This window comes from Haliotis rufescens, unplaced genomic scaffold (genome assembly GCF_023055435.1).
Source record: "Haliotis rufescens isolate VD_foot unplaced genomic scaffold, xgHalRufe1.0.p SCAF_182, whole genome shotgun sequence".
NCBI classification, from domain to species: Eukaryota; Metazoa; Mollusca; class Gastropoda; order Lepetellida; family Haliotidae; genus Haliotis; species Haliotis rufescens.
The window spans coordinates 1-127738 of record NW_025963871.1 but is presented as its reverse complement, the minus strand read 5'-3'; the positions used below and the strand labels follow the sequence as shown (position 1 = coordinate 127738).

General features: G+C 42.7%; 2 protein-coding genes and 2 long non-coding RNA genes across 6 annotated transcripts; 1 reads left to right on the top strand and 3 right to left on the bottom strand.

Moving 5' to 3' along the window:
- The first annotated feature begins 27076 nt into the window (after nucleotides 1–27076).
- On the top strand, nucleotides 27077–36774 carry LOC124128860 (ankyrin repeat domain-containing protein 27-like). The gene is made up of 4 exons (XM_046492365.2): nucleotides 27077–27992; nucleotides 34501–34560; nucleotides 35031–35096; nucleotides 36238–36774. Exons 1-4 carry the CDS (start codon nucleotides 27110–27112, stop codon nucleotides 36630–36632), a joined length of 1404 nt encoding a protein of 467 aa, XP_046348321.2. The 5' UTR covers nucleotides 27077–27109; the 3' UTR covers nucleotides 36633–36774.
- Nucleotides 36775–38907: 2133 nt separating this feature from the next.
- Nucleotides 38908–39822, bottom strand: LOC125381608. The gene is made up of 2 exons (XR_007221917.1): nucleotides 39700–39822; nucleotides 38908–39620 (listed from the first exon to the last, which is right to left on the bottom strand). It is a non-coding gene; the product is annotated as an uncharacterized LOC125381608 (long non-coding RNA).
- Nucleotides 39823–49599: 9777 nt separating this feature from the next.
- Nucleotides 49600–52802, bottom strand: LOC124127476. The gene is made up of 2 exons (XR_006859960.1): nucleotides 52738–52802; nucleotides 49600–50104 (listed from the first exon to the last, which is right to left on the bottom strand). It is a non-coding gene; the product is annotated as an uncharacterized LOC124127476 (long non-coding RNA).
- Nucleotides 52803–81398: 28596 nt separating this feature from the next.
- LOC124128723 lies at nucleotides 81399–122362 on the bottom strand. Of its 3 annotated transcripts, XM_048398682.1 has the most exons (10): nucleotides 122247–122362; nucleotides 114024–114091; nucleotides 108484–108789; nucleotides 106938–107053; nucleotides 99669–99822; nucleotides 92007–92120; nucleotides 88636–88755; nucleotides 87403–87495; nucleotides 83741–83794; nucleotides 81399–82917 (listed from the first exon to the last, which is right to left on the bottom strand). In XM_048398682.1, the coding sequence occupies exons 2-10, from the start codon at nucleotides 114079–114081 to the stop codon at nucleotides 82865–82867; spliced, it is 1068 nt and encodes a 355-aa protein (XP_048254639.1). In that variant the 5' UTR covers nucleotides 114082–114091; nucleotides 122247–122362; the 3' UTR covers nucleotides 81399–82864. The 3 variants fall into 3 exon arrangements, with proteins under 3 accessions (XP_048254639.1, XP_048254640.1, XP_048254641.1); XM_048398683.1 differs by lacking the exon at nucleotides 83741–83794; XM_048398684.1 differs by lacking the exon at nucleotides 92007–92120.
- Between the last annotated feature and the right edge of the window lie 5376 nt (nucleotides 122363–127738).

Sequence of the window (127738 nt, the reverse complement as noted above, 5' to 3'; positions counted from 1 at the left end):
TGCACTTCCCACTTGTACAGTTTGGTTACTTACACTAGGCCTGGGCTAACAGTACAGCTGTCTGAGAGTGCACTTCCCACTTGTACAGTTAGGTTACTTACACTAGCCCTGGGCTAACAGTACAGCTGTCTGAGAGTGCACTTCCCACTTGTACAGTTAGGTTACTTACACTAGGCCTGGGCTAACAGTACAGCTGTCTGAGAGTGCACTTCCCACTTGTACAGTTAGGTTACTTACACTAGCCCTGGGCTAACAGTACAGCTGTCTGAGAACTGGTTATCAGAAACCTATAAGTGCTTGTCCTGTGAGACAGTGGCTCGGGGATGCCTTAGACGACTGGGCCACCCTCTTGTCAGTTTGAGGACACTGGCATAACTCATTGGCCTAAGGCGATATAACGTAACATATAGTATATTGTATAATTAATTAATCTAACAATTAATTGCATCCCTTAAGCTGACATGCCTTGATATTGCTTGAGTACTGTTAAAAGCGGTATTAAACCCAACTCACTCACTCCCTCACTTGGTCTGTCCACACAATGACGGTCCTCGGGTTTCATCAGGTTGAAAAACGTGTGTATATGGCCTGCGTGATTTCTCTCACAGCTGAGTATAACTGCGGGGGTTCTTAACCCATCTCACTCACTCATTGTACCCGAGTGTGGTGGTGAATCGGTGTGGGGTTTGACTCCAGATTATTGCACTTATATAAGGTGTGGAAGTGTCTGTGTCTGCTTGTACTAGTCTGGACTGATGCACATTTTATAGTGCTAGCCCACTGAGATACCATGCCGAAGTTGTAACATGAATACCCCACTCAGACACAGTATAGTAACTCTGAGCGGACCAGTCCTTGTTTTAGCCTCTTAATGCCGAGCACCAGGCAGGAAAACAACAAGTACCATATGTTAAGGATGTTGGTTTGACGCGACTAGGGATTGAACCACCGACCTTCTGCTCTCGGGGCAGACGCTCTATCCCGTGCACCATGGAGACCGTCAATGTTACCAGCATTGCACATGTTTTCTGACAAATCTTAGCAAAAATAAAGAAAATAAAGCAATATTGTATGTCATGTGTTCATTTCAACACCCCCTTCCCCTCCTATAGTTTAAGAGCTTTGCGCTTTACTTCCAGATCCTCTTTGAGGAATATAAGACGGTAACGCTAATATTAAATTTCACAGAATGCAAAGGCATCCCCGTGCATGGTAACAAACAGGATTAGTCATCCTGTTAAAAAAGACAACACTTAAAATTTTAAAAAGACAGGGTCACTTTTAATTTACTGAATAGATAGATGTACATTTGAAAACATCAACAAATCTCACCCAAGATCATCCAATCACAGGTCTCTCAATCTACAATCTTTCTCTACCAAAGCTGCTGGTCGAACGACTGTTTGTTTATTGTTTAACCGGACACTCAGCAATATTCGAGCTATATGATGGTGGTGGCCAAACGACTGGTTCTCATTTGGTGTAGTAGTAGAAATCCTTTAGTCTGGCGCTAGCACTCTCACAGTTGCAGAGAAGCCCTTTCTGAAACCACTTTAGACTTCAGATAATAAACTTTTCACTTACTTCAATGAAAGTAATATGTGAATACATGTGAAAATGAACAATTGTCAACAACAGATATACAAACTTTACCCAGCCTCGTCATTTAGTTCAAGGAGAATATTGACGATGCCCTTTTGTACAATTTGGGGATAATGATGCACTTGAGAACTTTGCCCTTGCTGTACATTACCTGGTTGGGAAGTTGAAATCTCTCGATGGCGACAATTGTGCAGAGTTACAATGTGGTTATCACGTGGACAGACTAATAAGCAAGCTACCAATAAGCTTAAGAGACAGTTTCCTCGAACGCTGTACCAAAAAAGGTGTGATGGAAGGACACTCACTTCAAACCAACACAAGATTACGCATAATATAGCGATCACAATAGGGAACTGCTACCCGAGGATAAAAAAATGTTTAAAGAAAATTGCCAAGAGCTCTTTGACATTTTTCTGTGAAATATGGTTCATCTGTAGCAGTTGAGGGCAGGTTGCTTTCAAGAAAGGCCGATATAGATGTAGGCCATACTTGACTCATCTAACTACGTCAGAGACTAAAGTCATCCGCGGTAATTTAGGGCACAGCGCCTGCAGGAATATACCAGATTACGTCAAGTCTTGCACCAGAACATTGGATATCCGCTCAACTCTTTGCTTCCAAATGTGCTGATATTCACGGACAGTGATTTCCATTACATTATGGAAGCTCTATGGGCTGATCCAATGTTGGAAACTGCCCTGTTTACCGTCATTGGTTATATATAACTTTCATGTGTAACATACTATATTTTCCTGAACTATAAAATCTATTAAAATTCTTCTTTCTCCAGTAACACCTTTGCACCAACCCAGCGACTAACCTACATCTGCCGTAACTGGTGCGTAACTGGTGTCTCAGCGTTCTCGCTTGTAGCACTTGTTATTAACACGAACACCAGGTATCATCACTGTTTGATTGTGATTCATAGACATTTGCTTGCGATTTTCTTTGTAGCTTTATTTACATATGTAACAATTCAACTAGGAATATTACTGGTGCAGACTGAGATGAATGTTTTATTACTATGTATAATGGGACTTGATAATGTGACCCTGCTATTGCACCATCTGCTAGACAATGGCAATGTACAAATTATGACGCACTTTGTCATTACAAACTACAGTTGTGTGGGTTAATGAAGTATAGTTATACATTAACTGTCCGTAATTATCGTAAACATTGGCTGGCAAATATCACTACATACTTGTTTGTATGATATGGGACATAGATAAATTAATAAATTTATCCGGTCCCCTCAGTTCCTTACAATTATCTTTACTGTTATTTACCTACAACTCTCTTATTCGGACTTTTTAGACTCTCGACTAAAGTTACAGTTCCAACAACTAATTTACTATTGAAAAGAAGCTGTCTAAATCGGCCTGGACCAGACGGGACTGGATTTCTTTATTTAAGAAATAAACGACCAGTGGGAGTGGTTTATTGTACAATAAACACTGCAGGGAAAAGTTTTATGTCGCAAGACAGATGCGTTGTCAGTTTGGTCGCATGGCCCTGTAACGTGTGACTGCATGAGTTGTCTCCCTTGTACAGTGCTTGTCTTGATAGCGGGCCCACTCTGTCTCACTGCTGCGATGATGTTGACTGACTAACTGTGTGACTGTGAAGCTCGCACGCGGCGATGCGCGGCTTGCTGTGCGTGCCTGGAACTAACAGAGTAGTCTCCCTTCTGCCGTTCAGCATTTAGACACTTTGTTGATGTGTTTGACAATCACTGGTGTATTTGTCACTGCAGACCAGAGAGGTCAAGCATGTATACCGTATATATGACCTGTGTAATATCATCACACTGTACAAACACATACTTGTGATAAAGCTGACTAAGATAGCATACTACTGATGTATACCGTATACATGACAGTGTGTGACCTGTGTAATATCATCACACTGTACAAACACATACTTTTGATAAACCGGACTAAGATAGCATAACAACTGATGTGTACCGTATACATGACAGTGTGTGACCTGTGTAATATCATCACATTATACAAACCTGTTATTCTCATTTCCAAGCAGTGACAAATTTTCAGATTTATGCCCAATTTTCAGACAAAACAAGACTGCAAATTGGCACATAGTGCGGTTAGTCAACAAAAAACGCTCCACACAATAGTGTCAAGTATTGACTTCAATATATTTTGTGTTTGTGGAGGTATAAACCAGTACAAAGTGTGTCATGTAGCAGATTTAGGAAGACTGTCACATCAAAGTGTCACACCGGTTTGATCTATCCGATTTAAGGAACGTGCAGATCGGTTTTATATTATGGATTTATACAAATTGTGCCGCAAGTGTTTCTAGAAAATTACAGTGTGTTCTCATGGGTTTTACATAGCGGATTTTCACGAAGTTCCTCCATCGGCTTACGTTTTTTTCCTCCATACATGCAAAACATTTAAATATCAAACGTTGACGCCAGATAATAAACTAGTCAATTATTATAAATACACTTTTCAAAAGACTACTTACTTAATCATTACACAAGACAGAGAGACAACAACACGAAATCAGAGACATCTTTCAGGGCCAAGTCCAACGTCCCGCCCACCCTATTATCGGTCAATCAGGAGACAGTAGACCGCAAAAGACGTGGCCTATTTTTTCTTTTGGTTAGGCCAGGTTCACAAAGTGCCGATTATGGCTTCCGTTTGAGATCAGACAGCGCTACAACACAAAAAGTGAAAAAGTCTGATTACTGTCCTCTATGATCTGGAAGGTCCTATCATTGTCTGAACGCAGTCGTATGCTTTCGTAACAGAGTCCTACGGGTTTGGGAAAGGTCCAGAGATGTCGGCCAAGCACTCCCGACAGTATGGTGCGTCCCGTAACATTCGGGAAACTAAGCCGATTTTGTCTAGTCGGATTACAATCGTGACTATGTCGTGACAGATTCTGCTGTATTGGATCAAAATCTTAACAATGTCCTGTGTTGTGTGGCGGTGTCCTGTGGATCGGGAAGCTGTCGTGATGAACGGGCATGAATTGTTCATTGCCGTTTCTTGTCGTTTGAGTCCAGATTGCATCCAGATCTTGCCGAATGCGAACCGTCTTTGTCGGTTCACTGTCCGGTCACTCTCTGATCTCTGTCGGATCACATTCGGGAGAATCAGGACTCTGTCGTGACAGATTCAGTTGTTTTTCACCATGCAGAAGATACATAACGGATCAGATTCGGATTGAGAACGGGAGAATCGGGACGCCTCCTGAATAATATCTGATTGTGAATTTCCCACCATGAATCACAGGATCTTGATCAGACCTTTTGACAAAGTTTAATCGGGAATGGTCTTATCAAGGACGGCAGTTAACAACCTGAATGTGTGACTGAGCCCTTGACGGGAGCATGGGCACGCACCAAAGTTGATTGGTTAGCCAATCAAATGCGAAGAAATCACTTGCAATTTATGTATTTCCCAATAACTACGAATGCTGCAACAACAACTACGCCATATATGGGGGCCAATATCCATACGTAACGTATTCTACGTCACAGGTGGTTTCCAATTTCAACTGAAGTTCATCTATTCATGGAAGTTTACACGAGGTTATATCACTCCTGATAGATTGGTTTGTAAATAGGCCCAAAGTGATGGAACTATTAAACATTTATTGCTTTGATGAAACCCACGTGCATGGGTCTATGGTCATAGTATTCTGGCACGACTATGGGACGCTACTCTGTACAGCGAATTCCGGCACCACAGTCGAAAATAGTTTGCTCAAGCAGTTCGCTCACACTGATACTTCACACGAACTTATGACAGACACTGTAAGCATGTAGCACGGCAACTTGGTAAGCTGACATGAAAAGCTTAGAGAAAACTAAGCAAACATTGCAAGGTTTCTCTCTTTGTACACCACAAGTCGCTATTATGCGACGCAAATTGTGACGCAACAATATGACATCAGAGCCTTATGTTTGACGTCACAGTCGTATATAGAAGAGCGCCAAATTTCAAGCATCTGTTGCCACCAAAACCTGAAATACAATCTCTTTGTAGATTTGAATCGCAGTCCTGTACACAATGTACAGTCATACATCTTGTGAATAGTGTAGTAACCGCAACGTTGCCTTTTGTAATGTATAATTGCACATACAATTTTAAAAATATGTTAATCGACAATGAAAGGCCACAAAAAGGCCTGTTTCGTACAGAGGGGGCTTATTTTGATTTGATAACCTCTTATGGATCAATCAAACTTGAGTAATCTCCAAATTCATGGTAGAATATCAGATTGTCACAATGTTGTGGAAAGGTTGTGGATTGGTAACATCGTGATATAACGTTGTCACAACATTATTATAACGTCAACGTGCAACGTTATTTCACAACGTTATAACAACGTTGCACATTCACGTTGTGAAAACGTTGTGCATCGGCCATCACACAACGTTTTGTAACTACGTTTCTGAAACGTCGGTGAAACGTTTTAGAGTTTGCTTCTCGATAGTCATAAAGGAATAGAACTGCTTTATCAAAATCAACATGAACTTGTCAGAATACCAAGGCAGTAATGCATTACCTTTCTTTATATTCGGCATTTGAATTTTCATCTCTTAATACTAAAATTTCCAGAACGTAATTGCGTATCTCTATGACAACGTTAGTATTACGTTACATTGTAACGTTATTCCACAACATAACAACAACGTTGCAAATAAAAGTTGTGATAACGTTGTGCTTTGGACATAACAACACTTTTTTGTAAATGATGTTTAGGAAACCACTTGTAGATCTACCATCTCTACTAAATGTTGTCACAAGCAATATTACAGTTAAAAACAATTGGCGCGCATTTTTTGCGACGTGAGAGCGACTGCTGAAAAGTTTAAACTGTTGCCTCGTGAAGTGACGTCAGAATGACGTCACATTGTCGCGGAAGATGTGTTGTCACCAGCCATATTAGTTGTACATATTACAACCAAGTGATTGTGCAGCATTTGGAACTGGACAGATGATCTGTGAATTCGGATTAGGTAAATTAATTTTTCAAAAGCAGTCTCCGCTTGTTGATGTGTTTCTGTACATGCAGATAGTCAAATGATTTAAATGTGTCGTATTATTCAGAAGTGGCGGGGTTTTGAATGCAGTTTGCAGGTCACTTTCACTGAGCGTCAGTGTTGATATTAATATTTAATACACAGAACATGATGTATATAGAATTATAGATATGAAGAAGGCCAAAGACTTTTTTTCCATATTATTATTTTATGGATACCAAGGGTAATTACCAAGGCCAAGCAGTATATGTTTGACCAGAATTCAGTCTGGCGGCGTTTTGTGGTGAAAAGGTCTGTAAACATGCCTAACTTATGCATCGCCTACTGACCACTGACAGTTATCGCCATTTCTTCCTTGTTATTTCTGAAATCATTTCTTTTTAAAGTTAAAATGTACTAATCTTCTGACTTTGATTTTTGTGAAACAATGTGGATCATTCAGGCCATGGGAAAGGTTGATTAGACTTCTCTTATACAGCAAAGAGAATGAATCAAAACAATGGAAGTATTTTCAGATCGACTCTCTGTAGGCTGCTAGTTACAATGAATAGCCCTAGTCTAAAGCGCTCAATGATGTTATGAAAAATTGTATTTTCGGGAAGAGACAGAAACATATTTCTGGTTTCCGAAAAGGCCTAATTAGCACTGACTGAAGTAGCCTAAATGTGGATCATCTGGTTGTTGGTGCTGTCTATTGACCTTTTTCACACTTTCGCCATCTTGGATCGAAAATGAGGCTAAGAGAGCATAGCTCCATGCAATGAGAGTCGCATCAGCTCATAGGGAACAGACAGCATGTTGTGCATTTCACTGATGGACATTTTAAACAAACAAAAAATGGTATCCTCTGTATCTAATACAGAAGATATATCACATTAAATCATGAGGTCCAACTAAAATATGCCTGTAATACACTGGAATTAGCCTTTTGCTGTCAGGATCCGGAAGTGAATCGAAAGGTGCATTTCGAGATACGTATTTCGGAAATAGATTGTTTTATCATAACCTCGTGGGCATATAGGTACAATGTGACAGTTCATTCAATGACAGAAGTTTTGTATCGTAAATAAACCACATAACATGAAACACGTCAGTGTACTTTTTCAAAATTACTGAGTCAATGCATGGCTTGGCGAACTCTAGATCAAGATTGAGATCATGTTTATTTCACGTTTTTATAGTGGTGTTTGCTGCACAACGCACTATCGTTTTGCCACGAGTCCAGTTGACAAATGACACTTTTTCTGCTATGATTTTCATTTTAACATATTACAATGTTAATTATGAAAATAATTCGTGTGTCAAAATAAATATTCAGAAGGGGCGATAACCCTATTCAGTGTGTACAATGACAGATGATACTTTACTTGTTCTTCAAACAAAACTTACTTAACTGATTATTGCCGATTGTGATTGCACCGTGCATGACAAAAGTAAGAATATGTGAACTGTTTAAAATAAGTTAAAAGGAAACTAAAAATTGATAAATATAAATAATGCATGAAATTGAAGAAATACTAGTATAAGAATTGATACAACTACCAACTTCTTGAACACCCTCAATCCTGTATGATGATAGGTAATTGTATATCAAAAGGAAGCTACTAATACATTTATCCTGAATAGTTTGAAAATGTCTTGATCAGATAAGATAAAATAACAAAAGATAAAAAGGAATCAACTTCAATTGGTAATCAAGCCAAGATAAAATATATGTATCGGTACAAATTATGTTGATGGAACAATCTGGATTTCTCATATTTAACAAAGAAACACAAACCAAAATTTTCATATCTTTATTTCTTACAATATAAGTTTTCAAAAGTTAACATGGACTGGGTGTCTTTGTCAGTCAAAAGAACCTAATTAAATTCCAGGAGAAAATAATTTTCTTGCTTGCAAACAAATGGTACAATGTGCTTTTTCAGTGTCCGATAATTATTGGCCATGTTGATTTGTGAGTGAATAAGGCTTTTCACTTCCTCGTCCTATTTAAGTGAAATGTGACAGGAAGCACATTTGTTGATTGAATAAATATGGATTTCCACTTCCTCGTCCTTTGACAGGACGCACATTGTAACCATTGTGTTACTGTCAGCAGAAAGCTCCTCCAGACATCCGTCACCGGGATACTAGTACTTCATTGTGTAGACTCGCTGGCCTGAAATGAATAATTCAATAATATTGTAATAATATTCCTACTTCAATAACATTTTTTATAAACAATGCATATTCACCTTCTCTCAAAATATTGCTTATTTAGAAAACAACATTCTTCTGAAATAGATAAGTTTAAGGAAAATTACATTACATGCTACTTTAGAACAATCTTGAAGGCATCAATTCATCTGATATGTCGAAAACTCAAACAGTATATTCTGTGTAAACAGTAAACTCAACAGATGCATCAATTTAATGATAGTGTACTACATATACTACATATATTAATGTCGCACGGAAATTCCCTCTTGTTTTAATGAAACACGTTTTGATATTTGTATTACCGGTATGTATTTTATTATGAAATACTTTATTTAGTCTGATCATGCTGAAAACATACTTTCGCTAGAGTGAAATAAATAAGATTTTTATTAAAATCAGGTGAAATATCACGTTTTGTCACACCTACAGTCAGTCTGCCTCATTGACACTATGGTTTTCTGAGTAAGGTCATGAAGATCACAAACAAAATATAAGACTTGAATTTATTTTGTCAAATACAATGTTTATCTCTTCATGTGGTTTACTAAAGTTCATATCTTGACTTGAAAATATTAACTTTGTCAGATCACAAGATGAAATAATATTAAACACATTTTATTGTCCAAAAAGATAAAGGGCAGCACTTATTACCGCCTTCTCCCTATACACAGTTATACATAATATTGCATAATGAAAATGAACGATTTACAGTTGAAGCTTCACATTGTGGAAACAGTGTGCAATATATATACAGTGCTCATATGAAGGATATGTACAATGTGCTGGAAAGTGAAGACAGTGTGCATCTCATTCATATCCTAATATTATACATTTTAGTGTTGAATATAGATTTAACAATATTAATGATTAACAGTTTGGAAACAATAATATGCTAGCTACTGAATCTGTAAGTGGTTTCTATAAATTTGTGTACAGACAAGAATATTTTTGTATTCTGGAAAGTTAGATCAAGGCGATGTTAATAACGTATGCTATCCCATGTTCTACGTTTGAAATATCAACAAAAAAAACAGAGATTATCCGTACTATTGAGACCCGTGAAGATCAGGTGTGAAGATTAAGGTGTCTTGCAACATCGCGTTGACTGGATCCTGCTTCAAGAATTCCAAATGCTCGAAGACGCTCATTTTCGGACAGGCGTGGCATTTCACAATGTTGAATAATTGCGTAATTTTGTTGTTTTTCTGAGTGATTGTCAGCACGATGCTAAACAATGCATATGGATTCCCGTAAACGCACATGTTTTCTACCCATACCCAAAGTTGGGGCATAAAAGTCAACTTTTGCATGGAATGCATACTTTTCTGTAGCAGTTGCGATTTTGTGACTTGATTCCATACATGTACTACAATATTGAAAACCAAACTTTACTTGTTTGAAAAATACACTAAAGTATTGGTGTCACAGGAACTTTTGTTGTTGAGTATACTATTCACAACAAATATCTTTTTTAATTGGGACCGCCTCCGTGGTCTTGTGGTAGAGCGTTCGCCCGGAGAGCGGACGGTTCGGGATTCCCAGCGGCGTCAAATCAAACTACATTAAAATATGATACTTGTAGTTACCCTGTCTGGCGCTCGGCATTATTGGTCTAAAACAAGGACTGGTCGGCTTGGAGTATACTGTGTCTGAGTGGGGTATTCATGTTAAACTGTGGCATGGTATCTCAGTGGGATAGCATGCACTATAAAGCGACATCAGTCCGGACGAGTACAAGCAGCCACACACACACGTGCATGCACGTCGCAATATAAGTGCAATAATATTGGACGTGCAAGCAAACCCTATTTCACCTCACCTTTTAAAGTGTCTACTTAATAGTCGTTTAACGTCCATAAAATACAATTCACTTCATTGACAAGGATATGCAGCTGGGTCGTTATGTGATGTCCGCAACAAAACATTATTGAATTCCTTGTGAGGCTCCAAACGTGTCTATCGCTGCCGTGGTCTATTGGTAGAGGTTCCGCCCGGAGAGCGAATGGGACGGGGTTCGATCCCCGGACGCGTCATACCAAAAGACGTTATTATAAGATAGTACTTGTTGTTACCCTGCCTTACTCTTTGGGGCTAAAACAAAGACAGGTCGTCTCGGAGTCAGTATACTGTGTCTGAGTTGGGTATTGATGTTCAACTGTGGCATGGTATATAGGTGGGTTAGCATTATAAAATATAAGGACTTGTACGAACAGCCACACACACAAACACGCAATAATTTAACGCGACATTTAACCCTATTTCACATCACCTCACCTCAAAACTTTTCTGTCAACACTCATATATCCTTCCAAACAGAATGCATCAGTTGTTTTACTAAGAGTCAGATTTGTCCATTTCCACATACAAGCTGATGTAACCGGAAACAACTCGCAACAACCACTACCACCCTACCTCTCCGCTTCTCCCCCTACCCTCCCTCTGGCTACACAACCAAGTGTCGCAACAACCACCACCACCCTACCTTTCCCCCTCTACCCACCACCCTCCCTCCAGCTACACCCAACATCCTCCGTCCAGCTACACAACCAAGTCTCGCAACAACCACCACCACCCTACCTCTCCCCCTCTACCCACCACCCTCCCTCCGGCTACACAACCAAGTCTCGCAACAACCACCATCACCCTACCTCTCCCCCTCTACCCACCACCCTCCCTCCGGCTACACAACCAAGTCTCGCAACAACCACCATCACCCTACCTCTCCCCCTCTACCCACCACCCTCCCTCCGGCTACACAACAAAGTCTCGCAACAACCACCACCACCCTACCTCTCCCCCTATACCCACCACCCTCCCTCCGGCTACACAACCAAGTCTCGCAACAACAACCACCACCCTACCTCTCCCCCTCTACCCACCACCCTCCCTCCGGCTACACAACCAAGTCTCGCAACAACCACCACCACACTACCTCTCCCCCTCTACCCACCACCCTCCCTCCGGCTACACAACCAAGTCTCGCAACAACCACCATCACCCTACCTCTCCCCCTCTACCCACCATCCTCCCTCCGGCTACATAACCAATTCTCGCAACAACCACCACCACCCTACCTCTCCCCCTCTACCCAACATCCTCCGTCCAGCTACACAACCAAGTCTCGCAACAACCACCACCACCCTACCTCTCCTCCTATACCCACCACCCTCCCTCCGGCTACACAACCAAGTGTCGCAACAACCACCACCACCCTACCTCTCCCCCTTGTGACACAGTTGTCAAAAAATATTGTTTTAATATTTCACAATAATACACAACAAACATCCCGCTACATGAATACATGCAACAAACATACAAGACACAGAGCTCGTCTCGACACCCTGGATTTATAACACAATGGACGAGCAGGGGTGAGACTTCCCTTTGGTCGTTTTCTGGCATCGTTTCAATGATTTGTTTCCATTGCATTCAGTACCATCTGCGTCCCTGTTGTTAAACTATGATACTTCCGCACTTAACTCTTGACACTCACCAGGTTGATGACTAACAGATCCCGAATATTTCTCCACGCCTCCCTGGGAGAAAGGGGAGATGTGATCCCTGACCTCCAAGTTTCAATGTGCCATGTCCGGAGGTCGAGTGATTATTCACAATTCTTACTGCGCAGTACTTCTCTCGAAACAAGGAAGGAGATTTGACAGTGTTGAAAATAAATCAGCAGATCAGATGAAACATGTCACGAATGAATAACCTTGCCGGGCTAAACAATTTGTAACATTTTCGGAAACTTTGATATGTAAACAGCAAATATAATTCAGTTTAATGTCATCTTAAGATGTTAGTTCAATCCTGCTTATCTTGTGGATACCATAAAAATAAATCAAAGTTTATTTTGAGCTGGCATGAATATCATAAAATACTTAGAAAGTCTATCCTCATAATTTTCTCTATTCCACCATGCGTCTTGTCCTACACAAAATATTCTTCATGAATACTGTAAATCGTGAAATTAATGCAATGCTGAGTCACCACATTAATGCGAGTGTTCACCCCTGGCATAAAATACGTCAGGAACTTTATTCGAGAAGCCTTATTCAGAATTCCATAAAAGAGTTCTGGCTGACGTTCGACCGAATAATATCATTTGCTATCTTCACCAACTTAACTTCCTTTAGTGTATGTGAAAAGTTCATATGTTCATAAGCTTCTTCACCGAGTGTACACTGTAGTGGACGTTTTCAGTTAAGAATTAGTATTATATCTTGAAATAATATTATTAGGATATTATTGTCATTGTTATTCCTTCAGATTATTACAAACACAACTTATTTTATGTTTCACATTAAACAGTGAGTGAGTGAGTGAGTATGGTTTTACGCAGCTTTTAGCCATATTCCACCAATATCACGGCGGGGGACACCAGAAATGGGCTTCACACATTGTACCCATGTCGGGTATCGAACCCGGGTCTTCAACGTGACGAGCGAACGCTTTAACCACTAGGCTACCCGACCGCCTCACTTGAAACAGAGAGGGGTATGGAGATTAAGGAGATTTTGGCATTATTAACATATTCTTAATTCTTGAGGACATTATGTTTTGTTTGTTTGTTGTTTAATGCCGCACTCGGTAACTTAGAGATATTACAACATACACACATGTAAGTTGAGTCTGTATTATTAAATCTGTATTGTTTTGCAGAGACTTGACAAAGTGATAAAGAATGTAGAATCCCTATTCTGAAAAGTAAGCATATAATAGATGTATCTACCAGAAAAGTGCATAACAAATTACAATCATATGTCACGACTCTTGTACGTCGAAGTGCACGATATGTGTGATATGTTACAGCTACACGATTAGTTGGACACGGACTGGTCATGATACAGCAATGAGAAATTGACATATATTTGATGTTACATGACTAGACACTGATATTATCTCTCATGTTTATCAGTTAACAAAAGCGACAAGAGCCCAGCCAAACGTCGACTGCACGATTCCTACCACATCAGGAGCGCGTGTCATGATTCACTATCAAACAATGATGATACTGGGGGCTCACCACCTGGGGACCGCCACAATCACATGCAAAGGCAATTGTTCACCCTAATAGGCACGGGAACACAAGGTACATATCAAAATAGGGAATTGAATCGCACATCATTTTGGTCACTGATACGTCAAATCTGGAAATGCCGTCTACACGTCCAACACAAAACCTTTGGAAAGCCCCATGCACCCAGGCCCTGAATCCCTTGAACACGACCAAACAACCCCCGAGCACTACGCTTGTCGAACTCCAAAGTTATGATAATTACAGACATTTTCCCCTCACCCAAAGTAATCTATTCTAGATCGTATTTACCCGTATTAATCGTGGTGTGACATTTAGTGCCAGTTACAGGAGCCCGCAATAAACAGAACATGATAAGACACGCACCAAACCTATACTCTTGATGTATAGGTTGCTCTTATTTAAAAACTGTTGGGTTAATAAGATACGTGTATTATGCTATGCTTTCTTTCCTGCTGTGCTATCATTCTGATTTGAAATAAAGATATAAATTGTTACCGCTTATCTTCCCATATAATTTAAACAAGGTTGGGTTCATGACAAACATATTTAAATATATACAACAACTATACTTACTTATACTAAATTTGATACCTTGTTATTTAAAGAAAATACCAATGAAGGTCTGGGTTGGAATACGTTCCAAGCAACCCATGCTTGTTGTAATCGGCGACTAACGGGATCGGGTGATCAGACTCGCTGACTTGGTTGATACATATCCCAATCGATGCTCATGGTGTCAATCACTGCATTGTGTGGTCCATACTCGATTATTTGCAGACCACCGTTATATAGCCGGAATATTGCTGAGTGTGGCGTTCAACAACAATCAAACGAAAAATATTATTCAACACCCTCCGACATTTAAACTACACATAGAATAATCAGAGAATAGAATAGACTATATTTTATGGTCTCTGGTGTAATATAATGATTTGAATGCCTGTAACGGGCATTGTTTAAGAAGGGAATATTAGTGGTTTGTCCTATTGATCAGATATGTGCTTCAGTAGTGGTATGGTATATCTCCAGGTTGGTGTTTACAGGGTAGCTCTCATTATTTGTTGATAATTCAACAAGCAAAATAACACAAACCTATTCTACCATGGCGAAAGGTGAGGTGAGGTTTAACGTGGCGTTCAAGATTATTACTCTTATATAGCGACCTGCATGCCGCTCGTGCATGTGTGTGTGTGGCTGCTTGTATAGTCCGGAGATTTTAGAGTGCCAGTCGACTGAGATACCATGCCACATCAGGAATACTACTACTAAAAAATAGTGTACTCCGAGCGGACCAGTCTTTTATTTAGCCCCTTAATGCCGAGCGTCAGGCAGGGTAACAGCAAGTACCACCTTTTAACGTATTCTGGTATGGCGAGGCCGGGGATCGAACCACCGACCTTCCTCTCTCCGGGCGGACGTTCTACCACTGGACCACGGAGGCTGTCCATGACGAAAGATTACAGAGTATACAATAACTAAGTTATGCCATCTTTTTTTGTATCTACGTAACCTCGATGTCGCCTTTTGACGTCAGTTTTCGACATTTACAGCAGGCTATTTTATGTAGTGAATGTATAACCTTATACATAAGCATATACATTCATTTCATATATAAACTGACGGCCAAAAGAAACGTTACCAACGATATTTCTAGGATAAAATATGACCCACACAATTAGATTGTAGAAATTCATCATTCAGAACAGTAAAATTTACTAATTCAACAATAGAGTCCTTGACCTCCAACAGGGACATTTCTTGACAAGGGGTCATTCGTCCAGTATTCGATCAACAACATTGGTTACAACATTAAGGTGACGACGGCCCAGACCGTTCAATACGGGATATGACCTCCATGAGCGGCAATGCATCTTCGAATGCGGCGTCGAACTGAGTAGACAAGCGTCCTCACATCGACTGCAGGTATCCGATTCCATTCCTCACGGAGGGCAACGATCAACGCTTGTCTCGTGGAGGGAGGATGTTGACGTTTCCGAAGACGACGCCCCAGCTGGTCCCAGAGATGTTCTATGGGTGACAGATCTGGTGATCGAGCTGGCCACGGCAGGACAGTCACGTTATTGGCGTTGAGGAAGTCTCTAGTAATACGGGTTTTATGGGGTGTGGCGTTATCTTGTTGGAACACCGTCCGTTGTTGACGCTGGATGAGAGGAAGAACCAGTGGCCGTAAGATATTGCCAATGTAGCGTTGTGCTGTCAGATTGCCTTCGATGATGACAAGTTCCGTCTTCTCGTCCCCACAAATGCCGCCCCAGACCATCACACTCCTCAGATGAAGTACCCGTAAAAAGCGGTCATCCTGCGGGGTCTGGTAATGGTCATCTTGGAGCAGTTCATGTCAATGGCAACCGCTCTCTGTGTTGCTTCCATCTGCAGCATACCTATGGCGCTCTCCCTCTGGACAGCGGTCAGTCTTGGCATGTTCGTTGGTGTTAATCATCGCAACCAATGATAGGGAACAGATCCGTGCGTAATTTATATACGGAAATTGCACGATAATTTGGGAAAGAATGTTTTTAAAAAATGCTGACAAAAAGCAATATCTCCCAAAATCCGCAAAGCACGTGCAAAGAACGACAGAGAACATGAAAGCTGTATTCATGAGATGTGTTCTTTACTGTTTTTGAACAAGTTGGCATCTTGGTTTCAAAGTGGCAAATCAGTTAATGTTGGTAACGTTTCTTTTGACCCTCAGCTTATTTATGTCGTTCAGATATTTGGAAGGATTTGTTCTCTCACAGCTGCTATAAAAAAAGAAATCGTCGCACAGTACTTCTATCGGTATACGATAAAAAGCGGCGAAATTTGTTGTTTTTCAACGCAGAATAAATTCTTGGACAACACTTCCGGGCGGATGTTCTATCATTGGACCACGGTGGCTGTCCATGACGACATAGTATACAATAACTCGTAATTGTTCAGAGGTTTCAAATGACAATAACATATATCTTATATGACAGATTCTTGGGTGGTGGTAATGCTTTAATCTCTACATTTTACCCTTGTTTGTGTGCTCTTGTTCTCTTCAGCAACAGTTCAACATATCCGATAACACTGACCCAGCCTAGCTCTAGCGGGATTCTCCTTGACTAACACTTAGTCCATGAAAACCTTTCCTTCAAATATTTTTGTTTTCAAAAGAACCTTTCCTCTTCTGCTGTTTTCATTTGTGGAATCAAGGAAACCAGACTTGGTTAAGTTTGATATAGACTTGCTTTGGCTGTTATTGAATATTTATAGATATCAATCAAGTCTAGAACGATTTGGCAAGTACAGTATTGTTTTATTTCTACCCCTTAAAGTAAACAGTGTTCTGGGCTCCATTGGATTATATTTTGAATTTATAGCTCAAATAAGAATGTCGAATTACCGACCATTGCCCAATGTCAATACATCGTTGATGCTACTCTATACTATCACCTATTTATTATAATCAATTTGACTAGTATGTACATTACCCCAATGAGCATGTATTTGATCACACACTTAGCATTATCCAATACTATTTTTTTATTTTGTGATGAATTTAACTGGATCAGCCGTAACATGGGATATTAATTATCCATCGATATCTTTCCTTGTTGGTCTAACTATATCTACAAAATATAAATAAAATCCAGCAGGAGCCCAGAACAATTCTTAATTTCAGTGTAGAGCTGAGGAAATCAAGACTTTCTCAATGATTCTAAACTCGAGTTGGACTCCTTTTTTTTCTAGGGTGACATGTCACACAATATCAAGTCCAGTTTGGCCCCCGCCCGGGATCCCGTCCGTCACATCAGCTGACTTTTGGTTATATCATCTTACATGGCCAACTAAGTGTCTCAAGTAAACAAGAACCTAATCAGTGAGGGGTCCTTTATCGAAGTAGTCAGTGCAAACATCAGAGAGAAATTCCTGCAGTGTATCGAGTGAATCAGATCAAAGTACTGGGTCGACATCAAACAGTAGATTACATATTATGTGAAACCTTTTATTATAAAATTAATAATTGATATTGATAATCTTTTTTACAAAATGCGTTCTGAAAGTCATGTTCAGCAGCTTAAATATCATTCGGCTTCGAACAGCTTTCATAAATTTACTGTTTCAGCTAATGTTCCTGATCTAGGAAGATACAGTCAGTAGACTTTCACAGCAGTCTAATTTGGATATAAACATAATTTGCCTTCATATATACTGAGTCAAATCAAAACTTCACATTTTTAAAAGTAATCCCATATATGACAGTCAACGGACAAATGTATCAGAGAAGGTAATTTTTAATCATTAATGTCCAAAGAAGGACTTAATTAACGGTGGTAACCATAATTTGTTCCAAGCACCTACGATATTCGGTAACAACATCAATAATTTAAATCATAAGTCCAAAGCACGGGAATCTGATGGCACACAAGTTCAGTAGCGTGTATGGCCACCATGTGCATTGCCAACTGCCACACAACGCCTCCGCATGGACCTTGTGATGCTTGTGAACACATGTTTGGGAAGACGACGCCATTGTTGCTGCAAAATGGTGCCAAGATCTTGCAAATTCTGTGGTTGGTTCTGGAGAGTGCGCAGACATCTGCCAAGAGCATCCCAGACGTGTTCGATGGGATTGAGGTCGGGAGACCTTGACGGCCAGTCCATGACGTTGACTCCTGCATTCTGAAGAAAATTCCTTGTCAAAATTGCTGTTTGGGGTCTGGCATTGTCGTGTTGGAAGATCAAACCGGGTCCATGTGCTGCCATAAAAGGCAGAAAAGTTCTGGTGCCAGTACCTGGTCGCGGTAAGCAGCAGCGTTGAGGTTGCCACAGATGACAAGAAGCCTGGAACGTGCATTGCCACAGAAAGCATCCCACACCATGACACTTCCGCCTCGAAATCTGTCAACTTCCTGTACACAATACTGGGCGTAACGTTCATGACGGCGCCTCCACACCCTCGCCCTACCATCAGCAAATCGAAGATTAAATCGGGATTCATCACTGAAGACGACTTGATTCCAATTCCTCTGAGTCCATCGTAAGTGTCGCTGTGCCCACAACTGACGTTGACGTCTGTGTAATTGAGTCAGAATCGGCCCGCAGTATGGCCGCCGTGCTTGAAGGTGAGCAGTTCTCAAACGGTTTCGAACAGTTTGCGCACTGAGTCTACCCCTAAACAGTTCATTTCTGGTTGATGTAGCCGTCAAAAATCGGTTACGGAGGTGACGTAAGACAACCTGACGATCCTCTGCATGTGACGTCACACGTGGTCGACCTGGCCGAGGGCGATCAGCGGTGGTACCCGTTTGCTGTAGACGCGTCTGTAAATCATAAACAGTCCGTCGACTACAACCCATCGTCCTTGCGACTTCAGCTACGGACGTTCCCGTCTGAAACATGCCGATGTCACGTTCACTTTGCACATTTGAAATGCGTGGTATGACAAATGGCCGTAAAGACTTTTGTTTTCTTGTTTTTTTCTTTTTTTGTTAATGACTTAAAACACGTGCGGTATTATGGCCACGTGACCAGTTGCACGTGAAAAAACACTTTTGCCACTATAGTGCTGTGCACATTTGATCGATTTTGATCGATTCACCTGCACAAAAACGGGTGTTATCTGAAGACAATACGTGGCCATTACTGTTTAAATACACAATAAGGGCCCACAATGATAACTGGTCAAAATGTTAAAATTTTAGGATTGTGAAGTTTTTAATTTGGTTCAGTATATATACCTGTGGATTTGCCAGTACTAAACTGAACTTGGCACAAAGGATGCAAGGTGAGGTTTAAGTGTTACATGTAGCACTGTCAGTCAGCAGGCGGCACAACTCCTTTTTGAAAATACAGTATCATTTTTGTTTTCCTGAGTTTACCATGTCATAATCATTTACTTATCTTTTGGAAAATAATTCTAAATACATCGGCTCAGTCTGATGTGTTGAGTGGGTGGATAAATTAAACGAATGTTTACCGATATGGCTTTGTATAAGATTATGAGAGGCAGTAAACATGGGTCATGGGCCGAGACATCGAATATCTGTACCGCTGTAGGGATGAAAAATCGCCCAATACTTCAATAAATCGATGTCCAGATGCCGGGATATCGTACTTACAACAAGACTAAACCTCTACAGTACGGACACCGTGCACTGCAGCCTGAATGCAGGCATGTATGAATATGTTGTCTGTGTACTGAATTGCCGACGTGAGATGATTCCTAAGATCAACCTTGAACACGGACCCTGGCATCGTTTTGACGTATCTGTATTTCCCGGGAGGAGCTGTGCAGGGTCCGTTTAACTACATGTGCAGGCTTCACATCCGTCGCGGACTCTGTCGTACCACCTCGTAGATGTCAGCATATTGTTTCTGGGCCAAGGAGCGGATATAACGGTCTCGAGTGTTGGTGTTTACAACACACTTCTCACGGCATAATGGGCTGCGTGCTCGATGAACTACCAGTTCGTCCATAAAGAACATTTCTGTAAAATACTTTTTTTTTTCAAAAGAACTTTTCCTTCTCTGATATTTCGGTCGTATTTATGGATTGTGGGTTTCAGTTGTAGGATTCAGTTGTGGGTTGAAGCTGTGTGTTGTGAGTTGAAGCTGCGGGTTTCAGTTGTGGGTTGAAGCTGTGGGTTGCTTTTGTGGATTGTGGGTTTCAGTTGTGGGTTGAAGCTGTGTGTTTCAGTTGTGGATTGAAGCTGTGTGTTTCAGTTCTGGATTGAAGCTGTGTGTTTCGGTTGTGGATTGAAGCTGTGTGTTTCGGTTGTGGATTGAAGCTGTGTGTTTCGGTTGTGGGTTGAAGTTGTGTGTTTCGGTTGTGGGTTGAAGTTGTGTGTTTCGGTTGTGCGTTGAAGCTGTTGGTTTCAGTTGGTGGTTGAAGCTGTCGGTTGTGGATTGTTGGGTTCAGTTTTTGGTTGCAGCTGTTGGCTGAAGCTAAGGGTTGCAGTAGTGGGTTGAAGCTGTGGGCTGTAGGTTTCAGTTGTGGGTTTCAGTTGCGGGTTGAAGATGTGGGTTGCAGTTGTGGATTGTGGGATTCAGTTATGGGTTGAAGCTGTGGGTTGTGGTTTGAAGTTGTGGGTTATGGGGTTCAGTTTTGAGCTGCTGGTTGATGCTGTGGGTTTCAGTTGTGAGTTAAAGCTGTGGATTTCAGTTGTGGGGTGAAGCGTTGGGTTTCAGTTGTGGGTGTAAGCTGTGGGTTGTGGGTTGAATCTGTTGGTTTTAGCTGTTGGTTTTAGTTGTGTGTTGAAGCTGTTGGTATCAGTTGTGGATTGAAGCTGTTGGTTTCAGTTGTGGGTTGAAGCTCTGGGTTTCAGATGTGGGTTTCAGATATGGGTTGAAGCTGTGTGTTTCGGTTGTGGATTGAAGCTGTGCGTTTCGGTTGTGATTTGAAGCTGTGTGTTTCGGTTGTGGATTGAAGCTGTGCGTTTCGGTTGTGATTTGAAGCTGTGTGTTTCGGTTATGGATTGAAGCTGTGTGTTTCGGTTGTGAATTGAAGCTGTGCGTTTTGGTTGTGGATTGAAGCTGTGTGTTTCGGTTGTGGATTGAAGCTGTGTGTTTCGGTTGTGATTTGAAGCTGTGTGTTTCGGTTGTGGATTGAAGCTGTGTGTTTCGGTTGTGGATTGAAGCTGTGTGTTTCGGTTGTGATTTGAAGCTGTGTGTTTCGGTTGTGATTTGAAGCTGTGTGTTTCGGTTGTGGATTGAAGCTGTGTGTTTCGGTTGTGGATTGAAGCTGTGCGTTTCGGTTGTGATTTGAAGCTGTGTGTTTCGGTTGTGGATTGAAGCTGTGTGTTTCAGTTGTGAATTGAAGCTTTTTGTTTCGGTTGTGGGTTGAAGCTGTGCGTTTCAGTTGTGGGTTGGAGCTGTTGGTTTCGTTTGTGGATTGAAGCTGCTGGGTGTCGAATAAAGGAAACTAGTCTTTGTTCAGTATGATATAGGCTTGCCCAGGCTTTGAGTAACAGAAATAAATTGTATATATATAAATGCCACAGTCATGGCGCAGGACTACATGATTGAAGACCAACTGAACACAGAAGGGTTGAGGTAAAATCCTATTTTATTTAGCAACTGGATACACGCCCTTCATCACTTCTGTTCGGTAGTAGACAGTAGATGGAAGCAAAGGCAAGACCCCGTAGATCGCCGTGGATGGCATAAATCTGATCTAAGAGATGTGTAGAATGTATCATCCGCATACAGTACAGTAGATTTAGGTAGCTGTTGGAGACCCCTGTCGGTGGTGACGATTAGTAGTCTTCTCAGCTGACTCATAAATTGATTTGATAGAGATTTATACTACCAAGAGATATCTAAAACAGTAAACTCGTATACGCTCTCCACCTACGAAGAACTTCTAACAGCCATGCGTGTCCACTATTACAAGTGTCTGCAGATAAAAGGTCTTAGTAGCTTCAGTGATTCTGACCATTCGATGTCCCGGTCCCTGGTCGTTATTTGATGTCACAGTTTTACTGTTTCTTCAGTTCAATGTCACGGTCACACCAGAAATGTGTTGCGTAGAATATTAACTGGACCCAAAGTGAAAATGAAGTGAAACATACTCGTTTTAACTCCACATGAAATCACTATTATGACGTCTTTGCATGCCGATGCTATAAATAGGATGTCACACTTCCCAGATAGAAGAGTGCCAAGTTTCAAATGTTTCCATGTCAGCAATATTCCAGTTATATGACGGTGGTATCTACATTACTTCTATGAACATGTACATGATCACACACTTACTAATATTCAGTATTATATAGTTCTATTCTATGGGGAATTTAACTGGATCAGCGGTGTTATGTGATAATAATTTTCCATCGATATCTTCCTTGGTGGGTCTGTCAATATTTCACATTCAAGAGCACATTTGACATAATTCACTGAATCACGTTGACTGAATGTCTACATGTACATACAAATTGAAGACTTTGACAACCATTCCAAGGCAAGATGTATTTTAGCCATCATTTACGTGTGGGCTTGTTCCGCTGTTGAGATGAAACATTAACAACGAACAGCACAGGACACAACTCATACCACACAAGAACAAGTTCAGTATGGCCCTTCGGTTGGAACTTTCCTGTTCGACTGCTTGTAAAATCTGATATCTCACCCCACAGCTAGTAAATACATATTCTCTACTGAATACTCGGGAATACTTATTCTCTGCTGAATACTCGAAATAGAGTGAGTGAGTTTGTTTGTACTACATATGTATATGGTCTCTGTCTGATCAACTGGCTTCAGGGCAAAAGTTTTAAAACGTGCCTGCTTGTGCTTAAAGATTCATACAGGTTACACAACACATATCTCAAAACGGTTGGAACAGTGTCCCGCACACATACAGGCTACACAAATATATCTCACAAAGGTAGGAACAGTGTCCCGCATACATACAGGCTTTATACATATATCTCACAAAGGTGGGAACAGTGTCCCACATATATACATGCTACACATATATTTATCAAAAAGGTGGGACCAGTGTCCCGCATACATATAGGCTACACACATATATCTCACAAAGGCTACACACATATATCTCACAAAGGCTACACACATATATCTCACAAAGGCTACACACATATATCTCACAAAGGTGGGAACAGTCTCCCGCACACATACAGGCTACACAGATATATATCTCAAAGAGGTGGGAACAGTGTCCCGCATACATACAAGCTACACACATATATATCTCAAAGAGGTGGGAACAGTGTCCCACACACATACAGGCTTCACACATATATCTCACAAAGGCTACACACATATATCTCCCAAAGGTGGGAACAGTGTCTCACAGACATACAAGCTACAACCATAAATATCTCAAAAAGGTGGGGACAGTGTCCCGCATACATACAGGCTACACACATATATCCCACAAAGGCTACACACATATATCTCACAAAGGTGGGAACTGTGTCCCGCACACATACAGGCTACACACATGAATATCTCACAAAGGTGGGAACTGTGTCCCACATACATACAGGCTACACACATATATATCTCACAAAGGTGGGAACTGTGTCCCACATACATACAGGCTACACACATATATATCTCACAAAGGTGGGAACTGTGTCCCGCACACATACAGGCTACACACATATATATCTCACAAAGGTGGGAACAGTGTCCCACATACATACAGGCTACACACATATATATCTCACAAAGGTGGGAACAGTGTCCGACATACATACAGGCTACACACATATTTATCTCCCAAAGGTGGGAACTGTGTCCAACATACAAACAGGCTACACACATATATATCTCACAAAGGTGGAAACAGTGCCCCACACACATACAGGCTACACACATATTTATCTCCCAAAGGTGGGAACTGTGTCCAACATACAAACAGGCTACACACATATATATCTCACAAAGGTGGGAACAGTACCCCGCGAACATACAGGCAACAAAAATATATCTCAGAAAGGTTCGAACAGTGTCCCGCACACACACAGGGTACACATATATCTCACAAAGGTGGGACAGTGTCCCACATACATACAGGCTACATACATATTTATCTCACAAAATTGGGAACAGTGTCTCACATACATACAGGCTACACACACATATATCTCACAAAGGTGGGAACTGTGTCCCACATACATACAGGCTACACATATATATCTCAAAAAGGTAAGAACAGTGCCCCGCATACATATAGGCTACACACATATATCTCACAAAGGTGGGAACTGTGTCCCGCACACATACAGGCTACACACATATATCTCACAAAGATGGGAACTGTGTCCCACATACATACAGGCTACACACATACATATCTCACAAAGGTGGGAACAGTGTCCGACATACATACAGGCTACACACATATATATCTCACAAAGGTGGAAACAGTGTCCCACATACATACAGGCTACACACATATTTATCTCCCAAAGGTGGGAACTGTGTACAACATACAATCAGGCTACATACATATATATCTCACAAAGGTGGGAACAGTACCCCGCGAACATACAGGCAACAAAAATATATCTCAGAAAGGTTCGAACAGTGTCCCGCACACACACAGGGTACACATATATCTCACAAAGGTGGGAACAGTGTCCCACATACATACAGGCTACACATATATATCTCAAAAAGGTAAGAACAGTGCCCCGCATACATATAGGCTACACACATATATCTCACAAAGGCTACACACATATATCTCACAAAGGTAGGGACAGTGTCCCGCTCACATACAGGCTACCCACATATATATTTCACAAAGGTCGGAACTGTATCCCACATACATACAGGATACACATATATATCTCACAGAGGTGGGAACAGTGTCCCACATACATACAGGCTACCCACATATATCTCACAAAGGTTGGAACAGTGTCCCACATACATACAGGCTACGTACATAAATCTCACAAAGGTGGGAACAGTGTCCCGCACACACACAGGCTACACACATATATGTCACAAAAGGTGGGAACTGTGTCCCGCACATATACAGGGTACACATATATCTCACAAAAGTGTGACAGTGTCCCATATACATACAGGCTACGCACATATATCACACAAAGGTGGGAACCGTGTCCCGCACACACACAGGGTACACATATATCTCACAAAAGTGTGACAGTCTCCGACATACATACAGGCTACACACACATATATCTCACAAAGGTGGGAACTGTGTCCCACATATATACAGGCTACACATATATATCTCAAAAAGGTAAGAACAGTGCCCCGCATACATACAGGCTACACACATGTATCTCACAAAGGCTACACACATATATCTCACAAAGGCTACACACATATATTTGAGGAAAGTGGTAACAGTCTCCCGCATACATACTGGGTACAAACAGCGAGAAATGTTGCTGTTAATATTGTGATATTTTTTGTGTAATAAAAATACTCTAGAATTCTATAATAGCAAATATATACTATACTTGATGAAATAAGTTATATTTCTTAGCTGGTGGAAGCAAGACTCCACATTAAAATTGTCTGACTTATGAAAAGAATAGATTGGCGTAGAGGCACAGAACACTTTTACAAATTGAGGCACATGATCGTTTACAATCCTCGAACATGAATGCCACAAAAGCCTTTCCATATTTATAAGAAATCTCTTCCAAAACCAGAGTCGATTGTAGTATTCAGACTATATCACGAGCATGTGTTTATGAATCACTATCAAATAGTGATGATCGAAGGTGTTTGCGAAACGATGAGCGCACCCTGTCCTACCGGTTGAACCCGTCACAAACGCATGCAAAGGCATGTCAATTATTCACCTGAAAAAAAGATTTATTAACAAGCACGTAGAGGTCGAGTTTTTTTTATTTTCATAAAATTATGAGCTGTGTTATTTTTTCAAACAGATCCTGTCCCGAGTTTCGAGATCCACAGCCCCTTGCTGAACTGTGGTTCCCGTGTAAGATCACACTGACATCGGCTAGGCTTGCCATAACTCAACTTGCCTAAACGGGGACTTTATGCAATCACTGATGCTCTGATATTTCCACTTACAATTCATGTAAACTGAACTAAATCATAATCCTTGCAAAGTCAAACGGTTCAAGCTGACATTCTTATTTAGGATGTTTTAGTAAATCGGCGTGTTTGTTGGATCCACCATAAAGTATTGTAAGATAATGTAAAAATGTACTGTCTGTTTAAAGTACACTAAATTGTTTGAGTGCGTTTTACGTCCTCCTTTTTTACAATATAAATTCACAAACGTTAGAAGTATTCCGCGTATGAAACGCAATATTCTGATGAAGCTGTTAGCAGTGTTCGAAATACCTGCCTGCCCGACCGTCCGAGACGGGTTGATTTCAACTCGGGCTGCCAGATTTTCAAATTCCCCTGCCCGACGGTCGGGTTATATTTCATATGTAAAAAATATTCTAAATATTTCCCGATGATAAGCATTAATTCACATGTAAAGATGAATGATTAAATGTAACTAAAAAGAAACCCCGTTAGCTTATCCTGAGAAACATATGATTATAGTGGGCAGGTAGGTTTTGGTCAGGGCTGGCAAGTATTTCAGGTGAAATTTCATACCCTGCTGTTAGTCATGTTTGCTGTTACGATGGCACATGTACACACAGGAAGTACTTATAGAGCATCTGTTTCCCTGAGCTGGCTTTCGGCCAAACACTTGAGTCGGGCCATGGTATATATATCCCGCATCAGTGCAGCCGTATACAGTAAACTGCGCCATGGAGACGGTATCAACAGTAATAGTCATCGGTCTTGTGTCGTTGTGTGGTGTCAGTGTCGTACATGCTGACACCAGTTTGACAGCTTTCAATGGCCGACTGAACCTACTAGAGGGAGAGATCAACGCATGGAAACATACAGCTGTTAATCTTGAGACTAAAATGAATCATAAAGTTAGCACGTTGGGGTCATCACTGAAAGAGAATCTGACTAGCACGTTCATTCCTGCCTTGATGGAGGGTCTAGTGAAACAAGCGATAACTGACATCCTGAAAAAAGGTTACATTGAAGATATGATTAGCGGACGTGTTCTGGACGAAGTCAACAGCCTGAAGGCAAGTATACACAACACAAAGACACAACTTCAGGCAGTAACACAACAGTTCAGACACGTTGAACGGGAGAGAGACACTTTCAAAGAGAGTAATGTAAAACTACGTGACGAGCTGACCCACGACATCCATAGTTTACAGCTGCAGCTGAATGAGACGGAAGCTGGTCTTCATGATGCAAAGATTGTGAACACTGTTCTCAGACAGGATCTGATGACACTGAATACAAGTTGTGTGAAGATGAGTCAAGCGCTTGAACGACTGAACAATGATAACCAATCATGCAGGGTGGGCTTGCGGCGAATGCAGCAAAAGTTCAGTACTGACATTCAGAGTTTAAACAATCAATTAAATCAGACCATTGATGATCTGCATGACTCAAAGCAAAGAATCACTGTTCTTACGGAGGACATGATGGCACTGAATACAAGCTGTGTGATGAGAGAAGAGATTGAAGAGAACGATGTTAATGAAACGTCGCTGTCTACATCCTCGTTGACGCAAGTGCCATCCACCACATCGCCCCCTATGTTTCCTGGTGCTGCAGGAGGTGAGACTTTTATGGAAAATATTATGGAAACGGTTGTGTTGCTGAATTTACAACCGTCTCTCTTAACATGCCATGCGATAGATGCATGAAATATATTATTTCCTTTGAAAAAAAAAGATAAATGTATGTCATGAATTTCAAACAATATATCGAATGCATGCATTCTATGTTCAAACGTGGAGACCGTGAATTAAGCTCATTTAAAAAAATGGGTTAACAGTGTATGTTAACGTATGACGTACAGAGCATATCGACATAGGGTTTACAGGGCATGTCAACATGAGGTTTACAGGGCATGGCAACATTGGGGCTTACAGAGCATGGCATCATTGGGCTTATAGGGCGTGTCAACATGTCGACATAGGGTTTGCATGGCATGTCGACATAGGGTCTGCTTGGCATGTCAACATGTGGCTTACAGATATGTTTTCATGGGGCTTAGGGGGCATGTCAACATAGGCCTTACAGAGCATGTCGAGATAGGGTTTACAGGACATGTCAGCATACGGCTTACAGAGCATGTCGAGATAGGGTTTACAGGACATGTCAACCTAGGCCTTACAGAGCATGTCGAGATACGTTTCACAGGCCATGTCAGCGTACGGCTTACAGAGCATGTCGAGATAGGGTTTACAGAGCATGTCGAGATACGGTTCCTAGGCCATGTCACCATACGGCTTACAGAGCATGTCGGCAAAGAGTTAACTGGGCATGTAAACATAGGGTTTACTTTCAACTATTATTATTTCCATTACCCACGCATCCCATAGATTTATTAGAAAACTATTTCATATAGTTGAAAAAACAAGCTGTTCAAGGGAGAATATTTTATTGCGGTACGGGCTTATGCCACCATACAGTGCGGACGCTAACCGTAGGTCAGGACATGCTCATCCTTTTCGCGAACACCTGGTGACATCACTGATTTTCAGTGGTCATTCACATTTTTTTACCTCTATTTGCCCTCTATATCCAAAATTGAATCTGTTTCGGCGGATAATCTAGATTGGTTAATCTCTTGCATTGTCAATTTATGCATTTGCAGTCACGGGTCTAGTTTCATCACTTGGTCTTACCTTGATCAGGTGGAAAAACACAAAGTAAAAGCGTGATCTATAGTATACATTGACAGATGTCCCGTGGAGAATTATGATACAGACACAATAGTTTGGTTTTCGTGCTATATACATTAGGCCTAGTTGCATGGAATGTTGTCTGCCATTTTCATTTGGCGTTGATTTGGTTAACCATTTATATAGACATTTTGCTAAACGGGGACATTTATCACCAAATACATGCATTCAGCTTTAATAGCGCCCCAAGAGTACGAATAATTAATTCCATACTGGAATACATACATAGGGGTATAGATGTCAGTAGTTGGGTCCCCAACCCGGAACACAAGTTTTTATGTTTGTGAAGGAGTTATTAGGGAACATTAGTGTAGAAAATTAGTTTGAAGCATGAATGAAAATCCGACGTCAGTGTGATAACAGTGCCTGACATATCTGTGAAAGGTATCTTTGTATGACACGCGGAGTGAGTGAGTATGCTTTTAGCAATATGCCAGCAGTATCACGGCGGAGGACGCGAAGTAACACAAAACTGTGACAAGTCATAGACGGAAACTGAACAGCAAATATCCTTCCGCCGTACATGTACTTGACCCAACACTGTGCACCAACAGACGCTTCACATGCAGGCTGATCATTTTCAACATCGATGTCCATCGCCTCCATCATCATACACATCATCGGCATTCACGACTTCTTCAGCCCACAACCCCAACACCCCATGCACATGGTCATTCCAATAATTTAAATAAATTTTGATTCAGAATAAGGATAAGGATTTTGAAAGCAAACTTGCCACCGTTCTGAGTCCCTTTCAAATAACTGTTTTTCTGATAAGACGGAAGAAAAAAGTTATACAGCACTGTCTATATGTTTCAAACGCTCTACAGGAATATAGATTCTGATCATGGATACAGGAGTTATAGCTATTATATCACAGACGCCGAAGGTTCCGGCGCAGAATAACTACACAAGATGAAACATTGCCACCTTTCCGAGTTCCATTTTAAAATAACTCGTCTTCCTGATTGAATTGTCAGAACCGCATTGTCAAGGGGTTTCTAACGCTCTGTAGACATAGATAAATATTCTGTTAACTGGTATATAGCAGGTATAGATACCGTTCCGTACACCTGTATAGCTAGCTGGCTTACCCACTAAGAGACAAAGCAGAATAATATTGACTCTTTTAGGAGAGTCCAGTTGAACAACATTTAGTCCCGTAAATATAGTTATCTTATCTATACAAAGGGACAGACAGACAAGAAAGAAAATTCTTTTTCATTTCACTCCCGTCTCCGACGACTTTTCAAATTAATGAGTAGGCACGTTTGACCCAGTCGTTTTAGGCGGCGCAGTTCGCCGTGCAGAGATCGCCGAATCCCAGCACCATACCATACTTCGGATGTTCCTCCTACATCAAGCTGACACACCGTGGTATAACCGAAATACTGTTAAAAGCGGCGCGAAATAATAGTCATTCAGCATATCCTTTTTGACGATCCTTTATTGATAAATTATAAAGATCATATTTCCCAATAATGTTTGGATGATGTTTATATGCTTACTACATCAAACTTCAGATAACCAACGTGTCTTTAACCCACAGATTTAGCTCCTACTTTACGGACTTAAGTATGCACATGTGTTATTGTTGTGACCGAGTTAAGTACCTGAGCGCATTCATTTACGGTCAAATTTCATGTTCAGTAAAGATTTTGAATATAAGCAATACGAAATGTAACAGCGACAAGGCAACACTTCATCACTTTGTCAGTGGCCGAAATGTTTCAGACATTCAACATTCAAAATGGTGGCTATCGTCGCGATAGCTTACGGTGCTGTGTTTGCTTGTGATAAGGTTAAGTAACTGGTCAGTTGTTATCGGTAATTATCCGATACAAACAATCTTACAGTCAATAGATGGAGTCGTTACGTAACAGTCAATAGATCGAGTCGAACCTCGGTCACTCCAGTTGCCCATTCGATGACGAGCCTGTCCTGTCCAGTTAATGGTGTTAATGGTGTATTCATGGATGGACTAAAGCTTAGTAAAGTTCATGTGAGTATCAAACCTTGTATGAGTGTGCGCCAGCACATGAATGTCTCGGAAGGATGAACGGTCGTCGGACCATTCCCTCCAGGACGCACATCACGCGACTGGATTTGGCAAGGATACGAAAACAGGTTTGATAATGAACGACGCCGACTGAAGCTGCGTAACTCAGTCAGTCAATGAGTTGTGTTTAACGCCGCTTTTAACAGTATTCCAGTTATATCGCGGCGTGTCAGCTTAATGTGGGAGGAAAGCCCGAAGTGATGCAGGTCTCAGAAGTTTACCACTTTGGTGAAACCCACGAGCACGGTGGGTGCTGACAAACCTAGAAACATAATCGGGGCGAACCGGGATTCGAACCTACAATCATAGGTTTCTGGCGTGCCCAAGGGACGCAACTCTGCACAGCGAATTGCGACGCCTTAGACGACTGGGCCATCCCGCACTCAGCAATATTCCAGCTAAATGACGGCGGTCTGTAAATAATCGAATCTGGACCAGACAATCCATGCAGTGATTAATATCATGAACATCGATCCACGCAATTAGGATCGATGACATGCATCAACCAAGTAAACGAGCCTGACCACCCGATACCGTTAGTCGCCTCTTACGACAGGCATAGTCACCATTTTCGGCAAGCATGGGTTGCTCAAGACCTATTCTACCCCGGATCTTCACGCCGACACAATGCTTTGTCGCAGGATAAAGTATAGTCGGTGCCTTTGATCTTTTAGCAAAGCATCTTAGAATATAAATAAAGACATATTTTACGCACGATGATGAGGTATATTTCTTTAACCAATGAAGAAGGCTTATTTTTTTACCTCAACATACAATCTGAAACGAAATATGGTAAGGCGGTAGTAAGATCTAGTATCACTCCACACTGTATTATCTTAGAGTGATCGGCACAAGCAGCCGAGCGCCAAACTATGCCATGCTCCTAACCATACACGTCACACTGACGTCATAGCTCGCCCCTTCGCCAGTCAAGGCGTTTCTTGCGTTCCTTGACTGGCAGTGGGACGTGTCACTCGTGTTAGGACGTAAACGGTGGGTAAGTTTTCCGCTTGTACTTCAGAATTTTGTTAGGAAATTAAATGAAACAAACATTGTAAATATTTTAAGATTGATGTACAACAGAATACATTTTGAAGGAATCAGGTGCTTGCTTCACACAATCTTTAGGCCTACACCCAGACGTTTGTTTAGCCTGTCACCGGGGATAACAAACGTCTGGATGTAAACATTCATACCTCGTTTCAACTGAAAAGCTTGTTCTATTTTAATCAGTATATTGCATAATATATGCTTGTAAGTTTGATCTCTGAACTAATAACAATTATTTACAACTGGGACTGAAGACTATATGAGATGATTCTAAATCTGTTCAGTCAAGTGTCGGATGTGTTTTTTCGCTCATATTTTTAAAACGTTGTCCTGCATCATAGAACGGCCAAATGTGTCAGCCATATTATTTTTACACTCAAGGACTGCAGCTTTGTTCTTCGAATCCGGAAAATATTATCAGGAACAAATGTATTTTTGCATTGTTTTTGAAGAATTGCAAGGAAATGTAGAATATATAAGAGAAAATGTGCATGATTCTCATTATTTTATGACTAAGTTAGAACGGACGTTAAATGCGAAAACAATTTGGCGAATGTCACACGGGCAATTGGCATTTCAGTCTTATCACTTTATAGAGCCACATGTTTATTCCCTTCTTTACACAACCAAACACCGTATCAAACATCAAGTAGTGCCGGCGACAGTTTCTGCCTCAGATAGTAAGCTGATCTGTGATGAATGTACTGCCGCATCGCTCGGAATGCTGAATTAGGACAGTGTTGCAAATGGTTTTCCTGACACTGAATTACTACTCTGTTGCACACGCGCGTAGTCAAGTAGACCTGTTGCTATTTTACATTGATTGTATATCATCAAGAAAATGTCATCACTGAAATATTAATCTGTAGCATGTCGTATATCGACGTTTGTAATACTGTGTAGTCCGAGACACCAAACGACGTAAAATGCACCAGTTTCCAAGTCTAGTTAAGAGAGTGTTTGTATTGGGGAGGGTGGGGACTAAAACATCAAGCAAAGTCACTTGGAACAACAAATAATTTACGATAGGTCGCAGCACTCTACATTTAGTAGCCTGTTATCATCAATTGGCAAAGGCAATATGGACCCATCAAGACAGTTGTCGATTTGACGATTTAACAATTGTGTAAAATGCCCATTGTCCACAGACGTTGAAATGCACGAGAAATATATTTTCCTCCAGAATTACACTGGTGGGCGTCATATCCTGGTCAAAATATATATAAGGGTGTGCATCGATTCTCACTCGCAACAAATACCTGAGTATTATTTAAATATGCAGTAGTAATAACATAGCAGGCAATGAAAATTAGAAAACAATGTTCAGTATTTGACCTGTATGAGCGAAGAAGGTTTGCTATTCACAGGATTGATACTCAAATGCAGATATTATGCAACAACGCACCAACTTGCGGGGACCATTTCATTGTCATAACGATTCCACCCACAACTAACGAAGTCAGACTAAAATACTAATCATTCCATAATTGGGAATTAAGGGTAGGTAGCTGATGTAATACCATGTTGTAAAGTTCCAAAATAATAAATGCACATATTCTGTGTATTCTGTGTACAGCAATATAAACTAACATGTTTAGTCCTTAGTCCTCATAATGGTAACATATAAAACCCTAAAGAATGACATATGTCTACTAGCCTAGTCGTTATGATATCTGAACTATTGGGATGTTTGGCAAGGAATATAGGACGAGTGCCAATTTCTATCGCTGATGTAGTAATGTTCATTTTTGTTGTATGTTGTATGATTATATTATTATGACAACAAAATAACAATCTATTCAGTTCCTGCAACTTCAACCAAGAGAAGAGATATATCTCAGAAGTGATAAAAGCAATCTAAATCTAATAAATATAAGTGATTTCCAAAATTTGTCAGTCACCATGCTATGATATATGAATAAGCCTCTACTGCAACAAATGTATTATAAGTTAAGTTCATCAGTGAATAAATTTGAAAGTCACACATTTGTTGAAAGGCAAAAGCTTCTCTGAGGCCAGTAGTTATAATGTTTACCTGCAATATATAGTTTTCTGAACAGCATATATGGGGGTTTTGGGTGGTGGGTAGCCTAGTGGTTAAAGCATTCGCCCTTCGCGCGGAAAAACTGGGGTCGATTCCCCCACATGGGTACAATGTGCAAAGCCCAAGTCTAGTGTTCCCCGCCCAGATATTGCTGGAATATTGCTAAGAACCTGTAAAACCCAACTCACCCAACCCAACTGAACAGCATATTTTGTGTTTCAGCCTCGAACAACTCGAGTCAGGGAGAAAGGGCTGCACAGATGACGACAGTGACGACCCATGGTAGGTGGGAGAAGCCAGCAGGTGGTAGATACTGTCACTGTCCAACTTTGTACGAGATGAGGTCACATCAACATGTGACAAATATAAGCCTGAAAGTTCACTCCACAAACCTTCATATGAACAGTCTCTACAATAACAAATTGATAAATGTAGTCTCTTATTATTCTAATAATTTGAAACAAGTCAATTGTATTGCCAGTACCACCATAAGGCTCAATCCAACAAGCCTGTACAGACGCGCGGCTCAGATGAACAGCAATCTCAATGTTTGTGTTGTATATGTATGATAGGCGTTTGAGTGATTTATTAGTCGCTAGACGACCTTATAATAATACCTCTACTAAGATGAATGGTTTTGAAATTGTATTCATCAGTCAAAATTTTAAAAACCTAAACTTTGTAGAATATCTGATATGTATAATGCTTATTTAGTTTGTATTGTTTTCTGAACAGCATGTTCTGTGTTTCAGCCTCGAGTGACCCGAGCCAGACCGCGAGGACAGCAGTGACGACCTCAAAAAAGCCTGCTACACAGGGTAGGTGGGAGAAGCCAGCAGGTAGAAAGCCCACACTTTAATCCCCCCAACAATTAACAAGCTGGGGTATAGACCCGTGAGGGTTCTGACTTGCGTCTTGCATGTCATCGTATTCCAGTTGTGTCAATCGGTGCTCATGTTGTCAACCACTGGACTGTCTGTCTGTACCAGACTCCGCCATCTTATTGCTGGACTACTGCTGAGTGCGGCGTAAAACAACAAACAAACAAACAGACTGACATACTCCAATGTCATGTCTTATAAGATCTATCTAATATTTCCAAACAGCAACTGTACTGACATTATCATCTCATAAAGCTCAGTCCATCAAACGTTGACACTCGCCAGCCACACACAGAATAATGTTACAACAACTGGATGTGACAGAAAGATTTTAAACATTGGCTACATAATCCTTGATTACATGAACCAGCTGTCGTCCTTCCCCTTGATCCTTGTGTTGTCAGCCATGTTGGAAGTGGTTGATGACGTACCGTGTCACGTGTCACCACGTTGAGGTGTGAACCCACACTCCGTCGCAGTGGTGACTCAGCATAACACCACTGCCACAGGCTAATTTGCATATCACGTGACCGGACTTTTCTCTTGTTTGTAAACAAACGCGCTTTTTCAGAAATCAGTATAGAACCGACTAATGCAAGTATTTGGGGGCGCTTTACATATTGTTTTGCATAACTATATAGATATGCTACTACAACTGCGACAGTGAGTTGTATGACAATATATATTTATGCATCAAAGTGACCGTGTCGCTAGCTCTCCGTTGGGCTTCGATGACAGCACGTGGAGCCGTACAACCAATGCAAACATAGGATAACTACGCAAAAACAAGTAGATTTTTAAGTATTTGCATACTTTCTCAATGAAAGTTAACCATTCTTTGACATTTGTTTATGAAAATGTGTAGACTTGTCAAACATGAAACGGATGAAAAGCATATGCAATATCTTGAATGGGCTGTGAAAGATGTGACGAATCGTCACATGGCGCTGGCCTGTGGCAGAGGTACTATGCTAGCTGGCTGCCGGCCGCATGGAACTCTGGGTAGGAGAGTGGTGTGAACCATGTAGATGTATGACGAAGATGTCTGGAAGTGTACAGAGTTTACTTTGTGTTACAGCGACTCCATCACCAGCAGACTGCGGGGACCTCCGTGACGCCAGCTATGCCGGGAACCTGGAGAAGGTGAAGCGGATCCTGTCTCAGGGCGTGGACGTCAACTGTAGGAGGTGGGGCTGGACACCGGTGATGAGGGCAGCATGGAGGGGACACAGAGACGTGGTGGAGCTCCTGGTGGGTGAAGGGGCCGATGTGTCACTGGTGGACGGGGGCGGTAACAACGCCCTTCACTTCGCCTGTTATAGAGGACACTTGGAGACGGTGAAGTTTGTGCTGTCTCTGCACGTGGTGGACATCGACGCCAGGAACAACTACGGGCGGACGGCGGCCGACCTGGCGAGACGCGGGGGACATACGCGAGTGTTGGATCTCCTCGTGTCCCGCGGCGCTCAGTGACGTCAGTGTCGTGTTTGTGTGGACGGTGGGGGGAGACCTGACAGTGACGTGGTGTGCCGTTCACGTCGTCGTGTGTACATATGTCTTTATTTACGTGAAACTGTTTGTTGTGTTTGGAGATGAATAAAACTTGTAAAAACTTTGTCAGACATTTTGTCATTTGTTGTGTTTGGAACTTCGCATCATCAGGTAAGAAAATTGTTAACTGAGTGTAAATAGAGATGATGTGTGATTTGTATGTAAGCACCGCACCTCGTGATACGTTCATGCAGGTCGTCATATATTTCTGTGTTAGTTTTACGGCAGAAGTTTGTAATTAATCGTGAAAAACACCAAAAAAACTGTTTGTTTACATCTCGCTGCACTCGGTGACGTCAGACCGAGCCGAGGTTCGCCCAGCTGACGTGGCGCCAAATGTACAATGACAGTGACGTCACACTGTCGATGACGTCACGGCATTCCGGCTTAGGTCTAAACACTAAAGCTGCCGGCTGTTTTCTCGGCTAAATACGATATCGGTAATTCACAGGGCGGCACAATGCTGGCTTCGCGATGTATGCAAGTACAGCACAGGCCTCATGTGGGCGATATAGATTAACAAATGGAGATGTGTTGCATATTATTGCTGCTGAAATTTAAAAAGAAATATTTCTGTTTGGCGAGATATTTATTTTCTCTCTCCCATTTCACCATTTCAATCAAGCTCCTTCCCAGCGGGTGACACCTTCTTTACACTCTCGTCTCACGACTGACCAGATTCCCAGATGAATTCAGAGCTGTAGGTAGGGTTTGGGTTATTTGTTGTTTTTCACCCAGGGGCAGGATGCCAGAGGGATATATATGTCCCTCCTCTTCAAACCTCACTTTGAAGTCGAATAAAATTCAAAATACATCAGACACGCAGAGACTCGTTTTGTATACTGTGAACGTTCCGCCATATTAGATAGTGATTACAAAATCACATTTCACATGTAGCCTACCGGTAATGAGACGCCTGTAACATTACGCGTATTTCAAACTCAGCTGTGATACATACATCCTTGAATTCCTCATACATTTTAGAAACAAATGACACATGGTCTCTGTCACCAATACAAAGTGCCGAGATCAAATCAAGCAAAATAAGTTAGGTGTGAAAACAACGCTGTGCTCGAAAAACTGCACTTGTTTGAAATGTAAAGCTAAATACGTATTTTACAGTGCAGCATTTTCCCCTTTTTTAGCTATCCATTCGTCTATTCGTTCAGAATATTCATGGGAAGAGAATTATAGGAAGAATTAGGGAATTAAAAATAGATACATTGCTATGATTTGATATTTTTCAACAGAAATTTCTTGGGAGTGTCAAAGTCAATATTATAAGTTCATATTAACAACTTCCATGGATAGCCGTTTCATTTTATTTTAAAACTTAAACTGAATATATTACTTTAACCAAATGGATATTTTGCGTTAAAATATACGCACACATTTCCAGGAGAATTGTCTTGGTCTTGGAATAGTTTTTTTAGGTCGTTTGATAAACACAACAGTGATATCTAACAATTCGCAGGTGCGCATTGTCACAAACGATTTACGAATTATTCCTCTCGTTTTGTATTATACAATCAAAATGTTCATCTTTTTCTAAATATTGTGATCACAGGATATTAAACTAATTACTTTATTTCTCCAAGAATTGTAAAAAGTGATTAGGGGAGGTAAATATATATTCATCAAAATACCAGTGTCGTCTTTCTCCGACGCTGTCAAAGATATAAAACCAGCCATGACATCAAATAGAACGGTGTCATGTTTTAAGTATTTCATTACATTTGATCACAAGGCTAGTACTCCATTAATAATGGTGCAACATAAGCCAAATTACACTTGACCAGTCAGAAGAATGTTGTGATCGAAGGACTAATTAACAGCTTACATAGGGCCATTCATTTCGCTATTACTTCTTTTTTTATTAAATAAGTTTCATCATTTCTTACGGTAATATAAGGGAGTATACAGTTTCAATATCGATATTTGTGTTGGAATAGTTTGGTTACTCGTGAACAAAATACCACGAAAATATACTGTCCTTACCCACATCTAATTCTCACCATGTGACCTGAGTTTAAATAAACTGGAGCTAAGCATAGCTGAGTTATGCCCCCTTTTCTTTTTTCGTGTGTAACCTCTCTGTCGCCTTTTGACGTCATAGAGAAAAATCAGTTTTCGTCATTTACGGCAGGCTATTTTTTGCATTAAATGTATGTCAGGCAGACAGACAGACAGACAGACAGACACACAGACAATTTATTCAACGAAAGCCACTGGCCCAAAATACATACATATGCAGGAATACATAAAGCCTGCGCAAAATGATATTTACATTATTTACATTTGTTTTTGTTTTTATTCTTATAAATTCGCAGTGGATTATTTACTATTTACCCTAAGTTGATGAGCTTTGGTTGAGAAAAATAGATATTTTATATAAGGTATCATATGCATCTGAGGAAATAATAGAGATACAGTTACGGTATGTAATATATTTATCTAAACGTGCATTACCAGAGCTGTAGGATTCACAAATTATTAATAAGTCTTTCTTCATATAGTTAGGCATGGTATCTTCCAGTATTTACTGCTATTGGAAAGTTACTTAAAATCCTTTTTAAGTGAGATGGAAGTGGTGAATTTAAGTAATATTCAACATTTAGTAGCGATTTAAAATGTTTATAGGAATGAGTCAGATAAACTGTTCACATTTACATTCCAGGTTTGCTGCAAGTTGTCAAATAGTCTCTGTTTAAACATGGAAATAAAAACAATCTTATCCCCAACTTCTTGTGCTATCCATGCATATCCAAATCCAAATCTGAATAAAATAGTTTTAATGTGTGTGGCCCAGGTGGTGCGACCTGAATCATCCAGAACAGGTAGCATCTTGTAACACTGATATATGGTAGTCTCTCCGGGCCCAGGTGGTCCAGGTGGTCCAGGTGGTGCGACCTGAATCATCCAGAACAGCTAGCATCTTGTAACACTGACATGTGGTCTCTCTGGGCCCAGGTGGTCCAGGTGGTGCGACCTGAATCATCCAGAACAGCTAGCATCTTGTAACACTGATATATGGTAGTCTCTCCGGGCTCAGTTGTATCAGCCTGCACCAGTACTTCACAGCTCTTGTCATATGTGTAAGCTGTAAAGGAGCTCTACCACACTCACCAAGCACCATCACATTACATGTATTTCTTGACACTTAAAGAACTGATTTGCACACCTTAACTTGAATATCATCAATGATTTAGCTGTAATTAACACCCCAGATTTCAGAGCCATAGCACAGGATAGGAGTTAAAATACTCTCAATAATTTTGAATAAATCTTTGCATGGAATATCTGCAAGTTTCTTCTGATATCTATTTATGGCAAACACAGCTTTGAACTCTGAGCAGCTAAACATGTTTGAGCCTGGGTCCACACAAGTTTGGGGATACATAATTCCTAAATATCTGTAAAATGGAACAACATCAATGCTTTCACCATAAAATGACACAACTTTCACAACTTCTTAGGGGACCACCATTTCTAAATACCATTACTTTTGTCTTCTTCAGATTGACTTTCATAACAGTTTGTAAACAGAATAAGTGTAGAGCATCAATTTTCTTTTGTAGTTGAACTGCTGAATATGATACAGATGAAACATCATCTGCAAACATTATTGCAGAAACATTTTAAAATCTTGTGATATAAAAACACCCTCTCCTCCGCAGTCTTCAAGTTGAATTAAAAGCTTGTTTATGAATAGTATATAAATAGTTGTGGACTCAAAATACAGATTACATTCAAAATATTCAGTTAGTACAGTTGAAGCCCTTACACAAGCACACAGACTTAGATACATTGACGAAATTATATTGAACAGTTTACCCTTCATCCCAACATCATGTAGGCTTTGCAGTAGATTATCATGTCTTATGGTGTCAAATGCCTTTGAAAAGTCAACAAAGAGGCAGTAAAATCTCCCCTTTCTTCTCCCTGCATATTTTTTAGTCATTGCCTGCAGACTAAAAATGTCGTCAATAGTTGAATAATTGGACCTAAATCCTGCTTGTAGTTCATCAATTATGTTATTTTTCTCACAAACATTCTTAAGTCTCCAGTTTATGATAGAGGTAAATATTTTACACAAGTTATCATCAAGGATATTCCCCTGTAGTTGTTCACATCATGCTTGTCTCCAGACTTAAAAAGAAGGCAAATGATACTTCTATTCCAAGCATTTGGAAACACACCATTGTCAAGTATTTCATTAAAGAGAGCAGTCAATGTAGGTAAAATTATTTTTTTTGTATTCTTGAAATATTCAGAGACAATACCATCAGGTCCTGGTGATTTATTATTTACAAGCTTTTGGATATGTTGTTCAAACTTCTTGATTTGTTATAGGTTGATTTAATTCTTCATGTGCCGGGGTATCATCAGTTACATAATTATCTGTGTCTGTTGGTGGAGGTAAGATGGGTTTATTTTCTGAGTGGAGGAGGGAAGAAAAAAGTGCTTCATCCATTCATCAGTTCTAATTCCAACTAGCAATTGTGATTGTCTCCCTTGCTTTAACAATTTCCAGAATATATTAGGATTAGCTCTTGATTCAATTTGTTTTTGTTGCTGTTGATTTTGATAAGATTGTCTTTTAAGTGCAAAAGTTTTCTTGAGTTTAGAGAGCAACTCCCTGAACACACTAATATCTAAACAATAGTCTCTATGTCCTCTCAGGGCACGGTATTTTTCATTCTTTAAGTTTTTTAGTTCACAGTCCCACCAAGGTGGTTGACTGATCTGTCTAGATTTATCATGGGTTGAAGGAAAACAGTAAAGTCTCTTGTTTATAGATGATGCTTCTTGGTAGACATTCACAAGTCCACAGAGTGCAGTATTAACATCTGTTGAAATTATCTGTTCAATTTCATCTTTGAGGCGGTCATACAAGTCTTTAAACTTGGATTTAAAGACATCTTTATTATCTTCCTTCCATGGGTAGTTGTACCAGGGATTAACTTCAAGTTCACTTAGCAGAGAATCATCATTGTTCTTGTTGACTTGTACATTACTGCAATCATTATGAGCAAAATAAGCCTGCAAAACACTGGGAAGTGATTTGACTCATCTCGCTCACCTACTCCAAAGTCAGATATACGTGGAATGAGGCTAGGGGAAGCTATCATATAGTCCACAGTACTGGCACCATTGTGTGTAATGCATGTATATTCACCTTGCTTGTCTCTGTGACATCTTCCATTCAATATATGTATACTGAATAATTTGCACAATTCAACAAGTCTCTTACTAAAATTGTTGCAGTTATCAGAATCTTTATTGTTCCTTGGTACTTCAAAGCTGTCAGTTGGGTACTTATCAATGTCCTTTTGGATAAAATCAATGTTATCTTCAGGTATGTAATCAAGGAAGGTTTTGGTCCCAGCATTCAAATCACCAGCAAGAAAGAGTTCCTTTTCTGGGTGATCATGTACAATCTCTGTCAAATAGTCCTCCAATACTGACATACCATCTCTATCTTTATCCTCATAGACAGGCGAGATCTCAGGTGATAGATATGTCAGAATCAAGACTGTATCCTTGTCAATACCTAATCTTGATGTGTTAAATAAGAAAACTACTGTATTTTCAAAATGTTCATATATCCTTGTTAAATATCCATCAATGACCCACGATTCTCAAACATAAATTGTCACACCACCACTGTATCTACCAAACTTCTTAGTTTTTACCCGAACACTGTTATATGAATGTATGGCGTTATACATACGCATATAACTCCATTTGATATATAGTTATGTCGTTCAGATATTAGGCAGAATTTTGTTCGCTCAGAGTTTCCGTAAAGCTGCTAAATAACAAAAATTGTCTCACAGTACTTTTACCAGTGGATGATAAAAAGCGGCGAAATTTCCTGAATAAATTTTAAGACAACACTTAGCAGTATCTTTTGTTCAAACGGATGAATATCTGCAGTTACAATACCATCAGATCGGAAATTTAATACTCTGTGTAATCATATAGCCAGAGGTAGATCCAGTCCCGCATGATCGCAATTGTCGCACAACCTGCACTTTTCCGATCTTAGGAAAATGTGCGTCAGAAAAAACCCTAAGCATCCAGCGGGTTAATTTTGATTGTGTTTCCCATGTTTTAAGATACAATATGTATAATGTATACTGACGAGGCACGATGTGCTTTTCATTTGGCATCTATCAGTTTGTCGCAAACGCTTTTCCGAATGTAACGGACGTTAAGTGAATTTGGCGATCGGCTGATACACAATCATGTTATTTAACAGTTGTAACATATGCAATCGTTTTATCTAATAGTTATAATATAAGCATAATTTTTATTTAAAGAGCAAAAATTTTAGTTTTTGTTGCGTATTTGACACGCTAGGATTTGATTAATCTGCGTAGTTCAGTTTATTTAATGCGTATTTTACGCAAATACACAGCTTATCTTGAGCTCTGGAATTTACCTTTTTCTTTGGATCTCTGGATCGAGATTGCAGACTAACATGAAATCACTGGACTCGGTTCCTGTCTACCTAAACTAAATCGCGCTAACCTTGCGTGGCGCACCAACAATGGAACCAGTTTAATAAAATCACCCAACTTCCCCCTTACATTCCTACTCTACCAATTATATGATAGTTGATACGAAATTGTATTCAAATTGACAAAGCAATAATTATTAGCTGAGGTAAGTGTATATTCTGCATGGTCACCCATCACAGTGGAGAGCTTTGATTGGTGCCACCGACAGCGAAGAGAAATTGCATTCCAATAACAAAACAAGAGGTCCATGGGGCCTGTGTCGCTCACCTGACTATTTACGCAATCAGTCCATTTGTACAGTTGTGAATTCCTATCACCTGAGAATACTTCCAACCAAATGTCAGTGATGGGGAGTGGTGGGCCAGTGATGGGGAGTGGTGGGCCAGTGATGGGGAGTGGTGGGTCAGTGATGGGGAGTGGTGGGTCAGAGATGGGGAGTGGTGGGCCAGTGATTGGGAGTGGTGGGTCAGTGATGGGAAGAAGTGGGTCAGTGATGGGGAGTGATGGGTCAGTGATTGGGCGTGGTGGGTCAGTGATGGGGAGTGATGGGTCAGTGATTGGGAGTGGTGGGTCAGTGATGGGGAGTGGTGGGTCAGTGATGAGGAGTGGTGGGTCAGTGATGGGGAGTGGTGGGTCAGTGATGGGGAGTGGTGGGTCAGTGATGGGAAGAAGTGGGTCAGTGATTGGGAGTGGTGGGTCAGTGATGGGGCGTGGTGGGTCAGTGATGGGGAGTGGTGGGTCAGTGATGGGGAGTGGTGGGTCAGTGATGGGTCAGTGATTGGGAGTGGTGGGTCAGTGATGAGGAGTGGTGGGTCAGTGATTGGGCGTGGTGGGTCAGTGATGGGTCAGTGATTGGGAGTGGTGGGTCAGTGATGGGGAGTGATGGGTCAGTGATTGGGCGTGGTGGGTCAGTGATGGGTCAGTGATTGGGAGTGGTGGGTCAGTGATGAGGAGTGGTGGGTCATTGATTGGAAGTGGTGGGTCAGTGATGGACTGAAAATACATCCAACCAAATGTCAGTGATGGGGAGTGGTGGGTCAGTGATGGGGAATCGTGGGTCAATGATGGGAAGTGGTGGGTCAGTGATGGGGAATGGTGGGTCAATGATTGGAAGTGGTGGGTCAGTGATGGGGGGTGGTGGGTCAGTGATGGGAAGAAGTGGGTCAGTGATTAGGAGTGGTGGGTCAGTGATGGGGAATGGTGGGTCAATGATTGGAAGTGGTTGGTCAGTGATTGGGAGTGGTGGGTCAGTGATGGGGAGTGGTGGGCCAGTGATGGTGAGTGATGGGTCAGTGATTGGGAGTGGTTGGTCAGTGATGGGGAGAGCTGGGTCAGTGATGGGGATTGGTGGGTCAGTGATGGAGAGCGGTGGGTCAGTGATGGAGAGTGGTGAGCCAGTCATGGGGAGTGGTGGGCCAGTGATGGGGAGTGGTGGGTCAGTGATGGGGAGTGGTGGGTCAGTCATGGGGAGTGGTGGGTCAGTGATTGGGAGTGGTGGGTCAGTGATGGGGAGTGATGGGTCAGTGATGGAGAGTGGTGGGCCAGTGATGGTGAGTGATGGGTCAGTGATTGGGAGTGGTTGGTCAGTGATGGGGAGAGGTGGGTCAGTGATGGGGAGAGGTGGGTCAGTGATGGGGAGTGGTGGGTCAGTGATGAGGAGGTCAGTGATGGGGAGTGGTGGGTCAGTGATGAGGAGGTCAGTGATGGGGAGTGATGGGTCAGTGATGGAGAGTGGTGGGCCAGTGATAGGGAGCGGTGGGTCAGTAATGGGGAGTGGTGGGTCAGTGATTGGGAGTGGTGGGTCAGTAATGGGGAGTGCTGGGTCAGTGATTGGGAGTGGTGGGTCAGTGATTGGGCGTGGTGGGTCAGTGATGGGTCAGTGATGGAGAGTGGTGGGCCAGTGAAAGGGAGTGGTGGGTCAGTAATGGGTCAGTGATGGGGAGTGATGGGTCAGTGATTGGGCGTGGTGGGTCAGTATTGGGAAGAAGTGGGTCAGTGATGGGGAGTGGTGGGTCAGTGATGGGGAGTGGTGGGCCAGTGATAGGGAGCGGTGGGTCAGTGATGGGGAGTGGTGGGTCAGTGATGGGAAGTGGTGGGTCAGTGATGGGGAGTGCTTGGTCAGTGATAGGGAGCGGTGGGTCAGTGATGGGGAGTGGTGGGTCAGTGATGGGGAGTGGTTGGTCAGTGATGGGGAGTGGTGGGTCAGTGATGGGGAGTGGTGGGTCAGTGATGGGGAGTGGTGGCTCAGCGTTGGGGAGTGGTGGGTCAGTGATGGGGAGTGGTGGGTCAGTGAAGGGGAGAGGTGGGTCGGTGCATGGGATTGGTGGGTCAGTGATGGGGAGTGGTTGGTCAGTGATGGGAAGTGGTGGGTCAGTGATGGGGAGTGATGGGTCAGTGATTGGGCGTGGTGGGTCAGTATTGGGAAGAAGTGGGTCAGTGATGGGGAGTGGTGGGTCAGTGATGGGGAGTGGTGGGCCAGTGATAGGGAGCGGTGGGTCAGTGATGGGGAGTGGTGGGTCAGTGATGGGAAGTGGTGGGTCAGTGATGGGGAGTGGTGGGCCAGTGATAGGGAGCGGTGGGTCAGTGATGGGGAGTGGTGGGTCAGTGATGGGAAGTGGTGGGTCAGTGATGGGGAGTGCTGGGTCAGTGATGGGGAGTGGTGGGCCAGTGATAGGGAGCGGTGGGTCAGTCATGGGGAGTGGTGGGTCAGTGATGGGGAGTGATGGGTCAGTGATAGGGAGTGCTGGGTCAGTGATGGGGAGTGCTGGGTCAGTGATAGGGAGCGGTTGGTCAGTGATGGGGAGTGATGGGTCAGTGATAGGGAGCGGTGGGTCAGTGATAGGGAGTGGTGGGTCAGTGATAGGGAGCGGTGGGTCAGTGATTGGGAGTGGTGGGTCAGTGATAGGGAGCGGTGGGTCAGTGATGGGGAGTGCTGGGTCAGTGATGGGGAGTGGTGGGCCAGTGATAGGGAGCGGTGGGTCAGTGATGGGGAGTGGTGGGTCAGTGATGGGGAGTGATGGGTCAGTGATGGGGAGTGGTGGGCCAGTGATAGGGAGCGGTGGGTCAGTGATGGGGAGTGGTGGGCCAGTGATGGGGAGTGGTGGGTCAGTGATGGGGAGTGATGGGTCAGTGATTGGGCGTGGTGGGTCAGTATTGGGAAGAAGTGGGTCAGTGATGGGGAGTGGTGGGTCAGTGATGGGGAGTGCTGGGTCAGTGATGGGGAGTGGTGGGTCAGTGATTGGAAGTGGTGGGTCAGTGATAGGGAGTGGTGGGTCAGTGATGGGGAGTGGTGGGTCAGTGATGGGAAGAAGTGGGTCAGTGATTGGGAGTGATGGGTCAGTGATTGGGCGTGGTGGGTCAGTGATGGGGAGTGGTGGTCAGTGATTAGGAGTGGTGGGTCAGTGATGGGGAGCGGTGGGTCAGTGATGAGGAGTTATGGGTCACTGATCTGGAGTGGTGGGTCAGTGATGGGGGGTGGTGGGCCAGTGATGGGAAGAAGTGGGTCAGTGATTGGGAGTGATGGGTCAGTGAATGGGCATGGTGGGTCAGTGATGGGGAAGTGATGGGTCAGTGATGGGGAGTGGTGGGTCAATGATTGGAAGTGGTGGGTCAGTGATTGGGAGTGGTGGGTCAGTGATGGGGAGCGGTGGGCCAGTTATGGTGAGTGATGGGTCAGTGATTGGGAGTGGTGGGTCAGTGATGGGGAGTGGTGGGTCAGTGATGGGGAGAGGTGGGTCAGTGATGGGGAGTGGTGGGTCAGTGATGAGGAGCGGTGGGTCAGTGATGGAGAGCGGTGGGTCAGTGATAGGGAGCGGTGGGTCAGTGATGGAGAGTGGTGGGCCAGTGATAGGGAGTGGTGGGCCAGTGATAGGGAGTGGTGGGTCAGTGATTGGGAGTGGTGAGTCAGTCATGGGGAGTGGTGGGTCAGTGATTGGAAGTGGTGGGTCAGTGATGGACTGAGAATACTTCCAACCAAATGTCAGTGATGGGTCAGTGATGGAGAGTAGTGGGCCAGTCATGGGGAGTGGTGGGTCAGTGATGAGGAGTGGTGGGTCAGTGATGGAGAGTGGTGGGCCAGTGATAGGGAGTGGTGGGCCAGTGATAGGGAGTGGTGAGTCAGTGATGGGGAGTGGTTGGCCATTGATGGGGAGTGGTGGGTCAGTGATGGGGAGTGGTGGGTCAGTGATGGGGAGTGGTGGGTCAGTGATGGGGAGTGATGGGTCAGTGATGGGGAGTGATGGGTCAGTGATGAGGAGTGGTGGGTCAGTGATCGAGAGTGGTGGGTCAGTGATGGAGAGTGGTGGGTCAGTGATGGGGAGTGGTGGTCAGTGATGGGGAGTGATGGGTCAGTGATGAGGAGTGGTGGGTCAGTGATGGAGAGTGTGTGGTCAGTGATGGTGAGTAGTGGGTCAGTGATGGGGAGTAGTGGGCCATTGATGGGGAGTGGTGGGCCAATGATGGGGAGTGGTGGGCCAATGATGGGGAGTGGTGAGTCAGTCATAGGGAGTCGTGGGCCAGTGATGGGGAGTGGTGGGTCAGTCATGGGGAGATGGATCAGTGATGGGGAGTGGTTATCAGAGGTTCGTTCAGACCACATAGATCATTCAGACCACTTGGATCTATTCAGACCACAGAGGATCTTTGAGACCACAGAGGATCATGCACACCACAGTGGATCATTCACACCACATATGATAATTCACATCACAGAGGATCATTCACACTACAGAGGATGATTCACACCATATAGGATCATTCAGACCACAGAGGATCATTCACACTAAAGAGGATCATTCAAACAACATTTGAATAATTCACACTACAGAGGACACTTCACACTATAAAGGGATAATTCACACCAGAAGATCTTCCACACCACATATGATAATTCACACCACAGAGGATCATTCTAACCAGAGAGGATCATTCACCCTACAGAGGAAAAATCACACCACATAAGATCATTCAGACCACAAAGGATCATTCACACTATAGAGGATCATTCACACTACAGAGGATCATTCACACCACAGAAGACCATTCACACCACAGAGGATCATTCACACAAGAGCGGATCATTCACACTACAGAGGATCATTCACACTACAGAGTATCATTCACACTGCAGAGGATCATTCACACTACAGAGGATCATTTGCACCTCGGAGAATCATTCGCACCACAAATGATCATTCACACCACAGAGGATCATTCACACTACAGAGGATCATTCACACTACAGAGGATCATTCAGACCACAGTGGGTCATTCAGACCACAGAGGATCATTCACACTACAGAGGATCATTCACACTACCGAGGATCATTCACACTACAGAGGATCATTCACACTACAGAGGATCATTTTACAATACAGAGGATCATTCATACTACAGAGGATCATTTTACAATACAGAAGATCATTCATACTACAGAGGATCATTCACACTACAGAGGATCATTCAGACCACAGAGGATCATTCTCACTACAGAGGATCATTCAGACCACAGAGGATCATTCACACGACAGAGGATCATTCACACGACAGAGGATCATTCACACTACAGAGGATCATTCACACTACAGAGGATCATTCACACCACAGAGGATCATTCGCACAACAGAGGATCATTCACACTACAAAGGATCATTCACACGACAGAGGATCATTCACACCACAGAGGATCATTCACGCTACAGAGATTCATTCACACCACAGAGATCCATTAAGACCACAGAGGATCATTCACACTACAGAGGATCACTCAGACCACAGAGGATCATTCGCACGACAGAGGATCATTCACACTATAGAGGATCATTCACACGACAGAGGATCATTCGCACTACAGAGGATCATTCACACGACAGAGGATCATTCAGACCACAGAGGATCATTCACGCTACAGAGATTCATTCACACCACAGAGATCCATTCAGACCACAGAGGATCATTCATACTACAGAGGATCATTCACACCACATATGATAATTCACACCACAGAGGATCATTCACACTATAGAGGATCATTCACACCACAGAGGATCATTCACACTACAGAGGATCATTCAATCACTTGTAACAGAATACATAATCACGAGGTACTTTACCTTCAATGTCAAATTACAGAACTATCCATCTACCCGAAGAGAATACTTGATACTATCAATACATGCCAACATGATAGAAACACACGTTGTGACAAGGGAAATCCTACAAAACAAATATGTTGCCAGCGAAATCAATGACTACGTTGACAGACAGCTAGCCTACGTTATTAAATCTGTCAATACACTTCGCTGACAATGAATAGTTTTACCACTCAATAACATGCTTGTTTGTTACAATATCCAAATATGAATCAAGAACAATCTTTTTATTTTTTCTATTTTTAACTTTAAGAATAGAGACAGGTTGAATGGTTTAAACCACTTAAATAACTTGCATCAGAGCCTTTCAGAATAATCATTTTATTCAATCTGAGTTGTTTTATTTTATGGTACGTAATTCTTTCGCCAGAATCCCAGATATCAGAAATTGAATACACTTACAGCTCATCTTAACAACTCGTTTAGAATATCTTCACAAACATTTTCGTGTAGAGGTATGTGGCGAAAACAAGTCTTTACAAAAACTTTGCTGTTGGATTATTTCTTTAGGTTCACACTAAACTTTTCAAACAATCATCCAGGCCTACAATAAGCGTCACATCTGTCTTCATCGATGACCATATTCATCACTGTCCAATGGTCAACTGTGACATAAGCCATGTTTACCTGGCGATGCCTCCCTTGTCGGACAAGAAATGTTCATTTGGCATAGCCTGGCGACAGCACCCACTCTTTGGAGGCATTTCTGAATACCATCTGAAAATAACAAAACCATCACATGACTAGAGGACCTAGACCAATCTCTGAAATAAACTTATCTTACAGAAAAATTGTTGGTAAATCATCTTAATTAAGAAATGATGAAAAGGAGCCCAGAGACTCTTTATTTCCTGATATTGCAGTAATCTAGACTTGCCCACTATTAAGGACAGACATGAATAGAGGACCATGAAAGTCACACAGGTTTGAAACAGTGACTGTTCCAACTTGGAAATCTCTGCCTGCTGCCAAACATTTGTAGTGTAGATGGTCCCAGGCCATGACCATCTTAACCTGAACAATACGACAATGGGGAACACAGGACCACACTGAAATTGCGTAGTCAGCAAAACGCAAATTAATCTTGAGAAAAACTACATTGGATTAACAAGATTACCATGGCTGAAACTCAGTTCAAAAGCAGACTATGCCAAGTCTAACCTTTACCTGCCTTAGACATGTGCCAGTCATGTTTTACTCAACAAAGAGCATGCCAAAACTGGTAGTGTTATTGCAATTCATCGGTACACAGGCGCATCGTCAGCAAACTTTGCACGATACGATACCCGATACATTTAATTTGGCATCGATTCCCATTTACCCCGTATCCATTGTCCATGATGATCTCTCATCTATATGAATAAGCAAGTACAAACTATTTTTTAAATTCATCATAACTTTTTGGCCGTCCTACGGATACGAAACAATAACAAAACTGACCAGCTTTTCCTTGCTTACTGTCATAATACAATACATAAACTGTTTGTTTCTTATCCTATTCTCATACAGAATGGTTGGCTTCATTCATTGTCATGTTTGATGGGAATTAGTCAGTTGTCCTTCTATGAAACTCTATTCTCAGTCTAATGACTGGGATTTTCTCATAAAATGTCATAGATACAGTATTGAGATACATATCACATGGTGGCTTCTGTATTAAGATATGTATCACATCGTGTAACGCCTGTACTGCTACATCCCTACAAACTTGTCATATCTTGGATTTAAACCCCCAATATTCTTCAAATTAAGGTTGGATATGGTGTTGCGTGGTGCCGCAATCAATATTTACTGTGGTCAACAGCATGAGAGAAATGAGCAAAGTTTGAACCTGAGAGTCTTGTTAATGTGAGTGAGTGAGTGAGTTACCCCGCTTTTAGCAATATTCCAGCAATATCACGGAGGGGGACACCAGAAATGGGCTTCACACATTGAACCCATGTCGGGAATCGAACCTTGGTCTTCGGCGTGACGGGCGAACGCTTTAACCACTAGGCTACCCGGTGTAGACTAGGTCTTCAGCAACCCATGCTGTAAAAGGCGACTATGCTTGTCGTAAGAGGCGACTAACCAATGTCCTTGATGGTACAGAGTCTGACAACAGGCAGGAACAGATGTCCTTGATGGTACAGACTCTGACAACAGGCAGTAACCAATGTCCTTGATGGTACAGAGTCTGACAACAGGCAGTAACCAATGTCCTTGATGGTACAGAGTCTGACAACAGGCAGGAACAGATGTCCTTGATGGTACAGAGTCTGACAACAGGCAGTAACCAATGTCCTTGATGGTACAGAGTCTGACAACAGGCAGGAACACATGTCCTTGATGGTACAGAGTCTGACAACAGGCAGTAACCAATGTCCTTGATGGTACAGAGTCTGACAACAGGCAGGAACAAATGTCCTTGATGGTACAGAGTCTGACAACAGGCAGGAACAAATGTCCTTGATGGCACAGAGTCTGACAACAGGCAGTAACAGATGTCCTTGATGGTACAGAGTCTGACAACAGGCAGGAACAAATGTCCTTGATGGTACAGAGTCTGACAACAGACAGGAACAAATGTCCTTGATGGTACAGAGTCTGACAACAGGCAGGAACACATATCCTTGATGGTACAGAGTCTGACAACAGGCAGGAACAGATGTCTATGATGGTACAGAGTCTGACAACAGGCAGGAACAGATGTCCATGATGGTACAGAGTCTGACAACAGGCAGTAGCAAATGTCCTTGATGGTACAGAGTCTGACAACAGGCAGGAACAGATGTCTATGATGGTACGGAGTCTGACAACAGGCAGGAACAAATGTCCATGATGGTACAGAGTCTGACAACAGACAGGAACAAATGTCCTTGATGGTACAGAGTCTGACAACAGACAGGAACAAATGTCCTTGATGGTACAGAGTCTGACAACAGACAGGAACAAATGTCCTTGATGGTACAGAGTCTGACAACAGACAGGAACAAATGTCCTTGATGGTACAGAGTCTGACAACAGACAGGAACACATGTCCTTGATGGTACAGGTTACACACAACCAAATGTTTTCCCATAGACTTCTGTAGTAACGTTAAACTTCTGTTAAAAATAACTAAGCATTCAACATCTTTAACCTGTACGTGTGTGCACAGCTTGGCCTTAGAGTAGCAATAAAAACATAAAAAATGACCAGCTTAGCCAGTTCCTTTTCCGAGTACAGGAAGCTAAACACACCATCCCCAGTTTCGCACCAAATGTCACCTACCTACTCATCATGTTGGAAAAGACAGTTCTAAATATAGAAAAACATGGTCAGTTTTAATAACTGGATGGATGTAGATTTGAAAGACATAAAAATCTTACAGAAAATCCTCCAATCACAGCCTGCAGATATCCCTCGATCTGCACTGAAGGCTCCCTACGAAAACCGCACTGTCCCAACTGGTTCTGATTTGGTGTAGTAGAACCTGTAGAAAAATCAGAATACATTTGCACTTGTCAAATCTGTGATTTATGTATTGTATATATATGTAGCTTCTCAGAAAAAAAATGGAAATTGGATTAAACTTTACCACTTGTTCCTATCCAGCATGTCTATATGGCACCACAATACATAGTTTTGATGCACAGAAAGAGTTGTGAGAGTTTAAGGATGTGCACTTCATCAATGTTTTACAAAAGGTATTTCTGTATTAATAAAGAAGTTTCTACCTCCAAAATTTCATACAAGCACACTGTACTTTACATTAATTAAAACATAAATTGAGTTATTTGTTGTAACACATCACAACATAATTGATCCTCCTAACTACGTTGAAACTATGTTCTTTAGTGATAATAAACATGTTTTAGTCACAAACACGTGATTGACAATGTGAACAAATTGAAATGGTTCAGCCGGACAAAGTTTGTTGTTAAACTTTAAACACATATCATAGATTGTCATCGCGAAATTTACAGTGCACAAAATACCCCAATGTCATAAATATATTCTCCTTTACAACATACTTACATATACTGCTTCAAATTGCGAGGATTGTAGCTGGATTGTTAAAAAATACTGTAGTAAATTTCGATTGTGTTGGTCCGAAGGGAAGTAACTGCGTAGTTATGTAAAAACTGCATACCGTTAATAGAAATAGGGTGGGGTCCGATTTAATTTTTTTTTATAGATTGTCCCTTATAAATTAAATCTAAAACACACTGGAAATTATAAAAAATGATTGCAGAAGAGAATACACCTATTTAAAACCGCGTATTCGGCTGAATTGATAGTTTCAAGAATAACTGTTGACTTAATCAATGAAACTCAACTTCGAATAAAATTCTAACAAGCGTATAGTCGACGAAGTCATCTATATCCCCCGCCTATTTTAACACGTTAAACCAGGTAACTGACCCAACATTTCTCTTAGCCCATGTCAAAATAGCTGCAATGGAAATTCTAAAATATACATTTCTAAAACTCCTTAATATCAAATGTCACCAGTTCAGTGTGTGCTTTATATATAGTCATGCAATGTTTGGCAAGGAAATATTTAACAGTTTATTTGTTATACTCAATAAGTGAACCCACCCTATAATAGAACCTAAGTGAAACTTGTTGTCATGGAAACATATATAACCAGGGTATTTTGGAAAAAGGGGTTTTTAATATTCACTTAAAATATAGTTTACTAAATGAAACTTTTGGGTAAAATATGGATGCATATGAGAGAAGTGACCGTACAGGGTCAGGGCAACACTCCTGGGGCAAGTGATTATTGGTTTTGCTTCTCTTAAGTGATAGAGTTTACTTTTCATTAGTACAATGAATTAGTAGAATTGGTCTTGCAATAAAAATGTCAGAAGGGAGATAGATAGATGGAACAAAATTGTTAGTCTTGTGGTGATCAAATATTTATGAGTATTACTGCTGGATTAGAATGTCAAAATAACATGATTAAGTATCTTTTCGGTGCCTTCCAGTCTGGCAGAGTACTTGAGGGTATTTGATTATATGAGTATGTCCGAGTTGACCAATGACCCTAGAGAGGTAATCAAATTGGTTAGACCAAAGGGCTTGATGATAAAACTAATTACTATGGAAATTGGGGAATGACCATTATGACTCATTTTTCATGTCAGATATGATTTTGGTGGGAGGAGCTAAAATCATCACCGATAGTATTTTGGGAGTTGTCCGAAAGTGGTGCGGGGAGTCGGGAGCATACAGCTGAACAGAACGGTTCACTGTGGTTTTGGGATCCCGAGTCAGAAAAGAAGTAGAGTTAACGTTCATCAGAAAAACCATCAGGCTCTTCATATAGGTATGTGTTGTATTTATATCAGGCAACAACAAGAACTAATCTGAGGACCATGTGTACATATTTATGATTAATTCTATCATAAATAAAAAGAGGCTGGAGCAAACCATCTGACTTGTGATTTTCAAGAGAGCTACATCATCCCTAGAACCAAGGAGTAGTTGATAAGTAGAAGTGACCATAGGTAGAAGGGTAGAGTACCCGGAACCTAAGGTTACACATAAACAATAAAACTTTCTAAAAGTGCTAAATATCAAAAGGCACCAGTTCAGTATGTGTCTGGTAAACATGCAAGGTTTTGTAAGAAATTATTTAACGGTTTTTGAGTTATGCTCCGGAAACGATTTCGGGACGCACACACACACACGCACACACGCACGCACGCACACACACACACACACGCACACATGTACACACACACACGCAAGCACACACACACAAACGCAAGCACACACACGCAGACACGCACGCACACACACGCACACATGTACACACACACGCGCGCGCGCGCGCGCACACACACACACACACACACGGACGGAACCCATTTGTAAAAATACCAGCTTATGAAATACGCACGCAACCTTTACCCTAGTTTGTGATGTACGCTGATTTTTCCGCTTTCTGCGTTAATCAAGGAGTTAAGAGATTGGATTCGGAACCGACCCTCCGAGGTGTGGTAAACTAGCTTTGAGAATAAGTGCAGGAAGAGTTACCTCCTCTTGCCATGAGAATTGCTGAGAGACCATTATATGGTCTCTGGCGTGAGCAAGAAAAAAGAATGTCGAGTGAAAGATATGAATGGACTAACCTGCAGATGCATGTGCCTAACAGTCCTGACCTGCGATGGAGATGCGACAAGACCGAGCGAGCATGCGTGTGTGTGGTGATGTCTGCCACAAGATTCAATGACCATGTGGTGGAGGCAAACACCTTTTCCATTCGTGAACTCGCTTGTGATTGGTGCTTGCTGCTTGCTTCCGGGTTACGGAAATGGGCGAGCGGTGCCGAATGGCCGAACAGTGTGTTTCGGTGGTGGGCTAGCCTTGCTCCAAGGCTGTAATGAATTATGTCTGCTGATAAGTTCAAGGATTTTATAAAAACAATTCTATCGTAACGATCGGCGAGTCTACAAGGAGTTGTAGTCAAAACGGCCTCGAAAGGTAAAGTCCAAACGGTCACAACTAAAAAGTAATAACGGTCACACAGAAAATATAGAAGACAAACTCAAGTTTGCATTAATTTGTTTTACAGAAAAAGAGAACACATGTGAAGATAGATTTAAAGAAATAAAGAGTCCCAAAAGAGTAGAAAAAATGTTATAATATTTGTGACTTGTTTCAAAAGAGTGTTGATGCTGCATTTAACGGCAAAAACGTCTCAACGCCAAAAAAACAAATACACAACACACATGCAGAAAATATAAATGACAATGAGAAACAAAATTGTAACAAAATAAATAAAAAATGAATAAACAAGAAAGAAAGAATAGACTGGAATGAAAGAAAGCTGAATTTAAGATATTTGTAAGTAATTTGTGTTTGAAAAGGAAGCTTTGATTATGGCTGAAAGTGGAGAGGGTCAACAGCGGACGATAGTTTTGTTTTTTTTATAGATTTTTTTCAAAGAATACGTGACTTGGAAAGCTTCTTGTAAAGCAACAAAGAACGCGCTGCGTGTGAAGACGGACGCAAGGTTTTAACTACTTGGGGATACAGACGAATACGATTGGTCGCTTTGTGGTGTTTAGGAAGCTGTCGCTAGGCGGAGTTTGTGTTTGACGGGGGGGGGGGGGGGGGGGAGTGCCCTTTGAAAATACATACCAGAGACAGACCTGGTGCCTCTAGGGTTTGGTGTTGACGTCCTGAGTAATGGATTGCAATGATGTGCCACGTGTGGAAGTACGTGGGCCATGGTTTTGTGCCATGTCGTCTTTGTATAGCCATGTGGGTCCAGGAAAGCGGAGTCGACAAATGGAATGGGTGGCGTTATGACTACTTCCGGGTCAATATTACTTGGGTCATCGGCCAAGAGAAAACATAAAAAAAAAGTTTTACAGTTGAGAGTGAATGAGAGTTCATCTTTGAATGTCTAGGGTTTCTGCTTAGTTTCCAACAATGTTGTATTCCTTTGCCTCAGGATTTGAAAAAAACTGGCATTACCACATAGGTACCATTGGACAGCGGACCCTATTAATTTCCCTAGTTTTACCTCAACGTGTGACCCGTGAAGATTCAGGGGTAGAATAGAACTTCAGCAACCCATGCTTGTCGTAAAAGGCGACTAATGGGATCGGGTGGTCAGGCTCGCTGACTTGGTTGATGCATGTCATCGATCCCAATTGCGTGGATCGATGCTCATGATATTAATCACTGGATTGTCTAGTCCAGACTCGGTTATTTACAGACCGCCGTCATATAGCTGGAATATTGCTGAGTGCGGCGTAAAACAACAAACCAAGCAACCAACCTCAACATGTTGGAAGGTTTGGACCAGACAATCCAGTGATTGATATCATGAGCCTCGATCCACGCAGTTTGGATCGATGGCATGCATCAGCCAAGTCAGCGAGCCTGACAACCCGATCCCGTTGGTCGCCTCTCACGACAAGCATTGTCGCCCTTTAGGGCAAGCATGGGTTGACCTATTCTCTACCGGATTTTCACAGGTCTGTATCCTAAATATCCTAAGTAAAACACAGTGATATGTTCGCGAAAGGAATAGGACATAGTAAATTTAATTGTTGCTAGGCTATGGGCGCAAATATACAAATTGTGGCTTGTCCATTCGTGACCACTGGTGTTGGGAAAAGACTTGCTGCAGAGTTTACTCTGTGGAATGATACAGCGAGTTGCGGATGTCTTCAAATCTCCTTGTGATTTTGCGACAGATAAAAGGGACACAATTCAGCCAGTGCATGAATGATCTACATGTTGTTGTCGGCGCTCTCCTTGTTTGAGCATTTGTTCAATAAAAAAGCACATGCACGATACTATTTGTGTAGGTATATGTCTATAGAAAGTAGTAAAACGTAGCCCAATGGACTTTGACGTCACAGACGTCTTGAAACTTATGACGTCAGAACTGGAGATGATGACGTCATACCACCTGTACTTGAACTCTGTGGCCTTGGTTCTGGGACAGCTGACAGTGACTCATTGTGTGGTCAAATTGTAGCTGGATTCGGCCAGAAAACTGATGAAATTCAGAGGAGGTTTTCTGCCCAATGCAACAACGTGTGTGACTAGATATGGAATTGAAGAAATGTCATAATTGAACTCCTAATTGACATGTAATATACCGCCACGGAATGCCTTTTTAAAAGAGTCACAGGAAGAAAACGTTGATAATTTAAACTATCTACAAAGTCACGTGACCGCAGCCATACTGCTACGAAGCACAGGAACTCGACATTCGTGACCAACTCCTGTTATTCCGAGACAAGCCGAATAGCAGGTTACTGAAAGGGGCGAGTGGTGACAAATGAGGAACTCGATATTGTGTTGGTCAGTAAATATAGATATATACCCCCCACTCAGGCCTGTTTGGCTCCATTCGTCACCACTCGCCCTTTTCCGGCTTGTCAGTTAAAATAGGGAACAATCGATCGGATCCTATGGCACTGGACAATGGCACGCCACAAGGCAGCATTATAAGCCCAACCCTGTTTAATATCATGATCAATGATCTTTTTGACCATGTCAACTCTCCTACCCAAACTTCTAAGTTCGCTGATAACGGAGCAATATGGGTAAAGCACAGAGATATCTCACAAATCAGAAAAAAACTCCAGTCAGCCCTGGACGGAGTAGATCAATGGTGCAATAAATGGGGATTCACCCTTTCAAGTGAAAAAACTGTTGGAGTTCTATTCAAACGCCGGGGGAAAGATGCTATGATACCCCGTGTCTCCATAAAAGGCAAACCTATCAAATTCGAAAAATCTGCAATATTTCTTGGAGTTATCCTTGATCAACACCTCACTTGGCGCAAGCATATAGAATATGTGGAAAACAGATGTCAAAAAGACCTGAACGTATTACGGGCAATTTCAGGCACATCTTGGGGCACATCGAGGGACACTCAGCTGGACCTCTACAAAGCTCTTATCAGATCAAAAATTGACTATGGTTGTGAGGCTTTTCACTCAGCATCAAATACTGTCTTGAGGCGACTAGACAGAATACAATACAAAGCCCTAATACTGGCCACAGGCGCAGCGACAGGCACCTCACTAGAAGCACTACAAGTAGAAACGGGAGAACTCCCATTGAAACTAAGACGAGAGCAGGCAATATTATCGTTCTGGGGACGAACATCAAACCCTTTGGTTAAAAAGATATGGCAAGACAAAAACGCTCGAGATGAGGCCCTAGCTCGAAAAAATCCCTCACTAAAGCCATCTGGGATATTAGTACGTGAACTCATTCGAAGTCACAATTGCGATGACATTCAGCCTCCAGAAAGTCACTACAAAGGGTTACACCCTCCCTGGACTTTACAAACTCCCAAAGTTGACACTGCTTTAACATCAGAAGTCACTAAAAAAGAAAACCCAAACCTACTACGATCAGTAGCTATCACTAAAATTCAAACTACCTGGGACAGCTGGGCCCATATATACACTGATGGATCCAAGAATCCTATCAACAACAGTGCTGGTTACGGGATCCATATCCACAGCTCCAAACCCCAAGCACATTCAGTTCGCTTGCCCGATGGTCAGTCAGTATTCACGGCTGAATTGGAGCCAAACTCATACTCAAATGAAAGGAAAATTGAAACTGCTATCTCACGCCTCAGACTTGGTCACAAAAAGCACTATGACAAGGTTTGTTCATCTTGCAATCAGGCTGAAACCATTGACCACCTGTTACTAGAATGTCAAGACCATGCCCCAGCCCGGGCTAGGTTAAAACAAGAATTGCAGTTAGATCCGCTATCTGTCATAGATCTCCTTAAGCCAAGAGATGCAATAGCGAAGGCCAAACTAACTCTATTTCTGAGAGATGGACAGCTGCTCGAACGTATATAAACAGAGCAGCCAAGGATAAAAATGAAATCATATCAATATAAGAAAATAGAAATCATATCAATGCAAAAACAGAAATTATGTGAACACCGAACTCACAATAGATATGTGAACCCTTCTCACACACAGGAGTCCCAAAGAGGGACAGGTCAGCCGAAATTGCCTAGGCAGAAGGCGACCTCTCAAACACCTAATGCAACAACAACATCAGTCAGAGAGACAGCCTGGAGACAGCCTGGAGACACCCAGAAGATCGTCTCGTGTAAGTGACAGAACGGTTCTCCCACCCGGGAAGATTGGCCACTCGGTCCGCAGTGCGGTCTGTCACGTTATTATCAACATGTACCCTTTCGACTCATTTTAACCTGCATCAATAAATATGGCTGCTGTCGTCTAAACTTCACCGCCGAGTTTTGTCATCCGTCATCACCCTGAGCTACCATCCGAGGGCCGAAACCTACGCCCTTGGACAGATATATCTTAATAAAACTTATTATTAATCCTAGCACCTTTCCGTAACTCAAGCTTGTTTCCCATTTTCGCCATATTTTCTGAGTGAGTGAGTTCGGTTTTACGCCTCTTTTAGCAATATTCCGGCAAAATCATTGCTGGGGACACCAGAAATGGGCTTCGCACATTGTACCCATGTGGGTTTGTTTCTTGGAAATATTCCAACTACGTGACGGCGGTCTGCAAATACTCGAGTCTGTACTACACCATCCAGTGATCGACATCATGAGCATCGATCTACGCAACTGGGATACAATGACGACACGTATCATCCAAGTCAGCGAGCCTGACCACCCGATCCCGTTTGTCGGCTCTTATGACAAGCATAGTCGCCTTTTAAGGCAAGCATGGGTTGATGAAGACCAATTCTAACGCGGGTCTTCACGGGTTGTACCCATGTGGGTCATCGAAGCCGGGCCTACGGCGCAAACGCTTTAACCACCCTTAAGGCTACCCCAAGGCCCGACCCATGGGATTCTTGAAACTGGAACGTAGTGATTTACCCAGCAATTTGGCCTTTTTAAAATGAACTCAGGCTATACATCTTAAGGGACCGACCATATTAATTTCGTTGGAGGGATTTTGTTTGGAGGCTAGGTATTTCTTCATTCTTCAGATACTGATGCAAAACAAAACATTTTTATTTAATTAACACTAGGAGCCTCAATATTTAAGCTTGATAATTATGGGTTATTTTAATTGTTTTGGCAGACAATATCGTTTTTACCCAAAAGTCTGAAGCATAACTATTCCAATTTCCACACTGGGTCGTCCAGAAACACGGTTTCAAAGTGTGAGCGCTTGCTGTGCCACGTAGTTGCTACACCCCTGTGTTGCATTCCAAATATATAATGAGGAACAAAGGGAACTGTACATCTCTGTGGATTTTATCATATCTTTGATTTTCATTTAAAAATATCTTAAGTTAGCGATATCATACCCAAAAAAATATTCTGGCTTTTTGTCAGCACTCACACAATACCCCAACATGGTTTTATTTTTTGTAAATATCATTTGATTTAGAACTTCTAAAAATTATAAGAATTCATTCACATAATACACAATTGTTGATTGGTATCTAAGATATCTTATCTTGAAAATCAATAAATGTGCTCTTTTCGGCATAAATTTATAACATTTCAAAAATGTTAGGGGTCATGTGGTTGCAAGTTTATTTCCAACCCCAGTCTGCATTGAACCAACATATTTTTACAGATATTACCCAGCCACAGATAACATTTCACAAACTGTTGCAGGAATGAGTGATGGTTAAATAGACATAATCAAATTTAACAAGTTGTTTAAATTTTCAATTACATAAAAACAACAACTCGGTATTCTTTCCTTTGAGCCTCAGTTAATATCTGTTTTGATCGTGTGGCACTTTATACATATTGTTCATAATTCTTTAATATTTTTTATTCATAATCGTCATAATGATAAAACTGCATTAAATTGTTAAGGCGCTTGGCAACTCATGCTCGACTATCCACTGTATTATATCTCCATTCTGTTGTGATGAATACCACTAAAAATTACCATTTATTATTTAAAAAGCATGTGCGAAATTTGGAACTCACAAAAACCAAGCCTATTACGAAGAGGGGCGTCAAAATCGGTTCTACATTGTGTATCCATGTGGTGAACTGGTGTGACGAGTCAACGCTTTAACCTCGCTAGACAAACCCCACCGCCAATGGCTTTGTTGGTTAACATTATTCATATAAACCAAATCAAATCAGGTCAGAAGTGTTGTATATTTCAAGCAGGTGTTCACCAGAATAGTCACGTGATGGCATGGTTACGAGTTTAGCCAATGGGAGGCATTGTCCCATGTCGTCAATGAATTTAAAGCATATTATGAAATGTGAGCATACAGCATGTACATAGAAACTACTTTTTCTAAATTTTGTTTGGCACCAAATACTCTGTATGTATGCAGATGTTGGCCAATGTGTGGAGGCGTTGGACAATAGTCCTTGTGAAAATTTGTTGAAAATAATAATTTGGTGTGTGTGTGTGTGCGTGTGTGCGTGCGTGCGTGCGTGTGTGTGTGTGTGAGCGGGGGCGGCGCAACGCGGTGGGGGTGTCAAGGGGGAGCGCACTTTTTAACTCAGTTGCCCTGTATTCTGGCATACTGGTGCGCTACTCATTGAAGCCGCCCACGGCCGTGCTCCGCGCCTGCATCACGAGGTATGTATTTATGTATATGTGTCTATGGATGGATGTATATGTGCGGTGTATGTTTAGTATGAGTACGCGCCTCTGTGTGGCTGAAAAGTAGCTTCACGTAGGTATGTGTCCGTGTGCTACATTTTGTATTCTGTTTCAACTGAATAGTTTTATTATTGATACGTTTTATAGTGTCTCGTAGGCCATATTTGGCCGGATAATATATTTTACTGTTTTGTATATTTCCTGTCACGAAGTGTATATAACATGTGACACATTAATAAACAATATTCTCTCTCTCTCTTCTCTGTCACTATCACTTTCGATGACAATCCGGCGTCTTTTGACTGGGACCGGGCTTGGAGGTCTAACGAGATTAACTGTTATGTTTCCACCAGTAATGTTGCCAGCAAACATAGTGTTGACACCACCAGAAACATTTATTATTTGAGACCGCTGACTGTTGTCTACTGTCGATTTGGACATAACGCGAGGGGCCGCTCTGGATGACGGGAGTTTCATCAACAAGCTGGGATGTCACAGTGTGGGATGGAGTGTTTCGTGAAATGATGTTGGATAATTGCTTGTGCTGGTCAGGATTAATATGGCAGTAATTGTTCACGGAATGGATCTTTTGTGGCCTGTTATCTGCATTATTTGATTTGGCGGAACATTCTTGTCATTCAACTTTTGCACAAGGTGTTTGCGCGCAGAGTGATTTGTGAGTCGTTTCGATGTTTGGAGACTGGCGGCATCGCACATGTTTTTCATGTGAGAGAGGAAAGTTTGTTTTTCCCAATACGATAGCGGATAAACCACTGATCGCCAGGTTTAGGCATACCTAAAGTGTGTGTGCCGATGTAAAAGGGATCGTCATCTCGACAGAAGTCAAGTGGACGCGTGGAGGCATACAACTTATACACCTGCACAGCGCACCGGGAGGGATCAGCAACATTAGCCCACATTTTGGGCCTAACGTCGCGCCAATCACGAGGATTATATTCTCACCGGACCTATTCTTTTCTTGTCTCATGGAAAGTTCAAGATATTCGTGATCGTCTCCATCAAGATGCAATTTGATGTCCCCCCAACACATGTTGTAGTGATCATTGACACCTCTTAACCCGAAATGGATTGTGTTGTAGAGCCATAGACAGTATATTATGTTCATTGGATTACTGATTTCAATGGATCCGGACTGCCACAGGGCCTCGATCTCTTCATCTCCAATCGGGTCGGCTCTCCTTGGTAAGTTGCCACGCCCTTCTTTCTTTAGTTCAATTTTTCTCCCCTTGATACTTCCCGTGATCGTGAAAATCTAAAGATAGCCATACCCATTCGTTTTAGTGATCTCTCGATGCTGCTCTGAAAACCCGTGAGACTGTTTGGTTCATAATTTTCCCCATTTGTTTTTCGAACACTAATGAAAAACTTGCAGAGAAGTGTGTCTAGTTCGTTTGGGGGGATTTCGTGCATTTGGCTAAATTCATTTTGGACTTTAAGAAAGTTATCGAACAGTTTCAAATCGTACAAAGTTTTCTTGGCTGTGTTTTTGTTTTGATTGTCTAGGATCACACCATCGATAATGCCGTCCTCAACAGCCACAAATCTTCCTTGGGCATCTTTCGGCTTAGTGTTCGTCGTCTGCTTCGCCGTGCTCGACGATGACGTTTTCCTTTATACAGTTTTTGTACGGTTGAATTTATATAATACCGTGGCACTATTTTGTGCATCACCATGAATTTGTGCATATCATATATATCGTGACACGTAAATAAATCTCTCAATATTATTTCACTTATATAGCGACGTGCATGCACGTTTGTGTGCGTGTGTGTGTGTGTGTGTCTGTGTGTATGGATATACCTGCGTGTGTGTACTTGTACTAGTCCGGACTAATGCCGATTTTATAGTGCTAGCCCAATGAGATACCATGTCGCAGTTTAACATAGTTACCCCCACTCAGCCAAAGCATACTGACTCCATCCCCTTGTTTAAGGCCCTTAATGCCGATCGCCAGGCAGGATAAAATTTAAGTTCCATCTTTTAACGTATTTTGGTATGACGCGGCCGGTGATTGAACCCCCCAACTTTCCGCTCTCCTTGCAAACGCTCTACCACTAGACCACGGGGGCCTATCGCTTCAAAGATAGAATATATTCTTTATTTCTTCCGTATGAACGAATATTACAATATGTAGAGATAATATCGATCCCGATCCGAAATGGAGAAATGTTGTTTGGGCAATTGGTTTGTTTGGAGTTTTGTTTTGTCAAGTATTAATCTAAAATGTTTGCTGTATATTTTGATGAAATTTGAAATTGCCGTGAATATTGCCGATTCGTTAAATGTTCTGAAGAGTAAAGCTAGATTGTGTATTATTATTATGTAGAGCCCGAACAGAAGTTTGTTAGTGATCATGATATAAAGATCAGTTGTCAAGGTCCTCGGTTGTTTTGCAGTTTGTACATTGATCATTATAGTGTTTAGTTGCAGAGTTTAGCTTCAGTTGTGACATATGATTCCACTTCCGAGTTAGTTTTTTTAATGTATTAGTTCCATTAGACGCGCCACCCCCTGTTAAAATGAGTTGTACTTTTAATGTTTTAGCTCAAGTTGGGATCCATCGAGATCTCTCAGACGATGCAGATACAGACATTATGGTTTTAAATTTTATGGTTATTGAAATGAGTTTGCAGGGCTCGTAAATACCACTCGTCCGCTCGTATTGACCAGTGGTAGCATGTGCAGGGCGAGAAAGAAGTGAACAAACGCTCGTCCTACCGGGCGAGTAAATATTTCAGTCATATCAATTCATCTCTAATCAAATTCAATAAAAGATTGTATTTTCTTTAGTGTAGTGCGCAAGTTATGTTTAAGAAATTTTTCGAGCCCTGAGTTGGCCTTTTAATGTGTGGGTACCCCTTGAGGAGCCCCATTTCTTATTATAATGAGTCTATCCTTTTAGCTCCTGCTAAGACGCTTTACTTTCTGCAAAAATGAGTTGGTCTCTAATTTTTCATTACCAGTTGTGACACGCCACTAAATTTGCTGACTTGGTCTCAAACGTTCCAGCTCCTATTGTGATGCGCTACTTTACATAATCAGTTGGTCTCTAATGTTTAAGCTCCATTTGTGACATCTGTTATTATGTGGTGTTCTCTCATGTTTTAGCTCTAGTTTAGATATCTCCAGTCGCAATGCGTTGTTCTCTTATATTTTAGCTCCAGTTGAGATGCGCCACCTCCTTGTTTAATGTGATGCTCTCTAATGTTTCAGATCAAGTTGAGATGCGCCAAATCCTATAATTATTATTTGTTGGTCGTTTAATGTTTGAGCTTCATTTGAGACGCGCAACTTCCTTCTATAATGAGTTTTTTTATGATTCATATCCAGATGGAGACGCGTCACTTAGACGAAGCAGATTATGTTTCCTCACAGAATCATTTTTTTCAATATTATGGTTTAAACTCGGCGCTACTTTAACTCAATATAGTTTCTATAGTCACAGTGACTTCGACTGAAAGTAAACATGTCCTTCTACAATTGTAGGTTATACCTAGACGACCAAGGTGCCTGGACATGGGTTACACATTGCAACTGTCCGTGGGAACGTGGGCTCCATTCTGAGAAAACCATGTTATGCTGGACTTTCCCTGTGAAGAATGTGGTCAGTAGATATAGGGGTGTATTTTGCTGGTCAGAATGTTCCGAGTAGTGGGGAAAGTATAACCTTCCGCTTTCATGGTGAAGTGTAAGAATGAGTTGCGGGTGCTGTCCACACCCAATGATACCCCAGTTACCGTAGAAAGGCAGTTGTAGTGTCAGCTGAGGTCGTCTGGAAGTCTGATCCCTTTTGCACTTATATTGAGAGTTATTACAAAGCTCTCAGCTTCTGGTTGAGATGCGCCACTTCTGTAAGAAGTTGGTCTTTAATGTTTCAGATCCAGTTGAGACACGCCACTTCTATAAGGAGTTGGTCTTTAAATGTTTCAGATACCCATTGAAACGCGCCACTTATATAAGAAGTTAGTCTTTAATTGTTTCAGATCCCTTTGAGACGCACCACTTCTATAAGGAGTTGGACCTTAAATGTTTCAGATCCCGTTGAGACGTGCCACTTATATAAGAAGTTAGTCTTTAAATATTTCAGATACCCGTTGAGACGTGCCACTTATATAAGAAGTTAGTCTTTAAATATTTCAGATACCCGTTGAGACGTGCCACTTATATAAGAAGTTAGTCTTTAAATATTTCAGATACCCGTTGAGACGTGCCACTTATATAAGAAGTTAGTCTTTAAATATTTCAGATACCCGTTGAGACGCGCCGCTTATATAAGAAGTTAGTCTTAAATATTTCAGATACCCGTTGAGACGTGCCACTTATATAAGAAGTTCCATAAAACGTGTCATGTATTCATGTTCTTCCAACTTCTAAATGCCTTTCTTCAAAGACCTTAAAACCCTTTTAATTTATTTTTAACGTTCTGTTTTAGTAATGTTCTGCACATTATTTAGATTTGGCATGTTCACTGGCCAGGCTGTGTTAATTAATACATGATGCATATAAACTATGTATTCACAAAAGTATGTCATGGAAGACACTATTTTGAAAGTGATCTCACATTCTTAGTGTAATAATATAATCATTCCTTTTCAGTTTAGAATTTATTATATACTTCAGTGTGAAAGACTGAGGTTTCTGAAGTTGAGTAAAGATATATTTTCATCGCAGGGAACATGACATTTGTTATCACACGGCTTTCTTTTACAGTAAAAACCAAAACTACGTCTGCGTTGTCTGTAAACAAACATGGCTGATCATTGGACATCTGTTTAACTCATTGGATACCTCGCTAAAGCTCGGAACTTAAAACATTAATTTCACTCGTGACATATTTTCCGTAATAACTCGTACCTCGTGGGTTCTTCTATAAATATCACACTGCCGTCAACATAACACTTTATATTCCACTATATGTTACTTTTGTTAACAAACAATTCAGCATCAACAGTGTTTCACTGCTTCAAATATATATTAACTGAAGCCAAAACATCGAAGCTACTTTCTCCTATTGAACTTGATATCCCGTTCGAACTTAGCGACGTACAGCTAGGCATCCTCACACTAACAATGAACATGACCAATATCAATACTAGTATATGTTCACGTTCCTGGGGACCCGTGAAGATCCGGGTAGAACTGGTCTTCAGCAATCCATGCTTGCCGTAAAAGGCGACTATGCTTCTTGTTAGAGGCGACTAACGGGATCGGGTGGTCAGCCTCGCTGACTTGGTTGAAACATGTCATCGTATCCCAATTGCGTGTATCGATGTTCATGATATCAGTCACTGGATTGTCTGGCCCAGTTTCTATTATTTACAGACCGCCGTCATATGGCTGTAATATTGCTGAGTGCGGCGTTAAACTACAAACAAAAAAACGTTCCTGGGTCACCCATCCATCCACTACCCCGGCAATCATATCCGTCGCTTTTTGCAGAAGACATAGCGTTTTCACATTGCAATAGCTATCCTTTGTATGCATTTTTTGCGGAGAAGTTACAGTGGATATTTTCCAACCATCAGGGTCTGAAGAGTTGTCGCCCTTGGTATGTGTAGTATTTTAAGTGCATACACCACATTCTATATTACTTATTGCACAGAGAGTTATATGATGTCAGGAATATTATGCCATTTTGTGTACATCTTGAAAATGAGAATTAACTATTATTATCTGCGTTCCATGTGATGCTAGAGTAGGCAGCTTTGCATCAGAAATAGGTCGTTCATTGCCATTTTGCAATATGAAAAGGCAATAATAGAATTTCAATTCCATTTTTGCTTCTCCCCAACTTTTTTGGTCGTAATATAACTGTACTATCTGCTCAATAATAATAATAACAAGTGAAACACGTGCGCATGCGTACAGGAGACGCAACCGAAGCCAGTCTGATGATACACACCAGGTACTGGGTAGTCGGGTGATACACATCAGGTACTGGGTAGTCGGGTGATACACATCAGGTACTGGGTAATTGCTTGATACACATCAGGTACTGGGTGTTCCGGATATACACATCAGGTACTTGGTAGTCAGGTGATACACATCAGGTACTGGGTAGTCAGGTGATACACATCAGGTACTGGATAGTCTGGTGATACACATCAGGTACTGGGTAGTCGGGTGATACACATCAGGTACTGGGTAGTCAGGTGATACACATCAGGTACTGGATAGTCTGGTGATACACATCAGGTACTGGGTAGTCGGGTGATACACATCAGGTACTGGGTAGTCGGTTGATACACATCAGGTACTGGGTAGTCAGGTGATACACATCAGGTACTGGATAGTCTGGTGATACACATCAGGTACTGGGTAGTCGGGTGATACACATCAGGTACTGGGTAATTGCTTGATACACATAAGGTACTGGGTAATTGCTTGATACACATCAGGTACTGGGTAGTCGGGTGATACACACCAGGTACTGGGTAGTCGGTTGATACACATCAGGTACTGGGTAGTCGGTTGATACACATCAGGTACTGGGTAGTCGGGTGATACACACCAGGTACTGGGTAGTCGGTTGATACACATCAGGGTCTGGGTAGTCGGTTGATACACATCAGGTACTGGGTAGTCGGGTGATACACATCAGGTACTGGGTAGTCGGTTGATACACATCAGGTACTAGGTAGTCGGTTGATACACATCAGGTACTGGGTAGTCGGTTGATACACATCAGGTACTGGATAGTCGGGTGATACACATCAGGTACTGGGTAGTCGGTTGATACACATCAGGTACTGGGTAGTCGGGTGATACACATCAGGTACTGGGTAGTCGGTTGATACACATCAGGTACTGGGTAGTCGGTTGATACACATCAGGTACTGGGTGTTCCGGATATACACATCAGGTACTGGGTAGTCGGTTGATACACATCAGGTACTGGATAGTCGGGTGATACACATCAGGTACTGGGTAGTCGGTTGATACACATCAGGTACTGGGTAGTCGGGTGATACACATCAGGTACTGGGTAGTCGGTTGATACACATCAGGTACTGGGTAGTCGGGTGATACACATCAGGTACTGGGTTGTCAGGTGATACACATCAGGTACTGGATAGTCGGCTGATACACATCAGGTACTGGGTAGTCGGTTGATACACATCAGGTACTGGGTAGTCAGGTGATACACATAATGCAAATGTCGAAATAAAAAGTACGAGACTTGGAATCAATGAAACATGCCCATTTACTGAATCTCAGAATGTTAAAAGGTCAAATGAGGGTTGCGTCCATAATATAGCCTATGGCGGTACCCCATGATGCAAGTTGGTGATGTTCACTTGAGATTGATAAAGGAAGTTTGATCTATTACCTCAAAGATCTTTTATACATGTTTGCAATCGTTGTGACACTTCAAAGGAAATAGATGAACAAACGATCATGAACAACCAATTTGAGGTCTTGAGCTGCTATGTCACTTGTGAAAGGATTATTACAAACTTAAAAGGCCTAGAAAATACGTACTTGCCTCTCTGTCAAAAGACGAGAAGCGACAACTCTAAATCAAACTCATACACCAATACAACCTTACAATGAGGTGGTCGTGACACGGGTCAGGTTGACCTGCCCACTTTTAGCAGACATTGCAACGACTAAAGCCCATGCAGGTCATCAGTTGCAGCTAGAATTGCCCCAAATTGAGACAAGTGTACTACTGGTGTTTTTTTTCTACATGCTCTAGTTCATGCAGATATTGGCCGCGAATACCTGCGTCATTGCTTGCTCGCTCCCTCCCTCCCTGCATCACTCACTCACTCACTCCTTCCATCACTCCCTGCATCACTCACTCACTCCTTCCATCACTCCCTGCATCACTCACTCCTCCATCTCTCCCTGCATCACTCACTCACTCACTCCTCCATCCCTCCCTGCAACACTCACTCACTCACTCCTTCCATCACTCCCTGCATCACTCACTCACTCACTCCTTCCATTACTCCCTGCATCACTCACTCACTCACTCACTCCTTCCATCACTCCCTGCATCACTCACTCACTCACTCCTCCATCCCTCCCTGCATCACTCACTCACTCACTCCTCCATCTCTCCCTGCATCACTCACTCACTCACTCCTTCCATCACTCCCTGCATCACTCTCACTCACTCCTTCCATCACTCCCTGCATCACTCACTCACTCACTCCTTCCATCACTCCCTGCATCACTCACTCACTCACTCCATCTCTCCCTGCATCACTCACTCACTCACTCCTTCCATCACTCACTCCATCACTCCCTGCATCACTCACTCCTCCATCACTCCCTGCATCACTCACTCACTCACTCCTTCCATAACTCCCTGCATCACTCACTCACTCACTCCTTCCATCCCTCCCTGCATCACTCACTCGCTCACTCCTTCCATAACTCCCTGCATCACTCACTCACTCACTCCTTCCATCACTCCTTGCATCACTCACTCACTCCTTCCATAACTCCCTGCATCACCCACTCACTCACTCCTTCCATCACTCCCTGCATCACTCACTCACTCACTCCTTCCATCCCTCCCTGCATCACTCACTCACTCCTTCCATCACTCCCTGCATCACTCTCTCCTTCCTTCCATCCCTCCCTGCATCACTCACTCCTCCATCCCTCCCTGCATCACTCACTCACTCCTTCCTTCCATCACTCCCTGCATCACTCACTCACTCCTTCTTTCCATCCCTCCCTGCATCACTCACTCACTTACTCCTCCATCCTTCCATCACTCCCTGCATCACTCACTCACTCACTCCTCCATCCTTCCATCACTCCCTGCATCACTCACTCACTCACTCCTCCATCCCTCCCTGCATCACTCACTCACTCACTCCTTCCATCACTCCCTGCATCACTCACTCACTCACTCCTTCCATCACTCCCTGCATCACTCACTCACTCACTCCTCCATCCCTCCCTGCATCACTCACTCCTCCATCCCTCCCTGCATCACTCACTCACTCACTCCTTCCATCACTCCCTGCATCACTCACTCACTCCTTCCATCCCTCCCTGCATCACTCACTCCTCCATCCCTCCCTGCATCACTCACTCCTCCATCCCTCCCTGCATCACTCACTCCTTCCATCCCTCCCTGCATCACTCACTCCTTCCATCCCTCCCTGCATCACTCACTCACTCCTTCCTTCCATCACTCCCTGCATCACTCACTCACTCACTCCTTCCTTCCATTACTCCCTGCATCACTCACTCACTCCTTCCTTCCATCACTCCCTGCATCACACACTCACTCCTTCCTTCCATTACTCCCTGCATCACTCACTCCTCCATCCCTCCCTGCATCTCTCACTCACTCACTCCTTCCTTCAATCACTCCCTGCATCACTCACTCCTCCATCCCTCCCTGCATCACTCACTCACTCACTCCTTCCATCACTCCCTGCATCACTCACTCCTCCATCCCTCCCTGCATCACTCACTCACTCACTCCTTCCATCACTCCCTGCATCACTCACTCACTCACTCCTTCCATCACTCCCTGCATCACTCACTCACTCCTTCCATCACTCCCTGCATCACTCACTCACTCACTCCTCCATCTCTCCCTGCATCACTCACTCACTCCTCCATCTCTCCCTGCATCACTCACTCACTCACTCCTTCCATCACTCCCTGCATCACTCTCACTCCTTCCATAACTCCCTGCATCACTCACTCCATCCCTCCCTGCATCACCCACTCACTCACTCACTCACTCCTTCCATCACTCCCTGCATCACTCACTCACTCACTCCATCTCTCCCTGCATCACTCACTCACTCACTCCTTCCATCACTCACTCCATCACTCCCTGCATCACTCACTCCTCCATCACTCCCTGCATCACTCACTCACTCACTCCTTCCATAACTCCCTGCATCACTCACTCACTCACTCCTTCCATCCCTCCCTGCATCACTCACTCGCTCACTCCTTCCATAACTCCCTGCATCACTCACTCACTCACTCCTTCCATCACTCCTTGCATCACTCACTCACTCCTTCCATAACTCCCTGCATCACCCACTCACTCACTCCTTCCATCACTCCCTGCATCACTCACTCACTCACTCCTTCCATCCCTCCCTGCATCACTCACTCACTCCTTCCATCACTCCCTGCATCACTCTCTCCTTCCTTCCATCCCTCCCTGCATCACTCACTCCTCCATCCCTCCCTGCATCACTCACTCACTCCTTCCTTCCATCACTCCCTGCATCACTCACTCACTCCTTCTTTCCATCCCTCCCTGCATCACTCACTCCTCCATCCCTCCCTGCATCACTCACTCACTCACTCCTCCATCCCTCCCTGCATCACTCACTCACTCCTTCCATCACTCCCTGCATCACTCTCTCCTTCCTTCCATCCCTCCCTGCATCACTCACTCCTCCATCCCTCCCTGCATCACTCACTCACTCCTTCCTTCCATCACTCCCTGCATCACTCACTCACTCCTTCTTTCCATCACTCCCTGCATCACTCACTCACTTACTCCTCCATCCTTCCATCACTCCCTGCATCACTCACTCCTCCATCCCTCCCTGCATCACTCACTCACTCACTCCTCCATCCCTCCCTGCATCACTCACTCACTCACTCCTTCCATCACTCCCTGCATCACTCACTCACTCACTCCTTCCATCACTCCCTGCATCACTCACTCACTCACTCCTCCATCTCTCCCTGCATCACTCACTCCTCCATCCCTCCCTGCATCACTCACTCACTCACTCCTTCCATCACTCCCTGCATCACTCACTCACTCCTTCCATCCCTCCCTGCATCACTCACTCCTCCATCCCTCCCTGCATCACTCACTCCTCCATCCCTCCCTGCATCACTCACTCCTTCCATCCCTCCCTGCATCACTCACTCCTTCCATCCCTCCCTGCATCACTCACTCACTCCTTCCTTCCATCACTCCCTGCATCACTCACTCACTCACTCCTTCCTTCCATTACTCCCTGCATCACTCACTCACTCCTTCCTTCCATCACTCCCTGCATCACACACTCACTCCTTCCTTCCATCACTCCCTGCATCACTCACTCACTCCTTCTTTCCATCCCTCCCTGCATCACTCACTCCTCCATCCCTCCCTGCATCACTCACTCCTCCATCCCTCCCTGCATCACTCACTCACTTACTCCTCCATCCTTCCATCACTCCCTGCATCACTCACTCCTCCATCCCTCCCTGCATCACTCACTCACTCACTCCTTCCATAACTCCCTGCATCACTCACTCCTCCATCCCTCCCTGCATCTCTCACTCACTCACTCCTTCCATCACTCCCTGCATCACTCACTCACTCACTCCTTCCATCACTCCCTGCATCACTCACTCACTCCTTCCATCACTCCCTGCATCACTCACTCACTCACTCCTTCCATCACTCCCTGCATCACTCACTCACTCACTCCTCCATCTCTCCCTGCATCACTCACTCACTCCTCCATCACTCCCTGCATCACTCACTCCTCCATCCCTCCCTGCATCACTCACTCACTCACTCCTTCCATCACTCCCTGCATCACTCACTCCTCCATCCCTCCCTGCATCACTCACTCACTCACTCCTTCCATCACTCCCTGCATCACTCACTCCTCCATCCCTCCCTGCATCACTCACTCACTCACTCCTTCCATCACTCCCTGCATCACTCACTCACTCACTCCTTCCATCACTCCCTGCATCACTCACTCACTCCTTCCATCACTCCCTGCATCACTCACTCACTCACTCCTCCATCTCTCCCTGCATCACTCACTCACTCCTCCATCTCTCCCTGCATCACTCACTCACTCACTCCTTCCATCACTCCCTGCATCACTCTCACTCCTTCCATAACTCCCTGCATCACTCACTCCATCCCTCCCTGCATCACCCACTCACTCACTCACTCACTCACTCCTTCCATAACTCTCTGCATCACTCACTCACTCACTCACTCCATCCCTCCCTCACTTACTCACTCACTCCTTTTACGTGGTGATGATCTAACAAGAGATGCATTTCCATCAATAGACATTGTTCTCTCTTTTCTTCCGTTTATGGAGGGCACGGGTGGCCCAGTCGTCTGAGGTGCCGCTATTCCCTGTGCTGAGTTGAGTGCCCGACACCTATGAGTGTGGGTTCGAATCCCGGTTCGCCCCGATTATGTTTCTAGGTTTGTCAGCACCATACCCGTGTTCGTGGGTTTCACCGAAGTGGTAAACGTCTTAGACCTGCATCACTTCGGGCTTTCCTCCCACATTAAGCTTACACATCGTGATATAACTGGAATAATGTTCAAAGCCGCGTTAAACTCAATCACTCACTTTTCGGTTAATGTTGTCTGTATGTGCTTCCTTTCTTCCTAATCAGTTTATTATGCATGTACCTGCTTCAGGTAAATGGATGTTTTGATATCATTCAATAACGGTTGAAAAGCCAGTTCCATTCCACTGATTTACCCACCTGAAGAACAAATAAAAGATACCAGTGAAAAAATACTCCCCACAAGACTGTAGGACAAGGGGGATGACTTCAACTTTCCAACACTCAACTTTCCCTTTGTTCAACCCGCTGCAGCATGCAGGTTTCAAAAAGTATCACACGACAAGGTTATAACATTCAAGGCGTCAGTAAAGCTATCGAAACGTTATTTGGTTTATTTGTGAAGACATTTCCAAATCTGACACTTAAGTGACAAAACATTTCCAATGACTTTTTGACTTTTACCATATGTCCCCGTGCTGTTTCAGGTGAACAAATGACATGCATTTGCATGCATCTGTAATTTAAACTCCATTCGAATGGAACAATTATGTATCTAACAGTCAGATACCCTCGAGTCACGTTAGTTGCGACATAGTGTGTCGGTGACATGTCCATTCTAACATGAAAATAAGTGTAAGAATGAATACGTGAAACATTGCTTGGCCTCTCAGAACAATCGGTCTCAATCGGTTAATTTCAAGACATTAGATTCCTGCTTCTCGGAGACTGGGTTTCGTCTTCATTTTTTAAACAAAACCATGATTTTAACACCATAAGTAAACCTGAGAGCAACCATGCTTGTCGTAAAAAGCGACTCTGCTTCATGTAAAAAGCGACTCTGCTTGATGTAAAGGGCGACTCTGCTTGATGTAAAAAGCGACTCTGCTTGATGTAAAGGGCGACTCTGCTTGATGTAAAAAGCGACTCTGCTTGATGTAAAAAGCGACTCTGCTTGATGTAAAAAGCGACTCTGCTTGATGTAAAGGGCGACTCTGCTTGATGTAAAGGGCGACTCTGCTTGATGTAAAAAGCGACTCTGCTTGATGTAAAGGGCGACTCTGCTTGATGTAAAGGGCGACTCTGCTTGATGTAAAAAGCGACTCTGCTTGATGTAAAAAGCGACTCTGCTTGATGTAAAAAGCGACTCTGCTTGTCGTAAAAAGCGACTCTGCTTGATGTAAAGGGCGACTCTGCTTGTCGTAAAATGCGACTCTGCTTGATGTAAAGGGCGACTCTGCTTGATGTAAAATGCGACTCTGCTTGATGTAAAAAGCGACTCTGCTTGATGTAAAGGGCGACTCTGCTTGATGTAAAAAGCGACCATGCTTGTCGTAAAAGGCGACTATGCTTGTTGTAAAGGGCGACTATGCTTGTCGTAAAAGGCGACTTACGGGATAGGGTGGTCAGGCTTGCTGACTTGGTTGATGCATGTCATCGTATCCCATTTGCGTGGATTGATGCTTATGATGTCAATCACTGGATTGTCTGGTCAATACTCGATTATTTACAAACAGCCGTCATATACCTAGAATATTGCTGAGTGCGGTGTTAAACAACAAACAAACAGACCGTCGTGAAAACAATGACATTTTGCGGTGTACGCGTGAAGAAACGCTTTAATAACAAAAATAACACAAAACGCAACATACATCTAAAGATTTAATCTGAATAGTAATGTAGCAAGATAGATACAAATTTAAGATGTGGACGGTATTTATACCGGACCTAGGGTGATGGGAGACGACAGGACGGTTTGTGAGTAAATGTAATTGTCTGTTTCAATAGGAATATATCCAGACAAAACCAAGGCAAAGTGTAAAAATAACAAAACAATAACAATCCAGTTGTGCACCGTGTATATAAAGGCTACAAATGCCATAATACAAGTAAAAATGGAGCCACAAGGGTGTGTAGCTCACCTGATTCATAAGGAAATGTCATAACAAATAACTAATACAAGTAAATTCGAAATGCGCCAAAGGACGGACCGCATACCACACATAGAATCAAGGTCTAAAATGATACATGCACGCATGGCTGAGTAATGTGCCAATTTACATTTTCAATATGGTCGGGATATTGTGATCACATTTTTGCTCCGATCTTATACACAAAATGTCAGCTTCACAAACCGAGATCTGTCAGAAATGCTGCACCATTGGACAAACAGGTGTATTAAGCGGTCATGTTTGAAATTCAGATCTTTATTTTGTGGCCTTTTAAACACCATAGGTTGGATCATCCGTGTAGAAATTCTGTTTCTGGGGTGTCGACAATACGAACTGAGGGATAGAGAGCCACAACATGAGCTCCCTTGACTTTCAGTCATGTGAGCTAAAAATGTAGTGGGTCAAATACATATGTTTCAAATGCACTTCCGTAGCTAAATTCATATATTGCACATTTGTCTTCATAAAACTGGTGAAGACATAAGTCGCTTCTCTCAGGCTTTACCGTGACGTATGGTGATAACAAATCTCTTATCAGAAATATACTGGGTATATATGTTTTTGTGTGCCACACACATCTAATTACGATGGATAAAAGAACTTTCTAATTTTCCAGTCTTCCCTAAACTGGAATTGCTAAAGGTCAACACGTAACTACTGCCTTCCCACATCGTATATACGAACACGTTGGAAACTGTGCAGTCTGCGGCAATCCAGCATAATCCAATAACTTTCCAGATCGGGATATATTTCAATGTTGAATGTAATAGTCACTCCATTTATTCAGTTTGTACTCAGCATATATGCCATGTTCTTTCCAAGGAAATGGAGTGATAATCGAGTCTGGACCAGACAATCCAGTGCTTGACATCATGAGCATCGATCTGCGCAATTGAGATACGATGACATGTACCAAGTCAGCGAGTATGACCACTCGATCCCTCGTACGACAAGCATTGTTGCCTTTTACGGCAAGCATGGGTTGCTGAAAACCTATTTTACACCGGATCATCACGGGTCTTAATGACAGGTAACCTTTGAATTTGAAAGACAGATCTAGTTGTGATGGAGTTGGATTTGAGCTGAAAATCAGTGATGAAACTACGTTTCTGGAAACGGGTCAGCATGTGCTGCCCTACCACTAACACCCGCCGTACAATTTTGCAGTAAAAGTGAGTAAAACTCCCAGCCGCAGCCTGAAAATGATTCCAGGCATTTTATGTCAGGCACAAAGAACTGGTTTCACACTTTGTATCAGTATGAGGAATTGAACCCAGATCTTCCGAGTCACGAGCGAACACTGTAACTATTCATCTTCCCGAGGCAAGGGAGTTAACAGCCAATAAAAGTCCAGTTTCCACCCTTGCCGAACTGGGCTGGAATGATGGAGTAATATTTTGGCTGGACTAACGAGTCTATGCACACGTGGCCGGGCGTGGTATGTCGTGTCCAGCCACAGGGCTGCGAGTTAAAACTTGAGGCAGTTCTGGATGATGATGAAGTATATTCTTGTTCTTATCAGATGATGGGAGGGAAGCTTGAAAAAAGAGAACCTCCTCCATAAGAGTGCATGCGTTTCAACTTGCAGCCCAGTGGCTGGACTTAACATCCGACGCCCGTCCAATCAAACTCGTATAAGGAAATCGACATCAGGTCCGTCAACGGCCGTGCAGATTCGCTCGCTTGCAGGATTGGCAAAGCAAGTGTACCTACACAGAGTTGATTTCGAAATCTTGTGGTGTTTTTGAAGATGTTCACATGATTTGATGCACTTATCGAAGTAAGACCCGTTTAATCACAATACAGAATTTGATTATCGATCAGATCGTCTTGACTGGGAGATGCCATTTGTTTAAAACAAATACAAGTGATATGACAGGTGGAATCTGATTGGTTAATATTAGGGACACAAAAGGCACATAACTGGTTATAGCCACTGGTAGCGCTACGCTCGAGCCTAGAAATTCAAGCCTAGTTCGGCAAGGGTGGAAACTGGACTTTTGCAGTCAGTTAACTCCCTTGGCTCGGGAAGATGGTAACTACTCGGCTTTGTCATCACTTCATACTTAACACTGTCTCAGTGAGTTTGTTCATCTCCGCACTGAGCAGTGTTTCAGTAACAACACGGAGTGTCAGTTTGAAGTGGAAGGGGCAGGTCGTACATGACAATCACTGGAGCCCAAGATCAAAGGTGTCTGGCGCGCCTAAGAGACTTAACTTCCACACCGATTAACAGTGCCTAAGACGAGTTAGTCAGTCCCGTCTCGAAGAAAACTGTGCATGCATACAGTGACAGTGCCTTGTTTATAAAATGAAAATGATGTAACCTGGACAAGTGGATAATTTCAAAATATCGTAAATACAACGAGTCCACAAAAAGTAAGTGTTCAAGCACAAACATATATTGTTGTTTTGGTAGTGATTGCAAATTAATATGGTCACTTTACACACAAACACGCTATGCTGGAATGTAAAGGGGGAAACAGTGGTAACCATGGAAACACATCAACGACAACTCTAATTACGTACAGTGAATCTTTTGAGAATAACAGAAAACAGTATATGGCACAATCTGAAAACCTTGTGATCCGGAAATCTCTTCTCCCCATGTGAATATATTTGTTTACCCATCTAGATAGTAAAATATAAAATCCCAATTTAAAAAAAATAAATTTACAAATGACATGACGACATGACATATTGTCATAATATTATCAATTTGTTTGCTATTTGACATTTTTCAGCATTATACAATCAAGGATGTCGTTTGTCACAAACATGTCACCAACATGTCACAGGCAAACTTTTCATGTTTGAAGACGTCATCAGGACAGTGACATTATGTAAGCTCTTCACAGCTGAGTTCTTGTGTTTATGAAGCGCTGAAACTTCATCTGCACGGAAGTGGAATACTCAAGAACACCGCATATATCTGCAGTCAGACATCCTTGGAAGGTACCCTTTCCAATGACATAAACAGCATTTCCAGTTGGCCAAGATAAACTACACACATACAGAATAAAATATAAAAAACAAATTTATCCGTCTTCTACCTTCCCACTAAATGTAGTAATAAAAAAACCATTAGACAATAGGAGAAGTTAGTTAACTGTTAGACATTTTCATTTTAATGTTTACATTATTTTCCCCAAACAACAATATTCTTGTGGGAACACTTTGAGAAAACATGTTTCTAATATTTAATTACCGTATTCAACGTAATAAGCGCCCCGCTCTAATAAGCACCCGGCGATATTTGCTAATATTTTGGTTAGTGAACAATCCCAATTAGCACCACTTCCGATTGATCAATGTACACAAGACTTATTTATTCGTGTATAATATGCACCCCTGTGTAATATGCACCCTCAATTATGGGCAATTAAATTCTGGAAAAATATATCTGTCGTATATAAACATTTCAGGGTGTCACCGAATCACGAAATTTATCTTTCAACTGTTTTTTTCACCAAAATATCACCAATAATAGAGCCCTATATTTCTAATTTTGAGAGCACCCTGGGCGCTTATTACGTCGAATACGATACATTTTTATCATGTTTTGGGGGAAAATGTAGACGTGCTATAAAAAGGAGGCTTCTTGTCACAGATATTACAACCTCTTAAAGTAAAAATCAATAACAATTCCACGATATATTTGAAACAGGTAATGTCGGAGGTCTGAGGGTTGGTCAACAGACACAGCTGGGGAAATAAATGTTCAGGGTCTTGTGACACTTAACAAGACAATAACAAGGAATTGTTTCAATAGTATAACAAAATTACACTCTGAATTCACAGTGTAACACACATAAAACATATCAGTTAATAACAGTGATATTGTACTGGGAACTGCAATATAAACTGGTTGTACATGTATTAAACTGCTTAAGCTACTGTGGACGTCCCAGATTACACCAGAAACTGACCCGTGCTCTATAGGTCATGATTGCACTTTTTGCAGTTTTGTATGTCACCTTTATCACACAATACTCCTCCAATATCACAGAAGGGGCAGCTGAAATGGGCTTAACCAGTGAAATGTTTGGATACCAGTTAGAGGGACACAACGTGCTGACTGATTTTGTCATAAAGAACCACATGTCTGGTCATAAGGTTTCTAGGGTTAGTACTCCATATAATATAAAGGCATTATCAAATTTAAATTGATTGATGATATACATTCACACAAACATAAATATAGATAAACATACATGGATTTTGTATATTATAATGAGTGTACACACACACACACTCTTAGTACTATTATACTTAACACTCCTATTCATTTTTATTTTCATGGCTAGTGTGTTCACTCTGTCCCATAAAGCATTGGCTGGCTAACACAGGGCACCATGTCACAATGTCATCTTAGCACTAAGACTATCCTGAGCCTATGTTAAAGTATGGGAGTTACTATCACCTCAGCACTAAGACTATCCTGAGCCTTTGTTAAAGTATGGGAGTTACAATCATCTTAGCACTAAGACTATCCTAAGCCTATGTTAAAGTATGGGAGTTACAATCACCTTAGCACTAAGACTATCCTAAGCCTATGTTAAAGTATGGGAGTTACAATCACCTTAGCACTAAGACTATCCTGAGCCTCTGTTAAAGTATGGGAGTTACAATCATCTTAGCACTAAGACTATCCTGAGCCTATGTTAAAGTATGGGAGTTACAATCACCTTAGCACTAAGACTATCCTGAGCCTATGTTAAAGAATGGGAGTTACAACCACCTTAGCACTAAGACTATCCTAAGCCTATGTTAAAGTATGGGAGTTACAATCACCTCAGCACTAAGACTATCCTGAGCCTATGTTAAGGTATGGGAGTTACAATCACTTAAGTGCTAAGACTATCCTGAGCCTATGTTCAAGTATGGGAGTTACAATCACCTTAGCACTAAGACTATCCTAAGCCTATGTTAAAGTATGGGAGTTACAATCTCTTAAGTGCTAAGACTATCCTGAGCCTATGTTAAAGTGTGGGAGTTACAATCACCTTAGCACTAAGACTATCCTAAGCCTATGTTAAAGTATGGGAGTTACAATCACTTAAGTGCTAAGACTATCCTGAGCCTATGTTAAAGTGTGGGAGTTACAATCACCTTAGCACTAAGACTATCCTGAGCCTATGTTAAAGTATGGGAGTTACAATCATCTTAGCACTAAGACTATCCTGAGCCTATGTTAAAGTATGGGAGTTACAATCACTTAAGTGCTAAGACTATCCTGAGCCTATGTTCAAGTATGGGAGTTACAATCACCTTAGCACTAAGACTATCCTAAGCCTATGTTAAAGTATGGGAGTTACAATCACTTAAGTGCTAAGGCTATCCTGGGCCTATGTTAAAGTGTGGGAGTTACAATCACCTTAGCACTAAGACTATCCTGAGCCTCTGTTAAAGTATGGGAGTTACAATCATCTTAGCACTAAGACTATCCTGAGCCTAAATGGAGGAACGTCTACTAGCTGACTGAACCCGTGCACAGGTCTTGATGTATTTTCACAAACATAGCTTTTTAAATAAATTGGACTAAACAATTTGAATTTGAATTTGAACAAACCTATTTTCACCTGACACACTGCCAAGCAATGAGTGAGTGAGTGAGTATGGTTTTTCGCCGCTTTTAGCAATATTTCAGCACATTGAATGGGGACACCAGAAATGGGCTTCACACATTGTACCCATGTCGGGAATCGAACCCGGGTCTTCGGCGTGATGAGCGAACGCTTTAACCACTAGGCTACCCGACTGCCCCGCCAAGCAATGATGTGCACATGTAACGCTTACATTGCTATTAAATCTAGAAAGAAAGAAATTAGAAGCAAAATCTTCCTGATTACCCAGATATGTATAAAAGAAAACACACCAGGGCATGTCCTGACAAATGTTTTTCTCATACAAAGATATTGAAAAAACCCCACTCAACCTCATTCACAAAATTATAATCTGTATTCAGTTATTTAAAGTTGATGAGAATAAGTTCTTTTTCCAGTAGTACATTTACCATTCAGTTTGATTGCAATGTGGTGTATCTGATTACAGTGGAACCCCAACATCATTTGTTCTCCTTGTGCTGGTGTATATCTAAATCTAAAGATGGTTGACACAATATCATGTGGACGGAGATGGTTATAGTGGTGTCAAGCTCAAATGGGCAGGATAAAATATAAAAAGTATCACTTGTCTTCTTCTAGCTCATCCGTATCTTCCTCCAGTGCTGACGTGTCGCCTGAAACAGAAGAAGGACTTAAGTTGCATGTTGTAATTCATGTCTACTTGCCACACCAATGGGCCTTCCTTCTCTAATCGTATCTAAAGGGGGTGGTATGGTAGTCTAGTGGTTAAGTGTTGCTCGTCACGCCGACGACCCGGGTTCGAATCCCGACATGGGTACAATATGTGAAGCCCATTTCTGGTGTCCCCTGCCGTGATATTGCTGGAATACTGTTAAAAGCTGAGTAAAACCATACTCACTCACTCACTCTTACCTTAAGTTAAGAACCTGGCTTTGCAGGTCAGGAAAAGATAAATCAGTGGTTGATATCAATTACATATCGAACTATTTAGTGCCCTCTTTTGACAAGCACATGCTGTCTGGAACAATTCAATCCCAGAATACCAACAGGATTTTATTTCACTCTCTTTTTCAGTTAAATAACTAACATTTTGACTGGTCACATTTTTTATGTCTAACATATGACAAATATTTCACCTACCTTCAATATAAAACATATTCAACATTAATATTAAATTTCACAATATTTTACTAAGGGACCAATTTTTCATATACTTTTCTGTAGCTGCCTCAAGACCTAGACACCCATTTTCTTTCTCAGAAAGGAGCAGAACAATATATTTTCTTTTCATAAATCATTTTTGTCAGAATGTATAGCGACCACTTAATTATATTGTTTCAAAAAGATGAGGCCAATTTTATTTCCAGTATTTTCCTGCAACAATGTCTGAAATAAAATCACAGTCACATCCCCAGAATATCAAACTGTCAGTCCCGAAATATGGACAAGAAACTCATGCAAGAATCAAGCAAGTACCTCTCGTGATCTTCAGGTCTTCGGGCAGTTGATACTCCGTGTTCTGCGAGGTCACTGCAACACACATGCAACATGCAGAAGGCTGACATGCACCAGAAAAACGGGCAGACTCCCTCAAAGAAGCCCAGAAAGATAACCTGTATTCCCTCTACAGAAACTGATCAGAAAGTCAACTACATTCAAACTGACACAAAAATAGTGCTACGGCACTGTAGCTCACCTGGGGCTGGTTCCACAAAGTTATCTTATGGTGATCTTAACTCGCATACCTTGACATCCGATCATCGTAGTTCTAAGATCACTTTGTGGAATGGGCCTTTGATGTGTAGTCAACATTTAAAATGCAAAGACAGTCACTGGTAAAGAAACAGTTATTATTAACATTGATCTGTTTTGCAAAGTAAAAAGTATTTAATAATAACTAACACTAAAATCCAATGAACTGACACAATAAAGGAATAAACCGTTTTCTCTACATGTATGTGGCTGGCATTGGAGCCACATTGAAAATCAGATTTGAACTTGTTGAACAAACTGGGACGTTTCAGCCTCATAGGTCCGGTGCTTGAGAAGATGTTTTGAATCAAATTTCCAATATGGCCGCCATGGCAGTCATCGGAATTGTCAGATTTCTGTGAGGACTGCTGCAATTCGCTGTGCAGAGTTGCGTCCCTCGGACACGCCAGAAACCTATGATTGTGGGTTCGAATCCCGGTTCGCCCAGATTATGTTTCTAGGTTTGTCAGCACCATACCCGTGCTCGTAGGTTTCACCGAAGTGGTAAACATCTGAGACCTGCATCACTTCGGGCTTTCCTCCCAAATTAAGCTGACACGCTGTGATGTAACTGGAATACTGTTAAAATTGACGTTAAACCCAACTCACTCACTCACTCACTGTGAGGACTATTGGGAGACACCATAGGTGGGAGATTAATACAAACATTTCACTGCAGAGATCTTGTAGTTCCAGAGTAGAAAAATACATTAACAGAAACAGCAAGGTTGTAGCTGATAAAAAAATCCAATAGGCAATATTTAATGTAATATTTATTTTTCTGCATATCTTATTCATGCTGCATATGTTATACATGCTGCATCTCAAATTTCATGATACATGCAGCAAGCGCTCTTTGATGGGCAAAAATGACAATTACAATATGTCTGCCACGGTGGCCATTTCTCAAATCAGATTGGAATTCCGTGAACATGTTTTAGTGACACAATACACAAGTTCCAACTCCAGTGTCCTGATAGGAGGCGACAAAGATATTAAAGTTGACAATGGACAAGTGGACTGATAGGAGGCGACAAAGATATAAAAGTTGACAATGGACAAGTGGACTGATAGGAGGCGACAAAGATATAAAAGTTGACAATGGACAAGTGTCCTGATAGGAGGCGACAAAGATATAAAAGTTGACAATGGACAAGTGGACTGATCGGAGGTGACAAAGATATAAAAGTTGACAATGGACAAGTGTCCTGATAGGAGGTGACAAAGATATAAAAGTTGACAATGGACAAGTGGACTGATAGGAGGCGACAAAGATATAAAAGTTGACAATGGACAAGTGGACTGATAGGAGGCGACAAAGATATAAAAGTTGACAATGGACAAGTGGACTGATAGGAGGCGACAAAGATATAAAAGTTGACAATGGACAAGTGGACTGATCGGAGGTGACAAAGATATAAAAGTTGACAATGGACAAGTGGACTGATAGGAGGCGACAAAGATATAAAAGTTGACAATGGACAAGTGGACTGATAGGAGGCGACAAAGATATAAAAGTTGACAATGGACAAGTGTCCTGATAGGAGGCAACAAAGATATAAAAGTTGACAATGGACAAGTGTCCTGATAGGAGGCGACAAAGATATAAAAGTTGACAATTGACAAGTGTCCTGATAGGAGGCAACAAAGATATAAAAGTTGACAATGGACAAGTGTCCTGATAGGAGGCAACAAAGATATAAAAGTTGACAATGGACAAGTGTCCTGATAGATGAGATCACTTGACTTTGTTTGTTGTTTAACGACGCACTCAGCAATATTCCAGCTATATAAAAGGCAGTCTGTAAATAATCGAGTCTGAACCAGACAATCCACTGATTGACATCATGAGCATCGATCCACGCAATTGGGACATGCATCAACGAAGTCAGCGAGCTTGACCACCCAGTGCCTTTAGTCGCCCCTTATGACAAGCATAGTCGCCTTTTACGGCAAGCATGGGTTGCTGAGGACCTATTCTACCCCGGATCTTCACGGGTCCACTTGACTTTTAGTCAGGTGAACTGAAAACATGGTTCAAATAAAGGTACACATGGCCTTAGGTCCAGGTCTTTTATTATGGAGAGGGGGAGGTGGGGCTGGGGATACTGGACGCCACACAGGACTGCATCCAATTAAACATGCATCATCCACCAGTTCCCCAGTTTATGTAACATTTGTTTATGCACCGCCCCCCCCCCCCCCCCCACCACTTCTCCAATCCCCTATAAATATGACAAGTTACTTAGTATAATTAGTTTACAAATGTTCTCAAATTCCATGCTGAACCAGAAGCAATCAAGTGTCAGAAAACAGCCCAAAGTTTTATAATAATAATTAAGTCAACAGAAGAACTTGCTGTTGAACCAATAACATGCAGAAACTGGAAAGGAATCTCACAGCATTTCATAAAACAAACACTTGAAAGCTTAAGCTGACAATTCAAGAACCAACAGATCTACACTAATTGCCAAAACAAACCTAAGATTGGGTTTTTCAGGCCAATGATAGAAGGGAAGTTTGTTTTGATCCGTAGTGTATGTAGCCTACCTTTCTACAGTACTGAGATGACCAGTAAACCAAGACCAATGATAGAAGGGTTGTTTGTTTTGATCCGTAGTGTATGTAGCCTACCTTTCTTCAGTACTGAGATGACCAGCAGACCAAGACCAATGATAGAAGGGAAGTTTGTTTTGATCCATAGTGTATGTAGCCTACCTTTCTACAGTACTGAGATGACCAGCAGACCAAGACCAATGATTGAAGGGATGTTTGTTTTGATCCGTAGTGTATGTAGCCTACCTTTCTTCAGTACTGAGATGACCAGCAGACCAAGACCAATGATAGAAGGGAAGTTTGTTTTGATCCGTAGTGTATGTAGTCACATTTCTTCAGTACTGAGATGACCAGCAGACCAAGACCAATGATTGAAGGGATGTTTGTTTTGATCCGTAGTGTATGTAGCCTACCTTTCTTCAGTACTGAGATGACCAGCAGACCAAGACCAATGATAGAAGGGAAGTTTGTTTTGATCCGTAGTGTATGTAGTCACATTTCTTCAGTACTGAGATGACCAGCAAACCAAGACCAATGATTGAAGGGATGTTTGTATTGATCCGTAGTGTATGTAGTCACATTTCTTCAGTACTGAGATGACCAGCAGACCAAGACCAACGATAGAAGGGAAGTTTGTTTTGATCCGTAGTGTATGTAGTCACATTTCTTCAGTACTGAGATGACCAGCAGACCAAGACCAATGATAGAAGGGAAGTTTGTTTTGATCCGTAGTGTATGTAGCCTACCTTTCTACAGTACTGAGATGACCAGCAGACCAAGACCAACGATAGAAGGGATGTTTGTTTTGATCCGTAGTGTATGTAGCCTACCTTTCTTCAGTACAGAGATGACCAGCAAACTGAGACCAATGAGGAGAGTAAATCCACACATTGCCGCCCCAGCGATGGGCACACTTGTCGACACTGAAATGGATGTTATTTTGGAATTAAGCAGCAATAAAAAATAGTGTGGAAATAGTGTTCGGCAATAGCGGAAAGTCCAGGTAATTGTTTAACTTCACAATTGCTCTGCCAAAATTTCTGGGGCTCAAGTTAGAAGCAGGACAAAATCAAAATGGAATATCATAATTTTCTATTATAACAAACACATGTACATCCCATACATTATTTTCTGCCAAAAGTCTGAGGACATGAAATGTCAAGATACCAGTATGAAGTTTCTCATCTTTCTGAACTGAGTACAGAACTGAGACACCAGGGTCCACTTGCACAAAGCCATCATAGCGCTAAGACTATTGTCAGCCTATGTTAAAGGTATGGGAGTTACGATCATCTTAGAGCCAAGATCGCTTTGTGCAAGTGGGCCCAGGATGGCGTGGAGCCTCTCACCTGAACAGAACTGAGAAACCAGGATGGCATGGAGCTTCTCACCTGAACAGAACTGAGACACCAGGATGGCATGGCGCCTCTCACCTGAACAGAACTGAGACACCAGGGTGGCATGGAGCTTCTCACCTGAACAGAACTGAGACACCAGGGTGGCATGGAGCTTCTCATCTGAACAGAACTGAGACACCAGGATGGCATGGCGCCTCTCACCTGAACAGAACTGAGACACCAGGATGGCATGGAGCCTCTCACCTGAACAGAACTGAGACCAGAGGATGGCGTGGAGCTTCTCACCTGAACAGAACTGAGACACCAGGATGGCATGGAGCTTCTCACCTGAACAGAACTGAGACACCAGGATGGCATGGAGCTTCTCACCTGAACAGAACTGAGACACCAGGATGGCATGGAGCTTCTCACCTGAACAGAACTGAGACACAAGGATGGCATGGAGCTTCTCACCTGAACAGAACTGAGACACCAGGATGGCATGGAGCTTCTCACCTGAACAGAACTGAGACACCAGGATGGCATGGAGCCTCTCATCTGAACAGAACTGAGACACAAGGATGGCATGGAGCCTCTCACCTGAACAGAACTGAGACACCAGGATGGCATGGAGCTTCTCACCTGAACAGAACTGAGACACCAGGATGGCATGGAGCCTCTCATCTGAACAGAACTGAGACACAAGGATGGCATGGAGCCTCTCACCTGAACAGAACTGAGACACCAGGATGGCGTGGATGGTTCCCAGCAGCAGCATGAGCACCCCCAGGACGATGCCCAACAGCCAGAGCGTTCCTTTCTCCACCATCTCTTCCTGCCCAGTGTCTGCAAACACAGCCACCATACCACACTGTAAATCATTGCACTCATTTGTTCCTGGTTTGTGAAAGTTCCATGGGGATGATTAATGGTTAGAAAGATGAAACCAAACTTTTACAAGAAATTATATCTTTGTCTCAAATATGGATAATGATATGCGTATATATGAAATACTTAAATAACTTTATATTTCTTTAAACGTTCCTACTGCAGCTGCTGGGAGGGCAGGGCACCAGTCTGTCTCTATCCGACCCCTCCCCATACAGCACTGCACTGCTGGGGGGGCAGGGCACCAGTCTGTCTCTATCCGACCCCTCCCCATACAGCACTGCACCGCTGGGGGGGCAGGGCACCAGTCTGTCTCTATCAGACCCCTCCCCATACAGCACTGCACTGCACCGCTGGGAGGGCAGGGCACCAGTCTGTCTCTATCAGACCCCTCCCCATACAGCACTGCACCGCTGGGGGGGCAGGGCACCAGTCTGTCTCTATCAGACCCCTCCCCATACAGCACTGCACTGCACCGCTGGGAGGGCAGGGCACCAGTCTGTCTCTATCAGACCCCTCCCCATACAGCACTGCACCGCTGGGGGGGCAGGGCACCAGTCCGTCTCTATCAGACCCCTCCGCATACAGCACTGCACTGTTGGGGAGGGCAGGGCACCAGTCCGTCTCTATCAGACCCCTCCGCATACAGCACTGCACCGCTGGGGGGGCAGGGCACCAGTCCGTCTCTATCAGACCCCTCCGCATACAGCACTGCACTGTTGGGGAGGGCAGGGCACCAGTCTGTCTCTATCCGACCCCTCCCCATACAGCACTGCACTGCTGGGAGTACAGGGCACCAGTCTGTCTCTATCCGACCCCTCCCCATACAGCACTGCACTGCTGGGAGGGCAGGGCACAAGTCTGTCTCTATCAGACCCCTCCCCATACAGCACTGCACTGCTGGGGGTACAGGGCACCAGTCTGTCTCTATCCGACCCCTCCCCATACAGCACTGCACTGCTGGGGGGGCAGGGCACCAGTCCGTCTCTATCAGACCCCTCCGCATACAGCACTGCACTGTTGGGGAGGGCAGGGCACCAGTCTGTCTCTATCCGACCCCTCCCCATACAGCACTGCACTGCTGGGGGTACAGGGCACCAGTCTGTCTCTATCCGACCCCTCCCCATACAGCACTGCACTGCTGGGAGGGCAGGGCACAAGTCTGTCTCTATCAGACCCCTCCCCATACAGCACTGCACTGCTTGGGGTACAGGGCACCAGTCTGTCTCTATCCGACCCCTCCCCATACAGCACTGCACTGCTGGGGGGGCAGGGCACCAGTCTGTCTCTATCTGACCCCTCCCCATACAGCACTGCACTGCTGGGGGGGCAGGGCACCAGTCTGTCTCTATCAGACCCCTCCCCATACAGCACTGCACTGCTGGGGGTACAGGGCACCAGTCTGTCTCTATCCGACCCCTCCCCATACAGCACTGCACTGCTGGGGGGGCAGGGCACCAGTCTGTCTCTATCTGACCCCTCCCCATACAGCACTGCACTGCTGGGGGGGCAGGGCACCAGTCTGTCTCTATCAGACCCCTCCCCATACAGCACTGCACTGCAGCTGCACTTGTTTGTTGTTTAACACTGCACTCAGCAATATTCCAGCTATATGACAGCGGTCTGTAAGTTATTGAGTCTGGACCAGCCAATCCAGTGATTGACAACATGAGCATCAATCCACCCAATAGGGATACGATGACATGCATCAACCAAGTAAGGGAGCCTGACCACCCGATCCCGTCAGTCGCCTCTTCCAACAAGCATAGTTGCCTTTTACAGCAAGCATGGGTTGCTGAAGACCTATTCTACCCCGGATCTTCACGGCAAGCATGGGTTGCTAAAGACCTATTCTACCCCGGATCTTCACGGCAAGCATGGGTTGCTAAAGACCTATTCTACCCCGGATCTTCACGGCAAGCATGGGTTGCTGAAGACCTATTCTACCCCGGATCTTCACAGGCTCTCTCATAGAGAAGTATGGTTCATGGTTCAAAATAACAAAGACACGCACGCATGGGTTTCAATGTTAAGAATATCAGCATGTATCCACTGACCTACTTCTTTATATATTACAATGTCGCTATTACCTTGAAAAGATTAATCATAAAAAATATAAATATAAAAATAATTTTACCACTGTATTATATCAACAATTGTGTCAGCTTGATACCCCTTGTTCCTTTAAAACAATAACAAATCTTTCAGGAAGCCATTGTTGTGAAAACGTAATACTAGTTTTGATTTCATCATATGTTTTTTTTTTCTTTATAGTACATAAATATTTAAACTGAAATGTGCCCTATTCTCAATGATTTTGAAGGTACCACATACAAATTACAATTTGTTTTATTTTCTGGGTTACACATGTGCGCTTTGGGACAGTGTAGGCCATCACATTGTACTTACAGACACGCTCGCCTGTAGAGCCGAGGTACAACACAGTATGGAGCCATCACATTGTACTTACAGACACGCTCGCCTGTAGAGCCGAGGTACAACACAGTACTTACAGACACGCTCGCCTGTAGAGCCGAGGTACAACACAGTATGGAGCCATCACATTGTACTTACAGACACGCTCGCCTGTAGAGCTAAGGTACAACACAGTATGGAGCCATCACATTGTACTTACAGACACGCTCACCTGTAGAGCCGAGGTACAACACAGTACTTACAGACACGCTCGCCTGTAGAGCCGAGGTACAAAACAGTATGGAGCCATCACTTTGTACTTACAGACACGCTCGCCTGTAGAGCCGAGGTACAACACAGTACTTACAGACACGCTCGCCTGTAGAGCCGAGGTACAACACAGTATGGAGCCATCACTTTGTACTTACAGACACGCTCGCCTGTAGAGCCGAGGTACAACACAGTATGGAGCCATCACTTTGTACTTACAGACACGCTCGCCTGTAGAGCCGAGGTACAACACAGCATGGAGCCATCACATTGTACTTACAGACACGCTCGCCTGTAGAGCCGAGGTACAACACAGTATGGAGCCATCACATTGTACTTACAGACACGCTCGCCTGTAGAGCCGAGGTACAACACAGTATGGAGCCATCACATTGTACTTACAGACACGCTCGCCTGTAGAGCCGAGGTACAACACAGTATGGAGCCATCACTTTGTACTTACAGACACGCTCGCCTGTAGAGCCGAGGTACAACACAGTATGGAGCCATCACTTTGTACTTACAGACACGCTCGCCTGTAGAGCCGAGGTACAACACAATGAGGTTCGTGAGGCCTGAGATCCACAGAATAACTTCGCCAACAATCAGGTACGTGTTGATCGACCTGCACGATATACCTGTAACAATGACAGATATAGGATATACCTGTAACAATAACAGCTTTAGGATATACCTGTACTGGTGATACTGACTTGGGCATGTCGTGTATATCTGTGTGACAGTGCTGGAGGTACTGACCTGTGCACGTAGTGTATATCTGTGTGGCAGTGCTGGAGGCACTGACCTGGGCATGTCGTGTATATCTGTGTGACAGTGCTGGAGGTACTAACCTGTGCACTTCGTGTATGTATGTGTGACAGTGCTGGAGGTACTAACCTGTGCGCATCATGTATATCTGTGACACAATGCTGGAGGTACTGACCTGGGCATGTCGTGTATATCTGTGTGACAGTGCTGGCTATACTGACCTGGGCATGTCGTGTATATCTGTGTGGCAGTGCTGGAGGTACTGACCTGGTCGTGTCATGTATATCTGTGTGACAGTGCTGGAGGTACTGACCTGCGCCAGTGTGGTTGGCGACCGTTGTTTATGTTTAGCGGCAGACTGCCTAGGTAGTGGGAGAGTTACCTCCCTTGGCTTGTGTCGTCTTCTCCTCACATGTTGTTTGGCCATTACTGAGAAGTAAAGCTACAAGTATATTGGAATACCTGTGTTGGGTTGTGAATTGCGAGGGTCCAAGCTGGCGTGGTGGCAGCGGAGACGATCATCCGCATCTCTGAACACGGCACTTAACCTGACTTTCGCAGTTACTACACGAATAAGTGTGCAATCTACCTGGTCGACATCGCCACGATAGCGCGGGTATTTCAAGTAGGCCTACTAGCATAACATCATGGCAAACACTCACAGAGCACCGAAACAGTGGTCATTCACGAAACATGAAACTGTTAATTCGTTTGAGAATTGGAAACAAAACCTACTATATACGTTATCACTGGACACGAATTTTGCAACATTTCTTGCTGACGGCGCCACGTGGGGAAAACGTACACGTGCAACCCCGTTACGAGGATTTGAAAATGATGGGGAAGACGTTGCTGGAGCTCAACGCAAGACTGCAGCGCAAAAGGTAACATCACTCGAGTTAATGTTGGGCCAAATCGCCAATTATTGTCCTGTAATTGCCAGGAACACCATTGTGAAAAGTTCAGTATCGATTTCAAGTATCTGGCAGACTATCAGACTACACTACGGCTTCCAGTCATCTGGTGCACATTTTCTTGATTTGTGTGACATACATCTCCAACCTGAGGAGCGACCAGAGGATCTTTACCAGCGCCTGTCTGCATTTATGGAAGATAATCTGCTCAGATAAAATGGCGGAATCACTCATCATGGAGAGGCGATTGGCGAGGATGAGGAATTAACACCTACGTTAGAGAACATTATTATCCTGACTTGGTTGCGCCTTATCCATCCTGATTTGCCCAAGCTGGTGAAGCAACGATATGGAACGGAACTGAGATCCCGTACTCTAGCGTCAATTAAACCTGAGATATCACAGGCACTCAATTCCCTGTTAGATGAAATACATTCATCTGAGGATGCCAAGGTCATGAGGACTGCTACCACTAGAGCAAACAACTTCAGTCAAAGATCTAATTTTAGACCTCGCATACAGCAGACATCCAATAAACGTCGTTACCAGTCAACCTCAAAAATGTGTCCCCTCTGTCACACAGCTGGTCGTCCTAATGACAATCACTTTCTCAGTGAATGTTCATACTTACCTGATCAAGACAGAAAATACATGGCTAAGGCACGTCAAATAGCTAGCATCCTGGATGAGTCAGAGGATGAAGATGGACAGTCCCCTCATACAGACACAGTATCTACACCTCCCGTTACTGCCTCAAGTGTAAACAATGCTTCAGTCAATAGAGTCAGTGTACGTCAGTCTCCATATATGAACGCATTTTATGGTCATAATGTCATATGTCTTACCCTCGACAGTGGAGCTACAGGTAATATGATCAGTCAGACTACTGCCAGGAGACTCGGCATTGAAGTTACCAAAAGTTCACAATCTGCCCATCAGGCTGATGGTTCATCCCCACTCCATATTGTTGGTGAAACACGAGTAACTCTCAGCCGTGACAATAAGGATTTTATTTTCGAGGGCCTTGTTGTGGAGAACCTTGATGTCGAGTTGCTTGCAGGAACACCGTTCATGGAAATAAATGATGTTGCCGTTCGCCCAGCTAAGCGCCAAATTACACTTGGAGATGGAACCACCTTCCAGTACGGCAACCAAGAAACCCACTCGTCACACCATACAGTAAGACGTGCACATGTCTTACGAGCGCCTAAGTCCCCTACAACAATCTGGCCTGGCGATTTCATAGAGTTATCACTCCCGGATGACCTGATCCACTCAGATGACACATTCGCAGTGGAACCACGTCTAACAGGTGATTTATTCAAAGACCACAAAGAATGGCCAACACCAGATATAGTGTCCAGCGTTTCAGGGAAGATTAGAATTCCTAATGACACCAAAGAGCCTCTTGTCCTCAAGAAGCATGAGCACTTTTGCCAGGTTCAACAAGTATTCACCATCCCAAACTCTGGGACCGAGATGGTCGATAGTCAATCAGAAAGCATTCCTCTCAGACAGTCCACTACTACATGCAAGGTCAATTGTTCAGAACAGGTACGCATTGACCCAGATAACCAGTTCACACCAGACACTCGCAACAGTTTCCACGCCCTCATAAAGGAGTACGATGATGTGTTTAATCCACATGTCCATGGATATAATGGAAAATCTGGCCCGTTCAAGGCAGTTGTCAACATGGGTCCTGTCCAACCCCCTCAACGCAAGGGACGAGTCCCACAATACTCACGTGACAAACTTGTAGAGTTGCAAGACAAATTCGATGAGCTTGAGGACATTGGTGTCTTCGTCAAGCCTGAAGATGTGGGGATATCAGTGGAATATTTAAATCCATCCTTCCTTGTCAAGAAGTCAAATGGTGGATTTCGTCTGGTTACAGCATTCACAGATGTGGGGCGGTATAGTAAACCACAACCATCACTCATGCCTGATGTTGATTCTACATTACGCCAGATAGCTGCATGGAAGTACATCATAACCACAGATTTGACAAATGCTTTTTACCAAATACCCCTGTCACGTGGATCAATGAAATATTGTGGTGTGGCCACTCCCTTCCGTGGAGTCCGTGTTTATGCCCGATCAGCCATGGGCATGCCGGGCTCTGAAACTGCGTTAGAAGAATTGATGTGTCGTGTGCTTGGGCACTTGCTCAAGGAAGGATCAGTGGCCAAGTTGGCAGATGACTTGTATTGTGGAGGTAATACCGTAGACGAGCTTCTGAACAACTGGCGACGTGTTCTACAGGCCTTGCAATTCAATGGATTAAAGCTTTCAGCTGCCAAGACAACTGTCGGCCCTTCTAGTGTGACCATCTTAGGATGGATTTGGAAAAATGGCTCAATTCAAGCAAGTCCTCACAGAATTTCCACCCTCTCTAGTTGCACCCGTCCATCTACAGTCAAGGGTTTGAGGTCGTTTATTGGAGCCTACAAAGTGTTAGCCCGGGTAATACCAGGTTGTGCTGGACTATTGGGTCCATTGGACACTCTTCAAGCTGGACGTCCTTCAGCAGAGAGAATAGTTTGGTCAGAGGTACTTATCTGTGCCTTTGGAAATGCTCAATCTGCACTATCCTCACATAAAACCATTGTTCTTCCTCGGAGGGATGACCAGCTATGGATCGTTACAGATGGAGCAGTGAAAAACCATGGCATAGGTGCTACTCTCTACATTACAAGGAACAACAGTACTCTCCTCGCTGGTTTCTTCAGTGCCAAACTGCGCCAGCGTCAAATGACATGGCTACCGTGTGAAATAGAAGCACTATCTATAGCTGTTGCCACCAAGCACTTTAGTCCTTACCTTGTACAGTCAAGCCTACAAGCATGTATCCTGACTGACAGTAAACCATGTGTTCAAGCATATGAAAAGTTGTGTCGTGGAGAGTTTTCAGCAAGCCCCAGAGTGTCTACCTTTTTGTCGACAGTGAGTAGATACCAGGCCTCTGTTCGCCATCTCAGTGGTTCTGCAAATATTCCATCTGATTTTGCCAGTAGAAATGCATCCAAGTGTGACGAGCCCCTGTGTCAGATTTGCTCATTCATTCGTCAAACTGAGGACTGTACGGTACGTGGTACTTCTGTTCAGGACATCATGTCAGGGAAATCTAAACTGCCATACACCAACAGGAATGCATGGCTCGCCATCCAGTCAGAGTGTTCTGATCTCAGACGCACACATGCTCATCTCATACAGGGCACTCGCCCATCCAAGAAACAAACTGATGTTAAAGACGTAAAACGTTATCTACAGTCTGTGACCATCGCCAAAGATGGTGTGTTGGTGATTCAAAGAAATGAGCCCCTTGTTACCATCAGAGAGTGCATCGTCATTCCACGACAAGTCTTGGATGGATTACTGACTGCAATGCACATCCAGTTAAATCATCCTTCTGCCCACCAGTTGAAACTCGTTGTGAACCGCTACTTCTATGCTTTGGACATGGATCAAGCAATAACTAAAGTTTCAAGCCGATGTTATCACTGTACATCTCTTCAACAGGTTCCCCACACAGTTGTGGCTCAGTCATCTACTGATCCCCCAGAGATCATTGGAGCCGCGTTTGCTGCAGATGTAATAAAAAGAGAACGACAACTCATACTTGTGTTGAGAGAATGTGTCACATCTTTCACCTGTACATGTGCCATTGAAAATGAGCAAAAGGGAACCCTACGTGAGGCTTTGATTCGCCTAAGTATTGAGATGAGACCATTAGATGGACCCCCGGCGGTCATCAGAACAGACCCAGCTCCAGGGTTTAAGGCCTTAGTTCAAGATGACCTTCTCCGAAGTCAACGTCTTTGCATTGAAATTGGTCGAATAAAGAACAAGAACAAGAATCCCGTAGCCGAGCAAGCTATTCAAGAGCTGGAGCTGGAATTGTTAAAAATTGATCCTTTGGGGGGGTCGGTCACACCTATAACCCTAGCTATAGCCACTGCTCAACTAAATTCTCGCATCCGATCCAGAGGGTTATCCGCCAGGGAAATGTGGACACAAAGAGATCAATTTAACAACCACCAAATACCCGTTGGAGACAGAAAATTGATCCTTGACCAACATCACCGGCGAACTACCAATCACCTACACAGTGAGATGTCTAAAGCCCATATCCCTAGCCTGCCCACCCCTAACATCAGCATTGGTGACCTGGTATATCTACATGCAGATCGTAATAAATCACGGTCACGAGATCGATACCTTGTGGTTGTTAACGATGGTGAATGGTGCAACATTCAGAAGTTTGTGGGTTCCCAACTTCGAAGCACATCATATAGAGTAAAAAAATCAGAGTGCTTCAGAGTTCCATGTCAACATGAACGGTCAAGTGGACTTCCTCAGCAATATGTGTGCGATGAGTCTTCTGATGGTGAGATAGATACTGTTCCCCAAAGGACTGAACCACCTACCCTTCCCATCGTTCCCCCAGTGCTAAATGAACCATACCATGACCAAGACATTTTAGTCAACCCACCAGAACATCCTCCTCTTGATAATCAGGACTCCTTGCGTGAAAATGTTAGTGACAATGACATTGTGAATACAGATGACACTGATGATACCGTGTATTCAACTCCAGTCAGTGCACAAAGGAGGTCAATCCGTGCACGGCGACCACCTCAACACCTCAACGACTATGTAACCGATTTCTAACATGTTTATGTTGCTATGTCCATCAACTGTGTCTGGATACCTTTTCACATTTAGGCTATAGTTATGGTGTCGTATCAGCTTATATCACGTGATGTCAAGGATATCTACATCAGGTTTTAAGTTTTATTGTGACCAGTTATTTTTGGTATTGTTTATGACAGTATGAGACTTTAATAGTAACCCATATCAGGTAATGTGTTACAAAGAAAAAAGGAGGTTGCGCCAGTGTGGTTGGCGACCGTTGTTTATGTTTAGCGGCAGACTGCCTAGGTAGTGGGAGAGTTACCTCCCTTGGCTTGTGTCGTCTTCTCCTCACATGTTGTTTGGCCATTACTGAGAAGTAAAGCTACAAGTATATTGGAATACCTGTGTTGGGTTGTGAATTGCGAGGGTCCAAGCTGGCGCTGGGCACGTTGTGTATATCTGTGTGACAGTGCTGGCTGTACTGAGGTAGGCATGTCGTGTATATCTGTGTGACAGTGCTGGAGGTACTGACCTGGGCATGTCGGGTATATCTGTGTGACAGTGCTTGAGGAACTGACCTGGGCATGTCGTGTATATCTGTGTGACAGTGCTGGCTGTACTGATGTAGGCATGTCTTGTATATCTGTGTGACAGTGCTGGAGGTACTGACCTGGGCATGTCGGGTATATCTGTGTGACAGTGCTGGAGGTACTGACCTGGGCATGTCGGGTATATCTGTGTGACAGTGCTTGAGGTACTGACCTGGGCATGTCGTGTATATCTGTGTGACAGTGCTGGAGGTACTGACTTGGGCATGTCGGGTATATCTGTGTGACAGTGCTGGAGGTACTGACCTGGGCATGTCGGGTATATCTGTGTGACAGTGCTGGAGGTACTGACCTGGGCACGTCGTGTATATCTGTGTGACAGTGCTGGAGGTACTGACCTGGGCATGTCGGGTATATCTGTGTGACAGTGCTGGCTGTACTGACATGGGCACGTCGTGTATATCTGTGTGACAGTGCTGGCTGTTCTGACCTGGGCACGTCGTGTATATCTGTGTGACAGTGCTGGCTGTTCTGACCTGGGCACGTCGTGTATATCTGTGTGACAGTGCTGGAGGTACTGACCTGGGCACGTCGTGTATATCTGTGTGACAGTGCTGGAGGTACTGACCTGGGCACGTCGTGTATATCTGTGTGACAGTGCTGGAGGTACTGACCTGGGCACGTCGTGTATATCTGTGTGACAGTGCTGGCTGTACTGAACTGGGCATGTCGTGTATATCTGTGTGACAGTGCTGGCTGTACTGAACTGGGCATGTTGTGTATATCTGTGTGACAGTGCTGGAGGTACTGACCTGGGCACGTCGTGTGTATCTGCGTGACAGTGCTGGAGGTACTGACCTGGGCATGTCGTGTATATCTGTGTGACAGTGCTGGAGGTACTGACTTGGGCATGTCATGTATATCTGTGTGACAGTGCTGGAGGTACTGACATGGGCATGTCGTGTATATCTGTGTGACAGTGATTGAGGTACTGACCTGGGCACGTCGTTTATATCTGTGTGACAGAGCTGGCTGTACTGACCTGGGCATGTCATGTATATCTGTGTGACAGTGCTGGAGGTACTGACCTGGGCATGTCGTGGATATCCGTGTGACAGTGCTGGAGGTACTGACCTGGGCATGTCCTGTATATCTGTGTAACAGTGCTGGAGGTACTGACCTGGGCACGTTGTTTATATCTGTGTGACAGTGCTGGAGGTACTGACCTGGGCATGTCATGTATATCTGTGTGACAGTGCTGGAGGTACTGACCTGGGCACGTCGTGTATATCTGTGTGACAGTGCTGGAGGTACTGACCTGGGCATGTCGTGTATATCTGTGTGACAGTGCTGGCATCAAGGCACACAGTAGCTGCTCCAGTTACTGAGCACATGAAGACCTCTCCATTCAGCTTGGTGTCCTTCATGGAGAGACTAGAACCAACTGATGTCGACTCAGCAAAAGTGCTTCCCTGAAACACCCAAAATATTTCCCTAATATTAGACATTGTGTTGGCTAAAACACCATTAATACATACATAATAGATTGGTTTTGCCAAGTAACTACCTGACATTTCAAACTAAGTATATAAGCTGGAGTACAATCTTCTTTCGAGATCTACTAAGGCGTTCACACAGTGCCGACTATGGCTCCTGTTTGAGATCAGCTAGGCAGCGCAATCACCTACGCAATGAACATTACAGATACGCTACAAAATAAAACTTGTGCGTATCATCAAAATATTGTGAAGTAAACCTGCGTATTTGATTAGCAAATCTGCAACTTATTTTGAAATTATAGACGGGCATTCCGTCAACCTTGCCAAACTCCACGATGACAGTTACATCATCATCATTTGCCATCACACTTTCTTGTGGAAGTATCATGGTATTTTTTAGTCCTATAAAGCTCTCAAACCCACACGACACCAGTTTGGAGGGACTAGATATATAGTGTTTATAAATATTTAACTTAAATACCCACAGGTAAAAACTAGTGGGTAACAGAAATTTGAATACCCAGATAGAATTACTGATACCCAATGATTTTTAAATGCATGTGTAAAATACCCACAACACCAAAAGCTTATCTGGAGCTCTGCAGATCAAAATGGTAACAATGTCCTGTGTTGTGTGGCGGTGTCCTGTGGATCGGGAAGCTGTCGTGATGAACGGGCATGAATTGTTTATCGCCGTTTCTTGTCGATTGAGTCCAGATTGCAACCAGATCTTGCCGAATGCGAACGGTCTTTGTCGGTCAACTGTCCAGTCACTGTCCATCTCTGTCTGATCACATTTGGGAGAATTGGGATGCTGTCGGGACAGATTCGGTCGTTTTTTACCATGCGGAATATACAAATTGGATCAGATTCGGATTGAGAATGGAAGAATCAGGACAAATTCCGCTGGAAACAGCTGAATCGAGATGCTTCCTGAACAATATTTGATTGTTGTTGTGATTAAATAAATGTTTTTACAAATTTGTGAATTTCCCGCCACGAATTACAGGATCTTGATCAGACTTTTGACAAATTCTAATCAGGAATGGTCCCATCAAGGACGGACGTAAAAATCCTGAATGTGTGACTGGGCCCTAACGCCAATCATAAAAGCAGTGTTCCCAGCTGATAATCTCATCTGTTACAAAATAAGCTTCATGCCTTCCAGTTGGTCCCTCAAAAACTGTGTTGGTTGGTTGGTTGTTTATTGCCACACTCAGCAATATTCCAAACATATGACGGTGGACTGTAAATAAATGAGCCTGGACTAGACAATCCAGTGATTGATATCATGAGCATCGATCCACGCAATTGGGATCTATGACATGCTTCAACCAAGTCAGTGAGCCTGATCACCTGATCCCGTTAGCAAGCACAGTTACCTTTACCAGCAAGCATGGGTTGTTCAAGACCTTTTCTACCCCGGATCTTCACAGGTCCCAAAACTTTGTTGCTTCACTTTGGCATTCTGCTGTATTAACAGGTGCCCCAAGGTTCTGGTACTTACATTCAGTGTGAGGACAACACCAGGTGCCCCATGGTTCTGGTACTTACATTAAGTGTGAGGACAACAGCAGGTGCCCCAAGGTTCTGGTACTTACATTCAGTGTGAGGACAACAACAGGTGCCCCATGGTTCTGGTACTTACATTCAGTGTGAGGACAACAGCAGGTGCCCCATGGTTCTGGTACTTACATTCAGTGTGAGGACAAGAGCAGGTGCCCCAAGGTTCTACTACTTACATTAAGTGTGAGGACATCAGCAGGTGCCACATGGTTCTGGTACTTACATTCAGTGTGAGGACAACAGCAGGTGCCCCATGGTTCTGGTTCTTACATTAAGTGTGAGGACAACAGCAGGTGCCCCATGGTTCTGGTACTTACATTAAGTGTGAGGACGACAGCACGTGCTCCAAGGTTCTGGTACTTACATTCAGTGTGAGGACAACAGCAGGTGCCCCATGGTTCTGGTACTTACATTCAGTGTGAGGACAACAGCAGGTGCCCCATGGTTCTGGTACTTACATTCAGTGTGAGGACAACAACAGGTGCTCCAAGGTTCTGGTACTTACATTCAGTGTGAGGACAACAGCAGGTGCCCCATGGTTCTGGTACTTACATTCAGTGTGAGGACAACAGGTGCCCCATGGTTCTGGTACTTACATTCAGTGTGAGGACAACAGCAGGTGCCCCATGGTTCTGGTACTACATTATGTGTGAGGACAACAGCAGGTGCCCCATGGTTCTGGTACTTACATTAAGTGTGAGGACAACAGCAGGTGCCCCATGCTTCTGGTACTTACATTCAGTGTGAGGACAACAACAGGTGCCCCATGGTTCTGGTACTTACATTCAGTGTGAGGACAACAGGTGCCCCATGGTTCTGGTACTTACATTAAGTGTGAGGACAAGAGCAGGTGCCCCAAGGTTCTGGTACTTACATTAAGTGTGAGGACAACAGGTGCCCCATGGTTCTGGTACTTACATTAAGTGTGAGGACAACAACAGGTGCCCCATGGTTCTGGTACTTACATTCAGTGTGAGGACAAGAGCAGGTGCCCCATGGTTCTGGTACTTACATTCAGTGTGAGGACAACAGCAGGTGCCCCATGGTTCTGGTACTTACATTAAGTGTGAGGACAACAACAGGTGCCCCATGGTTCTGGTACTTACATTAAGTGTGAGGACAACAGCAGGTGCCCCATGGTTCTGGTACTTACATTAAGTGTGAGGACATCAGGTGCCCCATGGTTCTGGTACTTACATTCAGTGTGAGGACAACAACAGGTGCCCCATGGTTATGGTACTTACATTCAGTGTGAGGACAACAGCAGGTGCCCCATGGTTCTGGTACTTACATTCAGTGTGAGGACAACAGCAGGTGCCCCATGGTTCTGGTACTTACATTCAGTGTGAGGACAACAGCAGGTGCCCCATGGTTCTGGTACTTACATTAAGTGTGAGGACAACAACAGGTGCCCCATGGTTCTGGTACTTACATTAAGTGTGAGGACAACAGGTGCCCCATGGTTCTGGTACTTACATTAAGTGTGAGGACAACAACAGGTGCCCCATGGTTCTGGTACTTACATTCAGTGTGAGGACAACAACAGGTGCCCCATGGTTCTGGTACTTACATTAAGTGTGAGGACAACAGCAGGTGCCCCATGGTTCTGGTACTTACATTAAGTGTGAGGACAACAGGTGCCCCATGGTTCTGGTACTTACATTCAGTGTGAGGACAACAGCAGGTGCCCCATGGTTCTGGTACTTACATTAAGTGTGAGGACAACAGGTGCCCCATGGTTCTGGTACTTACATTAAGTGTGAGGACAACAACAGGTGCCCCATGGTTCTGGTACTTACATTAAGTGTGAGGACAACAGCAGGTGCCCCATGGTTCTGGTACTTACATTCAGTGTGAGGACAACAACAGGTGCCCCATGGTTCTGGTACTTACATTAAGTGTGAGGACAACAACAGGTGCCCCATGGTTCTGGTACTTACATTCAGTGTGAGGACAACAGCAGGTGCCCCATGGTTCTGGTACTTACATTAAGTGTGTGGACAACAACAGGTGCCCCATGGTTCTGGTACTTACATTAAGTGTGAGGACAACAGGTGCCCCATGGTTCTGGTACTTACATTAAGTGTGAGGACAACAACAGGTGCCCCATGGTTCTGGTACTTACATTAAGTGTGAGGACAACAGCAGGTGCCCCATGGTTCTAGTATTTACATTCAGTGTGAGGACAACAGCAGGTGCCCCATGGTTCTGGTACTTACATTCAGTGTGAGGACAACACCAGGTGCCCCATGGTTCTGGTACTTACATTAAGTGTGAGGACAACAACAGGTGCCCCATGGTTCTGGTACTTACATTCAGTGTGAGGACAACAGCAGGTGCCCCAAGGTTCTGGTACTTACATTCAGTGTGAGGACAACAGCAGGTGCCCCATGGTTCTGGTACTTACATTAAGTGTGAGGACAACAGCAGGTGCCCCATGGTTCTGGTACTTACATTAAGTGTGAGGACAACAGCGCGGTGCCCCAAGGTTCTGGTACTTACATTAAGTGTGAGGACAACAGCAAGTGCCCCATGGTTCTGGTACTTACATTCAGTGTGAGGACAACAGGTGCCCCATGGTTCTGGTACTTACATTAAGTGTGAGGACAACAACAGGTGCCCCATAGTTCTGGTACTTACATTAAGTGTGAGGACAACAGCAGGTGCCCCATGGTTCTGGTACTTACATTCAGTGTGAGGACAACAACAGGTGCCCCATAGTTCTGGTACTTACATTAAGTGTGAGGACAACAGCAGGTGCCCCATGGTTCTGGTACTTACATTAAGTGTGAGGACAACAGCAGGTGCCCCATGGTTCTAGTATTTACATTCAGTGTGAGGACAACAGCAGGTGCCCCATGGTTCTGGTACTTACATTCAGTGTGAGGACAAGAGCAGGTGACCTATGGTTCTGGTACTTACATTCAGTGTGAGGACAACAGCAGGTGCCCCATGGTTCTGGTACTTACATTCAGTGTGAGGACAACAGCAGGTGCCCCATGGTTCTGGTACTTACATTCAGTGTGAGGACAACAACAGGTGCCCCATAGTTCTGGTACTTACATTAAGTGTGAGGACAACAGCAGGTGCCCCATGGTTCTGGTACTTACATTAAGTGTGAGGACAACAGCAGGTGCCCCATGGTTCTAGTATTTACATTCAGTGTGAGGACAACAGCAGGTGCCCCATGGTTCTGGTACTTACATTCAGTGTGAGGACAAGAGCAGGTGACCTATGGTTCTGGTACTTACATTCAGTGTGAGGACAACAGCAGGTGCCCCATGGTTCTGGTACTTACATTCAGTGTGAGGACAACAGCAGGTGCCCCATGGTTCTGGTACTTACATTAAGTGTGAGGACAACAGGTGCCCCATGGTTCTGGTACTTACATTCAGTGTGAGGACAACAGCAGGTGCCCCATGGTTCTGGTACTTACATTAAGTGTGAGGACAACAGCAGGTGCCCCATGGTTCTAGTATTTACATTCAGTGTTAGGACAACAGCAGGTGCCCCATGGTTCTGGTACTTACATTCAGTGTGAGGACAAGAGCAGGTGCCCTATGGTTCTGGTACTTACATTCAGTGTGAGGACAACAGCAGGTGCCCCATGGTTCTGGTACTTACATTCAGTGTGAGGACAAGAGCAGGTGCCCTATGGTTCTGGTACTTACATTCAGTGTGAGGACAACAGCAGGTGCCCCATGGTTCTGGTACTTACATTCAGTGTGAGGACAACAGCAGGTGCCCCATGGTTCTGGTACTTACATTCAGTGTGAGGACATCAGCAGGTGCCCCATGGTTCTGGTACTTACATTCAGTGTGAGGACAACTGCAGGTGCTCCATGGTTCTGGTACTTACATTAAGTGTGAGGACAACAGCAGGTGCCCCATGGTTCTGGTACTTACATTCAGTGTGAGGACAACAACAGGTGCCCCATGGTTCTGGTACTTACATTAAGTGTGAGGACAACAGGTGCCCCATGGTTCTGGTACTTACATTAAGTGTGAGGACAACAGCAGGTGCCCCATGGTTCTGGTACTTACATTAAGTGTGAGGACAACAGGTGCCCCATGGTTCTGGTACTTACATTTAGTGTGAGGACAACAGGTGCCCCATGGTTCTGGTACTTACATTAAGTGTGAGGACAACAACAGGTGCCCCATGGTTCTGGTACTTACATTAAGTGTGAGGACAACAGCAGGTGCCCCATGGTTCTGGTACTTACATTAAGTGTGAGGACAACAGCAGGTGCCCCAAGGTTCTGGTACTTACATTCAGTGTGAGGACAACAGCAGGTGCCCCATGGTTCTGGTACTTACATTCAGTGTGAGGACAAGAGCAGGTGCCCCATGGTTCTGGTACTTACATTAAGTGTGAGGACAACAGCAGGTGCCCCATGGTTCTGGTACTTACATTCAGTGTGAGGACAACAGCTGCCCCATAGTTCTGGTACTTACATTCAGTGTGAGGACAACAACAGGTGCCCCATTGTTCTGGTACTACATTAAGTGTGAGGACAACAGGTGCCCCATGGTTCTGGTACTACATTCAGTGTGAGGACAACAGCAGGTGCCCCATGGTTCTGGTACTTACATTCAGTGTGAGGACAACAACAGGTGCCCCATAGTTCTGGTACTTACATTAAGTGTGAGGACAACAGCAGGTGCCCCATGGTTCTGGTACTTACATTAAGTGTGAGGACAACAGGTGCCCCATGGTTCTGGTACTTACATTCAGTGTGAGGACAACAGCAGGTGCCCCATGGTTCTGGTACTTACATTCAGTGTGAGGACAACAGGTGCCCCATGGTTCTGGTACTTACATTAAGTGTGAGGACAACAGCAGGTGCCCCATGGTTCTGGTACTTACATTAAGTGTGAGGACAACAGCAGGTGCCCCATGGTTCTGGTACTTACATTCAGTGTGAGGACAACAACAGGTGCCCCAAGGTTCTGGTACTTACATTAAGTGTGAGGACAACAGCAGGTGCCCCATGGTTCTGGTACTTACATTAAGTGTGAGGACAACAGCAGGTGCCCCATGGTTCTGGTACTTACATTCAGTGTGAGGACAACAGCAGGTGCCCCATGGTTCTGGTACTTACATTAAGTGTGAGGACAACAGCAGGTGCCCCATGGTTCTGGTACTTACATTCAGTGTGAGGACAACAGCAGGTGCCCCATGGTTCTGGTACTTACATTAAGTGTGAGGACAACAGGTGCCCCATGGTTCTGGTACTTACATTCAGTGTGAGGACAAGAGCAGGTGCCCCATGGTTCTGGTACTTACATTAAGTGTGAGGACAACAACAGGTGCCCCATGGTTCTGGTACTTACATTAAGTGTGAGGACAACAGCAGGTGCCCCATGGTTCTGGTACTTACATTAAGTGTGAGGACAACAGCAGGTGCCCCATGGTTCTGGTACTTACATTAAGTGTGAGGACAACAGGTGCCCCATGGTTCTGGTACTTACATTAAGTGTGAGGACAACAGCAGGTGCCCCATGGTTCTGGTACTTACATTAAGTGTGAGGACAACAGCAGGTGCCCCATGGTTCTGCAACCCTGTACATGCCACCACAAAGCTCTCCTCTTCCTGGATGCAACTTGCAGTCAGGCCACTGAGCTCCGGCGAAACTGAGATATAGAACATACAAATTTATCACCCTGGTGATTATTAGAGAACAGAAATTACTAAATAACAAGGCAAATAATTTATGTTTTTCAAATGTGTCACAAGTTATTTATCCAAATGTTTAGGTGTGCCATTTGGTGTGTTACAACAATCAGAGTACTTCTAATCCATCTTCAAACATGTGACCATGACCTAGAGAAAAGAAGTGGTTGTAATTTCAAAAGTTTTCTCTGTTCCTCTTAACTGAAATTGATAACACTGTATTCAATTTCAGAATTACCAAGTTTGTTAGATGAAACATACCGTAAAATAAGCGTGTATGTATGTATGTTAATTTAACTTGTTTGTTGAGATTACTATTGCTGAGGAACATTAATATAGCTTTGTATAATATCTATTCTCACAAGGTGCTTTGTACAAAAGATAAATCTAAGCGTGCCCTTAACACACCAGGGTCCGGCTCAACAAAGACTGGAATAAGATAGAGTACTGGACTTAACGTTTCATATGAGAGCAATGCTACAAACAATTTTTTTAAACTCAAAAACACAATTTCATAACAGCAAAAATATACTTTTGTAAGTAAACATATAATTTGTACTTATCCTGACTCATACTTAATGCTTATCTCATCTCATTTCCAAAAGATAGTGAAAACTTCCTGAACAGTGTTTCCGGAGAAACAGCTCACCTGAACACACCTTGATGTGCATACAAAGTTTCATCAAAAAACATTGAATGGTTTATGACTTGTGCTCCTCAAGATGAAACTTTCATTTCAACATGTTGAATTTAAGTTCAATTTGTTAGAAATGCAAACTCAAAATTGACAAATAGACCAAAGGAGCAAATGCACCGGCTCAGGACTTGCCAGATATTTATACATAGTTTCAAAACGAAAAGAACTTGTAGAACCTAATAAAATAGAATAGTTAAAATTTCCTATGTAGCAAACAAGTTTATGTACAGAGTTTCATGAGGAAATAATCAATTATTTATGAATTATGCCGAAAAACGATCACTAAACTCATCTTAGTGTAAGTTGCCGTGGAAACAAAAACATTTTTTTTTAAAATAAACAAAGCACATGAATAGTAAAAGGCACCAGTTCAGTGTATGCATAATATTTATACAAAGTTTTATGATGATATATTGAACACTTTATGAGTGTTACTCTGGAAATAAAAAATGTGGGATGGATATTAATAATAATAATAATAATATTAATAATAATAATAATAATGATGATGATGACGATAATAATAATAATTATATTAATAATAATGATGATGATGATGATAATAATAATGATAATAACAATAACAACAATAATATAAATTATGATAATGATGATGATAATAATAATGATGATAATAATAACAACAACAACGGTAATAATAATAATAATAATAATAATAATAGTAATATCTACCAAGTTCTCCACACTGACAGTAGGAGGTGGGTGGGGTGCTGCCATCATGACACGCCCACCTCCCCACCGCCCCCGGGGAGAACTCCTCCACCTGGAGCACCTGCCTGGTGCCTGTGTCCACGACCAGCTTGTACCCTGCCACGCCCCGACACTCCCCACTGGTAGGGGGGCAGGTCATCACCTCCTCACCCCCGGGGCTCCTCCACGTGATCCCAGCTGCGACTGTCCCGGAGATGTCACAGGTGATGTTGTACGGCTGGCCAATACAGCCATGCTGGTTACAGGACATTCGTGTTGTGGCGCCATCTGCTCCGAGAAACATAATCATCTTGTTTGTTTCTTATTTCTTAATTGTGTTTTTGTTGTCTGGTGTGAGTGAGTGAGCTTAGGTTTACGTCTCTTTTAGCAATATTCCAGCAATATCACACGGGGATACCAGAAATTGGATTAAAACCCTGGTGTTCGATGTGACAAGCTAACACTTCAACAACTAGGCTACCAGACCAACCCTTTTTTGCCTAAGGGGGTGGCCATTTCATATGTTTGGAGGATGACCAGAGAGTGTTTTTACAATAATTATCTGTTACAAAAATTTCTGGAAAAATTATGTTGTACTTTACTCTGACAAATAGTGTGCAGTCTTTCAGAGAAAAAAATATTTAAGACAATATGCACAGATTAACAGAAATATTCTGTCTTCCCTAGAATCTTAATGTGGACCCCTAGCTAACACACAATGTCATTCCGGCCATTTGACATCAGCTTGTAAATAATCCAGTCTGGGCCAAACCATAAACCAGTGGTTGATGTCATGAACAAAGTTCTATGTCATCGGGGTGACACGTTATCAAGTAGTTACCTTTTTTCAGCTTATGGATTTGATTGACTGAAGTAAACAGCCTCATTGTATATAAATAGTATGTACATACTCATATTTTCCAGGACTCTCCATCTTTGATGGAAGAGAATATAATGATATACTACAAACATCATACAAAATTAAAGTAACATTTTTTGACAAGATTTCATTTGCATTTTTGGTTACTGCTATCGACGACGAGTGTGAGGCGTTTATCTAAAACATGAGGGGCGCACCTCCCTGCCTTGTTTTAGTGTATAATAAACGACCACAAGTTGTTTATTTCTTATATGAGATATCAACATTATGTACAGCCTCTTTAAGGATGTTGATAAAATGTACAAACTCTAAAAATATTTACCCAAAATTTAATAATGACTCCCAGAATAGAATCCAAACCTGAAATGTCGGACAGTCCATTTCACGAAAACAGGTGGGTTAAGTTTGGTATTTCCAACATATTCTCACAATCCTCACGTCAATTGTCTGTACCTTTTCTCCTACTACGGATAGTCACATCTCTCCCACTTTGGGATGTGATTGTTTGGCCACTGCGCTTATCTGCGTTGCCCAGCTTCATCTATGGGGAACAATTTACCAAACACTTCCCTCTCAAAATAATGTCGTCCAACATATGACGTCATATGTGTTCATGCTGTCAACCACTGGTTTGTCTGACCTCGACTTCCCCATTAAACCATCTGACCCAATTGCAAATGAAAACAATATTCAGAGACAATTATCTTTTATTTATTTTAACTAACCCAAAGTAATAAGCTGGCTAAATTCTGTCAGCCATAAAAACATGTGGCATCATTGTGTTCAGTGTAATATCACCCTTGGAGCCATGGTCTCATTGTGTTCAGTGTAATATCACCCGTGGAGCCATGGTCTCATTGTGTTCAGTGTAATATCACCCGTGGAGCCATGGTCTCATTGTGTTCAGTGTAATATCACCCGTGGAGCCATGGTCTCATTGTGTTCAGTGTAATATCACCCGTGGAGCCATGGTCTCATTGTGTTCAGTGTAATATCACCCGTGGAGCCATGGTCTCATTGTGTTCAATGTAATATCACCCGTGGAGCCATGGTCTCATTGTGTTCAGTGTAATATCACCCGTGGAGCCATGGTCTCATTGTGTTCAATGTAATATCACCCGTGGAGCCATGGTCTCATTGTGTTCAATGTAATATCACCCGTGGAGCTATGGTCTCATTGTGTTCAGTGTAATATCACCCGTGGAGCCATGGTCTCATTGTGTTCAGTGTAATATCACCCTTGGAGCCATGGTCTCATTGTGTTCAATGTAATATCACCCGTGGAGCTATGGTCTCATTGTGTTCAATGTAATATCACCCGTGGAGCCATGGTCTCATTGTGTTCAATGTAATATCACCCGTGGAGCCATGGTCTCATTGTGTTCAATGTAATATCACCCGTGGAGCCATGGTCTCATTGTGTTCAATGTAATATCACCCGTGGAGCCATGGTCTCATTGTGTTCAATGTAATATCACCCTTGGAGCCATGGTCTCATTGTGTTCAATGTAATATCACCCTTGGAGCCATGGTCTCATTGTGTTCAATGTAATATCACCCTTGGAGCCATGGTCTCATTGTGTTCAATGTAATATCACCCGTGGAGCCATGGTCTCATTGTGTTCAATGTAATATCACCCGTGGAGCTATGGTCTCATTGTGAGGGAAGGCACAGAGAGATTGGGAGGTCAGACATGGTAACTCTGCCGACGATGTGGGTCCTTGCTCAAGCTATCAGTCACTTGTTTGTGTTGATTACTTGCCGTGTGATACAGCTGGAATATGGACTGCAGCAGTAAACTAACTTCTCTCACTTGATTAAAGCATCATTATGAGGAAGAAAATATATGGATGTCAACTTCTTTATTATGAGCCGGAGGTGAGTGGTATAAAACGACCGCGGGACACATAAAACCCCATGTACCTCTCGTCATCCAGCTACAACGAATTTATCTTACCAACATGTTTAAATATGACATTGTAAAATAATTGAAACAGATTCAAACTTGATAGAAAAGAGCTGGTGAGCTTGTTCTGTGTTAATTGACTTCCATTGACTCGAAAAAAACGTGCAGCTTTTTTACTTGGAAGCGGGGCATGAGTGATTTATTCTGTCTCTCAGAAATCCACGTGCAGCCTGTAGTGCCCCTGGCGGGGTATAAGAGATTTATTCCCCCACTGAGAAACATATTCCCTTCCAAGGCGGGATACATAGTATTTTATCAATATCACGTGGACCAATCAGATCTCATCATTCTGACATGGAAGTATGATGGTATCTGACATCAACTTTTGACCTACTCTTGTAGTGGTGAACCTGAGTCAGTGAATATATCTGATGGTGGAATAACACCCAACGCGGGACGCAGGAAACCCCAGGTACCCCTCGTCATCCTGCTACAATTTATAAAATCCTTCTGTTGGGGAGGTTAACAGGTCTGGAAATTTTCCAAGAGACAAACCCAACCTTTCCATGTTGCTATGACCTTCATGCAATGACGCTAAAATTAACAGCTCAAGATGTCAATCACTGGATCGTCTGGTCCAGACACAATTATTTACAGACTGCCTTCATATAGCTGGAATGTTGCTGAGTGCGGCGTTAAACAACAAACAAACAAACAATGATGTAATGACAAGGGTCCCTCCGTTCTGAAGTCAAGGGCACTCTGATTGAAACATGTGGGGCTCTCACAGGGGTCCCTCCGTTCTGAAGTCAAGGGCACTCTGATTGAAACATGTGGGGCTCTCACAGGGGTCCCTCCGTTCTGAAGTCAAGGGCACTCTGATTGAAACATGTGGGGCTCTCACAGGGGTCCCTTCGTTCTGAAGTCAAGGGCACTCTGATTGAAACATGTGGGGCTCTCACAGGGGTCCCTCCGTTCTGAAGTCAAGGGCACTCTGATTGAAACATGTGGGGCTCTCACAGGGGTCCCTCTGTTCTGAAGTCATGGGCACTCTGATTGAAACATGTGGGGCTCTCACAGGGGTCCCTCCGGTCTGAAGTCAAGGGCACTCTGATTGAAACATGTGGGGCTCTCACAGGGGTCCCTCCGTTCTGAAGTCAAGGGCACTCTGATTGAAACATGTGGGGCTCTCACAGGGGTCCCTCCGTTCTGAAGTCAAGGGCACTCTGATTGAAACATGTGGGGCTCTCACAGGGGTCCCTCCTGTCTGAAGTCAAGGGCACTCTGATTGAAACATGTGGGGCTCTCACATGGGTCCCTCCGGTCTGAAGTCAAGGGCACTCAGATTGAAACATGTGGGGCTCTCACAGGGGTCCCTTCGTTCTGAAGTCAAGGGCACTCTGATTGAAACATGTGGGGCTCTCACAGGGGTCCCTCCGTTCTGAAGTCAAGGGCACTCTGATAGAAACATGTGGGGCTCTCACAGGGGTCCCTCCGGTCTGAAGTCAAGGGCACTCTGATTGAAACATGTGGGGCTCTCACAGGGGTCCCTCCGTTCTGAAGTCAAGGGCACTCTGATTGAAACATGTGGGGCTCTCACATGGGTCCCTCCGGTCTGAAGTCAAGGGCACTCTGATTGAAATATGTGGGGCTCTCACAGGGGTCCCTCCGTTCTTAAGTCAAGGGCACTCTGATTGAAACATGTGGGGCTCTCACAGGGGTCCCTCCGGTCTGAAGTCAAGGGCACTCTGATTGAAACATGTGGGGCTCTCACAGGGGTCCCTCCGGTCTGAAGTAAAGGGCACTCTGATTGAAACATGTGGGGCTCTCACAGGGGTCCCTCCGGTCTGAAGTCATGGGCACTCTGATTGAAACATGTGGGGCTCTCACAGGGGTCCCTCCGGTCTGAAGTCAAGGGCACTCTGATTGAAACATGTGGGGCTCTCACAGGGGTCCCTGCGGTCTGAAGGCACTCTGATTGAAACATGTGGGGCTCTCACAGGGGTCCCTCCGGTCTGAAGTCAAGGGCACTCTGATTGAAACATGTGGGGCTCTCACAGGGGTCCCTCCGGTCTGAAGTCAAGGGCACTCTGATTGAAACATGTGGGGCTCTCACAGGGGTCCCTCCGTTCTGAAGTCAAGGGCACTCTGATTGAAACATGTGGGGCTCTCACAGGGGTCCCTCCGTTCTGAAGTCAAGGGCACTCTGATTGAAACATGTGGGGCTCTCATAGGCGTCCAGGATGGCAACGTGTTGCTGCAAGATTTCTGAGAATTTCATTGCTTTATGTCATTGAACACACTTAACGCCTTAACCATGTTATGGATGGGGATTTCAATGTTAGATTGAAGGAAATCCCCAACTGACACTCTGGACTAAGAGTGTTTTTTTTACCAGAATATAAATGTCAGTTATTTGTAACACGCAATCAACAACTTTGATAAATACATAATACAGATATTCTTTAGGCATCTGACAGGATTTGTAAAGTAAATTATTTACATCCAAAATTATTCGTAGGAATAAAATGTATGCAACAGTTCGCATCTTGTGAAACCCGGGCTCTTATATGTTTGTTTCTGAAAATCTCTTTGATAATGTCAACATTTTCACATTGAGGCTCTGGGTGAAATGTGGGTCAACGTCTAAAAACTATTTTTTAATAAGGCATAGTTGACTTTTGAACTGCTCCCTATAGTAAGCAGGTAGTGATGCAGTTGCCATGGGAACTGACCTGTGAGCATGACTAGAGCTGGGAGGAGAGCCACGACATAGATTTCCATCATCCTCATCCAAGATCATCTGTCAAACAATAATAATAATAAACAATCCAAGCACACTTTGAGTTAAGATCATCTGTCAAACAATGATAACAATAAACAATCCAAGCACACTTTGAGTTAAGATCATCTGTCAAACAATGATAATAATAAACAATCCAAGCACACTTTGAGTTAAGATCATCTGTCAAACAATAATAACAATAAACAATCCGAGCACACTTTGAGTTAAGATCATCTGTCAAACAATGATAATAATAAACAATCCAAGCACACTTTGAGTTAAGATCATCTGTCAAACAATGATAATAATAAACAATCCAAGCACACTTTGAGTTAAGATCATCTGTCAAACAATGATAATAATAAACAATCCAAGCACACTTTGAGTTAAGATCATCTGTCAAACAATAATAACAATAAACAATCCGAGCACACTTTGAGTTAAGATCATCTGTCAAACAATGATAATAATAAACAATCCAAGCACACTTTGAGTTAAGATCATCTGTCAAACAATGATAATAATAAACAATCCAAGCACACTTTGAGTTAAGATCATCTGTCAAACAATGATAATAATAAACAATCCGAGCACACTTTGAGTTAAGATCATCTGTCAAACAATGATAATAATAAACAATCCGAGCACACTTTGAGTTAAGATCATCTATCAAACAATGATAATAATAAACAATCCAAGCACACTTTGAGTTAAGATCATCTGTCAAACAATAATAATAATAAACAATCCAAGCACACTTTGAGTTAAGATCATCTGTCAAACAATGATAATAATAAACAATCCAAGCACACTTGGAGTTAAGATCATCTGTCAAACAATGATAATAATAAACAATCCAAGCACACTTTGAGTTAAGATCATCTGTCAAACAATAATAATAATAAACAATCCAAGCACACTTTGAGTTAAGATCATCTGTCAAACAATGATAATAATAAACAATCCAAGCACACTTTGAGTTAAGATCATCTGTCAAACAATGATAATAATAAACAATCCAAGCACACTTTGAGTTAAGATCATCTGTCAAACAATGATAATAATAAACAATCCAAGCACACTTTGAGTTAAGATCATCTGTCAAACAATGATAATAATAAACAATCCGAGCACACTTTGAGTTAAGATCATCTGTCAAACAATGATAATAATAAACAATCCAAGCACACTTTGAGTTAAGATCATCTGTCAAACAATAATAATAATAAACAATCCAAGCACACTTTGAGTTAAGATCATCTGTCAAACAATGATAATAATAAACAATCCAAGCACACTTTGAGTTAAGATCATCTGTCAAACAATGATAATAATAAACAATCCGAGCACACTTTGAATTAAGATCATCTGTCAAACAATGATAACAATAAACAATCCAAGCACACTTTGAGTTAAGATCATCTGTCAAACAATGATAATAATAAACAATCCAAGCACACTTTGAGTTAAGATCATCTGTCAAACAATGATAATAATAAACAATCCAAGCACACTTTGAGTTAAGATCATCTGTCAAACAATGATAATAATAAACAATCCGAGCACACTTTGAGTTAAGATCATCTGTCAAACAATAATAATAATAAACAATCCAAGCACACTTTGAGTTAAGATCATCTGTCAAACAATGATAATAATAAACAATCCAAGCACACTTGGAGTTAAGATCATCTGTCAAACAATAATAATAATAAACAATCCAAGCACACTTTGAGTTAAGATCATCTGTCAAACAATGATAATAATAAACAATCCGAGCACACTTTGAGTTAAGATCATCTGTCAAACAATGATAATAATAAACAATCCAAGCACACTTTGAGTTAAGATCATCTGTCAAACAATGATAATAATAAACAATCCAAGCACACTTTGAGTTAAGATCATCTGTCAAACAATGATAATAATAAACAATCCAAGCACACTTTGAGTTAAGATCATCTGTCAAACAATGATAATAATAAACAATCCAAGCACACTTTGAGTTAAGATCATCTGTCAAACAATGATAATAATAAACAATCCAAGCACACTTTGAGTTAAGATCATCTGTCAAACAATGATAATAATAAACAATCCAAGCACACTTTGAGTTAAGATCATCTGTCAAACAATGATAATAATAAACAATCCGAGCACACTTTGAGTTAAGATCATCTGTCAAACAATGATAATAATAAACAATCCAAGCACACTTTGAGTTAAGATCATCTGTCAAACAATGATAATAATAAACAATCCAAGCACACTTTGAGTTAAGATCATCTGTCAAACAATAATAATAATAAACAATCCAAGCACACTTTGAGTTAAGATCATCTGTCAAACAATGATAACAATAAACAATCCGAGCACACTTTGAGTTAAGATCATCTGTCAAAAAATAATAATAATAAACAATCCAAGCACACTTTGAGTTAAGATCATCTGTCAAACAATGATAATAATAAACAATCCGAGCACACTTTGAGTTAAGATCATCTGTCAAACAATAATAACAATAAACAATCCAAGCACACTTTGAGTTAAGATCATCTGTCAAACAATAATAATAATAAACAATCCAAGCACACTTTGAGTTAAGATCATCTGTCAAACAATGATAATAATAAACAATCCAAGCACACTTTGAGTTAAGATCATCTGTCAAACAATAATAATAATAAACAATCCAAGCACACTTTGAGTTAAGATCATCTGTCAAACAATAATAACAATAAACAATCCAAGCACACTTTGAGTTAAGATCATCTGTCAAACAATAATAACAATAAACAATCCAAGCACACTTTGAGTTAAGATCATCTGTCAAACAATAATAACAATAAACAATCCAAGCACACTTTGAGTTAAGATCATCTGTCAAACAATAATAACAATAAACAATCCAAGCACACTTTGAGTTAAGATCATCTGTCAAACAATGATAATAATAAACAATCCAAGCACACTTTGAGTTAAGATCATCTGTCAAACAATAATAACAATAAACAATCCAAGCACACTTTGAGTTAAGATCATCTGTCAAACAATAATAACAATAAACAATCCAAGCACACTTTGAGTTAAGATCATCTGTCAAACAATAATAATAATAAACAATCCAAGCACACTTTGAGTTAAGATCATCTGTCAAACAATGATAATAATAAACAATCCAAGCACACTTTGAGTTAAGATCATCTGTCAAACAATGATAATAATAAACAATCCAAGCACACTTTGAGTTAAGATCATCTGTCAAACAATCATAACAATAAACAATCAGAGCACACTTTGAGTTAAGATCATCTGTCAAACAATGATAATAATAAACAATCCAAGCACACTTTGAGTTAAGATCATCTGTCAAACAATAATAACAATAAACAATCCAAGCACACTTTGAGTTAAGATCATCTGTCAAACAATAATAACAATAAACAATCCAAGCACACTTTGAGTTAAGATCATCTGTCAAACAATGATAATAATAAACAATCCAAGCACACTTTGAGTTAAGATCATCTGTCAAACAATAATAACAATAAACAATCCAAGCACACTTTGAGTTAAGATCATCTGTCAAACAATAATAACAATAAACAATCCAAGCACACTTTGAGTTAAGATCATCTGTCAAACAATGATAATAATAAACAATCCAAGCACACTTTGAGTTAAGATCATCTGTCAAACAATAATAATAATAAACAATCCAAGCACACTTTGAGTTAAGATCATCTGTCAAACAATGATAATAATAAACAATCCGAGCACACTTTGAGTTAAGATCATCTGTCAAACAATAATAACAATAAACAATCCGAGCACACTTTGAGTTAAGGATCAGTTTTCATCTCAACATAAGGGAGAAATATTTCAGTTGGGCTGGCTATTGAAATAAATCTTAGAGATAGATAATCATTAACTAAGTAACCATCAATTATCAATAAATATCAGAGAAGTAACTTTGATCAAATATGCAAACGCTCAGAGAAAAAACAACATATCTCACTGGTGAGCGGTGACACATTTTTGCATGGATTACTTTGTGGACATTTAAGATATAACAAAATCAGTTGCTTGCCATCTTCGCAATGGTCAAAAGCAAGCCTGCTTCGGTAAATTAAAACTTTATTTCATCACAATAGTTTGAGTAAGATATTATCGATGACAATTTTCAGTTAATATTTCTTCCAATCGAAGATAATTCGGATTATCGATCTTTTCAGCCAGCCCTATATTTCAGTCATACATCAAATTTACTTCAAATGTTTTACGTCGACAAAGTGTTTAAAAAAACAAACAGTGTTTAACTTTAATTCCAAATTAAGTGCCCTTGGCAGGTACTGCTGGGAAACAATTATTTCTTCAAAAGTGTGACTTTCTAAAGTTCATGCTACCTTATACTCTGAGGTATTCTACAGGGCTGGGACGAGTTCAAATTTACTACCCGGGTGCCCAGCCCCCTATTACCTGACACTACCCGGGTACCCAGCCCCCTATTACCTGACACTACCCGGGCACCCAACCCCTATTACCTGACACTACCCGGGTGCCCACCCCTCTATTACCTGACACTACTCGGGTGCCCACCCCCCTATTACCTGACACTACCTGGGTACCCACCCACCCTATTACCTGACACTACCCGGATACCCAACCCCTATTACCTGACACTACCCGGGTACCCCCCCCCTATTACCTGACACTACCCGGATACCCAACCCCTATTACCTGACACTACCCGGGTACCCACCCCCCTATTACCTGACACTACCCGAGCACCCAGCCCCCTATTACCTGATACTACCCGAGCACCCAGCCCCCCTATTACCTGACACTACCTGGGTACCCACCCCCCTATTACCTGACACTACCCAGGTACCCAACCCCCTATTACCTGACACTACCCAGATACCCACCCCCTATTACCTGACACTACCCAGGTACCCCCACCCCCCCTATTACCTGACACTACCCAGGTACCCAACCCCCTATTACCTGACACTACCCGGATACCCACCCCCTATTACCTGACACTACCCTGGTACCCACCCCCTATTACCTGACACTACCTGGGTACCCACCCCCCTATTACCTGACACTACCCGGGTACCCCCACCCCCCTATTACCTGACACTACCCAGGTACCCCCCCCCCCTATTACCTGAAACTACCCGGGTACCCCACCCCCACCCCCCCTATTACCTGACACTACTCGGGTACCCACCCCCTATTACCTGACAATACCCAGGTACCCCCCCCCCCCTATTACCTGACACTACCCGGGTACCCACCCCCCTATTACCTGACACTACCCAGGTACCCCCCCCCCCCTATTACCTGAAACTACCCGGGTACCCCACCCCCACCCCCCCTATTACCTGACACTACTCGGGTACCCACCCCCTATTACCTGACACTACCCAGGTACCCACCCCCTATTACCTGACACTACCCAGGTACCCACCCCCCTATTACCTGACAATACCCAGGTACCCACCCCCCTATTACCTGACACTACTCGGGTACCCACCCCCTATTACCTGACACTACCCAGGTACCCACCCCCTATTACCAGACACTACCCGAGGTACCCCCCCCCCCCCCCCCCCCCCCCCATTACCTGACACTACCCGAGTACCAGCGGTAGGTCTCAAGAGATAGGTACAAAATGTCCGATTAGGAAACTGAACTTGACTGAAGTTTTATCTTTATACAGTCAGAAGGAATGGGTGCATTCAGAGTGAGTGAATGAGTATTGTTTTACGTCGCTTTTAGCAATATTCCAACAATATCATGGCGGCGCACACCAGAAATGGGCTTCACACATTGTACCCATGTCGAGAATCGAACACAGGTGTTCTGTGTGATGAGCGAACGCTTTAAACCACTAGGCTACGACCGCCCCTGTGCATAGTCAGAAAGAAATGCGAACATTACTGACTTGTAGTCTAACCATATAGTCCTAGATCATTTTTGTGATTAAACAATACGTCATATCACGAACCACAGATCCGGGTAGTCCTGTGGGTACCTGGGTATATCTCAGAACCGATACCATCCCAGTACCTGTGTTACCCCGACCCGTGAAGATCCAGGGTAGAATAGGTCTTCAGCAACCCATCCTTGCCATAAAATGCGATTGCTTGTCGTTAGAGGCGACTAACAGGATCTGGTGGTCAGGCTCGCTGACTTGGTTGATGCATGTCATCGTATCCCAATTGTGTGGGTAGATGTTCATGTTGTCAATCACTGGATTGTCTGGTCCAGACTCAATTCTTTACAGACTGCCGTCATATAGCTGGAATACTGCTGAGTGTGGCGTTAAACAACAAACAACAAACAACAAACAACAAACAAACCTGAGTTGCCTGTCCCAGCCCTAGTATTTAACACTGTATTGTAACACATTCATCTGTACATTTAAAGCAGTAACCTCAAACTAAACATCGCTCTGCGGATCATTTTTTCAGTGAAATATAAATAATTAATGAATAAATGAATGAATATTGCTTTACGTCGCATTATAGGTAGAATGGGTAGAATTATCATTAAACCGCCCGCACGTTATCAGAAATGAGCGGGCCAGTGTAACTTGATAATGCCCTCATATTGCTTGACGACGGGCCATTATCACGCTCGTTGTTAGGTGACGTCATAGAATTCATGGGAAAGGGATAGGTGACGACACGTTCAATAGTGACGTAATCTGGTTTGTTCGATGACGTTTCCATATTTGTAAAAGTGGTCCAGTGACATTGGTGTTGATTCAGTAAATTTTTCAAAACCATATTGTTGTTTCTTTATATTTGATAACAAATTCCATCCGTTTTCGTTAAAACAACGGTAGCCCTCCTCGCCGGGCAGTTAATGGAAGAGCTCGGGCTTCTGCAAATGATAATGCCCTGAAAAATAGCGTTACCCTTATATCAGCAGTATTGTAGCTCTTGACGATGGGAGGGGTCCGAGGGCTGTATCATATTTTGCTCACCCCAACCCCACCGATTCATGTAACATTTGTTCATGACGCCCTTCCCCAAAAATGAAGGACAAATTGTACTTTGCAGATTTCCATTTTATCTTAATCCAAAACAATAATAAAAATGTGTTATTTTTCCATGCACCCCGTGGTTGTGATACATTGTGGTGTTCTCCCCCCTGCCACACCCATCTCTTTCACTGTCATTTGTTTACATGCTCTCCCCGATAATCTCACCCTCCCATCCCGACCCCCACCCCACAAATAAATGACCAGTCTTTAATCAAGGTCATCGTACCAGGTAGATTTATATAATCAAATTGACTTTAAAATCAAATAAATTTGCTTTTGAATTTAGGGTTTGAAAACAACACTTGCTAGAATTTGTGAACTGAGCAACAACTACCAACACCTCGCTTTAAATAACATTAGTGTAATATTTAACTGATAAATTCAAATAAGATAATTACAGATTTCAGTGTGACACTATAAACAAATACATTTAATTCGTGTTTGAAAGGTGTAAAGTAATCCTGCTAGTATCTGTAGAAATCGTGTGCCAATTTGCTTGACATTAGTCCCGCATTCATTTGAAACATTTCAGATACGACGTCAAGTACTTCCCACACCGTTACCTTGGTTACACGACATCGCAGACGTCAGGAAAACTGACGGAGTCCTCGCAGTGCATGACACCGGCATCACATTGTCAGGCGATGCGGTCAACGTTCTCAATACGTGTATTACGGCAAATATATCGCTGAGCTCTGCTATCAAACACAACTAATATCATCGTTATGACACGCTGAGAATGAAATATATACTCCAGTACATTATTTGTGGCGTTTATCATTCGAGTGGCTATTCAACAGTATATTATCAGATTTTACGAATGCTTCTTTGGGTGTTAATCCGCTTGGCACAAAATGTATCACGATAAAAGCCTTATAATAAAACACAAACTATGAACACAAGCCATAGATAATTTAAATTCCCCAACATTCGCTATATCCTTCAAAAATCTCCTGATAACGCCAAACCACCACAAACGCAGGTGGTCGGCTATACGACGAAAGTGTGATGATGAGAGCGTTGTTATAACGAGGGCACGCAGAGCTGCAGATAACCACTGCTTTAGAGGCTGTTGGGATATAACACGATTATTTCCGAATTCTTAATACCCACCTGATCAATACATACTCGACCGATGTCGCTAGAAACTTCAGAATCGACGATAACGGTGGGATTTCCTCGCGAACTTTGGAACCCTGCATATGGGTCGCATCTGTGAAACGCTCCGCACACTGGAACCGGTGTAAGAGTTTTTTGTACCCTGTACAATTTCATCCACTATAATCGCCAGGGAACGCGCGTTTCAGCTCCTTTCTCAGTGCTTGCGTTAAATTTTTAAACTGGACGAACCAGGTCAACTCGTTTTGACCAGGGTATAACCAAAGCTCGCACACAGCAAAGACGATAAAGGTTATTGTACATAGATTATCCTTTCTGTTATTTTCTTTATAGGTGAAGGTCAGATGAATAATGGTATTCACACTCGTTCTAACCTGCTGATTATTCTATCATGATGTAGAAAATGTTAGCGTTTATATCACACTCTTTTGTACGCAGTGACTCGCAAGTTGGATATTTCAAGTATTTCATATATTCAAATTTCATATTTTTTTAGCAAGGATCTACGTATAGTATGATATTGAACGTTATAATTATTAAAGTTGAATATTATAGAACGCGTATATCTCTGCACAGGAAACTTGGATAATCACCTTTTTGTTTTTAGCAATGTTTACTTGAGAAACTGACAAACTTAGCGTTGTATGCCATAGTTGTCAGCTTTTGAAGATGAATGTAACCGCATCCTGAACAACTGTTGCATTGTAATAATCAGCTTTTCAAGATGAACTATGAATGTAGCCGCATCCTGAACAACTGTTGCATGGTAATAATCAGCTTTTGAAGATGAACTATGAATGTAACCGCATCCTGAACAACTGTTGCATTGTAATATTCAGCTTTTGAAGATGAACTATGAATGTAACCGCATCCTGAACAACTGTTGCATTGTAATATTCAGCTTTTGAAGATGAACTATGAATGTAACCGCATCCTGAACAACTGTTGCATTGTAATATTCAATATTGTAATATTTACTTCAACAACACGAATAACACATTCAATAAATATATATGCACACATTTTCAGAGGGGATTTGATTAGGTCGTTTGATTGACAGAACACTGACGTCTAACGATTCACCAGGTGCGTGTTTAGTGACAAAAACGATTTCCGAATTTTCCTCTCATGGTGTAATCTAGTAACACTTGTTTTAAATATTGTAATCACAGGATATTTAGCTGTGTTTATTTATACATTTAAGGAAAGAACAAGGGATTTGTATATGCAAGAATGGTCAGATTGTATATCTAATTCACCAAGGCTAGATTTATATTGCACTGACAAATCCTTACTACAACCTGAAAAATATCTATCATCGTTTAAGACTGTAAATTTAAGAAGATCTTTAACACAATTTAGATGTTGTTCAAATGATTTTAAAATACATAAATATAGAATGTCTAGTGACTATGACTTTGCTGACATTCTATGTACTTTCTGTAAAGAAGACTTAGATGATGAATACCATGCACTGATCATATGTCCAGCATATACTAACTTAAGGATAAGGTATTTGCCCTCGAATTACTATCAATATCCTACCCTGCACAAGTTTGTATTGTTACTCACAACAAATGACGACAGCATTTTATTTGAGCTTGCTCTATATTTAGATAAAATGTTTAACTTAGAAATTCTAAAGCCAATATTAACTGAAGCGCTCTGTCACAATATGTCAAATATTATCCAACCATCTGTACTATTGGCCTTATGGCCAGACTATACGAAATACATTCTGTTCTGTTCTGTTCTGTTCTGTTCTGATATTAAGCTGATTACTATATTCATATAATATTGGTAAAAGAAAAATATAGTAACATCCTGGTTTTTTTCTACTTATACGATTTATCCTGATAATTCCATACAAAAATTAACTAAATAACTGTGTAATTCTGAGACTGACCGAAGAAAAACATTATGATGATCTGACGTTATCCACGTGGATACCAAATTTATAACGTTTTCCCCCCAAATAATTTAAAGCAATTATACAATATATATCTTATCTTTGGATTCACCCAAGCGTCCCCGTGCTTGAACCATAGTATAGCCATGCCCATACGCATTGTCCCCGCCATACTAAGAATCATATATCTGGGGGGGGGGGGGGGTAAGGGTAAGGGTATAAAACGATTGCAACGGCAAGTCAGACATCCAAAGTGATAAAAAAACACAAAAGAAATGCCACGACTCACAGTCGAACAACGTGAACGAGCCTTGGGTATGGTACAGATTGGAGCCACCCACGCCCATATTGCACGAACCTTCGGTTGCTCCCGTGTTGCCGTTACCAACGTTGCAGACAGAGAGGACGGACCGCTGACAGGCCAAGAACAGGCTGGCCCAGGGTGACCACGCCCCATGATGACCGGTACTTGCGGACCTTGCAATTCCGAAATCGCTTCCTGACAGTGACGTCATCGGCGACAAATGCCTTAGGTCACAGGGTTAGTCGACAGACAGTGGCCATGAGACTCAGGGCTCATGGAATCAGGGCTTTTAGACCATACAGGGGGCAGCTATTGACAGCGCAACATCTTCGTCTGCGATTGAGATGGGCCCGGACTGTACGACGTTGACAACGACGTGACTGGCAAAGGGTTGTCTTCACTGACGAAAGTCGATTCTGTATGTTTAGGGCTGATGGAAGACAACGTGTTTACCGTCGAAAGGGTGAACGAACGGCGGCGTGTTGCGTGCAGGAGGTCGTACCATATGGTTTGAGGCAGTGTCATGGTGTGGGGAGGGATCTGTGGGCAGGAGAGGACACCGCTGGTCATCGTTGACGGAAACTTGACAGCTCAGCGTTACATGGATAACATTCTTCGTCCAGTTGTCCTACCATTTCTCCAACAGCAACCACGTCGTGTCATTTAACAGCATGACAACGCTAAAGCCCATACAGCCAGAATTGTCACTAACTTCCTCGCAGCCAACAACGTCAACGGCCTGCCGTCAACGCTCACCCGACGTGTGCCCCATAGAACACCTCTGGGACTTGATGGATCGTCGTGTTCGACAACGACCACACTCTCCAGCCAACCGGCAAGAACTGATCTTGGCCCAAGACGAATGGCGTCAAATCCCACGTGACCTCATCCGACGACTGACTTTTTTCTGTGCGTCGAAGAGTTTTTGCGTGTACTGAGGCATTTGGTGGTCACAAACGCTACTAATGACATGTTATTGAACGTGAGCGATTGTTTATGTACTCTGCCTATTGTCCATGATTCTGAAAGCTCGAGTTTAGTACCACACCCGACTTTGGGGGGCTCTGACGTCATTCCCGGTCGCGGTATGATTGTCATTTTCAGTGTTGATTATGTTGATATATTGATCTTCTCAATACACTTTACTTCATGCATGTATGTTTTGTTGTTTTTGAGCAAGAGTGATTTCAAACTCTGGTAAAGTTTCTTTTGGACGTCAGTTTATATGAAAACTATACTTCGGTCTCGTCAGGAAATTTGTACACATTTTATGTAAATATTATTTCCAGGTCTGAACTTCAGCGAGACTCTTGTAGATTTTAGGTTCATTTGATACATGTTGGGTCCAATATAATAATAATTATGAATCTGTTATTTCCTCTCTTTTTCAAATGAACGACAAATAAACAAATAGTGGAATCCACGTCCGGTGCCTCATGGTTTTCAGAGAGGGTATTTTCCTCCATCTGCCATTTTTCAATTGGTAAATTGGGGGCGGTCGGGTAGCCAAGACGTTAAAGCGTTCGCTCGTTACGACGATTCCCGACATAGGTACAATGTGTGAAGCCCATTTCTGGCGTCCCCCGCCGTGATATTGCTGGGATATTGCTAAAAACTCACTCACTCACTCAATTGGTAAATTTTGACAGGAGGTTCTAAACTTAAGTAAAATTTTACAAAGGTTTCAATTTTTGTTAATTGGTAATATTTTACAATTCTCTCCATGGGTCATTTTGCTATTAACTATTGCTATTAACTATTGCTATTAACTATTGCTATTAACAATTGCTAGTTTCAATAATTTAGTTTATCGCTAACTATATATTTAGATAACCTTGAATATTGTGATATCTATATGTAACTGAGGCTTAGGTCGTCAAACATTGGTTTCATAAACGTTATGCAATTAAAATTTACATGTTCCCACTTAAGTATCATCAAAAAGTAACTTATACATAATGAAATAATATTTAGATATTCCAAGATGGGATTGGGCTCGCTGACTTGGTTGATGCATGTCATCGTATCCCGATTGCGTACATCCAGGCTCATGATGTCGGTCACTGGATTATCTGATCCAGACTCGATTAACTACAGACCGCCGTCATATAGCCGAAATATTGCCGAGTGCGGCGTTAAACAAACAAACAGAAGTTCTTTTTCTTTACTTTCAACGTTTCCGATAGACTATATCAGGGATATATGGGATCACGGATAGTAATCACTTGTGTTTCCGATAGACTATATCAGGGAGATATGGGGTCACGGGTAGTAATCACTTGTGTTTCCGATAGACTATATCAGGGAGATATGGGGTCACGGGTAGTAATCACTTGTGTTTCTGATAAGAAAAAGACCTGTGAAGATCCGGGTAGAGAATAGATCTTCAGCAACTCATGCTTGCCGTAAAGGGCGACTCTGCTTGTCACGTGGTCAGTCTCCCTGGCTTTGTGGATGCACGTCATCGTATCCCAGTTGCTTAGATCGATGCTGATGATATTAATCACTGGATGGTCTGGTCCGACTGGATTCGGAACAGACCGCCGTCATGCAGCTGGAATATTGCCGAATGCGGCATTAAACAACAAACAAACATAAAACAAGAAGATCAGAAAAAAATGTCTTCAATATCATTTTGTAAGTAGGTTTTTATAACAGACGTGAAAGGTGTTCCCTAACAGCTGAGAATGGTGATTTTACTGTAATATATCAAACTACATATGTGGCAACCATCAACTCTGCAAGATATTGAGCACCGCGACCAGGGATCTTGGGGTGGTCCTGCACAACCTGACCACAGAACCAATGAGCCAATGGCAGAAGTACTAAGGCCGTCGCTTGGCTCTCGTTACGAGCGCGGGGGGTGGCACGACGTTTGACTCTCGTTACGAGCGCGGGGGTGGCACGACTCTGCATGCACATCGTAGAAGGCAATTCTTTGACTTAAAAAATAATAAAAGTAACATATATAATGTCCTGTTATTTGAACACATCGTGGTTGATACAATTTATACATACAATTTATACATACAATTTATGCATACAATTTATGCATACAATTTCTACATACAATTTATAATTGAACCACCTGGTTGTGGTTTTCAACTCATCACTATCTATGGCTTCTCACGTGGATAACATCTGCAAGGGAGCATATCTGAACATCAGGAATATTGGACAGATTCGCCAGTGTATAATTGCGAAATAATTGGTTATGCCTTAGCAAAAGTATTCATTAAGAATTTCTTGACGCAAGATGTTACGAATTTAGGA

What these genes read in the sequence shown, in the direction of transcription:
- LOC124128723 (XM_048398682.1), bottom strand. Translation starts at nt 114,081, where the DNA reads ATGAGGATGATGGAAATCTATGTCGTGGCTCTCCTCCCAGCTCTAGTC. An exon ending in AGCTCTAGTCATGCTCACAG is followed by an intron (nt 108,790 to 114,023) that starts GTCAGTTCCCAT and finishes TTCTCGGAGCAG; the next exon opens with ATGGCGCCACAACACGAATG. An exon ending in CTGTTGTCCTCACACTTAAT is followed by an intron (nt 99,823 to 106,937) that starts GTAAGTACCAGA and finishes TGGGTGTTTCAG; the next exon opens with GGAAGCACTTTTGCTGAGTC.
- LOC124128860 (XM_046492365.2), top strand. Translation starts at nt 27,110, where the DNA reads ATGGAGACGGTATCAACAGTAATAGTCATCGGTCTTGTGTCGTTGTGT. An exon ending in GTTTCCTGGTGCTGCAGGAG is followed by an intron (nt 27,993 to 34,500) that starts GTGAGACTTTTA and finishes TTTGTGTTTCAG; the next exon opens with CCTCGAACAACTCGAGTCAG. An exon ending in AAAAAAGCCTGCTACACAGG is followed by an intron (nt 35,097 to 36,237) that starts GTAGGTGGGAGA and finishes TTTGTGTTACAG; the next exon opens with CGACTCCATCACCAGCAGAC.